This window comes from Loxodonta africana, chromosome 6 (genome assembly GCF_030014295.1).
Source record: "Loxodonta africana isolate mLoxAfr1 chromosome 6, mLoxAfr1.hap2, whole genome shotgun sequence".
NCBI lineage: Eukaryota > Metazoa > Chordata > Mammalia > Proboscidea > Elephantidae > Loxodonta > Loxodonta africana.
Window position 1 is genome coordinate 74,645,506 of NC_087347.1, and position 105,802 is coordinate 74,751,307.

At 39.7% G+C, this 105,802-nt stretch overlaps 1 protein-coding gene across 1 annotated transcript; it reads right to left on the minus strand.

The window, feature by feature from the left end:
• Window positions 1-4,307: 4,307 nt before the first annotated feature.
• On the minus strand, window positions 4,308-92,670 carry METAP1D (methionyl aminopeptidase type 1D, mitochondrial). Its single transcript, XM_003405982.4, is given in 11 exon segments — window positions 4,308-4,775; window positions 4,905-4,983; window positions 5,853-5,900; window positions 7,263-7,360; window positions 14,075-14,238; window positions 17,887-17,929; window positions 18,517-18,665; window positions 20,050-20,199; window positions 22,246-22,403; window positions 91,106-91,181; window positions 91,183-92,670. Coding segments are annotated over 11 exon segments (1,404 nt in total). The 5' UTR covers window positions 91,543-92,670; the 3' UTR covers window positions 4,308-4,696.
• Window positions 92,671-105,802: the final 13,132 nt, after the last annotated feature.

Consider the following 105,802-nt stretch of genomic DNA (forward strand, 5'->3'; position numbering starts at 1 on the left):
GCCACATCCCTGAGGTCGGGTTTTGGGGCCCTACCCGCGAACTCACTCACTCGGTCGCAGAGCCGCCGACGCTCCCCGAGGCCCGCTAGCATTGCTCCCGGCCCAGCTGGCCACTGCAGCCCAAGACTGCACCGGTCTGATAAAAGCGCTGCGCGCAGAGAGCCAGAAACCCGCGCTTCTCCTCCCAGGAAAGGCGGCCGCACCGCCTCCCCCCAACACACACCCCCTGTTTCCCTCCCAACCTTCCTCCGCCTCCCCCGCCCCTCCCCATTCCCTCTGCGCCTAGTGCCCCGCGCAGACTCGCCCTGAGGGTGCGGCGCCACGTGGAGTCCGGGGTTGGCTGGCTCAGTTCTGCTTGAGCCCGGGACTCCAGGTGGTCATTTTCCGGACTCTTGGGGTCAGGTGAGGGTGCCCGAAGTTTAGGAGCCCCTGGGGGACACCAGTAAGGAGCCCTGGTGGCTCAGTGGTTAAGCGCTCTACCGCTAACAGAAAGGTGAGCGGTTCGAATGCACCAGCCTTTCCGCGAGAGGAAGATGTGGCAGTCTGCTTCAGCAAAGATTACACCCTTGGAAACCCTATGGGGGCAGTCCTACTCTGTCCTGTATGCTCACTATGAGTCGGAATCCGACAGCAAAGAGTTTGATTTGGGGGACACCGAAATCCGCGGCAAAATCAGGCCTTTGGTAGGCTCGCACATCTAATATGTAGACATGTGTCTCTTTGACGCCCAGGATCTTCCCGCCAGTGGCCCAAGCGGGCGCCACCGGCTTTGGGGGCAGGGCTGGTGGAGGCAAGAGCTGCCCCAGGGCCTTCTATCTTCTGGGGCACAAGGTACAGCAACGCACACAAACCCCTGCCCCACACACATACACAACCGCACCACCACCCCTGCGCGGTATGGCGCGCACCACGCTGGCTGGTAGGGGCTGTTGGTTCCCCATCCCGCCAGCCCCACCGTGAATCCCAAATTACTTTGTTAGGCAATTAGAAAGTGTTGATCATTATATCTTTCATAATTTAGCGGTGTGACTGGGAACAGGGAAATGATCTTGTGAAAGTTCACACGTGCAGATGTATTAGTTACCGATTCATTTGATTAAATGGTAGTCTCAAGTGCTCGGATCCGCAGCTGAAGTCTCCCCATTAGCATAACACTGATGTTTAATTTTCATACGCATAATTAGCCATATATTTAACACTAATAGCAACATGCAGCCTTTCAGCGTTAAACAGCCCGAGATTTGATCTGGCCTGAGCTGAACCTTCGTCACCGCACCTTCCCCTGTCTGGAGAGCGCAATGATCACAGTACAAACCTCTGTAATCAAGCACATTTTGGCAAACAGTGAACACCAATAAAAATGAACATTCAAAACAAATTACATCGGTGCTGTCGTTACAGACATTAGTGGAGGGGGGCTTCTCTCTTTTTTAACTTCAGTAAGCAGCTGCTGCTGCCCACAGAATTCCTCTTTGGCTGAAGGGTGCGATTCTGGTGGCAGAAATATTTCAGGGAGCGTGGTTGGAGCAAAAAGGAAAACAAAAGTAACGAAACAAAACAAACAAGCAAACAAACAAAATCTTCCAAACCAATAACGGGTTTGCCAATATTTAAAGGTTTTCCCCCCCTCCCCCCTTAATCACCGAACCACACGGCGAGGCTTTGTAGCAACAACCAACTAATGATTTCGCCACCAGACAACCCCCTCCGCTCGTCCTGATTTCCTGGTTGCGCTTGTGGTTTTAATTGCTCCTTCCTAGTGCCTGTTTTGGGGTGTGGAGTGCCCTGCGGTGCGCCCGGCCCAGCCGTGCAGATGCCGCCCGGGCCCCGGCTATTCTGCACGCTCTTCCTGGGCCCTGCTCACGTAAGTGATCGTCTCGGCGGGCTCCGGGTCGGGGTTGGGACCTGGCTGGCGACTCCCAGTGCTCAGGGCAAAGCGTGAGGAAACCCGAGGGCCTGGCAGCTCAGGGCCAGTTTATTCTCAAGAATTAAAGGGCGGGGGAAGAGGAGAGAGGCGGCTGCACGTCGCGACTCCCCGGGCGCTCCGTCCCTGCACATCTGGAAGTGGGATCCAAGTCTTTCGCGTCGCGGGGAGCACGCCTGGCTCCTGAGCACAAAGACCCCCCATGCACCCCCTCGGTAGAGAGTTTCAGAATCTTGCTTATTTTTGGAAGTGAATTGAGTGTGAGCAAGGGAGTATCTACACTCCTGAATTATTTCTAAGCCCCGGAGAAGCAAGTGTGGGGAGGGGCGCTGAGCCGGGTTCCCCGGGGCTCCGAGTCTCCCCGCGTGGGCTTGCTACTCCATGCACGATCTTATCGCTCCTCTACCAGCCCACAGTACATTGGCACCCCCCTCGCGTTCGATGAGAGGACACCTGTTCCGAAACGCCGGCTTGCTTTGGTCTTTGCCGGTCCGAACTCTGAGAGGAAACAAAACTCTCCCTTATATCCCGCTAGCTCCGGATTCGGAGTAGGACTGTTGGAGGCACTACCCAGGACCCTGTGCTTGGTGGTGTAGCTGTAGCCAAGTGTGGCTAGAAACCCGGCGGCCCCGGGGTGAGGTCTGGGGCCAGTTCAGCTGGCAGAGGGGGTAGGGAGGTGTGTATCAGGTATTTTTAAATCTGCTTCCTAATTTTAACCTCAAAGCATATTAAATGGAGTTCATTCTACTTCAAGTTTGTTTTCTACTGCTGCGTATTGGCTGGTGCTGGTGGAATATGTTTGTGTGCATGTATGTATACACATACATATATAAACTTTGTTAGTCACTTTGATAAATGGGACTATAAACATGTCCTACAAATATCCTCACCTAGGAATAATTGCTGCACAAGTAGCGTTTTACTCCAGCATTCGATAAAATCCTGTGGTCTCAATAAATTTGTTCTTGAGGAACCTCAGAGTAAACATATCTGCAGATAAGATTGGGCACTAATCGTTACAATCCCATTTTCCTTGGAGAGAAGTGAAGTCATCACCACAAATCTTTCCCAAGGCCAGCTGGGCCCTGTTCTTCTCTAGGGAATCCAGAGTGCTTCAGGTGGTCCCAGTCAATGGATCTTGGCCAACTCCTGAGCACCCCAAAAGTGTGTGTGAACCCCCAGCCCCTTCCTTGTCTTTTCCAGCTCTTAGACCCACTGTAATTGGAATCGCCGTTGCCCAAAATCTACATCCTTGGACGTACAGAAACCGAGCTGGACAGTGTGGGGGCCGCCCAAGAAAAGTCCCGCGTTCAGGGTAAAGCTCAAAGTGGCCACTTTTCCTAGTGCCTTCATTGGCCCCAGTTCCTCCATCTCCTTCCTCACTATTCTGTCACAAAGATGAGCTGGCTGTAAGGTCTCCAATCACCGATGCCACCTGTCTTGGCAGTTACAGGTGCCCACATTTCCTTGGCATTTCTGCCCCCAAGCTGTTTTTAGTGGATGGCAACTTTGCAAAACCTGCTTCAGTAGAAACAAAAGTTCGCATAACCACTGACCGCACGGACATTCACAGGACTTGCCCCTAAAACCACAGCCAGAGAGGGAAGGCTTCCCTGAGGCCAGCTTCTCTTCACCCTTGATCCTGGGTGTGAACAGATGCTGGGGAAGGGCGCGGAAAGGAAGGAACTGGCCATGAGAGATGCAGGGTGTGGGCTCTCGGGTTTCCTGCTCCTGAAGCGGGTTGGAGCTGCGGTTAAACTCGCCAGTTACAGCCTCAGTCAACTCGGCCCTTGCCCTCAAACGGGCCCGAGTCTCCTCTTTCTGGGATCCTTTGAGTCTCCAGAAAACCCAGCCATCACGGCCCTAGCAGCGTCCGGGTGCAGGTCAAGAGGGCCGGCCTGGCGGGGGCAGGGGGAGGTGGGGGGAGGTATCGGATTGGGAGCTAGACTGCCCGCTGAGCTGCCGGGCGCCGTTCACAACTGGGAGGCTGGGCTCACCCGCTCGTGTGGGGGAGGGTGAGGGGGAGAGGAGGGATAGTGTCTTAAATTTAACTTCTGCGATGGTCTTGCGAGGCTGGATGCGGCGAGAAAGGAGGGAGCTGCAGGGACCCCGGAACATCGCGCCTCCGGCTTGTGAACGTCCTTTGGAAAGGCCAGGCCCAGGGTTCCCAGCCAAAAGGAAATGTTTGTAACCAACGCCTCGGTTCGCGGGCGAGGATGTGGAAATGAACGGAAGGAATGGCAGGCAGGCGCTGACCCTCGCGAGCGCCCTTGGGCGGGCCAACGTGGGAACCCCACGGGGGAAAAACGATTTAAAAAAAAATTCCCAGCTAACAACGAGGCTCGGGTTTTTCTTTCGGCGCGTGCATGCGTGTGTGGAAAGTTCAGACTGAAAAATTAACCACCCACCCTCTCCCCCCAAATAACTGTCAGAGACACAAAAAGCGCAGGCACAATGGGTTTAAGAGGTGAACCTTTTTACTCCGGCAGAGTCAGGACAAGAGAAAGAGAGAAGACTACCCCACCCCTCCCGAAAACCCTCATCTCCAAAAGAGGGCGTCCCATTCCCCTGCATGGCCCGGGCGGGGCTTCAGCTCTGCGTCCCCAATTGTCCCTACTCCCCATCGCGTTTGTCAAAGACGCTTATTAGGCGCCAGGTAGGTTACAGCCCAAGCCGTCGTTCGCCCGTGCCTTCTAAAAATTCTCCCGCTGGATTTCAACAATTTAGGGAAAAAAGGCGTCAGGTGGCCGCGCCCTTTGGGCAGCGCGCGTCTCAGGCCTCGTGGGGCAGTTTGGTCAGGATCTGCGCGCCCCCCGACGTGATGAGAACTGTGTGCTCGAACTGGGCAGACCTGAAACATACACCGCTGCAGTCAAGAAGCGCGAGAGCCCCGCGGGCCGGGAGCAACAGCTCTCCTGCGCCGCTGGGCGAGTCTTTGCTTCACATACAATTGAAAAGCAACAGGGCAGAAAGCAAACACCTTTGATCGTCTAGGGAGACCGCAGTCCATGCATCCTCCAGGACTTTAAATTCAGGGGATCCCTCGGTGATGATTGGCTCTGGAAGAGGGAAAATATTTACTGAGTGACCTCATCAGGTTCTTGTCAAACATTATTTCGGCTGATTATCAAAAAAGAGAATAAGAAGTGCCCCCCTCCCCACATGCTTCCCCCACGGCTTCATGTTGTCATCTTGTAAGGGCTGATAGCTGATGTTGCTTACACAGTATACTACAAACCAAACAGTAGGAAGAGGAAACACTAAGGCATTCAAAAATGAATGAAGTTGCCTAGTTCGTAATTTTTTTAGAGAAAGAAGGGCATTTTAATCAAGCCTTAATTAGGACCCCGTGGATAACAACCACCCAAACACCAGTCCCTCTTATAAATACCAGCCAGTTTTTTAAAAAATTTGAATTTTTAAAACATACTCAAAATGTTCATTAATCAGCAAATAACAATTTTCTTATTTCGCTGTAATTGCTTCTCCATTAAGTCCCACAGTCAGAAATATGGTGCCTTCGTGCCCCTGGATGATTGGAATCTGGAGGTGACACCAATCACGCAACCAGCCAGGAACAGGAACGAGCGGCCAGAGTGCACAGACTACTTGCTGACAGGGAGCAAGGGACATAATCGCCCCTAGTTACTAGATATTGAAGAAAAAACCCAAAACACAAAAAGTAAAACACCACATTATGCTGGTAACAGAATTAGAGGTGGGACAGCCGCCGTCTCCCAAATGTGTCGGTAAGTATCTGATGTCGGAAGATGGGCTCCAGGGTATTATATAATCAGATTTACTATGCATCCGAATTATTTAATTATGCTGATTGGCTTTATTAGTCCTCCACAGGACAGCCTAGCCTAGACCAGTGCGCCGCTTCCGCTTCAGGAGCCACCGCGGATGAGGCACTCTGGGCACTGACCTATGGTGAAGGCCATGCCCTCCTCCATGAGCAGGTCGTTGTCATTCGCTGCAAAACAGAAGACATGGGGTGGGGAGAATGGAAATGGAAAATCAGGAGACAGAGAGAAACAGAAGGGAGGGTTGAGGTGGCTCAAAAAACAAAACAAAACAAAAACAAAAACAAACTCATTTCTTTTGAGGAAACCAGGAGGTGGAGGCTTCTAGACTTCTAAGTGGTGGTTACCACTGGGGTTAAGCACAGAGCTTCTGAGCCTCAGCTGCTGCCTTGTTTGCACATGGGGTCACACATCCTGGGAGGGGCCCAACAAGGCAGTCAAGGTCAGTTTAGGTGTTTCAGATACCTGCTAGGCGCCCCCCCCCACACCCCATACACACACCACACACACTGGCCTCACTGAGTCCTCTGTCTGGCCTCAGCCTCACCACCCACACCCCAAAGAGAAAGAAGTCAGGCTTCTCCAAGGCAGTAAATGCAACCTGAGGGCAGCCTCCTGGGTTCAAGTTAGAGCAGGAGGCAGGGACAGAGGGTCTGCAACTTCTGAAATAACCCCAGGCTTTGGGGCTGGGTAGGAAGCAGGGCTGAAAGGCCCTTCCTGCACTCCTGCCTGGTCAGGGCTCTGGTCTGAAGGGACTTCTGACCTGCTGGGTCTCCAAAGACCCTCCAGGGAGGGGTTCTAGGCAGTAGTTCCTTCAGGAACTGCCTTCCACACCACCAATGGATGGGTCTGTTTAGGGAAATGACTGACCAAGCCTCTAGGTCAAGGCGCAGGGACCAACTTTCCTTTGGTACCTGTCCAAGTCTGCCCCGGACCCCTTTAGGGGGTACTTCCTAGAGCTGCTTCCTACCCTAACTGAATCTTCCCACCCCTTTGGCTCACCCCTGACTTCTCACTGTAGGGGTGTACACCCAGGCAGTGAAAAACAGGAGGTTCTGGGGAAAGGACACAAGGGTGGGTATAATCTAGACATCATTAAAGAGTAAAAAGAGTACATGCTGCTAAATACATCAGCTGTCAACGCTGTGTAGGATGTAATGAAGTTTAACCACAACAGTCAGCGGTTAGAAAAGGGGGTAGAAAAAGAAAAACAGAAAACAGTCATATGTACATGCTGCTGGGACATTGATGCAGTGGTGTTTTGTTTTCAGTAACTTTTTCTAGACAAATATCCCTTGTGCTTTCCAGCCACGCACCCTTCAGGAGAAGACAAAAAGCAAAATCTTATTTTGGGATCGAAACTGCTGGGCTCTAATCCAGTAACAGTAATGTGCTGGTTAAGATTAAATAGGCCTCCCTCCCCCCACCCTCAAATAATAATGTAGGCTCAAAGCCAGAGGAAGAGCTTCAGGAGTGAAACTGCTTTATCCCGACTCCTTTCAATAAATAGTTTCCCAAATTAACTTTCTTACCATGATGCCAAATTTCTGGATGTCCATGAAAGTAAGATCCTATTCCATGTCCAGTGAAATGTGGACAGACTTGCAAACCACTCTGATGAGTTATGCGGCTTTAAAAGTGACCAAACAAAATATTTAGATAAGCTTTTCATGCATGCTTATATAAAACAAAATCACTTTAAAATATTCTTTGAAAAAGAAAACTCAGATATAGTCCGATAACATTAATATGTTTTCATTATTCTGGAATAATTTTATTTCTGCTATCGTTTTAACAACTTCCTTTGGATTTATGAAATAAGAAGGTATGTGTTTAACACAATAATTTGCTTCATTTATCTTAGTACAGTATTCAGACCAGGCCACTTTTACACAACAAATGAGCATGCATGCACACGTATACAGACACATATAAGCATAATGCAGGTCATAAAAACCTGCCTAGTTTTTGTGGGGTTTCACAAAAGGACTATGCAAATTACGACTGACTTGGGAGCCAAACAGAAAAAAAAATCACAATCTAGAAATGTGACTTCCTACTACTATGGTTCCTTTTGTTCTGGTTTATTTCAAAACACTATACATTTTAGAAACAGACACACTCACATAGAAGATCTAATCTTTGCCAATATTCTTGAAACTCCAAAACATTGTGATCATTTAGGAGTTCTACTAAGAACTGCACCATTAACAAAGAGAAGCTAGTGTTTTGATTTCTAATTCTTAATGCTTCATTGGTTATTTCAATATGCAAATGTTTTGGGTTCCATTTATTGAATGAAATGAAATGTAGCACATAGCGTCCCACCCTAGAATTTTCACCTACAAGGCTGAAAAGCTGTTTTTGAAATCAGGTAAACGTGTTTATTTCTGGGAGCATTGGAAAGATAAGAATATATATACCATCACCCATTTATATTTTCATGTGGATGAAGGGCATAGTGCCCCTAACACTGACCATAACAACAGATCATGATTTACAGGATCACTATTTTAATTCTGAACAAAATCAAAGTTCTTAGATCCAAAATTAGAGTTTCTAGCAGACCCTAGGTTTAGTTTACCATGGACTCAATGGTTTTTAGCCAGCATCTCTGTATTTGTGTCTATATATAATTTTCCCTAAACATTTTTAATCTTCATCTACAGACCTATAAGATACTTTCACTTATACCAGGATATCAATATAACCAGCAGATGGGCAGCCTCTCATTTAGATTTAATTGCCATGTAACTAACAGTGCAAAAATAGGAAAACTATGCATATGTTCGGGACAGGAATGATGAGTCCTGTTTTTATCTCTTAAGTTGCCCTATGTGGTAAGAAGTATAACACCTTTTCCAAGGTGTTCTAGTTGTATCACACAATTTCTGATTATAAACTGAGGGTGGAAAGTAGATAGAAGATGGAAGAGGTATTAAATAAGACATAATCTCTATATATATTTGGAAGAATGAGTTCTACCTGAACTGTAAATTATGTTTGTTCGGCCCCAACAAACCTCAATGATTCTAAGAGCATTCAATATAAACGGTTCTCCTACTTTCTTTTCTTTAAACAAATAACAAAAAACAATTTTTTTTTAATTATCGGTATTAAGGACTTAACTGATAGAGAAGGACATCATGCTTGGTAAAGTGGCAGATCAACAAAAAAGAGAAAGACCCTCCATGGGATGGACTGACACAGTGGCTGCAACAATGGGCTCCAACAGCAACGATTGTGAGCATGGCACAGGACTGGGCAGTGTTTCATGCTGTTGTACGTAGGATCACTATGAATCAGAACTGACTCAATGGCGCCTAACAACTGATTGGCAGGCGTCACACTTATATCTTAAATGTGTGTTACAACAGCAATCTTCATTTTAATTTCCGAAGAGAGGAGAGAAAGAAAGCCCATTCTGAGAAATGCTCCCCCCTCGTACCTCTCGTTCCTCTTCATAAAAGAACCTATGCAGTTACTAGGAGGCTAAGATATGAGTCCATTCTCCTACAGCAATTTACTCCCTGGAACCTATTGGAAATTTTGGTTATAAGAGTATCATAGAATGTATGTGTCAGAGGATTTCACAGCCGGGTGGAAAGAAGAAAAGCACAGGACACGGTTCCCTCAGTTCCTTGGCTGAGCACCATCTGCCCATCTCATATTTACTAAAACTAAAAGGCATAAAATCTCATTAATATTCCTAATTACTGCTTCAAGTCATGTCCCTTCTACTATTTTGGGACACTTGGGGAGCACATGATTCTTTACCTGATTTTAGGGTTTAATCTTACTTCATAGAGACAACTCCAGAGACTTGTAGTAGCAAATTCCAGTCCTCTGGCACTAACACAAGTATTGGTAACACTACTTCTGGCATGGAAAAGTAGGGCATACATGCCCCTCTTGGCTGGCATGGTGGGGAAAATGCGAACAGCTGAACAAGCAGGTGTACCCGAGAAGTACTCCCCAACACCAGCCATCGAAGCCATGACTTGTTTCTGAGCACAGTGGTCTTCTTGCCCTGGACATTTCTTTGATGAAATCTGCCTTCTTTTTTGCTGAAATCTACTGAAAAGAGCTCTCCAGGTATTAACTCTTCTGTTCTGATTTTCCTTAACTAAAAATTCTCTAAGACAGTACAACACCTACCTAGGAGCCTACGCACATTTATGATGTGAACCCCTTCATACAGAATACTTAGGGAGAAAGAGGAAAGGAAGTAGATACATAAAGGTAGTTTATAAACTAACTTTTAAATTATATTGTAGTATTATACATTTCAGTTTTATTTATAGTTGAAAGGAAAATCTTTTAAGAAATTTCATCCTGTCCTGTGCCCATTTTTTTCAATTCGTCCAGTGACCATTTTCTTGAGTTTAATTCCCTTTCAGGAGGCAGTTGTATTCAATTGGAGTGTTTAGATAAATTAAATTACTTAGTATATTTCAACTACATTTTTATGACTAAGGATATGTTTTCCAGAGGAGTACTATATTTAAGTACATACTCTTATAAAGAAGCGAAAATGTACACAGAAATAGTTTTATTATTGTTTTTACATGAATCTCAAAGAACGCTAATCTCCAAATGGATCGCATCTCTAACTAAAGACTCTCGAGAGACATCTGACTTTGTAAGTTATGGAATTTCACTTTAAGCTTTCCAGATTTTTACTTTGAGCAGTAGTTTTTGACTGAAGGAACTCACAAGTTCAGGAATTCCTTCTAATGACAAAGAATGTTTAAGTACAATTAGTAATATTTTAAAGCCAACGACTGTTTTCCGAAAGAATGGTGCATTTTTTTTTGGTTGTTGTTTCAAACTGGATAAAAAATTACTGTATTTTTCTTACAACCGTGCTGAACTTTTATTTGAGGTTTTCTGTTTTTGAAAAGCAGACATGATGGATTGAAATAAAAGATAATTTATTGCAATGCTTACTTTCATGTGCTGAGAGAAGCAGTGTAATTGTAATTTACAGTAGCTGTCAAGAAAAATCCATCACAGATGACATTAAAATGACTTATTTTGCCTGAGCCACTTATTGTTTAAATGTGCATAATCTAATAGAGATTATTTTTTAAAATCTACTTTATATTGTTCTAAATTAATATCAAAACATACACTTATGAATTAAACATTAAAAACCATTTATTGATACTTTCCTCATGACATTTACAACGATAAATTTAAATTATTTTTGATGGAGCTGTCACATATTTGTGATGCATGAATCCACACATCCACAGTATTCTCACATGTACAAATCTTATCATCTAGAGATAATTACAAAAATACAGCTTTAGAAATGTTTTAAAGCAAGTGGAGGTATAGCCAGTGACACTGTAACCTAAAGATCACTAGCCACCCCTCATAAAGCAGAAGGGCACACAGAAAACTCTTTTCGTTAAACTATTTTCACCGATATTTCTTCAGAGGCATCACCCTATCTTTCAGGTTTCAGAGGAGAATTTCAAAATCTCCTGTAAAGCTCTCAAGGTTGTTGGCAACATAATAACACCAACAAAAGATGCTTGAATGTTCCTTTCATGGTGTATCAGCAGAGAAAGGCTATGCAAAAGATGGGGAATATCTTAAAATAAACTAGACGGAGTTGAAAGGTGTTTGTAAACCTTCAGTTTGTAATGATTCCAAGCACTTTTGGCTTAAAGGTGCCAACTGTTTATTTACTCACTTAAGATTTTGCCTGAATAAGAAAAGGCAAAATAATAGATGTCCAGAAACACTTGCTTTTAACATATCAGAACAAACATTTGTTAGAATCAGGGCCTGTTTCCTCCCAACGGCAGACATAAGCCGTTTAAATAATGAAATGTATTAGGGTAGAAGTAAAAAGTTCATTGTCTATTATTTTCCACATAGTGTTTGTAAGTGCAGTTGTTGAGACTGAGCAGGTTTTCAAAGGAGCTTGTACATGCAAATTTGTACTCCGTGAAAACTGACCTTTGCATCCAGATAGCTAAAATCCAATGTCACTTTCAATTCCACTCTTCTTCTTTCTTTCCTTTTTTTTTTATGTAGCTAGAATTAATGTAGTGAATATGTAATGAAATGCATTATCCTGCATGGAGATTTATCAGATTTTCTGACTGAATGCTATGCTTTGCTAGTACTAGCTGGAGTTCACCTGCATATTGGTGTGGCGTGTGGCTCTTTTTTGTAAAGAGTTAAGTCGTACACAAAAAAAAGGGAACAAAGGTCAGCACCCAGCCGCCACTTGAATGTGAGATTTTTCTTTTTATTCCCCTTGATGTATACTAGGCTCTGTGTTATTAGTCTTAATGATGGAAAATTGTAGTGTTGATACAAATCTTTTTTTCAAAGTAGTAGGCGGGAGCTCCATTTGTTAGTAAGTTTTTTTGTGACTAAAAGCCACGGACAGTACATTTATGTAGCAGTAAAAGGCCTAGATGCTCTTTCCATAGCAGAGCTAATTATTCCTACTGTGACCTTACTGATCCAGCCTGTTCCTAGTACATCTCATCTGCACGCCTGTTCCTCTGTGTAGATGGTGTCAGAGAATATGAAAAACCCTATAATGAAACCATTTTCATGATGGAGAAAGGCTACTGGAGTTGCACTTGCTACAAAGAGGCTCAATTATATGAGTAATTGTGATAATTTTCTACATTCATAGCCTTCAATAGGGAAAAAAGAATGAGAGCCACAAAGGAAAATTACTTTAACAAGAAAGTACAGAGAGTAAAAATGGAAGAAGAGACAAAAAGGGGAAAAAATAACCAGAAAAAAAGTTTAAAAAATAGATCTGGAGGGAGGAATAGCGAGACAGGGAGAACAACAGAAATGCTCAAAAGCCCATGTGCAGCTGTGTTGCACAATTAAATTGAATTTTTTTTTCTGCAGTTGATGAATGTGACTACTGCAAATGTGCCTCTGTAGTTAGCTATCATTTGTTGTTCCGTGACAGGAAAAGGATAATTACCTCTCAGAGAGAATCAAAGGCTGACATGCCCTTTAGACACAGCCATGAATGCAGAGCTCGATAGAATGCTTGAATAAGAATCTAGTGTTCTCTGCCCCCTTCGACTGAAGAATAAATTTTGTTAAAATGCAAGAGCACCACCAGTAAATTTGTTGAACCCTAGGTGTTCAAAAATATGAGGTGCATCTATCGACTCATCCCATTTGCAAAAATAAAACTGCATTTTGAATTCATTTCTATTATATTCATGGACAGTAAGATAGTGAGATATGCATTAAATTTCTTTTCCCAGTAGGGGTCTGATTCAACATTTCCTATGAAAGAACAGAGAGACACTATCCTTTTTTCCCAGGCTAGTTAGCCTATAATTTAAAACTGTCAAAAACACAATTTTGTTCAAAGTCTTCAATAAAAGCTTCTCAGATATAACCCAAAGAGATTTTACTAAAGTTTGATTCAGATACTGTTACAATATTTTTAAAGCTATAAATACATTTAACTGATATTTTGCTGCCTTTTTTCTTAAAGTATTTGAAGGCTTACGGGGGGGAAAGGCAGCGTCTTTTCAAGGTGACTAAGCCTTCCATCCTTCAGGCAAATGGGAAGTATTCAATGATTCATATTAATGAGAACAGTACTTTAAAGGGAACCAATGTGGCCATCTTTAACAAAACTCTTCACATGCTTTTAAATGAAAACACACACTCTACATGTCTACTTCAGAAGAGTTATAGAAAAAACAAATCTTAGATAACAGATTACAAAGAAAAATCTTGAATTCAGAAAACACACATACACTCAAAAAGCAAGCACGGGCTATTGTGTGGAAAATAAGTGTAAACGGTAGTTTAGAAGAAAAATGAACCAGAGCAAAAAATTTAAAAAAAGATCACTGTTTCAGACTGTTTCCTAATATACTAATTTGAAAAGTAGGCTTGCTTGAGCTAAGATTTTTTATCTTTGTATCACAGGGATATATTTTGCTTCATTTATTAAAATTTAGCTTTCTTCCTGTCTTACCATCCGAGGGCTGGAATATTTAGCCCCTTCTTAGGTATTCTTCCAGATTTGGTGTGATTTCAAGGAAAGCTGGTACACTACAGACCACTGTGTTGAGCTAAAACTAAAGCAGCCATATAAATATTGCTTGCGGTTCCTATAAGCTTTTTTGCTGACCCTGGTATAATTCACTTTTTTAAAACCCTTTTTTTTAACCTAGCTAACAACACTGCAGACTGGCAGTTCACATACTGATATCAGACTGAAATGATGGTTCTGAATCATAAAACATGTCATCAACTTTATACCAAGCCGCCAATAACCTTTGTACCATTTGCCAACCCTCCCTTTACTTGTCAGTGTAAGGCTTACCTGATTGTGTTTCCAATTACAGAGAAGGGAGCCCCTGCTCTGCAAGCTGCAATCGCTTCATCTCTACACCTCCTGGCAACCTCCACCAACTTTTTACCACAGTCATCCACATTGCCCACCAAAAATGTTTCAGACGTGTCTCCATGGTAGCCATTGTAATAGACCTAAACACAGGGAGAAACTTAAAAATATTCCCTTGTTTAAAACTCTGCTCTTCTAAAGTATAAAACTGTGTGTTCATTTATATATTTAGTAAATTCATGTGTTTCATCCTCCCGGGATTACTCTCGAGTTTACCTATAATAAAAAGATGTAGCAATACTGAAACCTGGCAGAAATTAAAAAGATGAAACCATGCAGTGATCCTGCAACATTTTTAAAAACAATGACTAGTATGGCTACTTCAGCATTGTGATTGGCAACACTACTGTAACGTTTTGATTCCTTACTTTAGTTTTCATAGACAATACTATACATGCAAAAATTTGTGACCAAAGATATTGACCTAGAATTGCCACAAGAGCTTTGGGGAACCAAGAATTAGTTAGCATAGTAAAATGTTTCTTCAGCATCATGAAAGTTTACTAGATCTTTTATTTACCAGTTCTACACTTGGAAGTGATTTATAATGATGAGAAGAACTAAGACAGACATGTCAGTATTAAAACAGAAGAACTGAGGTCTAAGAATTGAAGTGGCTCAATACAGAAATGAAATATGTTAAGAAAAATCCTATGTCTAGAAATGAAATCTTAATCAAATGTTCCAGATAACAGTGTTAATAATAAACACTATGCATGGATTTTTATAGAATTAGAATATAACAAAACAAGCTTATGAGTAATTTTATCAATAATTTAGATCCTGGAAGATGCCAGGTTTATGATAAGAATCAATGATTACCACACACTATAATAAATACAGAAGGCAGAGGAGACTGGTTGAGTATTGATCCTTGGATGTACCATGGAATTTGCTATTATGCATATTCTTCATATCTACTTATTTTTCATATTTTTTCTTCCTCATGATATAGAATGCAGAAGCTCTTATAAAAATATATTTATCTGAGCTTTTGTCTGTTTTGATACTAAATTAATGTCTTAAATTGGTAAACTATTACAAAATATCTCTGTGAGAAAAGTAGGGAACATCTTTATTATATCTTCCTTTTTTTTTTAATTTCATTGTGGTAAAATATATATAACACAACGTTGCCACTTTTAACTATTTTAAATGTACAATTTATGACATTAATTATATTTGCAATGTTGTACAACAATCACCACTATCCATTTTCAAAGCCTTTTCATCACCCCAAACAGAAATTCAAGACCCTTTAAGCAATAACCCCTCATTTCTCCCTCTCCCAGCCCCTGGTAACCACTAATATACATTTGTCTATTCTAGATACTTCATATAGATGGGATCGTACAATATTTGTCCTTTGATGTCATATTTTACTTAGTATAATGTTTTCAAGGTTCATTCATGTATGAGAACTTCATTTCTCTTTATAGCTGAATAATATTTCACTGTATGTATACATTTCGTTTATCCATTCATTTGTTGATGAACATTTAGGTATACCATTAGAATTCTGACTATTGTGAATAACACTGCAGTGAACAATGGTGTATAAGTATCTGTCAGAGCTCCTGCTTTCAAGTCTTCTGGATATATACCTAAGAGTGGAACTGCTGGGTCTTATGACACATTTATGCTTAACTTTTTGAGGAAATCAAACCATTTTCCACAGTGGCTGTACCATTTTTACTTTCCCACCAGCAATGGGCAAGGATTATAATTTCTCCATGTTCTTGCCAACACTTATTATTTTCCATTTTTCTGATTGTTAGAAAATATTTTCTAAAATCTCTATTTGCCTTTTCATATTATTTGCTAGTCTTCAAAATGGCTACTTGGAAGATTCAAAATATATATGAATACAATATTTTCAAAAGTCTGTGACAGTTATCTGTGCTTACTGTTTGTACCTACAACCTATTCTTGTTTCGCACTTCATCTGTTTAACAAATATTTATTGAGCAACTATTCTGGGCATCACACAGTCTTTTTTTTTTTTTAACATTCAACCTTCAGGGGGGAAAGAAGCCTATTTTCTTGGGATACAAAAGAAACATAAATAATTATAAAATGTAATGAGTATTTTCTGATAAAAGTATAGGATCTGATAATGGAGTCCTTCATTTAATAAAATATTTCATAAGAAAGACACTTCATTAAGCTACTGACCTATGTGTTTCTTTGACTCCTTTCTAGACACTTGAAAGTATTTTACTTTGCTTTTTGAGTTTTGCAACTGCGAAATCATCTGGATGTTAAAAATGAAATTGTTCATTAAAAGCCTTTAGGAAACATAGAAAATTGAATAGAGTATTCTCTTTGAACACACTGGAAGCAGCAGGGAAGAGTATGATGATTTCATTCAAAGCAGTGATATTTTATTAGGTGGTGATTAGGTGAGACAATAAAGGTAAAACCCTAAAATCAAATACAATCCAAAAGAAAAGTATATCATGAAAGAGAGTTTATTTCAGGTATACTTCATAAAATACCTCCTTTGACATGAATTTGAGTTGGAAAGATACCAATAAGATATATGTAGAGCAAATGTTCAAGTATTCTAAGTAGGACAAAATGATACAGGAAATATCAGCAATAAAAGAATCTTGGGCTATACCTTCACACAAACTGATATGATGGAAAAAGGTTGAATTAATTTAAACAACTAAAAATCTGACTGACTTCAACTATTCAGTGACTATTTCTACCTCATCCCCACCCTTACTTGAGTTTCATGGTTTAGATACAAAATAATTATTACTAAAAATATGTCCTCATTAATAGAAACTGTAGTCCTTGAATGCTCCATCACAGCTAATTCTCATCAGATGTTTAATTTTTATTTATTTATTTAAAAGCTATTTATTCATCAACAAATGTATAAAATTTATGATCTACATACCCAAAGGCACAATTACAATTTAAAAAAAACAAAAACTACCAAAGCACAGATAATCCAAGTTTGAGAATGATGAAAGGCTAAGAAAATTAGAAAAGGTTAGTGCTTCTACAATGTGAAGTTCCTATGTAAAATTACTTAGGCTTGTTATTTAAAAGAAAGGCTATTAACCATTTGGTGAAAACTTAAGTTCACAGAGAAAACCACTCTGCTAGCATGTGTCGAGTTCAAGGCTCTCTATACCAGAAATGGAACACAATGTTACCTTCAGGGATTTTAATAAATCTAGGGAACACTGCTAGCAAAAGAGCTGCTGTCCAAATAGACTGACACACACACAGGCCAATGTAGCCCCTAATGACAGAGTAAGATAATGACAGGCCCCACTCAAAATCAGCAGGAAGAGGAAGATCAATCTTGGTAGAGTGAAGGAAAAATGCTGGCTTTCTTCATGTTAGCTCATCTCATACATATCTAGCTTCAGCAGCTGCCCAGTGCTGTGGTGCTCTGCATTAACTACACAGTGGATCAATAACAATTACACCTTCTCAAAAACATGACACATAGCAGGATTGGGTTGACATTTCACTTAGGCCAACATTGATCTCAGTGCATCTGATTCCAGCCCTAAATTCAACTCAGGCCTGGGTTTACTTGGAATAAACACAGAGTTAAAGACAAAAAAGGAAACCAGCTGCTTGCGTCTGGGTCTAGAAGTAAACAGCACTTCCATCGGTGCAGTTCACATTTTCAATCTGCTCTTCTTCCTGTTGCTACCAGCAATTCTGAAGTTGATCAAAGACTATTTTTTATATGATTTACTCACCGTGACATCAATGTTGATAATATCGCCATTCTGAAGAGGTCGACTGAAACATAAACAGAAAAAAAATGGTGACAGATAGACCTCAATAAAAGGAATATAAAAATAAAGGCCTAATGACCATTATCACAAAGCCCAATGAGTTCGCAATGATAATTTGGAGTGGAGGAGGAAAAAACGGGATAATCATGTCTAATCTTTAACTTTTGCTAGTCACAGTCATTTTTATAAGAAATACATAGTACAAACATACTGCCATTGTTTAAAAATCTCCTATTCTTAAAAAGATGTACTTAGTAGTTGCCTTAATTTTGCAAAGAGCCAAAACAATAGTTGATGACCAATATTTGCCAGCATTTGGATTTTTACCATTCATGTGGTTAAAATCAAGGAAGGTAGAAAAAATATTTAATGCACAACCATTGTTTTTGGATTACGTACTACTTTAAGAAACATGAAATGGCAGTGTTATGTCCACTTAGAAGCAAAGTGCCTCAAAATTTTTGCTTTACCGTAATCAACTTTAGAAGTTTGCAGGTGGGTTTCAATTAAACTGTCTTTCAGCATATGTTACAGATCTTAGTTTCATGTTTTAGCTTTCAAAGGAACAATATGTTATTAAGAAATGAATACCTGTCAGGAATACCATGACATAACACGTTGTTTACAGAGGTACAAACAGATTTTGGAAAACCTCCATAGCCTAGAGGTGAGGGATAGGCATTATGACTGATGATTTCCTGATGAACAAGAGCATCTATCTCTTCAGTTGTCATGTCAACCTAAAATATTAAATAAAGAAATTGTGTGGCGACAGTTGACACTTTCTATATTTATTGACTATGCCTACAGCAACAGCACTTCTGGATAAGATTATATAAATTTACTGCAATAAACGTGTGGACAGTATCTTAATTAATTATGATTAATATTAAAATCCTATATTGTGCTTTTTTACATTTATTTGGGTATATGATGGTGTTATCAACTATTAGGAAATGGACATTTCAAACTCGAGGGTCATTAAATCATCTGTGAGTCATTAAATGACATGACTGCCAATTTCAAAAATACATTCTTAGGCAATTCCTTCCTCTTCATCAGTGGTTAGCACCCTGGGCTACCTGAGGAATATAAATAAATGTTCAAAAGGTACTCAGTTTAGATGAAAAAGCTTGAAAGTAGGTCAATCTATACCTATTTTCTCCATGAAACATTAACACAGGTTTTGCAACAGTGACGTGGAGATTATAAATCATTACTTTTAAAGCTGTGCCTGATACGTTTTGTAGAGATTTGGTTTTCACTAAACTTGATTTCTTTAATGTCCAAATAAAGAAGGGAATTAAAAAAAAAAAGATTTTCCCCTCACTAGAATGTATACAATTGCCCCCAAACTAAAAGAAAATTAAAATAAAATTTTATGCAAGCATGAAAATTATGTCCATAAACTCATAAATCATTAAAAATTCTAAGACAAAAATAAACCCTTTTATTTAAAAATTAATTATTTCTTCAATAATTTCCTTTGTGTTTTTTTATGTTCACAGTATGCTTAGCTATCTTGCTCTAACAAGTTTATTACACAGATGACCCCATAAAGGATTTCATCTTTGAGTCTCACTTCCTAAATCCTGCCCACTTTTTTGTGACTCCTGGCCATATCTTCTTTTCTGAACTTTATGTAGCAGGGTCTTTCAGATTAATTGTGAAAGAACTAAATCTTGTTGCACATAATTACGCTGTTATACTACCTACATCTCTGTGTACTTGGTTTGATCTTCTTTGCAGACATAAGGCAAGAAAGCAGGTGATAGAGGACGAGGTAGAGCAACTCTCCAGGCACACAGAAATAATGCAGTGAATAAAACGGAAGCTACAGGCAGGAGTAAATGGGCAAAAGTCAAAGCCGTCTGCCACTGATCAACTTGGACAGGCTGACTGAGCCAAAAGTTATGTCTAAAATTCGGTTACTTAAATTTGAATTTAGTACCACCTCTTGAATATAAATATAAAATAATAAAATCCCTTTTCCCTCATCCCAAAGCCTTATTTAATTTTTAATAGATTAGATGCACATAAAAGCAGGGCTAAAGGGAAAGGGAAGAAAAGAAGAGGGTTTGTTGTCCCTTGTGTAAGTTCTTCTGAGGCTTGGTGAAACATCACCTTTAAATTCTTCCCAGCCAGGAGGAGGACATGACGGGCCAGCTGACAAGCCTGACGAAGCCCTTGTATCTGATCTTCATTCTTAACTTCTATGCTGTCTCCCCAGTCGGGTACAATGCCTGTCGTCACATAGTCTGGCTTCTTTATGTGCTTGGGGAAAAAGGATTGAAAATGAAGATCAGAACCCAGTGCACGACAATGGGATCATTTTCTCGGACACGGCCTCCTGCTTCATGGAGCTCTGCCCTTCCTGCCGGAGCACCGACCTCCCTAAGCCAGCACAACAGACCCTCCAGGCTGTCCCTAGTTCCTTCCCCTGCCCTTTTGAACTTAACATTGCCTGTTAGTGCTGTCTCTGGATGGTCCCTTAACCTTACTGTGCTTTGAGTCAAGTTGGACTGAAGTAGACTTCTGGGTCAAAACAAACAGTATTTTTCTTTTCTTCCTCCTCCCAACCCCGTTAGAAACATATTGCCATTGATGAAAAATAGGGCCAAGCTTCCAAACTGCCAAATGGCCAATTAAGGGCACTTTCATCTTCTTACCACAAAGATGAAATTTATGCAAAAGATCACTCACAACACCCTCTCTGAATGAATATATGTAAAAGGGCTGGCTGTCAATTGAAGCCTATTACCCACACACTTTTCTTACACTTTTGGAACCATACCCAAACTAAGGGAGTGGGGGGGGAGGGGAGATGGGGGTAGAAAGACTGAAAATTAAACAGCTTTCTTTTTTTTTCCAAGTACATCAAACTACCTAGAACAGTGCCATCATTTGCCAAATACAAAAAACAAAACAAAAACACCAAAACATTCAACTCTGATCACCCTTGTAGAATATTCTATACTACTTACTTAAATCCTTGGGCAGAATTCAGAAAACAAATAATATCTTATACACAGAGCTTCTTTCAGTTCCAAGGTTTTGCACAGCTCTTTTTCACACTATTTATAGAAACTGCCACCCAAGCATTGTTGACTCGTACACAGTAAGGCTACACAGTAGTTTGGGATAGGAAGCTGAGGAAGATAACACTATTCAGAAACATCAGAGAATTCCGGAACGGCTGGGGTTAGGGATCTCGTCTTTGTGAAGCGCATCCTGCAGGATTTGAAGGCCTTGGCTTATTCTCACGTTCAGATGGGCGTTTCTGACGCTGGTACCGCCATAGCCTAGCTTCCCACAGCGCAGGTTGCCTCTCCAAAAGCTTCACCTCCAGAGCTCATTCCCTGAAGAGTCGGGTGCACTATACTCAGCAATCTGGCAAGGTTATAGCTACAGGCAGAAGGGCTGTTGGGTTATCACTGAACTTCTAAAACAATACTTCGTCATCTCTCTGGACATTGTTTTTGCTTTTTGACTAAGAAAATAAATGTCAATTTTGTGAGTAATACCAAGTGCTGGCCCTCAATCTGATGGCTGGACCTCAACTGAGCAGGAATGTGCTCTGGGCTCTGGTGGCCCTTCTGCTTGTCAGTCTTTGCCATGAAAATGATCCACTCACCTTCAGAGAGTATAACATACTTAATGTGGGCTCACTGTAAAAAACCAAAAAGCTTAAAAAGGGAAAAGTAGGTAATCTTTTGTGACAAATTCATATATTTTTTAGCTATTCTTGTTCTTCCCAAATAATTCACACACCTCCTTTATACTGCATTTTGAAAAATGGACAGACTGCCTTTCTACAGAACTGTAAGCTCTGAAAAAAAATCAAGAATGCTCTGAGACATTTTATTTAATTTACACTAAAGAACGATTCAAAAACAGCACCATCAATAATGTGGAAACTGTAAGCGCAGACTTTAGAAAAATATCTAGTGTGCTGGTTTCAAGTAATCTCTCTTGAGAAATCTTAATTTTCCTCCAAAAAAGTTAGGAAACTACATATGCGTTGCTTTATCTTCATGTTAGAAATTTCATAAAGAAAATTTCATTAGAAATTTTAATTCTAAATGGAGCTAAGCAGTTGTAAGCTCAGCCTTATTTTTTTATTTTGTAAATAATTAATGTTACAGAATTATGGGATGTTAAAACTTCTCATATCAGGTGTTTGTGTTTTAAATCACAAACCAAATTTAAAATTCATGATTCAAATGCCCTAGAAATCAAAAGTGCAACAGCATTTGATTGCTTCTACAGTAAACCTTTATACCGGCCAGAAAAAGTAGCAGATAAGAGGCAATACAGTACCTTAGGGACTGGATGAGCTGGAGAAACTGCAGCTGGCAAAACTATACTGTGTGAAATATCTCTTTGTCTCCGGAAAAAGAAATTTCTTCTTTGTTGGCTGCCTGACTGCTTGTGTGAGTAGATGTGATTGAGTGCTGAAGAGAAAATTCTGTGACAACCTATGAGCAGAAATAAACATATTTTAAGTAAAAAAAACCCTAACATAGTGCTGCACTTTAAGATGCTGTGTTGTTACCTATTAAATTATTATTCTAATCCTTTACTGGCTCAAAAAGGAAAAGCCCAAATATTAGAAAGGAAAGCAGTGGTATTCTGAGTTCTAGTACAATAGTAGCACAGCTTATTTATTAGCTAATACTATGTTTACATGAATGTTTGGCAACGGGAAACTCAACTCTAATGGGAAACACACATATAGAAACATCTGCTAAGCACTAGGTCTGTAAGACAAAACAAGACAAAAACAATTTCTTCTGTGGTACCTTACGTGGCAATGTCCAAGATGACCCTGGATTCAGGGCACTGTTTTGATGGCTTTATACTTTTTAAAGCCGTTTTCTTTTCAAGAAACATGGACAAATTGCCAGCTGCACTTTTTGCCCTCCATAGGATTACTACTCTGTGTTAAGTTCATGTGCAGTGAAGCATTATACTGAAATTCATTGTGATGAATGCTCAAGTGGGATAAAGACCAAATGGCAAAAATGTAGGGTGTAACCCCAAAAGAAAATGAACACAGGGTACTAAAATACCCACAATGGGAATTTAGAAATATCTATCAAAATTTTAAATGCACATATCCTTTGATTCAGTAATTCATCGTCTAGACTTGATCCTGTGGATATTATCATGAATGTGTGCAATGATGAATGTGTAAAGATGTACCCTCAGTGCAGCACTGTTTATAGTAGGAAAAAAAGGGAGAAACAACCTAAATGTCCATCAGTAGGGAACTGGTTGAATATATTATGCCGTACCCACAAAACAGAAAACTATGGAGTTTCTAAAAAGAATAAGCTAAATCACATCTCTACGTATTGATATGGAAAGAGGTAACAATACATTGTCGGGGAAAAAAAGGTGTTGAGCAATATGTATAAATAAGCCTACTAATATAAAAAAGGTCTACACAGTTATATAAGCTTGTATATGCCTATACAATTTCCAAAAATCAATATTCATCAACAGTGATTATTTTGGGAGCCTGTGATCAGGCTGGGTGTTGGGAGACTTTTTAATTTTCTTCTATGCTGTCACATTTTTTAAAAAAACATCTACTTTCACGACTTTTATAATTAAAACAATAGTTCAAAAAATTTTCAACATGCCACAACTGCATGACAGAACAGTTTGAAGGCAGATGGTCTAGATAAGGGGTCAGCAAACTACAGACCAAGGGCCAAATCTAGCTTGCTGCCTGTTACTGTACAGCCCATGAGCTAAAAATGAGTTTTACATTTATAAATGGTTGAAAAGCAAATTTTTGTGACATTATACTAAATCCAAATTTCAGTGCTCATAAATATAAGTTATTTGGAACATAGCCACACTTATTCACTTACAGCTGTCTATGGCTCCTTTTAAGTTATTGTTATGGATTGAACTGTGGCCCCCCTCCCCCAAATGTATGTCAACTTGGCTAGTCCATGATTCCCAGTATTGTGTGATTGTCCACCATTTTGTCAACTGATGTGATTTTCCTAAGTGTTGTAAATCCTACCTTTATGATGTCGATGAGGTGGGATTATGGGCAGTTAATGAGCCAGGACTCAATCTACAAAATTAGGTTGCATTTTGAGTTAATCTCTTTTGAGACATAAAACAGAGAAGCAAGCAGAGAGATGCGGGACCTCAAATCATCAAGAAACAAAAGGCAGAATAGTGCGCCCTTGGACCCAGAGTCCCTGCACTGAGAAGCTCCTTGACAGCGGAAGATTGATGATGAAGACCTTCCTCCAGAGCAGGCAGAGAAAGAAAGCCTTCTCCTGGAGCTGGTACCCTGAATTCGGACTTGTAGCCTCCTAGACTGTGAGAGTAAATTTCTCTTTGTTAAAGTCATCCACTTGTTGTATTCCTGTTACAGCAGCACTAGATAACTAAGACAGCTATAATATTAGGCAGAGTTGAGCAGTTGTGATGGAGACCATACAGCCCACGAAGGGTAAAATATTTACTATCCGGTCTTTTACAGACAAAGTTTGCTGACCTCTGGTCTAGAGAACTGGTTCTCAAAATATGGTACTCAGGCTGGCAGCATCAGCATCACATGGAAAAGAGATTCAGATACTCAGGTCCCTCCTTGATCTATTGACCCAGAAACTCTTGGTGAATCTGAGCTTTCACAAGCCCTCATGTTGATGCTGATGCCCACTCAAGTTTGAGAACCACTGGCCTAGAGTAACATTTCAGCTGTGAAACATAATGGGAACACGCACTGCAGGTGAGTACTGACCCCCAAACTCAAGATGTCTAATTGAATTGGAAAAAGGCACTGACACAAAGCCCAATGATTCAGTGTCATAAGTTTCACTAAATTATGTTCTTCTGTAAAGTTGAATGTAACAATATTGAGTCAAACTTACAGAGGTGTTTTGGGTATCATTTTAAACAATTCTAAACGTGAGACGAAATGCCAGTAATATAATTGCTTTAAAAAAATTAATTGCTTGAGAGAGGCAGGTACATATTCCCTGAGGCTTGCAGAGTACAATACTTCCCTAAAGAAAACATCACCAGGAGAAGAATTGTCAGGTGGTACATGAGGAGCAGGCTGGTGTTCTAGGGAAAGCAGATCAGAAAGCAGAAGCATGGACTCTTGGCTCATCTCTACCCCTTGTTATCTGTGTGACCCTCAGCAAGTTTCCTCTTTCAAATCAGGTAAGAATTAATTGGAATAAGGTATGTCAAAGTGCCTCACATTTCGTGGTTGCCCAGTAAATGACAGTTTCCTTAAGAGTATTTGAGGAGTAAAACGGAGAACATGGCCTTCACTATAGTTTCTACTACTGGGCACATATTATGTGTCAGTTACTATACTGTTCTCTACAAACCATATTACTTTTCTCACAGGTATGAGAGAAAATGAGCTAACACATATAGAAACACTCAGAAAATGTAAAAAGCATCATAAGATGATTAAATTGCTATTATTAAATTGTTTATCCCAAAGTGGTGATGGGTTGACTTAATCTATCCATTCTCTCAAGCCAAGCTCCCTTTGTTGACCAAATGCATGCCTCAGCAAGGTGGCTGACAGAAGCTAACAGGTCTGCAGATATGGAATGGAAAATCTGGGTCCCAGCTAAGGCAAAAGAAAGACTTACGTGAAATCAATCCAAGATTTGGGGGTGGGGGCCCTAATTGCATCTCTAAAAATTGCATCTCTAGGTAGGAGCATATACATAACACAAACTCAGTGTTTCCATTACAAGGGAAGTGCATATTATGATTACTATTAATAATGATAATAATAAAACTAGCAATGATTTAAAAAAAAAAAAAAGAAAGAAACCCTGTTGCCATCAAGTTGATTCAGACTCATAGCGACCCTATAGGACGGAGGAGAACTGCCCCATAGGGCTTCCAAGGAGTGGTTGGTGGATTCAAACTGCCGACCTTTTGGTCAGCAGCTAAGCTCTTAACCACTGTGCCACTAGGGCCCCAGTACAGAGAATAGTGGCTAATATTGAAATAGACACTTTCTTCCTGTTAAGCACAGTGCTAAAAAAATAAAAATAAAAGCCTAACCCACTGCCATCAAGTCGATTCCAACTCATAGTGACCCTATAGGACAGAGTAGAACTGACCCATGGGGTTTCAATAGCTGTAATCGCAGTGGGTAATCTTTACAGAAGCAGGCTGCTACATCTTTCTCCTGTGGACAGGCTGGTGGGTTCAAACTTTCAACCTTTAGGTTAGCAGCCAAGTGCTTGACCACTGTGCCACCAGGGCTCCTAGCACAGTGCTAAGTGTTCTCTCTATATTATCTCTGGTCCTTACCAGCCCTGCTAGGTAGGCAGGCATTGGTTAACATCACTATTTTACAGATGAGGAACTAAGGCTCAGAAGAGTTATGTGAGTCCCCAGACTCACACCTCTGGTGAACAGTGAGCCCGCGCTCAAGCCCCCTAAGTCCAAATCCAATGGAGTCTCTGCCATTCCAAGCTGATTTCAACATGGTAGAGGGGCACTGTAAGGTCTATTAGCTAGCATGCTTTGCTGTATAATGAATGTGTTTTTTCAGGGATTAAATTTTGATCAAAAAATTTTTCTTCATCATGCAAAATGTAAATGCCATGGGACCAGCTAACATTTAGAATGAAGGTACTTTTCATGAAAATTCTTAGAAATGATCTAATTGGGAGGCATTGTGGTAGAGTGAAAATACCATGAGCTTTGAAATCAGACAGGCCTGAGTTACCAAGCCTTCTGAGCTCCACTTTCTTCACCGTTAAATAGGAACAGTAGTGCTTTCTCCACCACTGGCTACCGCAAGTGTTAGCTGAGAATACAAACGATATATGTAAACAATCTTACTCAGTTTTGATTCCAGGCTAGCGCACCTCACGAGCAGCCAGCACCCATCTGTCAATGGAGGGTTATGTGTTGCCATGAAGCTGAACAGGTTTCAGTGGTGCTTCCAGACTAAGACAGACTAGGAGGAAAGGCGTGGTGATCTACTTCCAAAAAATTAGCCAATGAAAACTGATCATGGGGATGGTGCAGGATTGGGCAGTGTTCAGTTCTGTTGTGCAGGGGGTCACTATGAGTTGGGGGCTGACCTGATAGCAGCTAACAACTACAACATCATCTTAAAAAAAAACAGGTGCTCCATGAAAGTTATTTTTTTTTTCCTTTCCCTTCTCAACTCCTCAATGCCTTTGCCTGTGGAGCCTCTAAATTTGTTCTTTCACTCAACGATGGCTTACTGAACTCCTACTATATGCCATGCTCTGGACGCAGGGAATACAGTGGTGAACAAGATGATAAGATCCCTGCTGTCACAGAGCTTATGTTCTTTGTGGTGGGAGGCAGACAATAAGCAAGTAAACAAATACATCAGATTATACGGGATGGTGATATGCGTGATGAAAAAGTGCCACAGTGACATGGCATTGCCTGGCATCTTGGAGCCAAGGTTCTACACCTGGTCATTCCAAGAGCTAAAGTGTGTGGGCTTGAGCAACAACAGTGAACACTGACTGAAAGCTTACTGGTGCCAAGTTCTGTGCTGAGCGCTTGGTAGACCTAACTCACTGAGATACAGAAGGGTTAGGAAAATGAGGGAGTTGGACTTCACAACCTTTAAGGTCTTTTCTAGCTCTGATGTCCGTGCTTTCACTCAGCAGTATTTGCTTGAATATGCTACATCCCAGGAAATGGGGTGATGTAGCCTCCGATCAATTTCAGGACTCAGGATTTTTTTCAATGCGGCTGATTACATAAAAGAGAGATCCTCTTTATCAGTATTATCAAGTTCAAGTACACAGTCATTATAGGGGGAATCTTTCTATGTATTTAAACTTGAGGCATGACATCATCAAGAATCTACTAGGATATCCGGATGAGGCTTTTGAGACATCACTTTTAGGATGAACAGTGTTGCCAAGGTACCTGTCCTGCCAAATGAGAGACTCGTTGCTGAAAAGATGCAGGCACACCTACAAATGACTGGATGGCAACATTCTAAACATCAGGAATACAGCTTGAACGTATTCAATCTGTTGACAATTATGTTTCTGTAGTGTACTCAGCAATTCCAGTTTCATAAGATACTTTTGTATTTGAAGTGAAATCTTTTATTTCAATCTGATAAAAGACACCCTACAAATGTTGTCACAAGGTAACAGGATAATAAGGTACCACACTGTGTTTATTCCACTAACTATTCATTACAAACTGGAAAAAAAATTCTAATGTTTTCACAGGTGAAATGAAGAAATGGGCTTAAATCAACAAATGCTTTTACAAGATAACGGTCCTCTAATTAACCTGGCAAAAAAAAGGGAGGGGTTGGGGTGGGGGGGACGCCCTCAACCCTGTTTATCATACTGTCATTAATAAGTAGTAATTAACAAATTTTCCAACCACAGAGGGAGCACAATTAAAATCCCCAGTCCCCATTATATTCAGGGACATGGAAAGGACACCCAAATGGCTTCTAGGAAAAGTCTTTGGGTATCCTATGCGTTTCCTTTCTTTATAAAAGCACTACCTTAGGAGTCCCTGCGTGGCGCTAGACTACTAACTGAAAGGCTGGTGATTGGAACCCACCAGAGGTGCCTCAGACGGCAGGCTTGGCAGTCTGCTTCTGAAAGGTCATGGCCTTGAAAACCCTACACAGCACAGTTCTACTTTGGAACACACGGGATTGCCATAAATTAGAATCAAGTCCACGCAGTTGTTTTTTTTTTTTTTCCTCCTAGTATGTGCTTTATTATAACTACATCTAACTTCCATGTTGTTACCATCAATGTTACAACTTATTTGCTGCACCATGTTGATCATCAGAAGTGGGAGCACCAACCAGGCTCCCAACTGCCACATGGTAGTCTCTCTACTTCTGCACATCACTCACCCAGAAGCCACAGCACACCTTTTGTTAAACCTGTTTTGGGGAAACCAGACTCAGGTGTGTACTAACTACTGCAAGGACAAGTTGACTAATCCGAGTTTAGGTGACCCTGGTGGGAAATCACCACAAACCTCCGGAGAGAAAGAGAGCCCTGAGCAGCAAAGGATTGCTTTGTACTAATTTGCTCTTCAAAGAGATGCTCGTAGTAAGCGTTGTTACTGTTGATTATGTAACAAAAACTCTGAATAGGGTTCTCTCAGACAGTAAATCTATATGTTATTTGTTATGAATCCTAGAATATTTACTGTCACCAAAGGTAATAACAAGAATTATTTTCAGTGTTGCAAAAATTCTATCAGCGCTTAGTTTGAGCCGAACACGGAAAATTATAGGCAACTGCTTCTCTCCCTCCGTGGAGGAGCACGCCATGCTGCCTGCTTGTCTTTTTAAATTGCTATATGTCTTCTGGATCCTGCAGCAGATATTTCATAATTCCAATTTGTATTTGTAATGCGAATCTAGGGTATGGTTTTAAATATTTTCATATTCAACTATAACATCCATTTCTAAAAGCTGCATTTTATTTCCCTCCACAGATTAGGCCTGAAAGGTGGGATTAGAGATTTCGAGTAGGATGGAGGGAGGAATTCATTTTCAATAACTAATGTTGCTGCACACAACATGCCCTGTATTTATTGGCCTCTTACTCAGGGTCCACTTTAATTGTTATCTGCTCATGCATTCTATACCACATAATGAACCGCTTCCATTTCACCCACTGAGCACTGGCTTTTTATGTGCACCTCTACTAATGACCCTTAATTAAGTCAATTTTACCCTTGAAAATGCGAGTTTTCTTTTGGTCAACAAGTATTTTTAAGGGAGAGGTCTGAAGGAACTTTCAAAGAGACATTTAAAATGCTTATTATTTTAAGCAGTTGTAAAACTGAACAAAGTACATTTGTACTCAAGTGTGAGCTACCAACTCCTATATTTTTCATTGTACGTTTCCAGGGAGGCACTTTCCCCCTGCAGTATGTCATCAGTCCTCAGATATGCCACATTTCAGAGGTATCAAGTATCTCGGTAGAAAAACCACACGATAAGGTAGCCTGGCACTACTTTACGTTAGCTAACAATGTCAACCAGAGATAATACGTAATTTAAAAGACACTCTGTAAAATGTCTCGTTGAATATATTTTTTCGTAATGATCAGCAAATGCCAAAGTCTGGTAACAAAACTATTATTTATAGCATATTAACATCTAATTGATTTTACAAATGGAGGCAATTATTTTGGATGAAGGGAGGATTGCCTGCCAGATTTAAATGATTTATGATTACCAAGAAAACAACAATGTTCTGCTAATTCATTTTCAAATATGGTTCTTACACTCATTGATGATTTTAATTTTAAACCAAATGACCTGCTTAAATAATACATTAACTTTAAAAAAGGCAAATTTGTAACAACAATCTGAGATATTCTTAACTGCTTAAAAATGTTGCTGCCTACAGTAGGTTCAGAAGGGACCACATCACAGGAATACATTTTCAAGGTGCCGATTTAGAACCATGGAAAGATCGCACTTCGTGAACTCCAGCCGATGATCCAGAGTGGGAGGGAGCGCAGGCTCTTACAGCACCGTCTGCCTCAGGACCAAAAGCCGTCACTGCAAACGCATCCACGCCTTCTGTTTCTTGACCCAAAACGTTGACTGCCCGCTTGATAGGTCTGATAACTTGCACGAGTTAATAGTCTGCGTCATTCAAGATAGCTCCCTTATTGATTTTTATAATCTACTACTAAGATGTACACAGTTCAAAAATAAACGAGGAAGATTGAAGGTTCCTTCCAATTTCAAGGAGACTCTAAAGCAGAAGAGAAGCTCGCATTTCACAAGAAATAACCTGTGTGTTTGTGGAAGGAGAAAAACAACTAGAGGAATGCCCCAGGCTGAAGCAGATACTGACTGGGCAAAGCTAAAGGACAAGGGCCCTTGAAACTAAACAAAAGCAAATTCAGTCTGTTGACAGATGTTGATTACATCAAAGCAACAAAGAACTCTCCCAACTCCCAATTTTTTAAAACAATTAATACCTCTCTCCAATCTACACAGTGAGGACAAAGTAAGATTTTTAGACCAATCATAATAAACATTATTAAGCTTGTTTTTGAAAGTTTCAGTTCAGTTAAAGACTATTCTAGTGTATTTTTTGCTATGGGCTTCTCCAAACAGTGGTTTATTCATTCCCATGGACATGTCTGGGAAGCCAAGCTGGCCATGCCATCAGCCCCTTACTTCCAGGGGTTAACTACTCTGGCTGCCAAATAAAATACAGAGCGAGCCATGTAATTATGGAGACAGTCAAAGGGCAGGCTCTATTTTGAAATCTATTTGCACAGACAAGGTCTTCCAATTGAGCTTACAGGAAACAAGCTGGTAGAGAGTCTCCTTTTCCCCAGATGCTTTCCACACTTTTTCTCCAATTCAGGAAATCATGGATATGGACACCATTCACCACTGCTTCCTGGATTTCAAGCTAAGATGCCATTACGGAGAGAACAGTAGATCTGTTTCACAAACTATATATTAAAAAAAAAATTTTTTTTTTCTTTTGCCTAATTAACAGCATTTGGCAAGAACCCCTGGGTGATAAAGCTACAGTGTTTATCAAACAACATTTCTAAAGAGGATGCAGGCCCAGTTGTTAGGCACGTGTTGGAAAACAGACCATTTTCTTTAACTCTCAAAATAAAGTACATAAGTCTAAAATATACTGGCATAAATATTTGTCTCAAATACAGACTCTACTAGACATCCAACAGTGCTGTCCTTCAAGTTTTTTACAGCCAAGACTGCTAAAACAGTAACAAAAATTCTATAGAAATAAAAAGGAAATGTATAAAATATTGTAAGTGGCAAAAAGAGAGTCATAATTCACTTTTATGCTGAAATATGATGAGTTACAACTTGTCCTAGTCGCTAAATTCTCTGAGTTGGCAATTTCTGAGGCTGCATCATTCTCAAATTAAAAAAGGATTAGGCCAGTACTACTTACAAAACTAAAAACTCAAATGAAGGTGCAATAGACACTAGTCTGTGAATGTCAGAACTCACCATCAAGCCAGAAACAAAAGCCTGGGAGAGTTCTGGTTCCAGAGAAGATGGGCTGCTAAGTCAGCGAGAGTCAGATTGCTTCTGGGGAGAGGATGGAAGCCTGAGGGCACCCTCTTCCAATAATAACAACATTCAAGACTGGTGCCCAGGTCACAGCAAAACACGACCTTCCCCCAGGCTCCATCAAGAAGCTGGCTCCATGTTACTCCTCCTTGTCTTGAAAAATTCATCAATAGCAACGGATAGAGTATAATGTCAATGATAAGTTCAGAAATGGTTTAGGAAGATACTCCATTTTGCTTTGTTACAAAAGCTAAACTCGATAATATGTGATTATTCATTAATGTACACCTCTGTACCCAGGGATCTGTGATTTAAACAAAGAGCATTCTCTACTTCTTGGGAAATAAAATCACCCCAAAATACTCTACGAACATAAATAAATGAACATATCTACTTAAGAAAGTAGATTCACGTTTGTGGTCCTAGGACAAAAAGTTCCTTTATGCTGGCCCAACTACAGCCAACTATAGGGGGGAGAGGTGCCAAAGATTATAGTAAGAACCCCAAAAATCTAACATCAAAAAAAGATCATTTTGTGGTTAAGTGGAAGTTACACAGAAATGATTAATTTGTAAAAAGAAATAGAGCTATTGTATGAAATGTCTCTATTTAAGATAAAAAATGTTTTCTTCAAAATTTTAAATCTAAATCCGTCTATATAATCATGAAAAAGTGAGTCATATTGAAATAGTATATGCTTAGCAAATCTCATTGTCTCTCAGCTAAAGTTTAGAGAAAAGCAGCTTTTTAGCACTTCAACAATACATATACTCAGGCAACTTCTTGGACAAAGAAATACTGTATCCTTCCAAGGGAAATAAAGGAGCTGTTTATTAGGACCGCGGTTAAATGTAATAATTCATTCTACTTGAGCCCTGTGAAAAATGTCATCAAAATATCATATTCTTTGCCAGATTTTCTGGATGCCACACTATCATTTAAAAACAGAATAAAAGACAAGTTCTGATGAGAGTTGCAGCACAAAACCAAACGCTCCACCAAAATAACAGGAATGCGTCTCACACAGCCCAGCTACCCAGGGAATGCGCGCTTCTAGGTTAACACAGAACATCTGGCAAATTTCAGCTTTCCACAGTTTCGCAAAAGAAAGATTCCTGTCACCTCACATGCTTTGGTTAAAAAAGAAGAAAACTGAAGATTTTATATTAAAGCACACAAATAAGTACCAGAAAGAGCAATTTCACAGAAATCACACATGGAATTTAATGTTAAGGAAAATCCATGGTTTGTTTGATTTTTTTCAACTGATATAGTAAGAAAGTTCTTTAATTCTTAAAAAAAATACTATTGTTATGTAAAACACTACTCAAAATATTATTTGTTTGGATTATTTGGACTAAAATACCTAATAACAACAGAGGATGTGGGGTTTATAGTTATGATCAAAAGCACAGCTTTAATATAAATATTTTCCTATTATATTAAAGTGTTTGAATATAGCTAGCATAATTTTAGTCTTCATCTTATCTTACAATAGTGTCAACTGAAGTCTATATACCAGCATGCTCTAGTTATATTGTCGGAGGTATTCCTTTCTTTCTTTCTCTTTTTTTGATGAGCCAGTTAAAGTTATTTATGCAAACAGTTGGTATAAAATAGCTCAGAGCTTTGACCAAAACTGCAGTATGGATAAAACAAACAAAAAAAAAACCCCACTATAACGTAATACTTTCCTGAGAATGTTTTCACTATACAACTCTAAGCAAAAGGCATGAAATAAAATGTTTGCATATAAATCTTATAGTGGTATTTTGACAATTGTGGGAATTTTGTCCCTGCCCTGTAACCAGGCGAGAGGAGTGGTAGGTAGGTAGGTTGGTCAATAATCACAACCTAAAATACGAAAGCTCATCAGGAAAACAATGTATTTCCAAGCTTCTGCAGTTGAGACTACACAGATGCAAGACAATAGAAGCTCGGATCACTCACCAAAGAGTTATTTTCACAAGAAAAATAAAGAGAAAATATACAGTAGCCTCTTAAGTAAGAGAAAAAGCTCCAGATTTTTGAAGGCAGCTTTTTGGACTGACATAGTTACATTGCCACAAATAATTTTATATTCAATTCAACTGTGTAGATTTGGTTAACTATGCAAATGAGCAATCCCTTACTCCATAGCTTTAGCCATTAAAGCAAAAAGTATAATGCATTAAAATGGTACAGGCTTAAAAGGAGAGTCTTATGGAAGAAGCCTTAAGTCTGGCCAATGTTATCTTCTTTTTTTTTAACATGGATTCTCAACTATAAAGCTGTTATTTTTTTTGTACTAAATATTAAAAATAAAAATCAACACCAGCAACAACAAAACATGTACTCTTATCTGTATAAAACAAGCTGTTTCTCATATCTAACAACACAATTTCATCTGAAAACCTTAGCTAAAATGGGAACCTAATTTGCTGTGTAAACTTTAACCGAAAACACAATAAAATATTATACGTAAAAAAAAAGAGAATACTTTAGCTGACCAAGTTCAGTCAATTAGTAGAAGGACAAATTCACCACCTCATTTTTAAAGTCTTCAATATATCCACAATGCTGAAGTAATTGATGTATAAAATGTTTTGAAACATATTTATTAACTAATGTGAAATATATTGGAAACCCTGGTGGCACAGTGGTTAAGTGCTACAGCTGCTAACCAAAGGGTTGGCAGTTCGAATCCGCCAGGCGCTCCTTGGAAACTCTATGGGGCAGTTCTACTCTGTTCTATACGGTCCCTACGAGTCAGAATCGACTCAATGGCACTGGGTTTGGTTTTGGTTTGGTGAAATATATTGAATACTTTTTGAACTATATTTCTACCACAATAATACAAAAATAAAACTAACAACCAGATGCCCCCCAAAAACATAACTAATCTCTAGATAAAAAGGAAGTACTATAAACACTGGGTTTCTGGGGATAATGCAAAATGGTGTGAAATTTAAAAGAATTTATATTTTGCTTCTGAATGCACCATGGGATTTCCCTCCAAAAGATGTGCCTCCCTAATTATAATTAAAAAAAAAAAAAATTAGTTGAGTTTAAATTGGTTTTCCTTCTCTGAGCACTAGTTGGTTTACTTAGACAAGTTAGTTAAATTCACTAAGCCTCAGTTCTCTCATCTGCTAATAGGGATACTTGTTCATCTGCTAATAATACCTTTCTCATGGAGTTGCTATGATTATATGACATGATGTATGCAAAGTGGTAAAAGGTAAGCACTCAATAAATGGCAGTTACTACCATTGGTTACCTGATGGTGGGAGAAGGTCACTCTAAAATAAACTAATCATAATCAGTAGGTAGATACCAACATGAAATTTCAGAATGTGCCTTGGATAATCCACAAAACAAATAATTCACAAAGTAATGAAGAGATTACTCTAGGTTGGGTCCCAGAGCTGCTACTTACATACCACACTGTCCAAAGCATTTTGTCTCCCTACCTTCATCACAGGGCTACCCTGAACCACTGAATGAGATTAAACCAATCAAAAAACCAAATCCATTGCTGTTGAGTCAATTCCGAGTCATAGTCACCCTATGAGATTGCAGATGTATAAATACTTTACAAACTGGACAGCATCCTACAATTGCAGTGCACTAAGAGAAGGCTTAAAGTCAGTAGGATAAATCATGCACAGTCTAGGTTTGAGGTTTTTCTGAGAGTTCTAGGTGGGTCCTCTCTGGTACGCAGATAGCTAATGATGAGGTCTAAGGAAAACCACTTCCTCCATTCATAGGCATAAAAGACCCTGGCTTTTTTCAAAAATCATATCCTTCTAAACACATTAGTACATAGACTAGCCATTGCATTTGTACAAGGCATGGAATGAGAGAAACCACGTTACAGAAAGATTCTACTTTTTGGTGAAGACATCCCCTGTAAAGCTCGCTATCACAAAGAATTTTAAGAGTTAGATCAGAATTCTACTATTTTTATTCTGTTACTAAAAAGTATGCAGTCAATGTTGTGCTTATTCATAAATCGTTGCGTTGTCCTTGGTAACCTCCATAACTTAGAGTTTGTAACATATTGTCTTGGTGCACAATCTGTTTAATAGAAACAGCCTACCATTTACCATGCCTTATTGTTTAAATGTACCAAGAAGTCATCTTTGCATAAAAATTCCTGTTTATTAAACAGTGATACAGGAAGAGTTTATTTACATTTCAAGCACTACCAACATACATCATTTATGACAAAAAAGGCAAGCACTCCATAAGAAATGCTCAATCACTGTCAATCACAAACACTAAAATATACATAAACCAAAGCATGCTGTGTGAACTGTATTAAATTCAGCTAAACACAGAATTACCAACGGAACAAACAAAAAAACAAATAATTATCAGTGACTCACAGACCTATTTACCCAATATACAAAATAACTTGGAAAGGTGTAACCATGGAAACCTGATAGCCTAAATTCAGTGCCTTTACATTTTGCATTTACTTAAACACTATGCAAATGCTGTCTTTATAAATTTATTTAAAAAGATGTCAAAACTTATCTTTGTTATCTCATCATTGATCAAAATAGTTTCAACTAAAAATTAGTTGTCTTTAAAATTATTCAGAGACCAGTTTAATGAAACCATGATAAAAATATCAAACAATTTTTTAGCAAACTGTTATTTTCACAAATACTGATTAACAATTGAAAGAACTCAACTATGTAATAATAAATCCCCAAATAGTCAAGCAGTATTAAAACATGCTTTGACAAAAAGACTTTTCTAAAACTCATACTGTTACATGCCACCACCTCCATTTCCTCTAACTGCTAAAGCAGGAATGCTATTAGATGGTTCAGTTTGTAGGTGATTTTCATTGACAATTACCACTTAAATGGTTTAATATTTAATGCTATAGTTAGTCCAAATGTCTTATATTTTATTTCATAACCTAAATTAGTAAAACATTATTTTGTCGTTCACTGGCTCCCACACTTAAGATGTAATGTTCAGTGTGTATTTCATTATGTAGATGAGCAATGGATGTTGTTTGACATGACTTAAATGGGTCAACAGTATTTTCCTAGTCACATTAATCATTCAGACAGCTAGAATGAAAAAAAAAGGCCTTGAAAACTAAAACTAGAGAATCTATTCACACAAATGACACTCACCATTGGCGGGTTATCTAGGATGTGGTTAAGGAGAAGGAAGAGTTACAGATTTCAAACACATGTTTCATTACTTATTCAGAAACCACTTCAAGACTCTAGCTCTATTTTCAGAATCCAAGTGAACACCCACAGAGACAGATTTCTGAGATACCAAATTGTAACAAAACAAAACAAACACATATGCATTAGAAGGAAATCTATGAAAATTTTTGTCATTCAAGAAGAAAGAATAAAGTTTGGGGATCCCAGCTTCAAATAAGGCTGAGCCTCAAGGGTAAAGTCAGGACTACTGTACCTATAACAATATACAGCCACACAGATGCAGATACAGACCTCACTATGAATAACAATCCCGCCTTCACCTGCTAAGGAGTCCAAGGAAAGAAAAAAAAAAAAAGCAGGATTGGCTCTTAGAAATAGCTGCAAATCACCTTGCTCCAGCCCTGAGTCAAAGGAAATCATCTTATGAGGAACACAGAAATCAACAGATGTGAACATCTGAGAAATTTCAAAATCCACGAACAGCAAGCCTACAGTTTCCTTTTCCTTTCATTGTCATGACTGACTTGTACATTGGGTCTGATGGAGGGATGATTTGGTTTACATAACTAGTCAACATGCCCAAATACTATTCTGGACAACCATCCTACCACTTCGCTCCACACGAATCAGGTGCTAACAGCAGTTTCTATTCCCAATGATACCTATTTCCCTACATCCTCACATATAAAGGTATATATAATTGTGGTAAATATATAAAAAAAAATTTTTTTTATTTGCCATGACAACAATCTTTACATATGTATAGTTCAATATTATGTTTACCATATTGTTCAACTATCACCCTTGAACCAATATTATTAATGTTTAAATCTTCATCAGACTGCTAAATGAAAATGGTATCTCAGCCTACTTATTCCACTCCTACATAAACACACACGAGACTTAAAAGTGGGGACTCAAACAGATCCATGTACCCCAATGTTCACTGCAGCATTAATCACAACAGCCCAAAGGTGGAAACATCCCAAGTGTTCACTGACAGATGAATGGTGGTATATACATAAAATGGAACGTTATTCAGCCATAAAGAAAAATGAAGCTCTGGTACATGCTACAGCATGGATGAAACTTGAAAACATTAGATTGAGTGAAATAAGTCAGACACAAAAGGACAAATATTGTATGATCCCACTTATATGTAATATCTAGAATTGACAAATGTGTAGAGAACAGAGTATTAGCGGCTTACCAGGAGCTCGGGGGAGGAAGGAATGGGGAGTTACTGCTTAGGGGGCTGCGTTTCTGTTCAGGGTGATGAATATTTCTGGAAATAGTGGTGATGGTTACACAACATGGTGAAAGTAATTAATGTCATAAACTGTATACTTAAAAACGGTTAAAATGGCAATTTTTTGGTTATATATGTTTCACCCCCCACAAAAAAAAGATCATTAAAACTATAGCTCCAGAGCTGCTTAGAAATAACCACTATCAACTTGTTAGTATATATCTTTTTGCCTGTTTGCAATGATAAATTATGAAATCATACTTAAAAAAAAAATCTGATCCACAAGTAATAGCACAAAGGAGTTTTTTTTTTATCTTTGAAGATTTCAATAAGAAAATGTTTAAAAATTATTTGATCTACTACTAAAAAAAAAAAAAAAAAGCCTGTCCTAAATAATTCTAAGAAATGTAAGAGGTAGAAAGTTATTTTAAATCTGGAGCACTGTATTATGTGTATGTGTGTTTTCTGTTGCCACAGTGTCGATTCTGACTCGTAGCAACCCTATCGGACAGAGCAGGACTGCCCCATAGGGTTTCCATGGCTGTAATCTTTACAGAAGCTGATTCCCATATCTTAGTCCTGCAGATCGGCTGGTGGGTTCAAACCGCCGGCCTTACAGTTAGCAGCCGAGAGCTTAACCACTATGCCACCAGGGCTCCAACCCGACTACTTGCAAGTTTTAGTCACAAGTAGCAAACTGACATATATACATATATATATATATGTATATACACACACATATATGAACAGTCGCAGGACTGTAGCTGTTCAGTGGTGGAAATCGTAAAGTTATTCACACTATTCTAATTTGCAGTTCACAGCTACGTGTGCCTCTTGGGAGTAGTCCTGTGGCCCAGGATTTTAGCTGTTTGTACACTATGCAAGTCAAACTTGTGGCACACACTAGAGAACAAGAGAGAACTGGTTCTGGGTCCTTAAATGTTTGTGACTACAGTATGATTTAAGGTGCTAGCTGGAACATGGAAGTGTTTTGGGTTTGACTATCATGCTGATGTACAGAGGCAGGAAGCCTTCATGGAAGTTAAACATTGGAAGGGCTGGAGAAACACTGCAGAGTGAGTCAAGTTACATTCCCACCTTTGCTTTATAAAACCTTTGGTGGCAAGTAGATTTTTGCAGAAGGGTCTACGGTCCCTCTGGTAAGTTATTTTGGGGGTAATATATAAGTTGGGATTGACTCAACAACGGGTTTGGGTTTTATTGGTTTTTGGTATAAAATAGAAAGGCTATACATCCAGTAAATGGACAGACTATACTCATAACTAATGTTTCCACATTACCAAACGTACCCTGCTCTTAACTTCATTGGTGTGACTAGATGATGTTGACTTTATTGGTTAATTTGAAAAGCTGGCAATATTTGGGTTTGGTGATGACTAGCTTCAGAGCCTCAAAATATTATGTCACCCTAGTCTTTTTGCCTCTAGCCAACCAGAATGCCTGCAATTTTTAGTCACAAGTGGTAAACTGACATTGGCAATTTATGAGTTCTGCTGTATTAGTAATACGTTTCCTTTTAAATTATTCTAGCCTGTAGCCTGAAGCAGATTATAATTTTCATTCCTTTTGCCACACAATTTTGTAGATCTACAAGTGATTCAGATAGCTGCATTAATATATTTCAAAGTTTTAGGTGGGTTGGTAAATAAAAGCCCTAGTTTAGTTCCACATGGGGCAAATGAAAAACAGATGAATTTTTTGTGTTGCTAAAATTTTAAACTATCTTGGCTAATTAAAATTTGGTTCTCATCACAGTGTGTCCATAGAAAATTATCTCCTATATTACTAGAGAAGTTTTTCACTTTAACCATCAAAAAATAAATGCAAATTGTACAATTTACTTGGAGCAGAGTGTTCAGGTAGCCAATGAGCTACACTATGGATAAAATCAGTTCCACACTAACAAAAATATATGGTGTTAGCTGTTGGGAACGCATTTTTTCTATGCAAACCATGTAGCTACGTTATCAGGCTAGCCCAGTAGCCTATAATACAACTGAAAAACCATGAGTTTGCAATGAAAATGTCTGGGTTCTATTTGCAAGCTAAGCTAAGAAACAATTCAGCTGCAGGTACTTAATATTTTAGCTACATTATAAACTTCCTGAGCTAGCCTGGGAATATTGCTGCCATTTATAACACGGTTTGTAAAAGAAAATGTGTTCCACATTGTTGGAGGATTACAGAAAGTGAAAATACCAGGGAGAAAGTCCATTTTACTCCCTCCTACCACCCATTCCCAGCCCCTTCCACTCAGACCCGACTGGGGGAGAGGATGGAGGCTGAGAATGTTCCTGAAAATACTAGAGAAGGGAAGGAGGACAAGTCCTGTCCCTTCCCATAATGCTCAGACCAGCATCAGAGCCCAGGATTGTCACGTACTTTCAGCTTCCTCGAACTTCTATAGCAAGTGAAAGAAAGCAAGTCTCTGTGTTCAAGTTCATCCAACCCACCTTACCTAACAGCACCAGAAAGAACATCTCTAGCCCTACCTAGCACAGCCTCTTTGAGACGAAACATGATGGCTCTGGAGGACTACTCTTCCTGTATCTAGAGTTCGCCAGTATGGGCAGGAAGTCTACATACTAAGTGTTATAACTTAGATGGTGCCAGTGGTGCTGGCCCATCCAGGTTTAGTTCTGGCTCTATGATCCAGCAAATTACTTAATCTCTCTCTGCCTCAGTTTCCTCATCTATAAAACGTGGAAATAACAATAGTAAAGATTGTTGTAAGGATAAAATGAGTTCATATGCATTCAGTGCTTATTAGCACAGTGTCTGGCACAGAGTGATTAATAAGTTGAGCTATACTCATTATAAGTTTAATATCACTATGAATGGACAGGACACAAAAATGTTCTTCCCTTTTTAGAGCTATATTATTTTTTCCTGGTCTCCAGAGTAGCAGTTATTAGAAAGATGCAATTTAGCAAGTAGACATCAATACTGAGTTTATGTACCTCTTAAATACCCTTCTACACATGCACACACAGACACACACACATACGAAAGAACCCAGACATTTAAACTACAAGTACATATGTAGAAAAAGAAATATGAGCAACAGACAACAGTAAACATTTTATCTATGCTGGTTTTACTAGTCATATTTTAAAAGAAAGCATTTTAAAAATCTGACATAACAAATATAGGTGAGCATGTGGGGCAACAAGAATGCTCACATACTGCTGGAGAGTCAATTTATACAACCACTCTGGAAAACTTTCTGTCAGTATGAATCACTAGTTTACTTGTAGGTATACATCTAATAGAAGTCCATATACAGGTGCATCAAAAGACATGCACAAGAATGTTTGTAACAGAAAAAAGTGGAAACAACCCAACTATCTACCAACAGTAGAATGAATAAATTATGGTAAATTCATAAATGAAAGAAGATGCCCATTTGCCCACTGTAGGAAACAACAACAAAAAAAACCAAACCCGTTGTAGTCAAGTCGATTCCAACTTATAGTGACCCTACAGGACAGAGTAGAAATGTCCCATAGGGTTTCCAGGAGCATCTGGTGGATTCAAACTGCCGACCTTTTGGTTAGCAGCCGAAGGCTTAACCACTGCACCACCAGGGCTCCAAAATGCAAGAATATTCAGCAACCAAAATGAATGAACTACAGCCGTAGACAACAACATGGATGTATATTTAAAGTATAATATTGAATCAAAAGAAGCCAGAAACAAAAAAAAAAGTATTTACTCTGTGATTGTATTTATATTAAATTCAAAAACAGGCAAAATTCGAGCCACATTGTTTAGGAATCTATACATAGAGGGTAAAACTATAAAGAAAAGCAAGGAAGTGAATACTGCTGAAGTCAGGATAGTGGTGAGGTGCTGGCAATGTTCTAATTTTTTTTCCTACCCATGTAGTAATTGGAAACCCTGGTGGCATAGTGGTTAAGTGCTACAGCTGCTAACCGAAAGTCGGCAGTTCGAATCCACCAGGAGCTCCTTAGAAACTCTATGGGGAAGTTCTACTCTGTTTTATAGGGTTACTATGAGTTGGAATCAACTCGATGGCAATGGGGTAATGAGTATATTATAATTACAGAAGAGTTTGATTTATAATCGCTCATTAAATTGTACGTTTGTTTTACATGTTTCTCTCTATATATTTCATTATGAAATGCTGGAAAAGAGAGAGGGAGAGAGGAAAGAAGGAAAAGAAAGGAGGTAGGGAGGAAAGGAGGAGAGAAAAAAGGGAAGAAGGGGACTGAAGGGGTGGAGGGAAGAGGAGGGGAACTAGAAAACAAATCAAAAAAAAAAAAAAAGAAAGCTTCCGAAACAATGAGGCTTCTGTATATTGTGATGAGAGTAATTTTAAATATTTACTTTAAATATTTATTAATATTTTAATATTGAGCAATTTTTAAATCAAGGAAAGTAAGAAATAAATAATTCATCCAATTTAAATTTACAGTGAAAAACATTAATAGGACAGTTGTCTACATTATATTTGTGACTAGTTTATGAGAATTTGTATTTGGAAATGCAAATTTAAAAAATGAATTCTTGAAGCACAATTGAAAAAAAAGAATTCTTATAATTACTGTATTACTACAAGCTAGTTAATAAACACCCTTGATGGCTCTGTAATTATATTCTTATTCCAGTGCTTTTTAATCTATATAAAGTAAATGAGAATACTATACAGTTTGCTGAAGCAGAGAAAAACCACTGAATTTTCTTAGCAGGAAAACTGCATCTTCTCAGAAGCTTTAAAATAAAAGATAAACAATATAAAACTGACATGTTTGTAGTAATGTACAAAGTAATTTCATTCATATTATTTTAATATGATCCAACAACCTGTGTAAGGTAAATGGGAAAGATATCTTTGCATCTCAGGCAAAAGCCCCTGAGGCGCAAGGAAGTTACAGAATTTGCCAAGATCACAAAAGTTAAAAGTGGCAGGTCTGGGTTTCAAACTCAAGCCTATTTCTTTTTTTTAACTTTTTATTATAGAAGGTTTTAAACACACATAAAAGTAGACAGATTAGTTTAACAAACCCCCCTGTACCCACCACCCAGTTCACCGATTATCCACTCATGGCCAATCCTGTTTCATCTATAACCATCCACCTTCCTCACTCAATTATTTTGAAGCCAATTCCAGATATCCTATTCATGTGTAAATATTTCAGTATGTATATATGAAAAAAAATTTTTTTTTATATCTAAAAGATGAAGACGCGTTTTAATGATTTAACAACATAATATTTTCACACCTAAAAAATTTAACAGTAATTTCTAAGGTCATCAAATATTTGATCAGTCTTCAGATACTCCCCTTTGTCTGACAATCTTTTTTTTTTTTTTTTAATGGTTTGTTAAAATAGGGTACAAATAAGGTCTACATATTGGATGTGATTAATATGTTTCTTAACCAAAAAAGACCCAAACCTGTTGCCATCAAATCAGAATCCACTCATAGTGACCCTACAGGACAGAGTAGAATTGCCCCATAGGGTTTCCAAGGAGCACCTGGTGGATTCAAACTGCTAACTTTTTGGTTAGCAGCCTAATCTTTTAACCACTATGCTACTAGGGTTTTCATGTCTCTGAGGTTTGTCTTAATCATCGATTCTTTTTCTTTGTAATATATTTGTTAAAGAAATACATTGCTTGTTCCTAATATTTCTCACATTGTAGAATTTGCTAATTATGTCTCAGTGGTATCCCTTGAATTTCCTGTAAACTGGTAGTGAAACCTGGAGATTTCATCTGATTAAAGTTCTATGTTTTTGGAGAGAATATTTAGCGGGTGGTGGTGTGTTCTGTGTCATCAGGAGGGATCAGATGCTAGAGAAAGACATCATGCTTGGTAAGCAGAGAGTCAGCAAAAAAGACGGAGACCCTCAACGAGACGGATAGATGCAGGGGCTGCGACAATGGGCTCAAACACCACAACAATTTTAAGGATGGGCCAGGACAGGATACTGTTTCATTCTGTTGTACACAGGGTCGCTAAGAGTCTGGCACTTAACAACAACAAGGTGCGCTGTGACAGCAGTCTCTTTTTGTCATGTTAGCAGCCATTGATGATCGATGCTTAGCTTTGTTATTTCTTTAGGGGTTTGCAAAATGGTGATATTCTGTCAGTCCTTTTACAATCACTGGCAGAAATATTTCTATAGTTTCTTTCATCACCTATTTGATCATCCTGAGGATCGGTTCATACAGGAAAAGGAGGCTAAAGGCTTGATTCTTTCCCTAATCTTACCAGTTTTCAGAATAATGAGTTAAAAACCTTGTGTTCTGAACTACAAAAATCAGTGTTCTTAATCATATCTTAAATAAAACTTCTACCTAAAAGATTCTAATCTAAAATATTATCTATTTCTACCTAAATGACTTCATATGAAAGACTGGAAGTGAAACATAATTTTACTTTAAAACATAGTGGTCAGAATTCAGTAAAAGAGAAACATTTTACTAGTTTTTGTAATAAAGTAAAAAACAAAAACAGTAATCACTCAAACTTAATAAATCATGTATCTTCTCCATCCTTTGCTTCTCACACTTTGATTTTAGGGGTGGGTCTGAGACATTAGTGACAAGACTGCAATTCGAAGGGGGAGGGGACTCAACTCCAAAAGGATTTTTTCTTTAAGAAAGAAACCCAAAACCAAAAGAAAACAGGTAAAATTAGCTATTGAAATTGAAATGCTCCCCACATCTGGCAGCATTTAGCTCCCCAAGGGCATGCTCAGTGCCCTGGGGCACAGTTACACATGTTTGACCAGCGGAGCAACAAGAAAGGACACAGAGGGTATAAAAAGAGGCAGCAGGTAACCATCAGGCCAACCAAATGGCTCAGGCACTTTGACAAAACACACAATGAAGTAACTGGTTATTCCCATGGCTGAAAAGTCAATGGTGGAGGGCTTTATTTTAGGATTCAAATTCCACAACATGCCTCTTTAAGTCACTGGGTTACTTCCTTGTTTTAAGCAGGTCCACAAATCCTTTTCTTTCAGACACTTAGTGAAAAGCATCTGAGACAAGCTGTATAAAGCCACACTGTGTTCTTGCCAAGAACCCATGTGAGAATTCAACTGGGCTGTTTTCTGGACTCTACTCCTTTTTTTTTTACTCCTAGACTGCGGAGGAAGAGAAGGTGCCAAGTTATTCCACACACATTCTGGCATCATGCTCAAAGAGAAATGTGCAGGAGGCAGAAAGAGTTCACGAATGACATCCTCACTTACAACTCAGATGAATAAGGTACTATCAGTTTCAAAAATGGCTCTCCCCCAAGTGGACATTTCATAATTACGAAGTAAGGTCTTTGGTATTCTCACAGTCTAAACCCTCCTTTTGGGGGCCGTTGGTAGGGGCAAGTTTCTCTTCTCTCCAACCTAGAATCCCCACCTTCTCCTCCTCTGGGGTCTCCACTGAAACTCATAACAACATACCCAGCCCATTTCTTCCGATTCAATCTTAGCAAAACACAGAAGCATTAACTTCTATTAAATTCAGGCTATGTTTGGATACTTCCTTAACCTGAAGGAATGATTACAATAGTTGGAAATTTTAGGCTTCACAGCAGGCTGTAGGAGAAATATTTTCGGGCCAGTAGACCTTTCCAGTTATCTCAAAGTACACTACTTGTTAATCTATTTTATAGATAAGAACTTCTAGGGAAAAAAATAGTTATATATGCCTTTAGCCCCCCCGCCCCATCCAGTGAAATATTTTTTTAAATGACAAGCACTTAAGATAAAATATTCCTTCAATCTTCACTCACCAATTTCTCAAAACTATACAACAGGAAGATGTTTTTAATGTATCATACATATACCCATTCATACATACATATGTGTGTTTAATTGTGAAATGAAGACATCCTTTAACAAACAGATCACATACAATTAACTATTTGGAGAAGCTAGGTATATTTTCATTTTTAAGTACAAAAAAGGAGTTAAATGCAAGCCTGTTTTAAGAAACAGACTATTTCCTGTTAATTGATGTTACTCCAGTGTTTTCAATTTAAGATAAAAGGCAGAAAGGTAATTGATGACTGCATTATGATTGCTCATGACTTTATTACAAACCCAGAGCATATCAAGAATTTGAATTTAGAAAGATACCTTCAAATGATGAAGGCTGCAGCCAGCTTCAGGTATTTGGGTAAAGAACGCAGATGCGGTTTTGTCTGGGATCGCCCTTCCATAACGTGATAGCAATGTGCTGCCACACATCCTCAGAGCCTCTTACTTCTTGCCTGTTTTAATTCCTTTCTATTTTCTGCAATATGTTTTAACAATTGTAGGCTTAAATATGTGCTAAGGCAGAATCCACAAGTTTGAAGTATTTTTGTTGGATGTTTTTTCATTCATCTGCATTTTTGGAAAATGTCTGCTTGCCATAGATGTTCATACTTTGGGGGACTGTAAAGATCAGAAAATATATTCCCATCTCTGCTTTGCTGTAATATAGACAGTTTCTCCTATTCATGTTTTTACCTAGTGTTTATAAGCGGGCATTATAAGAAGATGCTGGAATTTTTGTAATTCAAGGGGTTTTAGGTATATATTTCCACAAAAATTAAATATATTTTAAAAGCAAATTAATAAACACATTTGTAATCCTTGACAATAGTAAAGTGTACTTTAGAAAAAATATTTTATTGTATTTAAGGTAAAAGTTTAGACAGCAAATTAGTTTCTCATTCAACAAACTGTACACAAAGTGTTCCTTGACACTGGTTGCAGTTCCCACACTGTGCCAGCACTCTCCCCATTTCTGCCTTGGGTCCCCTGTTTCCTTTCCTCTGATTTTCCTGCCTCTTCCTGCCATCTCATCTTTACTTTTGGGCAAATGTTGCCCTTTTGGTTTCATGTAATTGTTCTACGGAGCAAGTTTTTTTCGGGTGTTGTTTATTTCATAGGCCTGTCTATTGCTTGTCTGGAAGGTGGTTTCTGGGAAGGGCTGCAGTCCCAAGTCAGAGGGGTGTCTTAGGGCTATACTCTCAGGGGTTCCTCCAGTCTCTCTCAGGCCAGTAAGTTAGGTCTTTTTTATAAATTTGATTTTTGTTCTACATTTTTCTTCTGCTCTGTCTGGGACCCTCTATTGTGACCCCAGGCAGAGCAGTTGGTAATGGTAGCCAGGCACCATCTAGTTTTTCTGGTTAAACTATACTTTTAAATATGACACATCCTCTATGGATGGTTTCACAGAGAAATGGGAATATATGTGTGATGGTTTGAGCATTTCCTGTTTTACTGTCATTTGACTATGCATTTCTTGTTGAATTTTTATTCTTCTACTGTCTTCTTTTGTTCAGGCTGTGCTATATCTGTTGTTGTGTGCCATCGAGTTGATTCCGACTCACAGTGACCCTATAGGACAGAGTAGAACTGCCCCACAGGGTTTCCAAGGAGCAGCTGGTAGATTTGAACTGCTGACCTTCTGGCTGCAGCCTGAGCTCTTAACCACTTTGTCACCAGAGCTCTGTGCTATATCTAGAACACTAAAAATGACCTTGAAAGTTGCTTTAACAATAAATAACATGATTAAAGTAGCATACTAATCGGAAGTCCATGAGGAAAATCAAGAATCAAATTAGGATATGTTTTTAATGTTCTTAAATTATTAAAGTGAATTCTCCTTCATAATGGACATTAAAAACAAGCATTGTCCCTCTTAGGGGGAAAAATCCTTTTTTAACCCTAAGAAACTGATTTCCCACCACAGCTTCAAATTTTTACATCTCTAAATCTATTTGTCATACAGTTCACAGCAAAAAAAGCTTATTTTTCTTTACAAATCTTCCTTTCAGAGATGCCCATCACATACTGGTGAATGAAAAAGCACGTTGCAGATCATGTATAGCATGAGTTCATTAAAAGCACACACACGGAGGTTTGCACCTGGATAGAAAAAAGTCTAGGTGAGAATAATTACTAGGTTTTCCTGCTTAAAACTCTTCAGTGTTTGCCAACTGCTTTTAGAATATAATTTAAGCTTCTCATTAGAGCCTATGAGGCCCTGCGTGGTCTGGCCCCTGCCTACCTCTCTGGCTCCATCGCACTCCATCCCTCGATCACTCATTGCCCACTAGCCACAGGGGCCCCCTTTCTGTTCCACTGACACACTAAGTCCTTTCTTGTCTGCATTTGCTCTTTCACCAGGTTTTCACATCACTGGCTCATTCATATCCTCCAGGCCTCAGCTCAAATATCATTTCATCAGAGAGGTCTGCTGGGACCACTCTATCTAAGGTGGACTCCCCAGTTACTTGCTCCCTCTTAACTTTGTTTATTTCCTTCAAGGCATTTTCCCATTTTGTAGTTATCATGTTTATTTGTCTAATTGGGACTTACTGTCTCCCCTATCAGAATGTCAAATCCATGAGGTCTGAAATCCCAGTACCTACCACTCTACCTGGCATATTCAATCACTCACCAAATCATGAGGCTTGCAGTTGTTAGGATCTGTCCCTTCCTTTCTTTAGGACTCTTCGGTCTGGTAAAATCCTTATTATTTGCACTTGGATTTTCTTCCTTTCAGAGTCTGATTTTTACAATTCAGGCTTCATTTTTTTTTTCTCAATAAAGTTATCCACATGAGCAGACACTATAGTAGGTATATAGTTAATTCATTTGCTACCTGAAAAGCTGGGAATGAGAAAACATCATGACTTAAGGGTTTAGTGCAAATGATAATTGAAGACAAATTCAAAATGAGGAGAAAGAATTTTTAAATTATTATGTAAGGCAGAAGGTAAAATATGTAAAACTTTAATTTACCTACAAGTTTTTAAGATGATACTTGATGCCTAAATCTAGACACAGTACTATATGGTTTCATGTGATAAGTTGAGAGTTTTCCAGTATTTACATAGGGCTTATTTATCATCAACACCAGTACTGGCTCAGTGTCTGGCATATAATTGGCAAGCAATATACGTTTGTTGAATGAGGGAATGAATCCATTCATTCTCAGTTCCTGGAGTCATCTTGTCACATCTAAACTAATTTTTCTAGACCCCTCTACACAGCTCTGAAAGGGGAGACTGAGGTATGGGGAACTGATATGATTACTGTTTGTTCCTGATCCAGAAACCTTGTTTGCTTTCATAACAAAATAAATAAATATAGATATAAAAAGAACTCATCACCTTCCCCTCAGGATGGCACAGTGGTATAGAATTGGTGGCTCTGAATCACTTGTACTTACATAGTCAACTTACCTACAATAGCGATTTTACTATAGGGCCCCAAACTTTCTTGTTCAATAATGTGTTCGTTCATTCAACTTAACATGTCTCAGAAAGTGAAACAAATTTAAGGGGCACCAGGTTACTATAATGAGCTGCCACTCGTCTGTCGGCTTGTTGTACTGTGGTTGCTTGTGTGTTACTGTGATGCTAGAAGCTATACCACTGGTATTTCAAATACCAGCAGGGTCACCCATGGGGGACAAGTATCAACGGAGGTTCCAGACTAAGACAGACTAGGAAGAAGGACCTAGCTGTCTACTTCTGAAAAAACTGGCCAGTGAAAACCTTATGAAGAACAGCGGGACATTGTCTGATATAGTGCCAAAAGATGAGCCCCTCAGGTTGGGAGGTACTCAAAATATGACTGGGGAAGAACTGCCTCCTCAAAGTAGAGTCAACCTTTATGATGTGGATGGAGTAAAGCTTTTGGGACCTTGATTTGCTGATGTGTCACACTCAAAACGAGAAGAAACAGCTGCAAACATCCATTAATAATAAGAACATGGAATGTACAAAGTATGACTCTAAGAAAATTGGAAGTGGTAAAAAATGAAATGAAATGCTTGAAGATTGATATCCGAGGCATTAGTGAGCTGAAATTGACTAGTACTGACCATTTTGAATCTGACAAACATATGATCTACTATGCTGGGAATGACAAATTGAAGATAAATGGCATCACATTCATTGTCAAAAAGAACATTTCAAGATCTACCCTGAAGTACAATGCTGTCAGTGATAGGATAATACCCATATGCCTCCATGGAAGACCAGTTAAAACAACTACTATTTAAATTTACACACCAACCACTAATGCCAAAGATGAAGAAATTTAAGATTTTTACAAACTTCTGCAGTCTAAATTGATCAAACATGCAATCAAGATGCACTACTAGTTACTGGTGACTGGAATGTGTAAGATGGAAACAAAAAAGAAGGATCAGTAGCTGGAAAATATGGTCTTCATGACAGAAACAATGTGGGAGATTGCATGATAGAATTTTGCAAGACCAATGACCTATTCATTGGAAATACCTTTTTTCGATAACATAAATGCGACTATACAAGTGGACCCCACCAGATGGAATATACAGGAATCAAACTGACTACATCCGTGGAAAGAGACAATGGAGAAGCTCTATATTATTAGTCAGGACAAGGCCAGGCACTGACTGTGGAACAGACCATCAACTGCTTATATTCAAGTTCAAGGTGAAGGCAAAGAAAGTTAAAACAAGCCCATGACAACCAAAGTATGACCTAGAGTATATCCTGCTTGAATTTAGAGACCAACTTAGGAATAGATCTAATGCACTGAACACTAATGACCAAAGACCACAGAAGTTGTGGAATGACATCAAGGACATCATACATGAAGGATGCAAAAAGGTATTAAAAAGACAGGAGAGGAAAGATAAGACAAAAATGGACTTCAGAAGAAACTCTGAAACTTGCTCTTAAACGTAGAGTAGCTAAAGTGAATGGAAGAAATGACTAAGTAAAAGAGCTGAACAGAAGATTTCAAAGGGCAGCTCAAGAAGACAAAGTATTGTAATGAAATGTGCAAAGACCTGGAGTCAGAAAACCAAAAGGGATTACTGGGCTGAAGGCTGGGGACCATGGTCTTGGAAGACATCTAGTTCAACTGGCATAACATTTTATAAAGAAAATGTTCTTGGAAGCAACCAAGGTGCCCATCAACAGATAAATGGATGAATTATGGTATATTCACACAATGGAATACTACGCATTGATAAAGAACAGTGATGAATCTGTGAAATGTTTCATAACATGGAGGGAACTGGAAGGCATTATGCTGAGTGAAATTAGTCAGTTGCAAAACGACAAATATTGTATAAGACCACTATTATCAGATCTTGAGAAACAGTTTAAACTGAGAAGAACACATTCTCTTGTGGTTACGAGAGGGGGGAGGGAGGGAGGGAAGGTAGGAGAGGAATATTTACTAATTAGATAGTAGATAAGAACTACTTTATGTGAAGGGAAGGACAACACTCAATACAGGGGAGGTCAGCACAACTGGACTAAACCAAAAGCAAAGAAGTTTCCTGAATAAACTGAATGCTTCGAAGGCCAGTGAAGCAGGGGCAGAGGTTTGGGGACCACGGTTTCAGGGGATCTCTAAGTCAATTGGCATAATAAATTCTATTAAGAAAACATTCTGCATCCCACTTTGAAGTGTGGCATCTGGGGTCTTAAACGCTAGGAAGCGGCCATCTAAGATGCATCAATAGTCTCAATCCACCTGGATCAAAGGGGAATGACGAACACCATGTACACAAGGTAATAAAGAGCCCAAGAGACAGAAAGGGCTACATGAAACAGAGACTACATCATCCTGAGACCAGAAGAACTAGATGGTGCCCAGCCACAACCAATGACTGCCCTGACACGAAACACAGCGGAGGACCCCTGAGTGAGCAGGGGAACAGTGGGATGCAGACCCCAAATTCTCATAAAAAGACCAGACTTAATGGTCTGACTGAAGACTAGAAGGACCCCGGTGGTCATGGCCCCCAGACCTTCTGTTGGCCCAGGACAGGAACCATTCCAGAAGCCAGCTCGTCAGACATGGATTGGACCGGACAATTGGTAGGAGAGGGATGCTAGTGAGGAGTGAGCTACTTGGATCAGGCAGACACTTGAGATTATGTTGGCACCTCCTGCCTGGAGGGGAGATGGGAGGGTAGAGGGGCTTAGAAGCTGGCAAAACGGACATGAAAAGAGAGAGTGGAAGGAGGGAGAGGGCTGTCTCACTGGGAGGAGAGTAATCGGGAGTATGCAGCAAGGTGTATGTAAGTTTTTATGTGAGAGACTGACTTGATTTGTAAACTTTCGCTTAAAGCACAATAAAAATTATTTTAAAAAAAGAAAATGTTCTACATCCTACTGTGGTGAGTAGCATCTGGTGTCTTAAAAATTTGTGAGTGGCCATCTAAGATACTCCACTGGTCCCACTCCATCTGGAGCAAGGGAGAATGAAGAAAACCAAAGACCCAAGGGAAAGACTAATCCAAAGGACTAATGGACCACAACTACCACAGCCTCCACCAAGACTGAGTCCAGCACAACTAGATCGTGCCTGGCTACCACCACCGACTGCTCTGACAGAGATCACAATAGAGGGTCCTGGACAAAGCTGGAGAAAAATGTAGAACAAAGTTCAAACTCATAAAAAAGGACCAGACTTACTGGTCTGACAGATACTGGAGAAACCCCAAGAGTATAGCCCCTGGACACCCTTTTAACTCAGTACTCTGGTCGCTCTTGAGGTTCACCCTTCAGCCAAAGATTAGACAAGCCCATTAAACAAACAATAATACATGTAGCTCAACCATGTATACAAGACCAAATGGGCACACCAGCCCAGGGGCAAGGATGAGAAGGCAAGAGGGGACAAGAAAGCTGGATAAAAAGAAATGGGAAACCCAAGGTGGAGAAAGGGAGAGTGCTGATACACCACAGGGTTGGCAACCAATATCACAAAACAATACATGTATTAATTGCTTAATGAGAAACTAATTTGTTCTGTAAATCTTCATCTAAACCACAAAAAGAAAAAAAAAAAAGATTACAGCCATGGAAACCCTATGTAGCAATTCTACCCTGTCCTACAGGGTCACTATGAGTCAGAACTGACTCGATGGCACACAACACCACCACCTTAGCTATCAAACTTTCTCATGTCCAAAAATGAGTTTGGGTTATTCCTCCTGAAAGTGGGTTAAATAATTTTCACTAATTTTACTGAATATCAAGAAAAACAGGAAAATTGGGGATTTAAAAGCAGTGGCCAGGGGCACTCTCTCTGACATCAAGTAGTACTGAAGGAGGCACAAGCTCACGTGCTACACAGATACTGTTCCAGAAACCTTCCTCAGATAGTAAGCAATTTCAAAAACAATGTAAGATTAATATTCATCTACCCTGAGATTAGAAGAACTAGATTGTGCCTGGTTACTACTACTGACCGTTCTGATCAAGGTCACAATAGATGGAACCTGATAGAATGGGGAAAAAATGCAGAATTAGAACTCAAATTCTTAAAAAGTCCAGACTTACGGGACTGGTTGAGACTAGAGAACTCTCTAAGACTATCACCCTGAGATATTCTTTAAACCTTGAGCCCAAACTACCCCGAGATCATCTTTTAGCAAAATAGCAGAGTGGCACACAAAATAAAGGATATTACTTATAAGAATGGTGCTGTACTAAAAAACCATCTATATGAGACCAAAAGGTCCACATTTACTCTAAAGCAAAGAGGAGACAATAACAGGGCAGGGGAACTAGAGTACGGGACACAGAACAACCAGCAGGTAATTAAAGAGGATGTTACACACTGTGAAAAATGTAACTAATGTCACCCAACAATTTGTACAGAGATTGTCAAATGGGAACCTAATTTACTGTGTAAACTTCCACCAAAAACACAGTAAAATATTATTTTAAAAAATAAGAAGAAAAAAACAAAACCAAAAGAGAAGAACATACTCAGTATTTCTCAAACTGAAAGAACGGGGAAAAAAAAAATCAAACCTCAAATTGCAATATTGAAGGATTCTATGGGCAAAATATTGAATGATCCAAGAATTATCAAAAGAAGACTGAAGGAATACATTGAGTCATTGTACCAAAAAGAACTGGTCGATGATCAACCATTTCAGGAGATAGCATATGATCAAGAAGTGATGGTATTGAAGGAAGAAATCCTAGCTGCAATGAAAGGCATTGGCAAAAAAACAAGCCTCCAGGAATTGACGGAACACCAATTGAGATGTTTCAACAAACAGATGCAACGCTGGAAGCACTCACTCGTCTAAGCCAGCCAACTGAAGGAGATCCATATTGTGCCCATTCCAAAGAAACGTAATGCAACAGGATGTGGAAATTACTGAACAATACATTAATAACACACATAAGTAAAATTTTGCTGAAGGTCCTTCACATTGACGGGAATTGCCAGAAATTCAAGCTGAATTCGGAAGAAGGTGTGGAAGGAAGGATATCATTGCTGACATGAGATGGGTCTTGGCTGAAAGCAGAGAATACCAAAAAGGTGTTCACCTGTGTTTTATTGACTATGCAAAGGCATTCGACTGTGTGAATCATACAAATTATAAATAACATTGAGAAGAATGAGAATTCCAGAACACTTAATTGTGCTCACGAGGAACCTGTACATAGACCAAGAGGCAGTCGTTCAAACAGAACAAGGGAATACAGCATGGTTTAAAATCAGGAAAGGTGTGTGTCAGTGTTGTATTCTTTCACCATGCTTATTCAATCTGTATGCTGAGCAAATAATCTGAAAAGAACACAGCATCAGGATTGGAGGACAACTCATTAACAACCTACGATATGCAGATAACACAACTTTGCTTGCTGAAAGTGAAGAGGACTTGGAGCACTTACTGATGAAGATCAAAAAATACAGCCTTGAGTATGGATTACACTTTAACATAAAGAAAACAAAAATCCTCACAACTAGACCAATAAGCAACACCATGATACCAAAAAAAAAGAACAACAACCCACTGCCCTTGAGTCAATTCTGACCCATAGCAACCCTACAGGACAGAGTAAAACTGCCCCATAGGTTTTCCAAGGCTGTAATCTTTACAGAAGCAGACTGCCACATCTTCTCCCATGGAGTGTCTTAGGGGTTCAAACCACCACCCTTTCAGTTAGAGCTGAGCACTTAACCCCTGTGCTACCAGGGCTCCTCATATCATGATAAACAGAAAATGCTGAAGTTGTCAACAATTTCATTTTACTTGGATCCACAATCAACACCCATTGAAGCAGAGTCAAGAAAGGAAACGATGTATTTGCATTGGGCAAATCTGCTGCAAAAGATCTCTTTAAAGTGTTAAAAAAAACCCAAAAATGTCACTTTAAGGACTATAGTATGCCTAATCAGGCCACGGCACTTTCAATCACCCCATATGCATGTGAAAACTGGACAATGAATAAGGAAGACTGAATTATGCCTTTGAATTATGGTGTTGGCAAATAATATTGAATAGACCATGGACTGGAAACCCTAGTGGTGTAGTGGTTAAGTGCTACAGCTGCTAACCTAAAGGTCGACAGTTCAAATCCACCAGGTGCTCTTTGGAAACTCTATGGGGCAGTTCTACTCTGTCTTATAGGGTCGCTATGAGTTGGAATCAACTCGACGGCAATGGGTTTGGTTTGGTTTGAGACCATGGACTGCCAGAAGAACAAACAAATCTGTCTTGGAAGAAGTACAGCCAGTATGTTTCTTAGAAGCGAGGATGGCAAGACTTCATCTCATGTACTTTGGACATGTGATCCGAGGGATCAGTCCCTGGAAAAGGACATGATGCTTGGTAAAGTGGGGGGGTCAGCAAAAAAGAGGAAGACCATCAACAAAATGGATTGACACAGTGGCTGCAACAATGGGCTCAAACAAAGCAATAATTGTGAAGATGGCACAGGACTGGGCAGTGTTTTCTGTTGTATATAGTGTCGCTATAAGTTGGAACCAACTCGACGGCACCCAACAGGAACAACATATTTTAGAGATGTCTCCTAAAATATTAATAGATGTAATGATATATCTAAGATTTACTTCCAAAACATCTGTGGAGAAGAGGGTACACGGAGTGAATGAGTGTAGAGGTGGATCAAGAAAGTTGAAGTTGGATTTACAGACCACAACTACCACAGCCTCCACCAGACTGAGTCCAGTACTACTACATGGTGCCCAGCTACGACCACTGACTGCTCTGACAGGGATCACAATAGAGGATCCTGGACAAAGCTGGAGAAAAATACAGAACAAAATTCTAACTCCCCCAAAAAGACCAGACTTAACTGGTTTGACAGAGACTGGAGAAACACCGAGAGTATGGCTCCCAGACATCCTTTTCATGCAGTACTGAGGTCACTCTTGGGGTGACCTTCAGACAAAGATTAGACAGGCCCATAAAACAAACAATCATACATGTAGCTCAATCATGTATACAAGACCAAATGGGCACACCAGTCCACGGGGAAGGATGAGAAGGCAGGAGGGGACAGGAAAGCTGGATGAATGGAAATGGGAAACCCAAGGTCGAGAAGGGGAGAGTGTTGACATGTCACGGGGTTGGCAACCAATGTCACAAAACAATATGTGTATTAATTGTTTAATGAGAAACTAATTTGCTCTGTAAACCTTCATCTAAAGCACAATTAAAAAAAAAGAAAGTCGAAGTTGCCTTATAAGTCCATGAGAGTTCATTATTCTATCATTTCTTGTGTATATTTAAATTTTTCCATAACAAAATGGTAACAAAAATATGAGATTCTATTTGTTATTATAATACCCATCAAAACACACTTTCGCCAGTTCCCACGTGGTCCAGAAATTGCATCAGTATCACTTTGGATGCTTATTAAGTAAACTGCAGATTTTGAGGCTCTGCCCCAGACCTACTGATTCAGAAAATCCAGGTGTGGGATCTTGGAATCTCTATTTCAACAAACTCCCCAAATAATTTTTCCACACACTTAAGTTTGAGAGCCACTGGCTGGGCATTTTGTGTCAGATGTTATTCTTCACTGTCCAAGTGAGAAAATCAGAGAATAGAGAAAAATTAATTGGCCAGAGTTCACTTTAAGACTCTGAAGGAATTTAGACCTTTTGAGAGTCTCAAATCTTGACTTTCCAGTTTATTAAACAACACCAATTGAGCAACACAGCCTCATTAAAAAAAATATATTATCATTAGCTTTTAAAAGTTTGGTTCAAGTTCTACCAGAACCAATTTACCTTTTGACCCTTCAAGATTAAAACACACATGCACACAACGTAAGTATCACAAAGGTTCCCTAGAAGATATCTTTAAAAAAGAGGGCTCCATAGGGATGTAAAAGATAGCTCGGCATTCTGATAAAAGTAGAGGTGTTTATAGCCAAGCCCCTGGGATTTGGCTGAACGCTGAAAGCCCATTTTCATTTGATAGGTCCTTAGTCTGAGGTATATAGCAGAGGGGTCGCCTGCTTGCCGTTGGTGAAGATTATGTGCCAGGAAGCCATGTCCTTTTCTATGGTTAGGGTTCTGGAGGCCAATTTTTATCTGCCCAGGGAACTCTTTGGTTGGGCTGTGTGGTTTGGGTTTCTCAGTACTCTGCTCGTTTGTAAAGACACCCTTGGCTTCCATGCTTGGTAATGGTCTTTCAGCAGGTGACTAGAGGAGGTATGCAGTGGACACATTTTTCTATTTAAATGGCTACATTCACATCCTCCCTCCCTTTTTTGGTATTAATCCAAGTGGTCTGATTTTGAATAAAGTGGGACAATTAAAAACAGATACACAGATTCTTAAATGAGTAAAAATCAGTACCTTCATTTTTCCCCCAACATTTTATTATGAAACTTTTCAAACACACAGAAAAGTTAAAGAATTTTACAGTGAACATCCACATATTCGCTTACCTATATTCTATAATTAATATTTTACTATACTTGCTCTTCATCACATTTCTAAACATCCTACTATCAAGCAATCCATCTTTTTTAATACATTTCAAAATAGGTTGCAGAAACTCTTACCCCCTCCGCAAATATACTTTAGCATGCATATCATTAACTAGACTTCAACATGTGGTTCAAACCGTTAACAGGCTGAACTGTGAACCGAAAGGCTGGAGGGTCAAGCTACCCAGAGGTGCCTCAGAAGAAAGGCCTGGAGATCTACCTGAGAAAAATCAGCCATTAAAAACCCTATGGGGAAAAAAAAAAAAAAGCCCTATGGAGCACAGTGCTACTCTGGCACACATGGGGTCGCCATGAATTGCAGTGAAGTTAACGGCAAGTGGTTAATATTTGTTTACAGTTCTTTTTTATTTTTAAGTAAAACGTATATACCATGATATGGACAAATCTTAAGTGTCCCATCTGATGAATCCTGAGAAACTCATACACCTGTGTAACTAAAGGCCTATCAACATACAGACTGTTACCAACACCCCAGAAGTTTCCTCTCCTGACTTCTCACCAAATCCTCCTCCTCCCCCGGTACCTGTAGATGTATGTGCTCTGACGGTTCCACACCATCTGCGGAGGTCAGGGACTGAAATTATTACAATACTTCCCAAGAGGGAAAACTTCTGCCTGAGAGAGATTAATCATTTTCTTAGATCACACTAATGTGATACGAGAACAACAGCCTCAGTTTCTGAATAGTCAGTTTAGTGCTCTTCCCACTTTATTCCAAAATTTCATTTCAAATCTTCAAAATTAAATTGAAATCAAATAGTGAATTCTGACTGTTTCTGAGCAAACAGACAATTTTCCCATAACCTTTTATCAAGGCAAACCTACAGGAATAGCTACTATGGAGAAAAAGAATCATCAATGCACATAAAAAGAGACTAAAAATAAGTCACACAGGAAATGTAATTATGTTTAATTACACTGAATCCTAATACTTTCCTTGCAATCATAAAAACAAAGGTTCGAAATACTTTCTAATGAAAGGAAAAGCCCCTAGTATATTATACAGCTAAAAATAATACATTCATTTAATATTTGAATTTTTATTATTGCTCCAAATCTAATACAACCCAGATTTCAAAAATTAATGACTCTGAGACTGGAAGGGCTGACTCATTAGGGGGAGAGAAAGCGGGAGTATGGAGTAAGGTGTATATAAACTTATATGTGACAGACTGACTTGATTTGTAAACGTTCACTTGAAGCTCAATAAAAATTAAAAAAAAAAAAACTAACGACTCTGCTCATTCTACTATCTTGTGCTCATGCAAGCAAAGGCAGCAATGTTACCAAGAATATTCTCAGGATATCTGAAAACTACCAATAAACAGCATTTTTTTCTCTTATTTGTTTAATAACTGCTGTCATTCTTTTTGTAGGCAGCAATCACAAGATGTCAAACAAATTCTACCTCCACTGTGGGTACTGTTAGATGTCTCTGCTTCTTTTTATTAAAAACAAAAATTTTCTCCTACATTAATTACCAATGCTGGAAAAGTGAGGCCGTGGCTGTGATGTTCACCAGCCTCTGGGCATGCAGAGGTGCAGCATAAGAAAACCACGGAGCAAATGCTAATGGCGGAACACATTTTTCTTTAACTCCCTTGGGGATCCAGCGACTCAACATCTTAGGTTCCCTTAAAGGGAAAAGGAAGAGTGCAATGGGGGCAGGGTGGGATCATGTCTATCAGTCACAACAGTTCATCTGGGCCTGGATTCAGGTAGTATGCATGTCTAAATTCGATGATATATAGGCGCCACCAGGTAACAGGAGTGGTCAGGGAGCTTGCCAGAAACCTGTAACTCAAAACTAAAAAATGAAATTAAAAGACAACTTTAGCCAGGCAATTCTGTCTTCGGGATGCAATAATGGCGAACTACAAAGTTTAAAAAACAGACAATTCCTTGTGTGTTTTAAAGTTTTTTTCTTCCTAACATGATACAACATATGGGCCAGAAAAACATACACAAATATTTTCAAACTTGTGTTTCAATACTGCACTGTGAAGTTTCAGCAGAACTTCCCCTCCACTTCTAGCCTTCTTTCTCTTCTCCACATTTCCCATGAAGACTTGGCCTGTGGCAGGGAGGGAGGCCGGTGAGGTCTTCAACGTATCCCGAGGGCAAGTACGCAGGGCGATGGTTATAGAGCAGACAGACGCCTGACCCTGTCCTGTCAATAAGCCTTCACCCCGACCTGCCAGGCCCCCGAGCCACTATTCTGTCTATCCTCTTCTCTAATTGCTCTAAAAACGACTCTTCATTTATAAGTACCTTTGCGTAAACACCCCACAGGAACTGACAATCATCAGAATTACTACGGGGTTTTAGTTTTTAAGTGCAAGCGTTTTTTCATTGTGGAAGGACTTCAAAAAGTTTCAACTGCTGTGCAAAACAAAACTCATCACTCTCTTCTCTTACTCTGCAGGTGACATTAATTTTGACTTGTAAGGCTATTTACAGTGAAACATTAGATCTTTTGATTAAGTTATTTAAAAGTATAGATGCATAAGTGATTTTTCCCCATAGAAACAGCTTGTTTCTCTTACTTCTAAGCACCCCGGAGAAGGGATAGTCCTGCGCTTCCTCATTCAGTATGAGGCTTCTTTAGCCCGATAATCTTTTTACCTAAATGTAAAAATCCAAACAAACAAAAAAATTAAAATGGGGAGGTGCGATAAGAGGTTTTAGAGTAATGGTTATTATCAATTTTTTAATAATAAAATTAAATCAGACAAGCACAAAACACAAACTTCTTTTTACTGCTTTGTGGCTTAATTTTTCACCTTTGTTTCCTTCTATTTATATTAACATAATTTACTTTGGACTCCTTGTAAGCAATTCTCTATACCACTAAATTATTTCTCTCCTACTGACATGAGAGAGCCCTGTGGCTACTAACCAAAAGGTTGGCAGTTCAAATCCATCAGCCACTCCTTGGAAGCCCTATGGGGCAGTTCTACTCTGTTCTAAAGGATCACTTAGTCGGAATAGGCCCGATAGCAGGTTTTTTTTTTTTGGTACTGACATAGGTAATTGTCAATTTTATAAAAGGAAAACAGACCTAAATTTTGCAAATCATGGGCTCTCTTCTAATTGGGTATAAGTTAATTCTTCGTTTTACAGTATGGCTTATCTAACTAGCTCAAATTAAATTACTATTAATTTATTACTAAATACTGAGAAAGTAATAGACTCTCTTACTCCCTAAGCAACCCTGCCTACCCTACTCTATTTTTTTCCCATAGCACTTATTGCCTTCTAAAATACTCTTTACTTCTTTTGTTTATTAACTATGCAAGCTCCAGACAGAAGCCCTGATGGCATAGTGGTTAAAGTGCTCGGCTGCTAACCAAAATGTCGTGGTTTGAACTTATCAGCCACTCCATGAAAGATCTGAAGTTTGCTTCCATATAGATTTACAGACTTGGAAACCATATGGGGCAGTTCTACTCTGTCCTATAGGGTTGCTATGAGTCAGAATTGACTTGATGGCTGTGGGTTTGCTTCGGTTGTGCAAGCCCCATGAGGTTGGGGATATTTGTCTGTTTTGTTCATTGCATTCCAATTGACTAGAATAGTGTCTGGCACATAGTGAGCCCTCAATAAGTAGTTTCAGAATAAGTAAATAAAAAGCTGAACAGATTAGGCAAACAACTCTTCTTGAAAAAAGTACCTTCTTTATTTATCTACCTTACTCCAAAGGAGTACTTGGGTGGTGTAAACACTTAAGCACTCAACTACTAGCCAAAAGGGTGATTTGAACCCATTCAGAGGCGCCTTGGAAGACAGGCCTGGTGATCTGCTTCTGAAAGGTCACAGCCTTGAAAACCCTATGGAGCAGTTCTATTCTGCACAGGTGGGGTCTCCAAAAGTCGTAAATGACTTGATGACAACAACACCTTTACTCTGCATTTCAGTATAATATCTCACTGTGGCATGAAAGAACACTGCCTATGCAGTTTTTGTTTTTAATTAACTACCCAAAAGCTTTTCCCCCTTCCCAACACCAGTTAAATTCCAAGGGGGAAAAGCTTTGATATTTCAGAGTTGAAGTAGACCTTAGAAACCACTTAAAACTGAGATCTGAGCCTTCAGAATCCGCCAAGGAGTCTGTTGGAAATGCAGACTCCCAGGCCTCATCTCCCACCTACTGACTCTGAATCCCTATTTTCCACTAATTTATAGTCAAGAAGCGAAAATAAATACAAACTGATCAACCAATTGATGGTTATAGCGTTGGAGTTATGATCAAGATGTTACTGGAACAAAGAGATAATCTATATAAATCAAATTGTACTTTAAAGAATGAGCAGAAATTTATTGCTAGATGATTAGCGTGGCATACACATTTCATAGAGACAAAATACTCTTTGTAAAATCTATAGCTGCTATAGCTTGAAGGAAGAGTGTCCATCCTAAGATGCAGGCTGAGGGTAAAAATATAAAGAGCTTTGTGTCCCAAAATAAGGAGTTTGCTTATTATTTTGAAAATGATAAAAAGGCATTAAAGGATATTGCACAAGGAAAAGTCATAATCGTATTTAAATTTTAGACATACCTCGAGAAGGGACTGGCTGGGGCGGGGCAGACTGGAAAAGAAACTAAAAAGCTATGTGATAAGGAAGGGGACAAGCGACATGGGCCTGACCTAAAGTGATAGCTGAGTGGAAGAAGAGGTAGCAGTGACTGGGAAGTCACCCAGGAGGCAGAATCTATAGTGCTGTGTATGTAGATGAATGAGAAAGAGGAGTCTAGGAATTACCTCCTGCCCTAGGTTTCTGGCCTAAGGCCCTGGGTGAACGCTGAAGTCATTAACTCAAACAGGGAAATGAGGAGGAGTGAACTTTCTGGGCAAAGATGAAGAGCTCTGTTTTGGACATGTTGACACTGCAGTGGTTCTCAATGTGTGATTCCTCAGACCGCAGCATCAGCACCACCTAGGAACTTATTAGAAATGCAAACTTTCAGAGTTGGGGTAAAGCTCAAAAATCTTTTAACAAGCCTTCCAAGTAACTCTAACGTATGCTAAAGTTTGAGAACCACTGGGATACAGTAATGCCAAGTTCAGGTTGAGTTTGATTTATACAGTCATCAGTAAAAAAGTGGCAGCTGAAGCTAAAGGCCGTCAATGAAAAGACTCGCCTAAGGTCACATCGTATTAAATCCAGAGCTGAAGTTACCACTCCTTTTTCAGTCCTGTGTTCCTACCTCTGCACCACAGAAGGGTCTCTGAGTGAGCCTCTTCAGATAAAGAAAACATTTCTAGTACAATTCAACTTATTTGTTGTGTCTTAACAAGTTATCCCTCAAACCCTAACTACAATTCATTATTAGAGTCATGATATGCTCATAAATTTGTCAATGGTCATGGAAGTCAAGTTGCCTACCTTTGCTCTCTGTGGCATGACAACCCCTCTTATTCCTCAAGTATACATATTTTCTAATAATTTTTTTAAAAATTACTTTTCTGCTTTCTTATCTTAATCAGCACAGCAGGTCATCTGTCTGCCTTCATTATAAGCAGACACAAATTTATAGGACTCAATTCCATCTAGCATACCGAACCTTTTCATTCCAAACATCAACGTCAATGGCAATTACACCTCCCCCAGTCAGAATCAACTCAATGGCAATGGGTTTGGTTTTGGTTTACAGGACACTTTCTCTTATTCAATGATGTTAGGTATTTCAAACATCATAAAGAAAAAACCACCGATCACAGGTTCTCTTCTTTTCAATGTTTAAAAAGGAGCTATTTGAAGCTAGATCCTCAAATAATTTTTTTTTTTTTACATAAACAAACCAAATTCTTCCCCTAGAATTTTATAGACTTGCTTCCAATTATTACCTGTCTTAGGTTAGTATTAAAAGTTTTCCCTTATACTCAAGTAATGGTGTTACTCTTGGCATGACAACTAAATTTTGCTCATTTAGCAACTAGTTATTTAGTACTTACACTCTGTATAAAACCTTGTGTATTTACTATTCAGGGGGCACAGAAATTACTCATACACATCTCCTGCCCTAGATGATTTCATAATCCAGTAGTACAATAAGGTTACGGTGAAAATTATTACAGACGTAACAGCTCCTGGCACAAAGTAAGTGATGGGGGAAGAAATGATCATTTGGCACTAGGCATCGATTCCAACCTCCTCCTCAGCTGCCTTTCATACTGCAAAGGCTGGATAGCTGAAAACTATATTTCCCAGATCCTCCTGTACAGAGGTGCTACTTCTGAATTAGATTCCCATCCATGGGAGACTCACAAGTGCAAGGCGAGGCGGTGTCCTCGTTCCTATTGTTTCTGCTGTTCTGCTGAGCACAGCTGTGGAAACGTTAGGTCTTTCTGAAGCAGCACTGTAGCGTCTCTTTGGAGCTTTGTGAGTGGTGAGAAGCAGTTGGAGGTGGTGGCAGCTTAGCTTCCCTGACAGATCAGTCCCACCTGTTTCCCTGTGGGCCACTTCAGAAAAGCTGTTTGAGAAGTTGCTCCTACAGGCTGTTCCAATAATCCCCCAACAATTAGTAAGAACCCAATTCCTATATTAAAGGTACTTCTACGTGAAATAGCTAGGGGTGACTTCAATTTTCTACAATTGAATCTCAAATGAGAGGGTTCCAATATTGAGGGAAGGATGGGGGTGAGGGAGAAAGGAAGAGAGGGAAGGAGACCAAGAAAGGCTTTATAGAGAAGATGGTGTCTGAGACAGTCCCTGATATATAGATAGGATTTTGACAGAAACGAGGGGAAAGGGAACAGCATTCTAGGCTGAGGATAAAGTATGAGCAAAGGCATAGAGTTCTGAAAGTCCAGAGTACATTAAGGGATGAGTGGTCTGGTTTTTGCTAAAGTATTGAGTATGCTTATTTGGAAGAGTAAGCTTAAACCATACTCTGAGTAGTTTCAAGTGCTTAGGGTGAAGAGTTTAGATTTAGTTCAGCAAACAAAGTTTTTGAGTAGAAGAATGTCAATGTCAGAAATGATCCCTTAGGAAAATTAATACGGTAGAATGTACTGGGGTGGAGAATCAGGATATGGTATAGTTAGGAGGCTATTACAAGAGGACAGATGAGAAACAATGAGGAATTAACCTTTGTGATAATTTACAGAAAGTAAAAAAGGGGATAGACACAAGAAACTAAAGAGATACAATTTGTATAACTTGACAATTGATTAAACACATACAGATTTAGGAAAGGAGTCAGAGATGACTCTGAGGACAGTGGTGCCATTAACAGAAAGAGGGGACACAAGAGTAGTTGGTTTGGGTCAGGGAAGATTTAGCAGCAGAACCCTATGGCAGGGGGTCTAGAAGGCATTTAGAAATGCAGGGCTGGTGCTGAGGAGAGAAGTCAACCACAGTACATCTTGAACCTAATACCTGATCTAAGGTATTAAGTAAAAGTAATCAACTATAAAGGCCTCCAACCTTTCTATAGGGTCGTTATGAGTCGGAATCGACTAGACGGCAGTGGGTTTGGTTTTAATCTTTCTAACTATTCCTCTTCCTTTTTTTTTTAGGGTTTCCTTTCTTTAAATATTAGTTTTTCTTTAGGGTCTGTCCTTGCTCCTCTTCTTCCCAAGCACCCCACCTTCCTCTAGGGAGCTTATATTGCCATCATGTGTTCGTGATCTCCAAATCTGTATCTGTAGCCCAGATCCCTCCCCTGGACTCTCCTGACCTGTTTATCTCCTCTGCTTACTGGAAATCTTCACTTGGCTATCCCCAGGCCCTTCGCACTCAACATGATCATATTCTTTTCGAAGCCTTGTCCTCCCTCCAGTGTTCTCAACGAATGGCACTACAATCCACTCAATTGCCCAAGCCAGAACCTGGGGCCACCTACCACTCGTCTCTTTCTGTCAGTGTCACCCTCAAATCCAAGCAATCACAAATCTGTGGGTCTACCTCACCAATATCTCCTGAAAACATTTACTCCTGTCTTTTTTATTCACACCATCCTGGTCCAGATCACTATCATCTTTCATAAAAAATTACTGTAATCACTTCCTCACTGACTTCTCAGCTTCCAGAGTCATTTTCCTCCAAACCATTCTTTTCCTGGAAGCCAGTGAGATCTTTATAATTTGAACATGTTACTCCTTGGCTTATAATTCTCACCTGACTCCCCAGCTGCCCTTATGATAAAGTCTAGACATCTTAACTTCATCAGTTAGCTTTTGTTGTGTAACAAATCACCTCAAAAATTTGTGACTTAAAACAACAAACATTTTTTATTTTTCATGATTCTGTGGTTTGGCTGGGTGGTTCTTCTAGTTTAGGCCAGCTCAGCTGACCTCTGTGGTAGTCAGCTAGAGGCATAGCTGAGGCTAGGTGGTCTACAGTGACCTCATTCACCTGTCTGAACGTTGGCTCAGTGTTAGCTGGCGTGATGACAAAGACTTAGCCATGTGTCTCTCACCACTCAACATGCTGAACTCAATGAGCTTGTAATCACGCTCATGGTGGAGGTCACAGATTCTCAAGGGTAGGAGAAAGCAAGATCCAATATGCAAGTACTTTTCAGGCCTCTGCTTATATCATCCCATTGGCCAGAGAAGTTACATAATCAAGCCCAGATTCAAAGGATGGAAAAACAGACATGACCTTGATGCGAGGAGCTGCAAAGTCACACTGCAAAGGAGCATGCACATATGGAGGGGAAGAATCCGAGGCCTTTTGCAGCCTATCATATTACAATACTTTACAAACCACTTATAATCTGGATTCTGCTTACCTCTTCTGACTCGTCACTCACAACCTGGCCCTCGCCCAAGGCCTTGTGGAGTAAATTCCTTAGGGCTGGAGTAAGTACCTTGTCGCTGTGCTTCCCAGCCCCTGTACATATTTGTCAGTGCCCTTCACTGGATTGTAAGTTCCTGGAGGGCAGCGACTATGCCTTTTTCTTACTGAAGCCCCAATGCCTGGCACACAGTAAGTGCTTGACACATTTCTGACTAGTGAAATTATCAGATATAAAGTATTAATTAGGGCAACAGTAAGTAGATTAAAGGAAGAAAGAACTAGGAATATGGACAAAATATGGTTCATAGGTAACATTAACAGTATTATCTTGCCCAAGATTTAACAGAAAAATAAAAAGATTTGCAGAAAATTAGACTTGAGGTTCCTTAGCTTTCATATTATCAAAGGTGGTAAGACCTGAGAATCATTTAACAAGTTGGGTAATTGCCACTGGGTAAAGGAAAAATAATTGAAAATTAGATGAGGGTTTTGCCCACAAAAGAAATTACAAAATGAAACAAAATGTGACAAGTTAAGGGCAATATTTTTGGTCAAGATATACCAAAATTCATTTCAGAAGTCAATAAAGACAGTGAACTAAACATGCCTCTGCTTTCACTGCCTCTCTTGTAAATTAAAGCAAGAACCTACAACATCAGAGAGAATAGGAAGGAAACAACAGGAAAAAAAAAAAAAAAAGATTGGAAGCTGGAAAGCAGATGAATACGATTTAGCCATCCCAAGGAAAAACTGAATCCTATTCAGGCAGTGGAAAGAGGGGAGAATTTCAGAGTCAAATGGTGTCACCAGGTATCTCTAGAAATAAAGGTGAAATGGAGCTAACATTTGAAGACTGGTTTTGAAATGTATTTAAGATACTATTAAATCCCTAGATCCCATACTCTAAAAAGTGGAATGACTGCCCATCTATCATTTTGGCAAAAGACTGGAAGATTATTCTCAGGTAAAAAGGAACACCAGAGCAGTAAAGGGTGGGGCACTGTGATGAATACAGGGGGATTAAGTGAATAACTGCACCTACCCCTCCACCTCTAAGCCCTCTCCCATTTAGCTTCCAGAATGCTAGTAGCCAGGTCTTCACCTTTTCAGGCAGGAGATGAGTCAAGCCTGCTCTAGAGATTCTCAATAGCCCAGGAAAAATGACCTAAAGAGGTTGATAACAAAGATTTCTCAGGATGATTGTCCAATCAGATTATTCCACAGCTCAGTGTGGACCCACAGTGAGCATACCCCCACCACCACTTGCTCAAAGTCGAAAAAAAGCAAAGAGAGAAACAAAAGTACAGAGAGTTCCTATATACCCTTCATCTAGTCTACCCTAATGTTAACATCTTACATAACCATGGTTTAATCACCAAAACCAGGAGGCTAACATTGGTAGAATACTATTAACTAAATTATAGACCTTACTCAAATTTCACCACTTTTCCCACTAATGCCCTTTTTCTTCCAGGGTCCAGTGCAGTATTCCACAGTGCATTTAGCTGTTAAGTCTTCTTAGTATTCTAAGATCTCATGACAGTTCCTCAGTCTTTCCTTGTCTTTCCTGAGCCCACTCAGCTTTTTAAATTTCTGACTCTTAAATAGAAGCAGACACCCATGCATTTCCAGATATCTGGGAAGGTTTTTAACATAAAAGATAAAGGTCAAACAAATTAGAAAAAAGAATGAAAGAAAGAAAAAAACTCAGCAAACAGTGTCTATTTCAAGATAAACATTTCTAAAAAATTTTTAGTAACATACTCAAGAGAACTATTGCAACCACAAAACAAGAATAAACTACTATTAAAAAAAAGAAACAACAACACTTTCAGGGAACAAAAGAGTCCTGGAAATTAAAAATATGGTAACAAAAATGAAAGCTGCTATTCTCTGGAATAAACTTGAGAAACTCTTTCAAAAATGGAGAGCAACAGAGAAAGTCCAGAGAGGATCTAGGCATTTAAACCAACAATTATACAAATGAACATTATGATTTTTAAATGTGATACCTGTTAGTGACATAGAGTTTTCCTGACTAATCTTTTAAATTTTTTATTGTACATTAGGTAAAAGTTTACAGAGCAAGTTAGTTTCCCATTTGATAGTTTGTACATAAAGTGTTCCGTGACACTGGTTTCTTTTCCCACAATGTGTCAGCGTTCTCCCCTCAGTCCTAGGTTCCCTGTTTCCTTTTGCCCTGATTCTCTATCCCTGTCTTTGCTTTTGGGCAAATGCTGTCCTTTTGATCTCACGTAACTGATTGTTCTAAGGGATGCGTTCTTCTCAGGTGTTACTGTTTATTTCATGGGCTTGTCTATGGTTTGGCTGAAAGGTGGTCTCCGGGAATGGCTTCAGGTCCAGTTCAGAAGGGTGACTTAGGGCCATAGTCTAGAGGGTTCCTCCAGTCTGTCAGAGCAGTAAATCTGGTCTTTTTTGTGAATTTGATTTTTTGTTCCACAGTTTTTTTCTCTCACTCTGGCCAGGACCCTCTGTTGTGATCCCAGTCAAGTGGTTGGTAGTGGTAGCCAGGTACCATCTAGTTCTTCTGGTCTTGGGTTCATGTGGTCCTTTAGTCTTTAAACTAATTGCTTCCTTGAGTCTTTGGTTTTCTTCATTGTCCTTTGCTTTCGATGGTAAAAGACCAATAGACGTAGCTTAGATTGCCACTCAGAAGCTTTTAAGACCCCAGACACTACTCATTAAAGTAGGATGCAGAACTTTATGAACTATGTTATGGCAATCGACACAGATGACCCCTAAGTCTATGGTCCTCCTTTGAGCCTAGGAATTTCATCCCACAAGGTATTTGGTTATGTCTAAGAAGTTGCCCTGACTGTGGCCCTAAGTGTGTGCTCTATTGTCTATATTAATATATAAACAGCACCTACGGTTATGTGTGTAGAAATTGACTGCAATCTTTACAGAAGCAGACCGCCAGGTCTTTCTCCTGGGGAGTGGCTGGGTGGAGCCAGTGGAGTATTTAACTATTTGCACCACGAGGGCTCCTTAAGACCGAACGGGAATTAGCCAAATGAAGAACTGGGGGAAAAGCAGTTCAAGCAGCAGGAACAGCATACGCAAAGATCCTAGGAAGAAAAAGGCTTAGAGAACTAGAGTAACTGAAATGCAGTCAGCAAACAGGAGTGGAGGGACTGGAGAGGCAAGGTGATAAGGCTCTTAGCCATCTGGTTTTCATGGTGAATGTAATGGAAAGTCAATGCTTTTTAAAGCCACTTGACTGCAGCCTGAAGAACAAATTGGAGAAGTATTTTAATGGACAGTATTTTAATGACCATTTAACAGTCCATCCCATCTTATGGATGTATCACAATTTACTTAATTATTTCCCTATTTTACTGGACATTTAGGTTGTTTACAGTTCTTTACTAGTATAAGCAACATTGTAATAAACATCCTTAAACCTAAATCTTTCCCAAGGTCTCTGATTTTCTGAACATGAATTTCTAGAAGTGAAATTAAATAATTGAGTTAAGAGATATAAGTTTTTGTGGGTTTTTAAAATGTTCTTTTAGCAAGAGTTTGCTCATTAAATATGAAAAAATCTACTTTGTAAAGTAGCTATCTTCCCACCTATTCAATTATATGATATCAATAGATTAGTTGCTCGAAAAAGATGAAAAAATTCTATCTGTACGCAAAAATTATCCCACTTATTTTCTTTTACAAACGGCAATCACTTACAGTCAAAAAACGAATATTATCCATCTTCTTGGTTGGGACAGACCACATTTAAAACAATCGACCTGCCAGCTAGCAGGTTGTGCTTCTGAATCAAATGACTATATGTTTGGGGCATCCTAAAATAATCCCAATGTAATGCAGTCTTCTAACTGTATGTGGTTTAACTTTTTCTCTAACAATAATTTTTTTGTTATAAATATATTCACGAATCAGAAAAAAAATGCCTTGTCAGACTATGTCTCCTAACAATGTGTGTGGTCACCACTGAGAGGCCAAGCAGAGCTTGTTTTGCTCTCTCTGCGGTTTCCTTCCCATTCTCTCTTTAATACACACATTTACCTCCTTTGTTCCTTACCTCAGTGACTGGTATCACCATGCATAAGCTCCTTCACCTCTTTCCCTACTTCTTCCCACTCACATTCTTTCTCTTTGAATACAAACCTCCTCACCCTCACACTCTTACATATTTTCTCATCAACTGCTGATCCTTTACCTTAAAATTCCCCCCTCTCCCACACTCCTTCACTCTCACTTTCATCTTCCCTTGTGCCCCTCAGACCTCTCACCTCTCCTTTCATCCACTCCAATAACTCCTGCCCCTGGCTGGACCTAGTTTAAGGAAAGGCTGCTGGTCTGGAAATCTGTCGAAGTGGCTGAGAGGATAATTGGGGCAGGGGTGTGGATGTATGGATGCTGGACATGAGGAGGCCAGGTGGCCAGCCCAGTTTCCCAGGCCTCTGTGGCAGGAGGGGGTAGCCTGAGCTAAAGGATGGGCTGGCTGAAGCAGGGGACGAAGCCATGTCCTGCTGCTCGACAGCCGGAGTGCACACACGCAAGCCACCCGGACATGCTCTGGGGCCTGGAAGGGGTCTGAGAGTTGCCTGTTGGACAAACCCTAGACAACTAATTAGGGTCTGCTCAAGGTCTGCTGCATAGAACATACTGTCTTTTAATTAGGCTAAATCCCCTGTTAAGAGTTGATGATTTTTCTCCCCTTAAATTTCCCGGATTTATAGGATTAGAAGAAAAACTAGATAAAAAAAAAAAATAAGGATACTGAAAATCTGACACACACTGAACATTAGACTTCATGTTTTTTTATTCACTTTTGGAAACAAACCAGGTATTTGATGAACACTGAGGGACCTAGTAGGTATGCTTGATGAGGATTTGTACTGGGAAGGAATTTAAGATCAAGGTCAGGAGTGATTAATATGCATGCAGGAAGTCATCAACATTCAAACACAAGCAATATGAATCGTATTAAATCTTCAATGGCTTCCTAGTGCCTGAAGGAATTAGTGGTATCCTAATGATTAAAGCAACAACATTAAAGTAGAAAACAAAATTAGAAAATTAATCTGACCCCTATAAAAGAAGCTACCACAAAGTACCATTCCACTTAAACTGACTCTAAGACTGTCCTTAGCACCTGAGATTTTTCTTTAATGTAAAAAAATGTCTCCTTGTCTCCTGAGTTAGAAGGCTCTGCAGAAAAGTGACAGGGGATGGAGACCAAGGGCTTTTCTTTTTTAAATCTAGGTAATTGATAATCTTCAACAAGCTTCACAACTGGCAATCATGCTGCTATCTAGCTCTTTGCCGTCTCCCACTTACCCACCGCATCACCAAAGAACATCACCTCCTCCCACCGGCACAATCCTGTTGCACCTTCTCTCTATTGTGTTGCTCATACTTTTCTGATTGCAGAACCACTTCACTCAGCAAAGGAGCCCTGGTCGTACAGTGGTTAAACTGCTTGGCTGCTAACCAAAATGTCAGAGGTTCGAAGCCAGCCTCTCACAAGAAAGCTATGGCAGTCTCCTTCTATAAAGATTAAAAAATTACAGCCTTGGAAACCCTACGGGGCAGTTCTACTCTGTCACAATGAGTAGGAGTCTACTCAATGCAATGGGTTTGTCTTTTTTTTTTTTTTTTTTTGGTTTGCACTTCGCATTGCACTGACCGGCTGCTATTCACAGAGCAGAAAGGTAGGGAAGAAATAACAGAAGACAAGACAAAGGAGTGATCTTTGAAATACCAATTTCCAGAGGGGCTGGTTTTCAGCAGCACCAGCTAGTTTGCGGAGAGTGAGGCGAGGGTGTTCTTTTCTCTCCTGACCTACTTCTATTTGATCTTATAGGAAAATTATAATCTTACTGATGACAGAGGCAGGGTGTGTGATGCCTCAAATTCAGAATCACCACAATGCTGAATAGAAGGGAAAACAAGGGTGTAACACAAAGACTCAGGATGAGAAAAAAGGGAATTCAAAAATTAATTTTCCTAAGTTAATTCAGTAAGTAATAAACTTTCTCCAATGAATGTTGTACAAATCTTTTAAAATTATGGTTTCCCCTCCTTGGGGGGAGGGAAACATCATTTTAGAAATGTCTACTCTTTCTATCAGAATGGAAGGTTTGGGAGGCAGAGCCAAGATGGCGGACTAGGCAGACGCTACCTCGGATCCCTCTTACAACAAAGACTCAGAAAAACAAGTGAATCGATCACATACATAACAATCTACGAACCCTGAACAACAAACACAGATTTAGAGATGGAGAACGAACTAACACGGGGAAGCAGCGATTGTTTCCAGAGCCTGGAGCCAGCGTACCAGTCAGGTACGGCACAAGCACAGAGAGCTGCTCCACCCCCCTGAACTAACCCCGGGAGGGGGACCAGCCGGTTCCACGGGCGGCGTGGGACGCAGCCGGTAGGAGAAGTCCCCGGGAGGCAGTGACTGGTCTTGGAGCAGAAAGAGCAGCATCCGAGCCGGGGAACCGTCCTGCAGGGATTTGGACTGGACGCAGGTATGGCATAAACACGGAGAGTTGCTCCACCCACCTGAACTAACCCCGGGAAGGGGCCCAGCCGGGTCGCGCGGGCGGCATGGGACGCAGCCGGTAGGAGAAGTCCCCGGGAGGCAGCGACTGGTATTGGAGCGGGGAGAACAGTGTCCCAGCCGGGACACTCGGTCACGGCACAAGCACGGGGAGCTGCTCCACCCATCTGAACTAACCCCGGGAGGAGGCCCAACTGGTTCTCGGGGGCGGCACGGCCACGTGGCTGGAGGGACGAGAAGTCCCCGGGAGGCAGCGACTGATTTTGGAGTCGAGAGTGCACGGTCCCAGTAGGGGAGCCTTGACGCTGGGCGTGGGGCTGGAAGCGGAGGATCTGACCGTGACTCCAGCGGGCCAGACCCCCTGGGGGCAATCTCCACACAGCCAGCACACATAGGCGAGGCGCCTGCGGGAATCTCAGATATAATAGTCACTACAAGCAAGACAAGCAACTCTGGCTATATTCTGAGGTGCTACTCTCCTATCTCTCTGTTCCCTCCCCCACCCTCCCCAGGCGGCTTCATTAACATCTGAATAGCCTGAGCCAGAGGGAGAACTCTGATAGGGATCTGACTGCATTTTTTTTTTTAGCGGATTTTCTGGAAAAACTAGTTTCCCAGTGATGGCTCGGAGACAACAATCCATATCAAACCACTTAAAGAAGCAGACCATGACAGCTTCTCCAACCCCCCAAACAAAAGAATCAAAATCTTCCCCAAATGAAGATACAATCTTGGAATTATCAGATACAGAATATAAAAAACTAATTTATAGAATGCTTAATAATATCACAAATGAAATTAGGATAACTGCAGAAAAAGCCAAGGAACACACTGATAAAACTGTTGAAGAACTCAAAAAGATTATTCAAGAACATAGGAAAAATTAGTAAGTTGCAAGAATCCATAGAGAGACAACATGTAGAAATCCAAAAGATTAACAATAAAATTACAGAATTAGACAACGCAATAGGAAGTCAGAGGAGCAGACTCGAGCAATTAGAATGCAGACTGGGACATCTGGAGGACCAGGGAATCAACACCAACATTGCTGAAAAAAAATCAGATAAAAGAATTAAAAAAAACGAAGAAACCCTAAGAATTATGTGGGACTCTATCAAGAAGGATAACCTGTGGGTGATTGGAGTCCCAGAATAGGGAGGGGGGACAGAAAACACAGAGAAAATAGTTGAAGAACTCCTGACAGAAAACTTCCCTGACATCATGAAAGACGAAAGGATATCTATCCAAGATACTCATCGAACCCCATTTAAGATTGATCCAAAAAGGAAAACACCAAGACATATTATCATCAAACTCACCAAAACCAAAGATAAACAGAAAATTTTAAAAGCAGCCAGGGAGAAAAGAAAGGTTTCCTTCAAGGGAGAATCAATAAGAATATGTTCTGACTACTTAGCAGAAACCATGCAGGCAAGAAGGGAATGGGACGACATATACAGAACACTGAAGGAGAAAAACTGCCAGCCAAGGATCATATATCCAGCAAAACTCTCTCTGAAATATGAAGGCGAAATTAAGATATTTACAGACAAACACAAGTTTAGAGAATTTGCAAAAACCAAACCAAAGCTACAAGAAATACTAAAGGATATTGTTTGGTCAGAGAACCAATAATATCAGATATCAGCACAACACAAGGTCACAAAACAGAACGTCCTGATATCAACTCAAATAGGGAAATCACAAAAACAAACAAATTAAGATTAATTAAAAAAAAAAAATACACATAACAGGGAATCATGGAAGTCAATAGGTAAAAGATCACAATAATCAAAAAGAGGGACTAAATACAGAAGGCATTGAACTGCCATATGGAGAGTGATACAAGGCGATATAGAACAATACAAGTTAGGTTTTTACTTAGAAAAATAGGGGTAACAACTCTATAACTCAAGATAAAAACCAAGAAAAACATAACGACTCAACTAACATAAAGTCAAGCACTATGAAAATGAGGATCTCACAATTTACTAAGAAAAACGCCTCAGCACAAAATGGAAGGTTTGTGGGTAATTTTTACTTTCTTTTTTTACACATTTCTATAATATTTTACTATTATGGCTACTAACCAAAAGGTTGGATGGAGGTTTGAGTCCACTCAGAGGTGCCTCGGAAGAAAGGTCTGGTGATCTATTTCCAAAACATCAGCCAGTGAAAACCCTATAGAGCACAGTTCTACTCTGACACACATAGGGACACCATGAGTTGGGGGGCCGATTCAAAACCTGCTAACAACAATAACACCAACCAACCAAACCCATTGCCATCGAGTTGATTCCAACTCATAGCAACCCTATGAGACGGGGTAGAACTGCCCCATAGGGCTTCTAAGGAGTGGCTGGTGGATTCGAACTGCCAACCTTTTGGTTAGCAGCCAAGCTCTTAACCACTGCACCACCAGGGCTCCAACAACAATAATGTTGTTGCTGTTGTTAGGTGCCATCGAGTTGGTTCTGACACATAGCAACCCTATGCACAACAGAACAAAACACTGCCCGGTCCTGCGCCATCCTTACAATTGTTGTTATGCTTGAGCTCATTGTTGCAGCCACTGTGTCAATCCACCTTGTTGAGGGCCTTCTTCTTTTCTGCTGACCCTGTACTATGCCAAGCATGATGTCCTTCTCCAGGGACTGATCCCTCCTGACATGTCCAAAGTATGTAAGACATAGTCTCGCCATCCTTGCCTCTAAGGAGCATTCTGGCCGCACTTCTTCCAAGACAGATTTGTTCGTTCTTTTGGCAGTCCATGGTATATTCAATATTCTTCGCCAACACCACAATTCAAAGGTGTCAATTCTTCTTCGGTCTTCCTTATTCATTGTCCAGCTTTCACATGCATATGATGGGATTGAAAATACCACGGCTTGGGTCAGGTTGACATCTTTGCCCTTCAACAGCAGATTTGCCCAATGCAATGTGTCTTTTGATTTCTTGACTGCTGCTTCCATGGTTGTTGATTGTGGATCCAAGTAAAATGAAATCCTTGACAACTTCAATCTTTTCTCCGTTTATCATGATGTTACTCATTGGTCCAGTTGTGAGGATTTTTGTTTTCTTTATGTTGAGGTGTAATCCATACTGAAGGCTGTGGTCTTTGATCTTCATTAGTAAGTGCTTCAAGACCTCTTCACTTTCAGCAAGCAGGGTTGTGTCATCTGCATAATGCAGGTTGCATCATCCATGAAGAAAGCAAGAGGTCACTGAAAAGACAGGAAAGAAAGAAAAGACCAAGATGGATGTCAGAGGAGAATCTGAAACTTGCTCTTGAGGGTCGAGCAGCTAAAGCAAAAGGAAGAATTGATGAAGTAAAAGAACTGAACAGAAGATTTCAAAGGGCCTCTCGAGAAGACAAAGTAAAGTATTATAATGACATGTGCAAAGAGCTGGAGATGGAAAACCAAAAGGGAAGAACACGCTTGGCGTCTCTCAAGCTGAAGGAACTGAAGAAAATTTCAACCCTCGAGTTGCAATAGTGAAAGATTCTACGGGGAAAATATTAAACGACGCAGGAAGCATCAAAAGAAGATGCGAGGAATACACAGAGTCATTATACCAAAAAGAATTAGTCGATATTCAACCATTTCAAGAGGTGGCATATGATCAAGAAGCGATGGTACTGAAGGAAGAAGTCCAATCTGCTCTGAAGGCATTGGCGAAAAACAAGGCTCCAGGAATTGACAGAATATCAACTGAGATGTTTCAACAAACAGATGCAGCGCTGGAGGTGCTTACTCGTCTGTGCCAAGAAATATGGAAGACAGCTTCCTGGCCAACTGACTGGAAGAGATCCATATTTATGCCTATTCCCAAGAAAGGTGATCCAACCGGATGTGGAAATTATAGAACAATATCATTAATACCACGCGCAAGCAAAATTTTGCTGAAGATCATTCAAAAATGGCTGCAGCAGTATACTGACAGGGAATTGCCAGAAATTCAGGCCAGTTTCAGAAGAGGACGTGGAACCGGGGATATCATTGCTGATGTCAGATGGATCCTGGCTAAAAGCAGAGAACACCAGAAGGATGTTTACCTGTGTTTCATTGACTATGCAAAGGCATTCGACTATGTGGATCGTAACAAACCACAGATAACACTGCGAAGAATGGGAATTCCAGAACACTTAATTGTGCTCATGAGGAACCTTTACATAGATCAAGAGGCAGTTGTTTGGACAGAACAAGGGGATACTGACTAGTTTAAAGTCAGGAAAGGTGTGCGTCAGGGTTGTATTCTTTCACCATACCTACTTAATCCGTATGCTGAACAAATAATACAAGAAGCTGGACTATATGAAGAAGAACAGGGCATTAGGATTGCAGGAAGACTCATTAACAACCTGCATTATGCAGATGACACAACAACAATAATAGTTAACGTTAATTAAAAGCTTATGTGTCATGTGTCAAGTATCATGTTAAGCTTTGTTGTGGCAGCCAGGCTTCAAGATGGTCCCCAGTGATCCCCACCTCCTGGTACTCATACCCTTGTGTAGTCCCCTGCCACACTGTACCAGGGTTGATCTACATAACCAACAGCATATGGCAGAAGTGATAATACGTTATTCTGAAATCAGGTTATAAAAGACTGCGGCTTCCTTCTTGGGCACTCTGGTTCTCTCTTGGACCACTAGTTCTGGAGGAAGCAGGCTGCCATGTTGTGAGCAGCCCTATGGAGAAGCCCACATGGCCAGGATCTGAAGTCTCGAGCCCATGAGGAACTGAAGTCTGCCAACTGCCACATGACTGATCTTGGTAGTGAGTCTTTCAGCCTCAGTCAAGTCTTGGGAAAACTGCAGCTCCAGGCAACAGCTCAAATGTAGCCTCATGAGAAATCCTGAGCCAGAGGCACCCAGCTAAGCCACTCCTGTATTTCTGGCCCCATAAAAAATATCATAATAGGTGTTTGTTGTTTGAACGTTCATTGGTAGCACAGCAATAGATAACTAATACAGCTATACATGCATTATTTCTTTTAATCCTCAAAACAGCTCAGTAAGTGGACCAAAAGCAAAGAAGTTTCCTGGATAAACTGAATGCTTCGAAGGTCAGCGGAGCGAGGGCGGGGGTTTGGGGACTATGACTTCAGGGGACATATAAGTCAATTGGCAAAATAAATTCTATTAAGGAAACATTCTGCAGCCCACTTTGAAGTGTGGCGTCTGGGGTCTTAAATGCTAACAAGTGGCCATCTAAGATGCATCAATTGGTCTCAACCCACCTGGATCAAAGGAGAATAAAGAACACCAAGGTCACAAGATAATTATGAGCCCAAGAGACAGAAAGGGCCACATGAACTAGAGACATCATCCTGAGACCAGAAGAACTAGATGGTGCCCGGCCACAACCGATGACTGCCCTGACAGGGAGCACAACAGAGATCCCCTGAGGGAGCAGGAGAACAGTGGGATGCAGACCTCAAATTCTCATAAAAAGACCAGACTTAATGGTCTGACCGAGACTAGAAGAATCCCAGTGGTCATGGTCCCCAAACCTTCTGTTGGCCCAGGATAGGAACCATTCCCGAAGACAACTCATCAGACATGGAATGGACTGGACAATGAGTTGGAGAGAGATGCTGATGAGGAGTGTGCTACTTGTATCAGGTGGACACTTGAGACTGTGTTGGCACCTCCTGTCTGGAGGGGAGATGGGAGGGTAGAGAGGGTAGGTAACTGGCAAAACAGTCACGAACGGAGAGACTGGAAGGAGGGAGTGGGCTGACTCATTAGGGGGAGAGTAAATGGGAGTACGTAGTAAGCTGTATATAATTTTATATGTGAGAGACTGACTTGATTTGTAAACTTTCACTTAAAGCACAATAAAATTAAAAAAAAAATAGCTCAGTAAGGTAGGTACTCTTCTCACTCCATTTTACAAATAAGGAAACTAAAGCTTAGAGAGGTTAACTAATGCATCCAAGGTTCCACAGCTAGTAAGCGGCAGAAAGTAAGCGGCAGGGTCAGGATTAAAACCTAAGCAGCCTTAGCCACTGGAGAACCCATATTCTTAGCCACTGTTACACAGCCTTCCTCATATTACTTTTATAATCAGAAAATGTAATAAAAAGGTATTTTTATGCCTAGAAAAAGAAATTCCCACTCTTCTTTCACTCCTGTCTCAGAGGTAAAGGCCCCCTCCCTACTTCCGAGGGAATTTTCCCCCTTTCTTCCTGTTCCCTTCCATCTCTCTCAGGAAGCCCCTGATCCCTAGAATCTCTGGGGACCCTTCTTCCTTACCGATTTCCCTCCTTCCCTCTGACTATAAATGTATCCAGGGCCTCCTCTATTTAAAAAACAAAAAATATGTTCCCACAAAAACTTGTACACAAATATTGGTAACAGCATTATTCATAATAGCCAAAAAAGTAGAAATAACCCAAATGTCCATCAACTGATAAATGGATAAACAAAATGTCATATATCTATATAATGATATATTATTTGCCAGTAAAAAGGACTGAAGTACTGCTACATGTTACCACATGTATGAACCTTGAAAACATCATGCTAAGAAAAAGCAGCAATGAAAGATACAAACTGTATTATTCCATTTATATGAAATGTCCAGAATAAGCAAATCCACAGAGTCAGAAAGTAGATTCATGGTTGCCCAGGGCTGGAGGAGCGAGGGGGATTGGAGACAGATCGCTAACTGGTATGAAGTTTTATTCTGAGGTGATGAAAATGTTCTAAGCTTGATGGTGATTACTGCACAACTCTGTGAGTATACTAAAAACCACTGAATTGTACAGTTTAAAAAGGTGAATTTACTTCAATAAAGTTTAAAAAAGAAAACCTTCACACTTCTCTGTCGTAACTATTACCTTTCATTCTTCCTTCCACTGCTAAAATTTTAGTCTAAGTCACTATGACCTCCTAGTGGCCAAATTCACCTACCTTTTCTGAGTCATCCTGAAACTTCTCGCTGAGACTTTTCCTGACTAGGCTCCCCTCTTCTGCCAGCTACTTCTCTTCTGCTTTGATGGTTCCTTTCCTTCCTTGCATCCTCTTTCCCACAAGTTACCAGGTCCTGATGACTTCTCCTCTGTACCATTTCTCTAACATCCATCTCTCCCTTTCTGGCCCCCAGTCACTGCCCTAGTTCAGGCCCTTCTCACTTTATTTCCACCACTATCTCCTAACTGACTGCAATGGCTTTCGCCTTCCAATACAGCCAGAACCTTACCAGCAGCCGAATAAAATGGAGACATCTTCTCAGCTGTTAAAAACCTTCAGCAGTTACAACTGGACTAAACCAAAAGCAAAGAAGTTTCCTGAATAAACTGAATGCTTCGAAGGTCAGTGAAGCAGGGGCAGGGGTTTGGGGACCATGGTTTCAGGGGACATCTAAGTCAACTGGCAAAATAAAATCTATTAAGAAAACATTCTGCATCCTACTTTGAAGTGTGGCGTCTGGGGTCTTAAACGCTAGGAAGCGGCCATCTAAGATGCATCAATGAATCTCAACCCACCTGGATCAAAGGAGAATGAAGAACACCAAGGACACAAGGTAATTATGAGCCCAAGAGGCAGAAAGGGCTACATGAACTACAGATTACATCATCCTGAGACCAGAAGAACTAGATGATGCCCGGCCACAACCGATGACTGCCCTGACAGAGGACCACTGAGTGAGCAGGAGAACAGTGGGATGCAGACCCCGAATTCTCATAAAAAGACCAGACTTAATGGTCTGACTAAGACTAGAAGGACCCCAGCAGTCAGGGTCCCCAAACCTTCTGTAGGCTCAGGACAGGAAACATTCCCGGAGCCAACTCGTCAGACATGGATTGGACTGGACAATGGGTTGGAGAGAGATGCTGATGAGGAGTGAGCTACTTGCATCAGGTGGACACCTGAGACTACGTTGACATCTCCTGTCTGGAGGGGAGATGGGAGGGTAGAGGGGGTTAGAAGCTGGCAAAATGGTCACGAAAAGAGAGACTGGAAGGAGGGAGCGGGCTGTCTCATTAGGGGGAAAGTAATTGGGAGTATGAGTTTTTCAGTTTTTTTTTTCGAGTAAGGTGTATTTAAGTTTATATGTGAGAGACTGACTTGATTTGTAAACTTTCACTTAAAGCACAATAAAAATTAAAAAACAAAAAACCTTCAGCAGTTTCTGCTGCCTATAAAACAAATCCTAGACAGCGGGACTGTACTCAACAAATAAATTTCAAGGAAAAAAGAGGAAAAGTGAACGTATAGATTTTTTTTAATATACAAGTTTCCCCCTGCTATCCAAAAGTAGAGTGTTCCTATGAAACATTCCATAAGCCAAAACAGTGTAAAGCAAAGAAGCAATTACCATTAATTTATACGAGAAAAATTTTTGAGTGTTTCCAGACCCAAAAAATAACCTACTAAATCATACCAAGTAACACATAAAATCTAAAATAACACTAACATATAGTAGAGCAGGAATGATATGAGAAATACACAACCTATATAAAGTAAAAATAATGTCACTGTTCTGGGTGTGCACTGCCTCCTTAATGGCTCACTGCAAAACAAACGCTGAATGCTATTTCACCTTTTTTTTGTAAACGTGAGAATCCTCTTTAGATTTCTTTCAGTGAGCGAAAACTGGTACTCATGTAGTTCTTTCACAAAAGTGAAGTGGTGTAAAGCAAACTTTGAATAGTGGGGGATACCTATACTTCCTCTTCCAGCTATGTTGGTGTAACTGGTATCGGAATTCGCTCCTGTCTTAAACAATTACAAAACTAGATAAAATATGTGAGTCAACTGTGTTTTGGCACTGGACATTGGACAGGACATGACGGGGGATCTTGAAAGAAAAAGAAAAATACACAGGGTGAGCCCCACACTGTCCTCAGGTTTCTGCCTGGGGAACCTTCCCAACTACAGCATTGGGAGGTGGAGCCGTGTAAAAATGACATCGTATCAGACCTCTTCGTCTAACTTCAGGAGGGGAAAGGAGAATCAAGGTCAGCATCAGCCTAAAGCTGAACGCCATAAGATGGAGGTCAGACATACCTCCTCTCTCCAACCTTTTTACCAATTCTGGCATCAGCCACCCTCCCACAGCACTCTCTACTTCTCTTCTGGGCTTGATAATTCATTGTAGTAGCCACACAGAACTCACAGACCACAGTCACTATTATGGGGTTTATTAGGAAAGTAACAGGTTACAATCCAGGGTTAGGATCAACTTGGAAGTAACAGGAATGACTCAGGATACAGCTATTTAATCAGGACAGCTTCTTCTGGGCCATGCCCCCAGGCAGGCATCTCTCTCTCTCAATCTCTCGGCCCCGCTTGGGAAAGCATTATAAAGCTCTTCAGCTCCTCTAATAAGTTCCAGGAGGCACCACACTCTGCCAGGAAGCCTCTAGTCCGAAGGTGCTCAGCTCTCTCACTCCCTGAATCCGCAAGCCTAGCCTGCCAGTCTCTGCTGTTGCCATCTTGTGATATCCCCAGTGTTACAGCTCTGTTTCCTGGGACTAGAAGGTTCTCAGCACAGTGACCCTGGGTCCAAAGGATGCACTCTACTCCTGGCTCTTCTTCTTGATGGTAGAGAGGTCCCCCTCCAACCTCTAGGATTTGCTCCTTTTAAGCCTAGTGAGATGACAAAACTGACTAATCCCCTACAAGGGTTGTGTGTAACTTATTTTCATTAGCAAAACTGTCCAAACCCCTTGGTTGGTCACAAGCAACTTATTTACATAGTCCCACTCAATCATTTTGTGGGAGCCACAAGACCATGGCTAGTAGGGCCATGTTAAAGCAGTTCACTGAACTACAAGCCCAAGCAGGGCACAGGCCCTTGTTGCTTAACTCTGGCTGCTGAAGCAGCTGGAATTTGTGGGGCAGGGTGCAGAGGAATTTGAGTCTTGGGTGACACTGTTTAAATTCTACTGATGAAGAGTTGCTGCAGGCTGAGAGCTGAATAGATTCCAGAGGTTGCAGTGCTAGAAGTTCCAGCCCAGGCAGAGTGGAGAGACCTGAGTCCCTCGGGCATTCAACTGAGTCCTCAGAAAGACTATGACTTAAGAGTAACAACTAGCAGAGCAGGGGTGGGCAAATTAAGGCTTGTGCACCAAATCTAGCTTACTGCCTGTTTTGTAAATAAAGTTTTATTGGAACATAGCCACGCTCATTTGTTTATATACTGTGTATGCTGTTTTTGTTCTACATTGACAGAGAACATATGGGCCACAAAAGCCAAAAATATATACTATTTAGTCCTTTACAGAAAAAGCTTGCCAACCTCTACAACAGAGTAAGGTCCGTACCCTAGGACTAAGGACAAAACACAAATATATCTACCCTAACAAAGAATAAAACCAAAGATGGCTGCATCAAAAGATGTGCCAGTAATTTCATTGCCTGCCAGAACAAAACTCATTTTAAAGGAAAAAAAAAATAATCTCCATAAGATATCATCCATTATGGCATGCATATAAGTAAATATTGTATGACATGCGAAGCAAGAAAATTTGACCCACAATGAAGAAGAAGAAGAAAAAAAAGCAGTCAATAAAGCAGAAACAGACTGTGAGATAACCCAGATGATAGAATTAACACACGAGGACTTTAAAACAGCTATTATAAATATGTATGTTCATGCTGAATAGGCAAATATTTCGATACATATATTTTTTACACAATAACTCAAACAAAAATACATATATTAAAGTACTTAAAGAAAAAGATGGACATAATGAGTGAACAGGTAAGAATCTCAAAAGAGAAATGAAAACTACAAAAAAAATGGAAATTCTAGAACTGATAAGTGCAATACATAGAAAAAAAAGCTCTCAGTCTTTTAAAGATGCATAATGAAAAATTTACAGATAAAATGATATGATATCTGTGATATGTTTCAGAACAACCCAGCTCAGGCGAGGGTGGCAGGGGTATAGATGAAACAAGAGTGGCTACAAATTGATGACTATTGTAATTAGATGATGGCCATATGGGAGTTCATTGTACTGTTCTCTCTACTTCTATGTATGCTTGACATTCTCCACATTAAAAAGCTAAAAAAGAGAAAAAGGAAAAAAAAAAAAGTCCAACCTCTACAAGAGCAAGCGATTTTAACTGTAAAACAAGATGTTGAAATGAAGTTCTGCATAGATATTACTCCTCTCCTATATTCATCAAATTCCCTACGATATGTAGTACCCACTCTGTGATGAATTTTCACAGATTTCACAGAGGGGCAGTTCACAAAAACTGTGAACATTTGGGTGAATGTCATTCTCTCTTTCTCTCTAGGTATCTATGTCTATACACTCAGACACACACATACACACAGATATGGATATTTGATTTTACAAAAAGGGATTATTATACTAAAGTATTCTATAGTTTGCTTTTTACAAACAATATATGTTGTGAACATTATTTCACGTCAACAAATACAGGCAACATCACCTTTTTTAATAGCTGCATAGCATTCATTATTGAGGGTCTACATGCCCTGTACATTCACTGAACTTTCATAATTTCAATGGGAGACATGAGTTATCTGTGTTATACAAAGTTGTTTCAAGCTGAAGAGCATTAGAGTATATATAGTTTTAGGGACACACATCACTTTAGGGACTTTAGGGCCATGATTTGATTCTAAGTCTGTCTTAATCTACCGTAGAAACAAGCCATATTATAATAGAGTTTGAATGTATTTTTTAAATGTATCATACAGCAAAAACCCATTTCCATCCTCTGGCTATCAACATGAATAGAATTTAACTAGGTCAGGGGAATCTCCTCAAAACTAAGGCTACATTTTCCTACAGAAGCTATGCAAGACAGCGAAGATCTCGGACCAGTTGACAAGTCTAAATTCATGATGTACAACAGCCCCTCCTCTACCTGGAGGTTAGATTTTTAAATAACCATTATCATAAGAGAATTCCCAGTGGAAGAATCGAAGACCTTAAGCAAGGGTCACAAGTGAACAAAAGCCCTTAGAAATACTTTTTTTATATTTGTTAAAATAAAATTATAAAAATAAGTAGACAAAATATTAGCAGCATTATATACATCTTAAATTATAGTAATGAGCATATATAAGTAAATTCCACTTATCCTTCTTTGATCATGAATCTTAAAGATGTTTCTTTCCCATGTTATCAATTACGCAGATAGTTTACTTTGTTGCAGAAAATATGCATAGTAAAAGACATTTTCCCTCAGGTCTGGCCCTATCCAAACATTCAAGGTCTTTTGTACTTCACTTTTTTAACTTTTTTTTTTCTCCCTTGGATAATAAAAATCATACCTGCTCAGTGTATAAAATTCAAATATATCAAGTACAAAGAAAGTAAAAATCAGTGCAATGCCACCATCTAGAAATAACAGCTATGAACAATTGAGTGAATATACCAGATACCTCTTTATGTATATACACATATAAGAAGACATAATGATATAATTACATAAATAAGATCATATTATGCCATCCTATATGCTGCCTTTTCCTCTCAATATATGTCAATAACTATAAACAGAACATCTACATCATCTTTTTTTAATGGTTACGTATTATTCCATTGCATGGAATTATTGGTGAGCCATAATTTATTTAACCATTCTTTTACCTACTGGCATTTCAGATATTTCCCAGTTACTGTCATTATACAATTACATTCTTGTTCACACATCTTTGCACACTCAGCCTATTATTTTCTTAGGATAAATTCTTAGAAGCAGAATTGTTAGATAAAAGGTATGCATATTTTACACCTTGATACATATTGCTACACAGTCTTCTGGAAAAGCCAGGCTATTTTACACTCCCACCAACTGTACGTTTCTGCTTGGATGTCCTACTGGACTTGCCCCCATCTGCCCTTCCCTCCTCTCACAGGCTTCAGCTCCCTCAGTATGGATTGTAGAAAGATAGCAGGACTGTGCTCAAGTCCAAGGGTTTACTTTCATCAGCTCCCTTCATTTCTCCCATGGCTACACTGCCTAAATCTTGAGAATTTCTTTTAGATTTCTTCCCTTGCCCATTCCCAACCTCTTTTTTCTAATTATCTCCAATAAATGTGACTCGCAACTCGGGTTATCTGGAATGAATTTCTCACCACTGCCATAAAGGTACACAGAAGTAAATTGTCTTAAATTATTCTTGGAAGGAGATGGAATACAAGAAAGAAAGGAGTAGTAAAGTCCCTTAGCCTGTCACATGAAGAAAGATGACATTTAAGGACAAATTACTCTTTAGGCCTATCACATAACTTTTGTGCACACTATTGCTATAGGAAACTGCATTTTGAAGGCCTTTCATTCAGTTATGAAACTGAGTACCTACTATGTGCAGGCCCTGTGCTCCAGGCCCTGGGGAGACAGAGATGAAGAAGACAAGTTCCTTGCCTGTAAGCTCACATTCTAGCTGCGGAGATGTGTAAACAAATACTTTTGAGATAAGTGTACATATTTTATTACAGGGCAGTAAGTATTGTGATAAAGGTATGTTCTAAGTTCTATGTAAGTACAGTGGGTTAGTTCAGCCTGGGCAGAGACAAAGAAAACTTCAATGGAGAGATAGTATTTAAGTGTGGCCTTAAAGGATAAGTGGTTTGCCAGGTAAAAAGGGCTACTGCAGGCAGAGCAACACCCTGAGCAAAATTATGGAGTCCCACAAATGGTGCACCCTTGCAGAGGTATGAGGAAGAGGAACTGGCAGGAGATAAGGCTGAAAAGGTAAACTGAGGCCAGATTAGAAACAAGTTATTCTTCCATGCTATGAGGTTCAGACTTTATCTCAGCAATGAGGAGTTACTGGAGGCTTTTCAGCAGAGAAGCATCATAATCAGATCAGAATTTCAGAAAGACAGCTCTGGTTGCAGGGCAAAGGATGGATTAAAATAGAGACCAGTTACAAGGCCCCTGTCTAGGCAAGAGATGGTGAAGATTTATATTCAGGCCATGCAGAAAAACAGAGGGATCCAAGAAATGGAATTTACTGACCCACTAGACACAGAAGCTGAAGGAAATGGTGAGGTGCAAGAGAACTCAAATCCTTTCGCTTGGATACTGACTGGATGGCAATACCATCAATGGAGATACGGTACATCAGCAGAGCAGCAGCAGATGTGGAGGAAAAGAATCATTTCCACACTGAACATGATAAGTTTGAGGGGCCTGTGGGACATGTGGGAAGTCCCTGGGTAATCCAAATAATTAAGAACTCAACTACTAACTGAAAGGTTGGCAGTTCAAACCCACCCAGAAAAGGCACCTCAGAAAACAGACCTGGAGATCTGCTTCCAGGTCACAGCCTTGAAAACACTATGGGATGCATTTCTACTCTGCAACACATGGGGTCACCATGAATCAGATGCAACAGCATTGGTTTTTTTTTTTTTTGGTCGGACATACAGGAAAAGATGCCTAGCAGAAAGCTGCATTGGCATTGGCATCTCAGTTCTGGTGGATACACTATTGATTTTTAAAAATCATATAGAGTAGACATTCATTGAGGCAGATAAGTTGGCTTGGTAAACAAATAGATTAAGTAAGGAAGAGGGCTTAGGATAGAATCCTGGGGAACACTAATGTTTAGAAGCCTGGAAAATGAACTAAGTCTAGGAAAATCAGACAGGAGGTAAGCCAGGAGAGACTGGCTCATAAAAGATAAGGGATAAGAGTGTAAAGGAGACAATATGCCCCCTTCTCACCCGCCCCATTCCTTCCCCGGGCAAAGGATCTTGGGTAGTAGCTTCAGGAGCTAGAACAGGGATTCCGGTAAGGTGGGGGTTACCAGTGAGAGACTAAGCAAGGAGAGTTCCTAAGCCCAGTGGCAGAGATTCTGCATTGAGTGTAGGATTTCCTGCCAGTGCTAATAGCTGGGAATACTTTAGTCCTTAAGACTCTTGTTACCTTCTCTCTGGTTCCAAGAGACTGACCTGACTCTTCCCCTTTTCCACCATCACTACTCACAGTTTCTATCTATGCCTTAGCCTATGATGGAAAAGAATAAGTCTTAACAGTTTCTCAATTCAATAGGTTCCCATTAAATCTGAGCCATATTTATAAAAATAGATCTGTCTACAAAATAAATACATAAGACATGGTTCCTGTTCAACAAAAATTTACAATCTAGCTAGAGATGGGGATGGTGAAAAGAGGTAGGTAACTTCCATCTGTAGGGTATACTATGCTTAAAGCTACAAGCTGAAGAGTCATGAGAGAAACCTCATTGCCCTTTTTAAGAGGTTAAAAAAAAAAAAGTCTTCTTATATTCTAGGAGGGAAAGGTACACAAAGATGCTGATGATGAGTCCCGGTATAAAAAGACTTGCAGTGGTTTGATTTATATCAATCTAGACGGGTGATGTCATGGATTGAATTATGTTCCCCCCAAAATACGTGTATCAACTTGGTTAAGCCATGATTTCCAGTACTGTGTGGTTGTCCTCCATTTTGTGATTGTAATTTTATGTTGACAGGATTAGGGTGGGATTGTAACACCACCCTTACTCAGGTCAACTTCCTGATCCAATGTAAAGGGAGTTTCCCTGGCATGTGGCCTGCACCACCTTTTATCTCTCAAGAGGTGAAAGGGAAGCAAGCAGAGAGTTGAGGACCTCATACCACCAATAAAGCAGCACCAGGAGCAGAGTGCATCCTTTGGACCCAGGGTCCCTGCGCCTAAGAAGCTCCTCAACCAAGGGAAGATTGAGGACAAGGATCTTCCTGCAGAGCCAACAAAGAGAGAAAGCCTTCCCCTGGAGCTGACACCCTGAATTTGGACTTGTAAGCTACTAAACTGTGAGAGAATAAATTTTATAGCAGCACTAGATAACTAACACACAGGTGGTAAGGGGGAAGAGTGAGGAAAGAGAAGCCTTCATGAACCTACCCTTCATTTCAGGCCTAGGGGCTAGGGAGCAGCTGGTACAGTGAAATGTCTTTGGTTTAAAACTAGCTGTGGATAGTCCATAAAGGGGGCTTTCCCTCATCCATCAAGACTTTTTGTTGATAACACATTTTTACTTCTTCTAATCAGAAGATCTGCCTCTTTGTTGCAGCACCACAGGATACAGCAGGATGAGTTATAGGAACCACTAACCTGGCCTGGCTTCTGGTGGTAGCTTTTCCCAAGACTGTCTGAAACACTATTTGTCAAAATCATAAGTGATTAAAAAAAAAAAAAAAGATTAGTATGTTATATTATTTTTATAATCTACAAAGAGATTATTCATATATGTATATTTTTCTCCTCCTCTCCCTTGTTTCCCCAGATCTTCCATACCATTACCTGTAGCACACAAAGTCTAAATGCCATTATTTCTTGTCAAAAGAGGAAACAGAAAAGTAACTTGATTAATGAATAGAGTTGGAACTGGAGCCCAGATCTCAAGAGATGTAAATTTGCATCCTTTTCACAAGGCTGCCCTCTCATGTCTGCTTCTACTTTTCCAACCAATCAGTCCAAAATGCTCCCTTCATCACTTTCCCCTTATACCTCTCTCACCACAAATATTCCTGTGGCTCTTTACTCATCTCCACTAACACTGAAATACTGAGTTATATCCACCTATCAACCTCTCTGAAAATATATTCTTTACTTCTCACACAGACTCACCATACCTGCCCTAACCTGGACGTTGCACATTGATTTCTTTGGAGAGACTATGCCATGCAGTGTTACGTTCAAATACAGATTTTACATCTTATTAGTTATGTGACTTTAGCCATCCTACTTAACCTTTCTAGCCTCACTTTGTCTGCAAAGTGGGAATAATGCTAGCATATGTTAGGTGCTTAACACAGTACCAAGCACTCAAAAGGCACTTAATAAACAGTAGTTATTACTATGAAAATACTATTTACCTCACAGGATTGTTGTTCTACATGCCTGACATCTAAGTAGCCTGTCAAGGGTGTTAGTTCCCCTCTTCCCGCTGTCTTTAAAGCAACTTCCTAGTTCTTTCCAGCAAAGATTCAGAACCAACAAAGATTTCTCTATTCAGCTGCAGCAGTTGTACATTTACTAGAATCTTACCACTCACACATAATAAAACCTATTTAGAGCTATACAGACATCATTTCTCCTCTCCTTAACTTTAAAATTCTGGAAGAGAATAATCACACTTCGTATCTTCCCAAAAGACAAATTGTACCACGTCAAAAGAAGAGTTGTAAAGAAAGCATCTGGTGGGTGTCCAGGCGCATTTCAGGGTTACCTTAGGTTTCACTGCTCCGCAGCTGTAATAAGTAAGTTTGCTATACTAATCACACAACTGAAGGAGGGGGTGAAAACCCACTTCAGACAATATCCCGTAATTCAATTTCCCTGGATTCAGTTGAAAGGTAAAATCTGGTTCAAAGGTGTGACTGCAAGTAGGTAGCACGCAGTGACGTGGTCCAGGCGAGTGAGGCGTGAATAAATATATGTCTGTGTTCCTGCGGCGTGTAAATATGTCATCGTATGTCTGCGCGTCCATAGCACTGAATGTACCTTTGTGTGCAACGGTGTGTCTGAGCGCGGTGTGCACTCTCTTGAGCCCCGATGCGTAGGGAGTGAGCAACCGTGCGGACCCCCACGGGCCTGCCCTCAAGGTGCTTACCTCTGCTGAGGAGCAGGTGGATGCCGCTGGGCGCCGCCATGTTGTCGCCGGTCACGTGGTTACGAGCTCTCGCTCTCCACCCCGCCCCGCCCCGGCCTCAGGAGCAGTCCAGTCGTAGCCCCGCGGAAAACCCGAGGCGCCGAGGCAGCCCGAGGGAAGTGCGCGTGCGCGCGGCGGGCTGCCTGCGGGTGCCCTGGCGGGGGAGCGGCTCCGGCACTGGGGCCAGCAGCGGAGCCTGGGGCCGTCCGAGCCCGCTCCGGCCGCGAGAGGCGGGCTCCAGCCGCGGCTTGCGCGCGCGCTCCGAGCTCCTGCGTCCAGGTGGGATGGAAGAAGCCTGTCAGGTAAGCGTGGTATCCAGTATTTATACCATCAACATTTTGGTGCATGGAAACGTGAAGTTGGGAGGAAAAAATAAAGCACAATCTAGCGTTCAACATAGTACTCTGCGTCTGCCACTTTGTTGCAAATTATTTCCCTGGATTCAGTTGAAAGGTAAAATCTGGTTCAAAGTCACCAGCTGCCCCCTGGCTGCCCCAGAATCTACATTACTCAGCAGAGACTCCAGACAGGACAAGATCTGTGCGCGGCTGCATAATCTATTCTAGGTACCCCAGAGACTTTTCTTTCTCCAGGGACACCTGCCGCTCGGCGGTGTTGACTGGAGTCGTGATCCTAAATTTGACGTTTCAGAATGAGAGGATAACAGCTGTCAATTGCGCTGCCAAGAGATGAAGCCTACAGAAGGCCAATTATGAGTCAAGTGAGGGAGCCGAGGTATCCCTAGTGATGACGGTGCCCATATTTACCAGTCCCACTGATCTTACCTGCGTTGTGGGGTAGATTCCCATCCTGTCACGGGCCAGGTGTTATTCATCTTAGTAGCCTCGGTGCCCAGCACAGAACCTGGAGCCGGAGAAATGTTTGGTGAAGGAACTGAACTCTCCATGGACCCAGTCAAACCAAGAAAGTAAAGTTTCCTGGACTTTAAATGCCTTAGGGTCACTATGAGTCAGAATCAACTCCATGGCAACTACCAACAAAGATTGATAAGGAGTCTCGTGAATGTGTGTGATGTCTCCTAATTAATTTTAAAAATTAATTTAACTACATACTCTGTGAAAAATCCAGACAATTCAGAAATGAATAAAGGAAAAAGAGCAAGTCCCCTTCCTCACTGTCTCTACATATCACAATTCCACTCCCCCGTTAACCACTGTGTGCGTCATTCCAGACCTTTACCTTTTACAGGCAAGCATTTGTAAATACACATATTTAAAAAATTGAATCATACACCTATTATAACTTCCTTTTCACACTCATTATGAATGTCAAATCTTAGAACACTTAGCTCAAGCTCATTCTTTTCAATGACCACATAGTCTCTTAAGAATGATTTTGCCAATTCATTAGCAGTCACATGCTGTACTTCTTGGAGACCCAGTTTTATATACTTTTGGAATGCCTTGAAAGATACATAATGTTCTCCACTGAGATAAATAAGATGTACAGGTTTGAGAATGAAGTGTATTCCTACTGGCTACTTCAAGCCCCACCTTTTTAAAATTCAGATCAATGCCAGGGAGAGGGCTTTTGAATGATGGCAAATCTGTCTTCTGTATAACTGAAGACAGCAATCCGAGTGCAGCAAAGGAGCCTGAGAGTTAGCTAGGCACAGAGTCTCAGGAAGTGTGTGTGTGTGTGTGTGTGTGTGTGTGTGTGTGTGTGTGGGAACCTAGAAGTCCCTAGAGAAATGTCACAAGGCATAAGCCCAATTTCAAACACGTCTAAAATAGAACACGCATTCATGTGACTCAGCTCAGCAGTCTAGAAGGAAAAAGAAAAGGAAAAGGGAACACTTCGATGACTCAGGGGGCACCGGCATAGTGAAACCCAGTGAGGAAATCACTGACAAGTTCAGTACAGAATGTGGATGTCTAGGCTGAGCTAGAAATGAAGCAGGTGTGAATTTGCACAGGTGATAGCTCATTTGGCGAGCCTTGATTTGGCTTATCTCCTCCCATATCCTTCTGATGCTAGAAGGATCAAAAGTTGCCAGCTTTGGTTCTCCAGAATCATCACTTTATGAGATATATGCGTACTAACCAACAGGCTAGACCACTGACATCTAAGAGCCCTACGATTCTCACATTCTGTGATCCTGGGCATTCAGAACATGAGAATGCTTTTATTTAGATGAGTAACCACTAATGAGTCACTTCGTCTCTATTTCATTTCTGCCCATCTTTCCACCTGTGAAATTAAGGTTAATTATGCTATGGTACTTCACTGATTCAAATCTCAGCATTATTCAGATTTCGAATTTGGATTTGGAATTCTTGAATAAAAAGTTGAATACTTTTTTCCAAAACCAGGGTTCAAGAAATAAAGGATCATTTCCTAATACTTCAGTTTCCGTGTCCAACAATTCAGTCTTGAATGTTAAACTACTTTTATTGTTATATTATTTTATATGTCTTTTGCCTTGATTCTTAGCATTTAAAAATACTTTTCTCTTTGTTTACAAAAGAAATAAATCAGGAATTCCGATGTTCATATTTTCAAAGGCAATTTTCCCTTCCTCCTTCTTCTACTTAATGGTATTTTATTATAGGCATAAATCATATAAGTTTTTCAAAAGTTGTGTTTTATTATATAGGTTTCTATCATGCATGTATTGTGTTTTAATTCAATATTCATGTTTTTAAGATGCCATAAGGGATTATGTGACATGAAGTAAATCCCTTTGAAAATAAATTGTGTTTTGTAATGCATCATCCTGTAATTCGTTTCACAAGTTTAGAATTTTATATATTTATTAGGCGTGCCTATAATGAAACATACTTTAAAAGTAGGGTATAAAATAAAAACTAAGATGCTTAAATGTCTATAGAAAAAAATTGTTATATGTGAACACGTTGAGCTCGCTGGGGAAACTGGTGCCCTGGGACCTGCACAGCTTTAGCGCGCTTGCCGTCTCTTTTTTATGTGTTTTTTAGTGAAGGTGTACAAGGCAAAACAGGTTCCCATTCAACAATTTCTACACATAATGTTCAGGAACATTGATTACCTTCTTCATATTGTGTCGACATTCTCATTATCTCCGTTTTAGTTTCTCCACTTCCATTAATTTAGTCTTACTGCCCCCAAACTTCTCATCTGTGCTTTAGAGTAACTGTTATCCATTTGGTTTCATATGGATAAGTTTTAAAAGAGCCCAGTTCTCAAGGGTAAAATTCTTTACTTTTTGAGCTAACCTGCTATTTAGTTAAAAGGTGTTTTCGGGGGATAGTTTCTGTTCAAGCTTTAAAGAATATCTCAGGGTTTAATAGTCCTGGGAATTCTTTCACTGTCAATGGGTCCAGTAAGTCTAGAAGGCTCGTCATCTTGACTGAGGTGCCTTCTTTCCCCCTTCCTGACCCTGCTTCTTGATTTTGCTATCTAAATCAGAAAAATTAGTCTTTCGATTTGATTTCAGGATCATTTCTTAGCATTTTACCCTGTGGCTTGAGAAGAATATTCTCAGTCTTGTCCTCTAATTTGTCCAGTTTTATTGTAAGGAGATACTTTTATTTATTTACAGTTTTTTAAGTCAAATGAACATTCTTTCCATGAGCTAGGAGTCTTGCATAAATGTAATTTGCACATAAAACAAGGACCTGTCTTGGTAACTGATTGTTAAAGTTAGGGTCCAGCTTCAAATGATTATATGTTTAGGCAGAGAGTTTCCAGGATGCTGTCTTAGCCAATTTGCTTGCAGAATGTCATGTTTCCTGTACCAATCATTTGAGACAATCATGGACGTGTTACTAGATAATTTGGGGGTACTTGCAGAGAAAATGTGTAAATACCCCACGTTTGGTCGGGAAAAGTAATGCCATATATGACATAGTTCGTGAAAAATCATTGTTTTTTTTTTTTTGCTGCCCTGACCCGTTTCCTTGATCTATAGCAGTGGCAATGCCAAAAGGGAGTGGCGGGGGGGAGGGTGGCTCCATTCACAGAAGGGCAGAAAGGCAAAAAGTTTCCAAGGGAATTTAGCAATCAACCAGCTAATCAATAAATATGTAAGTGCCAACTTTAGTTGTGGTTGTCTGTCCTGTGTCTCCCATTTTTGATCGGTCTAATAACATTTTCTCAGTCATATAATTCCAAAGCAAATGAGACTTTCAGTCACACCTCTACTCCAACCAGATTACCCTACCTGAGCTCCTACATTGAAATTTGGAAGATTGCAGGGATCTATGGCCGTTTGTAGTCATAACCCAAATAGGCTCAGCAAATAGCATGTTGCACCCTCCTGGGCAGGTTATCAGGAAAAGGAGAGCAGAATGGGAGCAGGCAAGGCTAACTTAGTTGTAGGGTAAGACCAAAACATTGGTTGTTCCAAGGGAGATCCTGGTCTCAGGCCCAATCTAGCCAACATCCATTTTGAGCTGGTTCAGCCTTTTGCTCAAGATATTGTGGGAACCTGGGATGGAAAGGGAAAGTGTCCTGTCACATTGTGGGGCTTGCAACTGATGTCAAAATTAAAAAAAAAAAAAAAAAAAAGATATTGTGGGAGATTTTAAGCAGTGGCAATGCTTCAGAATAATAGCATATCCACTTTCAGAGCAGTGGCTAACCTGGAATGGGGTTGGGGTAGTGGGGTGGAGGTGGTGTGGGGAAGAGCAGGAGGGTGTCCCACACCCCACTTGCTGGTGCATCAGAGCTCTCTGATGTGCTGCTTGCTTTGGTCAGAGTTGGCTTTGGAACCATAAAAGGTTGAGGGACGAGGCTTCTCTGGCCTCATCTCTTGGCACTGGTTCTAAGGGAAGCTAGCTTAAAGCAGAGGTGTGCATTTGCCCCCCTGGAATCTAAATGGAATTTGTACTATTAGAGGCTGCTATCTATTCCCAAATCTGTAAGCCCTGGAAAAGGAGCACCTGCTTATATGCTTCTGGAGAGTGAAGAAGCCCATTCACAGAAGGGCAGAAAGGCAAAAAGTTTCCAAGAGAATTCAGAGATCAACCAGCTAATCAATGCGTATGTAAAAGCCAACTTTGTGCTTCTAGGAGGTAGGATATTTTCTTTGTTCTTAAGAAACAAACTGGAAAGCTGAGATTTACATGCTTGGAAAATTGTCCCTGAAGATGGACTAAACTATACCCTTGAGACAATAAGGCTAACCTTAGGAGCAACGCCAGGTGTAAGCGGTCAGATTCTGGCCATTCCTGGCTGCCGAGAACTGAGGAAAATAATGAACTTGAATTATGTAACTTCCCAGGAAATTGTACCTGTTGAATCTCCTCTACATTCTGCAAATATGAAGATAAGAGAAAGGGAAATAATGCATCGCTAATCCACTCTTGTAAGAGAAAGGAAAATGCTCTCTTGATCTTATTGGAATTAAGAAAAAAAAAATCTGTCTTTGGTTTTTATTTTCTGTTTATACATGTAAACACACGTGTACATATTCTTCTTTGAAGAATATTCCAAAAATGCAGAAATGTATGATACCGAGAGTGGAAGTCTCCCCAGGAAAAACTCCCCCCAGCTAGCTCGTTGGCAAGTTGATGTATATTTATCCAGATTGTTTTTTTCTTTGCATATACATGTGCTGGACTTTCTAAGGTAAAGCACCAATTTTTACCATGACTGGTCACACATCTATACAGAATAAAAGACAGCAGACCAGACAGATCCCATGAAAAAGGACAATAAGCCCAATATTACCTATGTCTTTATTGCAATCTGCTCTACATTCTCTTTTCCTTTTTTACCTTCACTCTCACTTGTTTCCCTCTTTAATCTTTTCCACTCTTCAATAAGTTACTTATTTTACCATTTTTTTCCTTTCCTGAAGTGATAGTATATTCCTGATTATTTTCTCATCTTTTTTCTATCTTTGCAAATTTTTTTGCTAGATTTATGATTCTGTTTGCTGCTTAATTCTTAGTGTGTTTGACTGAAAGTATATAGTCCTGTAGGAGTGTGTGAGGCCAGTCCATATGGAGAGTGGTTGGATCATTAATATCAGAGGTTGGAAAATTTTGTGATTTTTGATATTTCCTACCTATAAGGATGAAACAGTACTTGTTGGTCAGTTAACAGTTTTACAAAATAGACTGCAGTGAGAATCTCCAAAGTGGAGATTATGAAATAAGAAGGGATTTAATAATAGAAAAAATGAGTTGTTCCTCCCTTTCTCCCCTCCCACTCTCCGCCTCCACTCCCCAGACTGGCTGACAAACTAAGCAGTAGTACGTTTCTTAACTTCTTCTCCTCTCTCACTCAACAAATTCTATATTCAAGGCTGAGACTGTTGGAACAAACAAGAGGGCAGATGCTGCCACAACCTCTCTTTTCATTGCGCTGAGCTCCTCTGTGCTCACCCTAGTCCACTTTAACCCAGAGAATAACCTATCTGGAGAGCATTCTCCTCATCTGAAGCACGCACAAACATCACTGCATTTCTTTTGCTTGATAAAGGATAAAAGAAAAAAAGCTGCAGCTGCTCTGGGAGCAGACAGCAAACAAGCCTCACTCGGGTCACCCCCACGGCCTTCACAAAGAGGGATTCAGAAAGCCGGGCAAACAAATATGTACAGCCCAAGACTTCTGCACAAACTCACCTGCCAAAATTATTAATTAAACCTTTAAAGAGCTTGTTGGGTGAACTGCGAGTCTAACCAAAGCACATTTCCCAACGGGTCTTTTATTAAGAAGGTAGAGAGAGAATAGAGTTGAAGAACTGGAAAGGGCTTCAAAGATCACCTGATTCAACTCTGACCCTACTGTTAGAGACTGAATTGTGTCCCTCCCTCCAAAATATGTATTGTAAATCCTAGCCTATGCCTGTGGTTATAATCTCGTGTGGGAATAAGTTGTCTTTGTTATGTTAATGAGTCGGGATTAGTGTAGGGTGTGTTTTGAGTGAATCTCTTTTGAGATATAAAAGAGATTAAAACAGGCAAGCCAGAGAAGCAGAGATAAAAAAAAGATAGGGGAGAGAAATGCCAAGCCACATGAAGATTGCCTAGGAGCAGAAGCTCGAAGAGACAAAGACCCTGCTCTGCAGCCAAGAGAAAGAAAGCCTTTGCCTAGAGGTGGCACCCTGAATTTGGAATTCTAGCCTCCTAAACTGTGAGAAAATAAATTTCTTTGTTAAACCACCCATTTATGGTATTTCTGTTACAGCAGCACTAGATAACTAAGACACCTACCCCTCCCAATTTTAAGATTAAGACAGTAAGGCCCAGAAAGGCTGTAGGAGGAAAGATTCACCCCTTTTCAACCTTATATAATGCTGGAGGTTTTAAAAAATATTTTTTACAAGACATTTATAAGGCACTGCTTGTAGCATCTTACACAGAATAGCTGTTTAGATATTCATAAGGGATGGCATTACACTTTTATTGCATTATGTTTTTCCCCAGGGTTAATGGAAAGCTTGAAAAATTATGACATGTAAATTTTCAAAGCTCTGGTTGTACATTTAGTGTCTGTTGATTCATAGAATGGGGCGGGGAGGGGTGGGGGGAGAGGGTTGGTCAAAGATGGAGACAGTGTACTTTTGGTAGCAGATTTTCCCCAAATTTGTCATTTGCCAAATAAGGTGCACATTAACCTGTGAGTCCTTTGAGAATCAGTTTCTAAATAAAAGGATTGAGTATTGCTCTCTTTTTGCCATTGGTGTAAAGAAAACCTGTTCACTCCCTTTTCTTTCTGCTTTCTTTGTGGAAGTCAAGCTGAGCATTCTGTTTAAAGGTGCCACTTGTCTGCTTCAGGTAAACTTCTATTTTAAAAGTTTCCTTGCTGTACAGTTGTATTTTATTTGACAATTATATAGAACATCAGTTGTCGAACAATAGAGTAATATTATTTAAACAAAATTTTATATCAAAGTAATATGCATATAGTTAAAAAATGCAACTATAACAAGGCTTACAATGAAAAACAATAGTCTCCTATCTACCCTTTCCCAGTCCGATTCCATATGCAACCACTTTGAAATGTTTTTGTTTTTAGTTACTACCCAAAGTCACAGCAGCTATAGTTTATTATATCTGGATTCTTTCTTGTACAGACTTTTTTTCTGGAGCTCATGATTGCCTTTTCTAATTTGGACAAATTACTTTCTTAGACATGTTATTCAGTGGCCATCCTGAGATTCCTTTTTATTGGACTCAGATTAGTTTTACTATTTCTTGTACTCTGAACCTTCATGCTTTTGAATTTCATCTTCATGTTATTAAAATAAATCTGTAAGTATCTTCATCAGAAAGTGTACAAGGTTTAAGTTTTCTTGTTTCTTAGGTTTCTAAAACCACCTATTTTGCACTCACACTTGATTGAGAGTTTGGATATAAGATTCTAGATTCAAAATAATTTTAGCATCAGAACTTTGAAGATATTCTTCCACTGCAGTATGGCTGATAATCTAATGCTATTCTAATCCACCCCTGCTACCTGCGGGTTCCCTGTATTAGGATCTTTATTTTATCCTCAACGTCCTGGAATTTTTTTTAGTTTAGCCTAGGAGTGGTTCTTTTTCAGGTAAATGATATGGTGGGCAACAATCCAAGAGACTCATAACTGCCTGCGTTAAAACCCTTAGTCTGCCACTTGACTAGCTACATGATCTTGGGTAAGATAACCTCCCTAGGCCTCACTTGAGGAAAGTACCATCTGTCTACCTTGTAGGGTTGTTATGAGAATTGAGTTAACTGATATAACTACCTAGAAGAGAGTAGGTGCTCAATAAATGTTAATGATGATAATTTCATCTTGCTCAGCTTTCAGTGAGGTCTTTTTTTTTTTCGCAAATTTATTTATTAACTTTTATTGAGCTTCAAGTGAACATTTACAAATCAAGTCAGACTGTCACATATAAGTTTATATACACCTTACTCCGTACTCCCACTTGGTCTCCCCCTAATGAGTCAGCCGTTCCAGTCTCTCCTTCAGTGACAATTTTGCCAGCTTCCCTCTCTCTCTATCCTCCCATCTCCCCTCCAGACAGGAGATGCCAACACAGTCTCAAGTGTCCACCCGATATAATTAGCTCACTGTTCATCAGCATCTCTCTCCCACCCACTGTCCAGTCCCTTTCATGTCTGATGAGTTGTCTTCGGGAATGGTTCCTGTCCTGGGCCAACAGAAGGTTTGGGGACCCTGACCGCCGGGATTCCTCTAGTCTCAGTCAGACCATTAAGTATGGTCTTTATTAAGTATGGTCTTTTTGTAAGAATTTGGGGTCTGCATCCCACTGATCTCCTGCTCCCTCAGGGGTCCTCTGTTGTGCTCCCTGTCAGGGCAGTCATCGATTGTGGCCGGGCACCAACCAGTTCTTCTGGTCTCAGGATGATGTAGGTTTCTGGTTCATGTGGCCCTTTCTGCAGTGAGGCCTTTTAATCTGCAGATTAATTTCTTCAACTGAGAAATTATCCTCCCTTTCTGTGATAAGGTACTTCTGTTTGCTTTTCCTCTCTGAAACAAAAACTAGTTGGCTATAGGATTGCCCATGTTGATCCTGTATCTTTCATCTTTTCTCTTTTTGATGTTCTAGGAAGTTCTTAAACTTTATATCCCGGTCTTTCTATTACATTAATTAGATCAATCATTTAAAACTTCTAAGAGCCTTTTCTTATTCACTGATAGTTCCTTTTTCTCATAGTACTGTTTTTGTTTTATATATGCAATATCTTTTCCCAATTTTTATTTTGAAAAATTAAAAACATACAGAAAAGTTGTCATATAATGACACCTGTATATAACTTCCTAGACTCAACAACTATAAAAATCTTGTCACATTTGCTTTATTTCTGTGTGTGTGGATATGTGTGCATTTATCCCCACCCACATGTTCTTTTTTTCCTGAATCATTTGAATAAGCAGTAGACGTCAAGACTCTGCTTCTAAATAGTTCAAAAAGAGAAAGACATTCTCTTACACAGTCACAATACCATTATCACACTATAAAAATTAACAAAATTTCATATTATCTATTGAGTCTATAGTCAAATTTCCCTATTGTCTCAAATGTGTGCAAAATGGCAAGCTTTACCAAAATGTAAAATGTTCATACCCTTTCACTTAGCAGTTCTATCACTATTTATCCTTCATACACGCCCCCACATGTACAAAATGGCATTTACAAAAGGATATTTACTGCAGCATTGCTTGTAATAGCAAAAGATAGGAAACCACCTAAATGTTGATTAGTATGGGATTGAGTTAAACACATTGAAACTAAACGATGAACTATTATACAGCTGTTTAGAATTAAGGTATTCTAATTTTTTTTTAATATGTATTAGTCAAGATATGTTAGTCAAGATATGCGTTAAATTTAATTGAAAAAGGTAAGATTCAGAGTATTGCATATGATATATAACCATTTGTGTTTTAAACACAAATTATGCATATTTGCAGACTGATAATCAACTCTGAGGGATATAAGAGAAACTGGTAAAAGTTAATTGCCTTTGGAGAGAGAGGTGAACTAGGTGCCTGGACAGAAGGACAGAGCAATTTATCAAATAGTCTTTTATTCATTTTGAATAAACTGTATGTTGTCGTCATCGTTAGGTGCCGTCGAGTCAGTTCCAATTTGTAGCCACCCTGTGTACAGAAGGAAACACCGCCTGCTCCTGCGCCATCCTCACAATGGTAATGTTTGAGCCCATTGTTGCAGCCACTGTGTCAGTTCATCTCATTGAGGGTCTTCCCCTTTTTTGCTGACCCTCTCCTCCACCAAGCATGATGTCCTTCTCCAGGGATTGGTCCCTCATGATAACATGTCCAAAGTACATGAGACGAAGTCTTGCCATCCTTATTTCTAAGGAGCATTCTGGCTGTACTTCTTCCAAGACAGATTTGTTTTTCATCAATATTCTTTGCCAACACCATCATTCAAAGGCATCAGTTCTTCTTCAATCTCCACTACTCATTGTCCAGCTTTCACATGCATATGAGGCGATTAAAAATACCATGGCTTGGGTTAGGTGCACCTTAGTCCTTAAAGTGACATCTTTGCTTTTTAACACTTTGTAAGAGTTAAAATGACGTTACATAATAAAAATCAATAAAATAGTCCCTGCTTGAAGTGGATGGATATTCAATCTCATAGAACAGTGTTTCTTAACCAAGGGTGATTTAGCCCGCAGGGGCCATGTAGAAATGTCTGGAGACAACGTTTGGTTGTCACAACTGAGGTGGTTGCTGCTAGCATCTTGTGGGTAGAGGCCAGGGATGCTGTTCAACATTCTACAATACACAGGACAGCCACACACAACAAAGCATTATTTGGCTCAAAATATCAATAGCTGAGGTTGTGAAACCCTGCTGTAGAGCAATTCTCATGGATGCTAAGGTTCGAGAAGCGCTAAACAAGACTAAAAGAATAAAAAAGAAAGTCATAAGCATATGCCTAGGCAGTGAAATCATTGTGCCTTTAATTCAAATTTCTATCTGGGAAAGGAGATGGGTGAAGTACATTATGCTTCTCTTGGCCTACAGAGGTTATTTAAATATTACTAAGCTTCTTTAGCCATAGTTCATGTTAATAATTTTAAATGGTTTGCCCTTGGCTACCAAGGAGTTGGTGGTTAAAACCCACCCCAGCAGCGCAGATGAAGGCCCGGCCATCTGCTTCCATAAAGACTAAAGCCAAGAAAACTCTGTGGAGCTGTTTATACTCTGTAGCACGCTGGGGAGCCATAAGCAGGAACTGACTCAATAGCAATAGGTTTGGTTTAGTTTGAATAATGTAGTCACTATAAGAATGAAGTTAGACTACAATTAGTGATTTCTAGGCTTTAATCTATAGGTGTACTTCTAAATGTATTTATAGCACATTACACTATTTGTAATGGAAATATTGGAAACAACCTAAATAATGGGGGACTGGAAACCCTGGTGGCGTAGTGGTTAAGAGCTACGGCTGCTAACCAAAAGGTCGGCAGTTCAAATCCACCAGGTGCTCCTTGGAAACTCTATGGGGCAGTTCTAGTTTGTCCTATAGGGTCGCTATGAGTCGGAATCGACTCGACAGCAAAGGGTTTGATTTCGCTAATAGGGGACTGGTTGAATAACTTATGGTGCACCCATATAATGGAATACCACAAAGCCATTAAACAAAACAAGGTAGCTCTAATGACCTCCAAGATATATTAGGTAAAAAAAAGAGAACATTATGTGTAGTATGTTACCATATATATACATAAAAATGATATATACATTTATGTTCATATATGCACATATGAAGATACACAAGATATCAGTAACAGCAGTTGTTTCTGGAGGATTGTAGCAAGGAACTTTTCACTGTATACCCCTTCACATCTTTGTTTGATGTGCCTATTGAAAATACCTGTATATACATAAAGACAGCTCTTCCCAATGCAAAGAGTAAATTAAATGTACTATATAATTCTACTGTACTTAATACAAGGTGAATGATGTATGTATTACAAGAGATGTAGAGGAATATGGGAACACAGAAAAGTTGTAATTAAATGTTAACAGGAAGTATGTAACTTCAATGTATACTTCAAGAGGCACTAGTACTTTCAGTCATTGCTTTCAAATATTCTTTTTCCTAATACCTACTCCTCTAAGGCTACAAAAACAAGAGGGCAGCTGGGTATTTGTCTGGTAACTAGGGCAAATATGCAAGTGAAGCATTTTCCAGGTGGTGAGGAGAAAAAAGCCTCCCTTAGGAAGAGCCAAAGGTCTTCAGGCGGTACAAACAGTTCGTACTTAGCTAATCTAAAGGTTGGCTGTCCAAACCCACCCCACGGTGCCACAGAAGAAAGCCTTGGTGATCTGCATCCATAAAGGTTTGTCAAGAAAACTTTATGGGGTAGGTCAACTCTGTAACACATGGGATCACCATGAGCTGGAATTGACTTGATAGCAACGGGTTTGACTTTTTGTTTTAGGTAGAGCCTAGTGGGCTAGCATATTTAAGACTTGGTTGGTATGGTGGTGGAAAATTTGGCAACTGATATTGGTGACAGCTGCACATGATTGATGTCATTAAATTGTACATGTGAAAACATTAAATTGGCAAGCACATTAAAAGGAATAAAGAAATTCATGTGTTGTATATGCATTTTTACAATTAAAAAAAAACAAAAACAAAACTTGGTTGGCCTGCTTGATGAAAGAGGAGGAGATGGAGGAATGGAGAACAGGAGTCTAATAGTGTATAGTCCTGACTTTGCCACTAACTCATAGTGTGCTGTTAAGGAAGTTACTTAACTTCTGGACTTGTTATTCATCTATAAGTTTAAAGTGTAAATCCCCAAAGAGAAATGCCCCCGCCTTGTAAAAAAAAAAAAAAAAAATCAAACAGGTAATTAAAATCAGTATACACATATCTAGCAGTATTTTACCAATCAGTCTGAAAAAGCAACATGAAACGTTTATGTACTGAGCCATAAAGATATTCCTAACACTCTGACTCAGTGATTGCATCTCCTAGGAATTTATCTTAACAAAATTATTTAACAGATGCAAAAATATATATACACAAAGATAATAATTCATTTGAATATCATCTGTAATAGTAAAAAACCAAAACATCCTAGGTAAATAGTTTAATATGGGCTCACCAACATGAAATATTACACATCTATGATGAGAATCATTTTGAACACTAGAAATATTAAGAAGAAAATGATACAACTATGTGCAATGTATATACATAGGGATAATATACAAACATAAAAATAATTTTATTTAGAAGAATTACAGGTACCTTTTAAATCAGTACTTAATAGTTAATCTGGCTTTGTAATTCCAAGAAAAAAGAATTTATGATTTTAAGGAATTAAATCAAGTGACCTCTAAGGCCTGATTCTAATTACCCCTGATGTTCCTGGGTGGTCTGTTGCCAGTTCCTCCCTAGCAGGCAAGGACTGCAGTGGATCAGATAAATCTTCAAAATAGACTAAGCTTTGGTGTAGCGAATGGGGGCCTCTGCAATTGGGAGACAATCAAGAAACATAACTGCATTTTTCTCTCTCACACACATAAACTTACATATAAGCTATGAATTTTCTTGTGTGAGGGGTATGTTTTATTTTAGACATTTACATGCACACCTGAGTATAAAAGCACAAGGGTGAGGAGAAGTGAAAAGGATAAGCATGGATTTTAGAACAGGGAAGGAGCCTAGAGATCATTCTAGCACAACCTCATTTTACAGATGAAAAAACTGATGCTCAGAAAGAAAACATATTAATAGTTGTAGAAAAAATGCAATTTAGAGAGGAGGATAAGGAAAAAGTAATGGTGGCAGAGCGAGGAAGGGCAGTGAAAAAGATCATAAAGGCAAAAGTAAATACAATGGATGTGTATATGGATGATAGCTTGGGTGAAGGCTAAGACTAGGGGTGATAAGTGACCACTAGGTAGGCTTTAGAGAGTGGATGTCTTGGGTTTCATACACAGTCCTGTATAGCCTTTCTGGTATTTAATTACCCACGTAAGGTGCAGGTCTAAATATCAGACTTTTACTTTCTAACCCCTTTCAAGTCGTGAAAATTAATGCTAAACCGTATCTTTTATCTATGAATTGAACTTAAGAACACTTGCTAAAAAAAGGTATGAAAGCTGGTATTACATAGGCCTTTTCTGGGTTTTACATAAAGTTCCTTGAAAGAAAATTTGTTTAGATTTGTTTGTTTTTGTTCCTTAGAGCTTATGTTT